Source organism: Diadema antillarum, unplaced genomic scaffold (genome assembly GCF_040938485.1).
Source record: "Diadema antillarum isolate AM-2024a unplaced genomic scaffold, OU_Dant_1.0 scf00000017, whole genome shotgun sequence".
In the NCBI taxonomy this organism is placed as follows: Eukaryota; Metazoa; Echinodermata; class Echinoidea; order Diadematoida; family Diadematidae; genus Diadema; species Diadema antillarum.
Genome location: NW_027270906.1, coordinates 2,324,209 through 2,445,435, shown reverse-complemented (window position 1 = coordinate 2,445,435; position 121,227 = coordinate 2,324,209). Strand labels below are relative to the sequence as shown.

At 38.7% G+C, this 121,227-nt stretch overlaps 6 protein-coding genes across 6 annotated transcripts in view; 5 read left to right on the top strand and 1 right to left on the bottom strand.

Moving 5' to 3' along the window:
• Positions 1–2,701: 2,701 nt before the first annotated feature.
• LOC139725616 (protein N-terminal asparagine amidohydrolase-like) lies at positions 2,702–14,290 on the top strand. The gene is made up of 9 exons (XM_071636709.1): positions 2,702–2,818; positions 4,006–4,108; positions 4,836–5,010; positions 5,843–5,916; positions 6,718–6,771; positions 8,032–8,085; positions 10,438–10,538; positions 11,403–11,516; positions 12,777–14,290. The coding sequence occupies exons 1-9, from the start codon at positions 2,738–2,740 to the stop codon at positions 12,963–12,965; spliced, it is 945 nt and encodes a 314-aa protein (XP_071492810.1). The 5' UTR covers positions 2,702–2,737; the 3' UTR covers positions 12,966–14,290.
• A 7,671-nt stretch (positions 14,291–21,961) lies between these two features.
• Positions 21,962–37,479, bottom strand: LOC139726472 (2-oxoglutarate and iron-dependent oxygenase domain-containing protein 3-like). Its single transcript, XM_071637429.1, has 9 exons — positions 37,329–37,479; positions 32,116–32,324; positions 31,603–31,678; positions 29,423–29,465; positions 28,773–28,837; positions 28,071–28,130; positions 26,603–26,756; positions 24,579–24,702; positions 21,962–23,756 (listed from the first exon to the last, which is right to left on the bottom strand). Exons 1-9 carry the CDS (start codon positions 37,439–37,441, stop codon positions 23,617–23,619), a joined length of 984 nt encoding a protein of 327 aa, XP_071493530.1. The 5' UTR covers positions 37,442–37,479; the 3' UTR covers positions 21,962–23,616.
• Positions 37,480–37,630: 151 nt separating this feature from the next.
• On the top strand, positions 37,631–41,513 carry LOC139726462 (thioredoxin C-1-like). The gene is made up of 4 exons (XM_071637420.1): positions 37,631–37,832; positions 39,086–39,250; positions 40,178–40,324; positions 41,276–41,513. Exons 2-4 carry the CDS (start codon positions 39,111–39,113, stop codon positions 41,511–41,513), a joined length of 525 nt encoding a protein of 174 aa, XP_071493521.1. The 5' UTR covers positions 37,631–37,832; positions 39,086–39,110.
• Positions 41,514–57,078: 15,565 nt separating this feature from the next.
• On the top strand, positions 57,079–58,118 carry LOC139725605 (guanine nucleotide-binding protein subunit alpha-13-like). The gene is made up of 2 exons (XM_071636698.1): positions 57,079–57,102; positions 57,525–58,118. The coding sequence occupies exons 1-2, from the start codon at positions 57,079–57,081 to the stop codon at positions 58,116–58,118; spliced, it is 618 nt and encodes a 205-aa protein (XP_071492799.1).
• A 12,453-nt stretch (positions 58,119–70,571) lies between these two features.
• On the top strand, positions 70,572–99,193 carry LOC139727210 (guanine nucleotide-binding protein subunit alpha-13-like). The gene is made up of 3 exons (XM_071638170.1): positions 70,572–71,165; positions 89,509–89,559; positions 92,611–99,193. Exons 1-3 carry the CDS (start codon positions 70,704–70,706, stop codon positions 93,178–93,180), a joined length of 1,083 nt encoding a protein of 360 aa, XP_071494271.1. The 5' UTR covers positions 70,572–70,703; the 3' UTR covers positions 93,181–99,193.
• A 20,203-nt stretch (positions 99,194–119,396) lies between these two features.
• Positions 119,397–121,227, top strand: part of LOC139726451 (guanine nucleotide-binding protein subunit alpha-13-like) — a 21,611-nt gene continuing 19,780 nt past the window's right edge. Inside the window, exon 1 of the mRNA XM_071637410.1 lies at positions 119,397–119,966. Within this exon, the coding sequence (XP_071493511.1) occupies positions 119,490–119,966 (477 nt within the window). The 5' untranslated portion in view covers positions 119,397–119,489. The remainder of the gene's footprint in view (positions 119,967–121,227) is intronic.

The following is a 121,227-nucleotide window of genomic DNA, read 5'->3' as shown; positions in this document are numbered from 1 at the left end:
TGCTAGCAACTTTAATTTTTGAGTTGTTTCCTTCTCTCATCTCCGACCCCCTCATCTTCTTGCTGAAAGCCAATACGTGTTTGAGCGCTTGTTGCCAGTACGTGTTCACGTGTCCACCACTACTGCGCTGGCCGGACGCGATGTTTGTTTTTGCCCGGACAAAGATGGCGCGCGGCCTCTTCATCTCGGCACACGAGCACTGCGTACGCGCCACACGCAGTCCGCGCTCTAGTATATTATTAGTATACATCTCTATGGTTCGCACCCAACGCACCCCCCCTGGTGACGCCCATGGGTTAGCACGCAAAATTTGATGAAACACAGGTTGGATGTCTCACTTCGGTGGAGAGCAAGGAGACGTCTCTCCACGTGCGATCTGGCAGATGCGGGCTATTGTAAGCAGTGATGGGAATCAGCCAGTAATACGAGTGTGTGTATAGATGTGTGTGTACGTCTGTGTGTGCATTTATGAGTGTCATTTCATAGCTCTTCTGCTATGTCAGGAAACGTTTCTGCACACACATGCCCTTTCAAATACACTGTACATGCTGCCACACTCGCCTTTGTTCTTGTGTTCGCACAGGCGTGACGTCCCTTTTGTTGAAAACGCTAGCAAATGCTTGTGCGGGACAAGCAAAAGGTATAAGTATTAGCAAAAGGTTATGCATATGGATTTAAGCAATTGCTTGAGCTAGACCTTTTGCTAGACAAGCTTGTGCTTTTGCTTGAAGCAATTGCTTACAAGCAATTGCTTGTTTTATGCATTCGGCCCATTCAGTCTGATGTAATATGATGATTGCGATGGTAGGTGACCACAGAACTATGTAGGTGACATAATTTCTGCCCTCAACGTTCGCTTGGCGCCAGTTTTGTAGCAGCTGATATTCCACTCCTGACAGACCGCGACCGGATCGAAATTTGGCTTGAACAACGGAACGTGACAGTCGGTTTCATACAAGCATTTGCTTAAAAAAGTAACTGTTTACGGTTTTGGTGAGTCTCTTATATTAGTGGAAGATAATTTCACTCGAATAAAATTTGTGATGTAGATTTATCATGAGAAACATTTGACAGCATCGCCTTCATTTTGATAACTCACACAACACTGTTTCCGGGTCCCCACATACTGAAATCGACGTTGGCTTTGACTGGAGATGCTGCTGCTGTTGCAGCGACGTACGTGCTTGACCGAAAGATCGGTCTGTATCTGTCCGTCGGGGAATGTTTCGCGGAGACTGCGTCTGGCTTCACGGATCCCCTCCCTCCGTATACGGAGGACAGGGTTAAGGTTAATGGCAAAATATAAAAGAGTCCTCCGGACAGACGGATCTTTCTGTCTACGTACGTGAATGAGTGCTCGAGTGTCTATCACTAACCATCTAATTCTAATTTCTATAAAACGTTAGAATCTAATAATATGTGTGTTGCATATTCCTCCTCTTCAGTCTCTTTCTTATCCGGCACATTTAAGATGTTTTGATAGGTTTTAAAAAGTAGTTGTGATGTGGTGTCTTTGTCTTTATTATCCAGTAGGCTCTAGAAGGTCTATACCTTTCGCGTTCTTGACTATCTGACTATTAAAAATGTACAGCGTAATGTCTAATGACATGTAAATTCAGTCCGGGAAACCCGCTCATGAGGACCGCCCCCGCGTACGAGGATGGCCCCTCCTCATGAGGACCTCCCCCCGCCTCATGAGGCCCCCCGGGGAACGCCTCATGAGTCCCCCCATTCACTTCTTATTCATCTCACATCTAGCGCATCTGACGTACAAATTGTCGCAACTTTGCACGATGATTTTTTGTTACACACACATGTCCACTATCCATGATGAAAAGAAGAAAAAATCCTGTCTGTTTTTTTTTTTTCAAAAATCGAGTTTTAATCAACTGATGCAGAGCGCCCATCAAAACACGGGCGCCAGCGCGTTCCCACAATGCAAGACTGCCGCACCTAGCGGCCTGATCCGACTAAATATTTTCAATGCTTTTTTCTGCGGCTCTCACCTCTCCGCGCACGAATCAGCCTCGTGAAGCTGAAGTCTGACATCTTTTTACACAAATTCGTAACGAGAAAAATTAAATCAGTACTAACCTGATCTTGTCCATATATTCCAAATTACTATTCCACACTGATAGAGTAGGTGGGTAGATGACATACTCAAATTTGTTAGCAAAATAATCACTTTGTAGGTATGACGTGTTCACTTTCTTCGTCAATTCCGCCCACGATTCCGCCGCCCGCTTACCGTTTGGGCGCTTTCTCTGGAATCATCCAGCGACGCGACGTACGTCGCATCACATCACGCATCCAGCACATACCAGTCTGGTATGTGCTGGATGCGTGATGTGATGCGATGTACGTCGCGTCGCGGGATGATTCCAGAAAAAGCGCCCAAACGGCGGAATCGTGGGCGGAATTGACGAAGAAAGTGGGGGTCAAGAGTCAAAGGGCCAATCCAATGGTCTTGGACGGGAAGAATCTTCGGACAGAACCCTTGGAAAGTTATGGTTTTGTTGTTCATGTTTTTTCCATATTTTTGCTGATTTTTTTCCCCCCTGATTTTTCTTTGGAGAATCAAAAATGTGTTTTGTGGCCCCTGCAAATATTGAGTAATTCTTCAACCACTGGGCAGATAAGATTTATTCTTTACTATCATGTTGATTTCCTCAGACTCATTCCAGCACTTACAGACCAAAAGTACCTTCACCGCTGCTGATCTCTACTTTGGATTGCTATGCCTCTCCTAATCGAAGGGGAGCCATTTGAATGGCAGCCATCAATGCTAGCCTTCATTGAGACTTACCCACAGTTTAAGGTTAGTGAAGAAACTCACAACAGAATTGTTAACTTCACATTGAGGTTCTCTTTATACATGTAAGTTAGCCATTCATAAATGTTCACAAAGCTACCAGTTGAAAATTTCTGTTCCTGTGATGTACTACTAAGAGAAAAATCTCAATTGTCAAGAGTTTACGCAATAGTATAGAATGAGGAAGTTTATGTCAACTTCTGGGTTTCAAAGCTATAAAAAATGTGAAATATTAATTGCAGTCAGATTATGCTCCATTAAACAATCAATTAGGGTGGTCCACAACTTGAAATTTGAGCATGTTGCAAGCTCAGAATCTGAGAATAATTGCAGAAGTTGCATGTGCACACATCATGAGCACGTAGTAAGCAATATTTCGCAGCTTGTCTCTCTTCATGCTGCTTACATTCAATGTTCTTTTTCATGTTTTGCACACAAATATCTAAGTACCATATAGTTTGATAGTTTTTCATGTTTTGCACATGTTTTTCACATATGTGTGAATACATTCTATTTTGAGCTTGTTGCAAATTCTTGAGGATGTTGCACAACATGTTGCCTGTCTTTTGAGGATGTTTCTCAAGATTTGAGGGTGTTGCACAAGAATTTGAGCATGTTGCAGTGACATGCTGAAACACCTCCTGGCCCACCCTGTATCGATCACACCTAGCAAATGTCATCATTATGATTGGACAGTCTGTTACCCACACACTTCTTGCCATTTACTTGTCGGCAACAATGGCAAGATATTCCATCTCCTTTAATCATGAGTGTATTTTTCACCTCTGTCAAAGTACATTGTAGACGCATCGAGAGTGCAGGATTTGACTTTATATCTAAAAGTATTGTGCCCGTTTTAGCTATTATAGGGGTAGTGACTCCTGTTATGAAAAAAAAAAAATGCTTGGGACTGGCAGTCTCCTTTCATAGAATATCCAAATGCAGTTATAGCAGAACAAATAAAGATGAATAAAAAGTTATTTGGGGACCTGGATTTCCACTTTGTTGTGAGGAAAATTTTTATAACCGTGTTTATCATAAGAGGGATCAAACTGTAATGAATCCCCAGCTCAGGATCAGCAGGCTTCCTACCCCCTTCAACCAACAGCTTTAAAGATTGCTTGATCCTGCCACCTGCACTAGTCAACAGTGAGATGATATTTTATATAGTGCGTGTGATTTCCTCCTGTCAGGACACTGCTGAAGAGTTCTTCAGGAGACAGGCGCACCACTGTGCCCCCATCGACCTCCTCTATGTCAATCAGAGAGAGTTTGCAGTCACATATCCTGATGACAGTGAGTATTTAATACGAAGACTTTATCAATCTATATTCTCCACAAGATGTTTATTTTCTTTTTCCCCACCTACAGTGTACCTATCCATTCCTTACAAGATTTTTCTACATGGTTGCATGGTTATTAATGTACTTCTATGTGGCAGTATGTATATAAATCTTTGTTTGTTTGTTTGTTTGTTGTTTGTTTGTTTGTTTGTTTGTTTGTTTGTTTGTTTGTTTGTTTGTTTGTTTGTTTGTTTGTTTTGCTGGTGCCATGATTGTGTCAACTCTTGTCACTAAAGAATGCAACATCTAAGTGTACATGGTGCAGCTGAGCATGGGTGAATATTTTATTTCTGTCACAGGCCCTGTAGACTGAGGCACACCAGCTGGAAAATGCTATGATTTTGTGACTCTTGTTAACAAAGAGTGATAAACCACTGGAGGAGAAACCATTCTGCATGAGATAGTTTTATCCCTAGACTAGATACTGTTTCTGATATAAAAATTAAACTAACTGGATGGACTGAAGGTAGTAGACATTGCTCTCTGACTCAAGGAATTTTACATACAACTGTATCTGCAGATATGTGGCCCAATATTTTTACCAGGAGGCCATCAAGCTATAATGCAGTAAAGCACCAGGTGAGGATCAGCATATTTTGTTCTGGGTGATCTGCCCAGCATAGTTTGGTTTTTTATTGTGACGTGAATAACGACCGAGTAGTTCATCTTCTCCCCTCTAGATGTCGTAAGATTCCTCGGGTCAGACGATGCCACTACGTGTCATATCATCGTCATCCGTCACACAGGTAGCGGGGCGACGGGACTCTCGCACCTGGATGGCCAAGGCACGGAGCAAGGAATCAGGGACATCATCACGGCTATCAATGAGCTGAGCTCGGAATCTAGCGAAGGCAGGTGTGTGGTCATTGTCTGAAATGTATCTCCTATCAAAAACCGGCTGTTATGAACATTGTGATAATATGGTCTCTACGTATGTCGCAGGTTGTGACCAAGCAGGCTTCTTCTTTCTTCTCTATGATAATCTTCCTCCTTCAGTTATTGCAAATATCAGGTTTGGTTTGGTTTGGTTTGGTTTGGTTCGATTTGGTTTGGTTTGGTTTGGTTTGGTTTGGTTTGGTTTGGTTTGGTTTGGTTTGGTTTGGTTTTTACATGGCAGCACAGTCTTGATGTGAAAGCTGGTGACAGGAGTTTGTAAGCATACAAATGATGCACAGGTCTGAGTGCATCAGGAATTGTGTGCTTAAGGTAAATATATGGTTGTTTAACCCACAAAAGTGCAGTAGAGTGAGTTTAGACTAAGTTGCATAGTTACTGCATGCACACTTTTCCTACTGATGTATGAAAAGACATGTGCATCATCTGTATTATAAAACTGTCAATAAATTTGCTGGAAATGCACTATCTTACTTTTAAATTGCAGACAATTACCTACACTTGAAAAATTTATGGGATGGCTTTTGGCTTGCCATACATTCCAGCCATTCACCAGTAATTGCTGGATGCATGAAATATTTACTGGATGTCACAGCTAGCCTTCTCTTGCTAAGCGTGGGGGATAACGTGTTTACAGTGTCTATTGCCAGTTATCGCAATGATTATTTGTTTTCGAATGTGCAGCCAGTGAAAACTGAAGCATGGCTCTCGACCAATGAGACTGCAATATTTCTTGGCACGTTCTATGATAATGACTGAAGTTCATCTTATGTTTCCTTTTATCCCTTTGAAGGTTAGAGGTGCACCTCTTTGGGGGATATTGTGATGAGAAGAGAGAGTCAGAGAGGATATCCAAACAGGTTCTCAGTAAGTTGTTGTCTCCTATCTGGTGAAATCTTTCTCGTTCATTAGATTCTACAGTTGTCGTAGTTTTCCTTCTTAAGTAAACCTTTCATTTCAATCACTAAATGACTAACTGAATGAGTACCCCGGTATATGCATTTACAAACACAGGAGATAATATGAGTCTTGGGATTGCATACTGTATGATCATATCAAAATATTGAATCACATTTTCATTTAAAGTCCGGCATTGTCAGGGAATGTCACATCTGTGAATGTACTTTATCTATGTGAAATATCCAGAAAAACCTTTATATGACTAATACTTCATGAAGCTGAGATATGTATGAAGTATTGTAGTGTGTTCATACTTTGAATTGCCTGTTGTAGTAAAGTCCATCTTGTTCCACAACCAGTGTCAGAAGTGGCAATGTGATAGATATGGCACAAATCAATGGTTGATGATATTACTAGTAGTAAAAGTGGTAGTAGTACTAGTATCTGTAGTAGTACTAATACTATGGGTAGTATAGTAGAATGAGAATTAGTATTAGTACACTGTATTAACAATAGTAGTAGTAGTAATAGTAGTAGTAGTGTAGCAGTAGTAATATAAAAATTGCTGTGCAGTAGTTTAAAGCTGGACAAAAACTGTAAACTATGCATCTTCAGTTCTACTGGCAGATGATGTGTAAAATCCTCATTTTTGTTTAACTCTCACCAGCCTTGCTGCTATGCAGTGTTAAATGACAAGCAAGCATGCATGTGTGTTTCAGGTGTCACCAAATAAGAGACGATGTGATTCTGGATTTCTTTTCCAAACAGAGATCCTCCAGGACTGCCCAGAAGATCTTCACTTTATCACGGCGTGCATGTCGGGTCAGTCGTAAATTGTAGATGCCAAGTGTGTTCATACTCTCCAGAGAGAATATTTGTTGTGCAAGTGAAAGTGGCCTTGAAGGGAAATGTATTCATTTTAGCATAGACTAGTGAGATATGTCTGTATATGTCAGGATGTTATGATACTGTTGCTATCATGGTAATGTTGTAAATAATGAAGCAACTTAAAGATGCCTGGGCATTCGGAGGGAAAGTGCGCAAAAGAGGGGATATTCACAACATTTTATTCAGTTTTCGTTGCCAAATGAGACGGAAGTTTGATGTCATGTTTGGTGCATGCTGTTCTGATGCAGATTTAGTGTGCTATTATCATATGAGCACAATTTCAAAGGCTGTCTATAGAAGCTAAATATCTGGGGGAAAACACAGAGATATTAATCTTCAACATTGTTTTTGAAATTTAGGGTGAAATGACTGGATATTGAACTTTTAAAGATTCTGTTTACCATTGGGAACAGTGATTTAAAAAATGTTTGTATCATCACATTTGATGCATATGTGTAGGTCAGTTGTATCACAAAACAGCCTGCCATATAAAAATTTTGCAATAAAGCCTAAAATATAAGGAGATATCACTATTTTTCTCACTAAACCATAAATGTAGATGGTTAAGTCTAAACCCAATCTTATTATATTTATTGTTCATATTTTTAACATTTAACAATATTCATTGATTATACTGATTAACCTTTTCACACTGGTTGTTTCTATCCCTCACTCACATTTTAGAACTATTTTGAAGCACAAAAGGTAGGTTTATGTTTTGTGTACAAATGGTAAATTGTGCCTTTAACATTCAGAGGTATTTACAAATTCAACATTGTTGTTTTCTGAGTGAAAGAATGAAATGACTGGATATTGAACTTTTAACATTCAGCGGTATTTACAATTGTACAAGTTCAACATAATCATTTACATGTAATTGTCACATGGTATTTGATCCAAAAAAAAAGTGTAGGAACACATATCTCATAGATATGTTGTCTATCCAAGAGTTAATTTGTGTGGGTTAAACTTGTTATGATTAACAACAGCATTCAGTTTCTTTTGAAAAAGAAAGTCACATCTCAGTTCGCAATCTCATATTATGTCGTGTGGACTGAATTGAATGCTGTTCAACTGTATCCTGTGTGTAGTGCCAAAATGGAATCTTAAATATGAATGATTTTCTGTTGGTCTGAATAGGTAGAGGATCAACAATTTGATATTTGTTGGAATGGCTTTTGTTTGGTTTCCCAGATTTAAATGATGCTGTCAAGAATGATACTCACTGGCCGACTGTGTACGGTATTGGTAAGTGTCAATCCAAAGAACATCAGTGAAAAGGCTCAATGATGGTCACTACATGCAAAGTTTCGTAGTTGGTCACTGGCAGACAAGTTCGATATCTCATTGAGGTTCAAAAGTGTTTCAGTTCTCTGGCTGGCAGTTGAACTTGGATCAAACACTTACATTAAAAGTGAACATTTTCATGGGATTTATTCTTTGCTCTTAGCCAGGCAAGATGAATTTCACATGTTGTTAATTCCACAGAATCAAAATATTAAATAATGTTGCATATAGCAAGTGAAAAAAGTCATGTGCTTTTATTTTCATGCTAGTTTCTTGTTGCATGAAATGCATGAAAATTTCCACACCGCGAACATCGACACTCTTACAGTGAGTGACCCGAAAAATAAGCTTATATGTTATAGACTTGTATCCTTGTACATGTGTTTGTGCCACCAAAATGGATACATTGACTGGAGATGAAAGGCTGAGGGCTTGTACAGGTTTGGCAGGCTGACAGGTTTGATTGTTGATAAAGATGGTTTGTTGAAACCACCATAGCATCTCAGTTCATAGGTCTGAAAGGCTGGCCTGGCTTGGGTCCAGTGTGGGACTCGCAGACATGTCTGTAATTCTTTCAGTTGGTGGAATGGATTCAAAAGGGGCCGGAGCTTTCAAACCCAGAAGAATGTTCGTCAGAGGCAAAATGGCGAACAGGCAGGGAAAGCAATCACATGATAAGGACTACACACAACTAGCAAAGTCAGGGGAGGGCTAGGGACACAGAACAAAGAGAACAAAAGGGATAGGTAGTAAGAAGTCATGGGCAGGGAGCCCAACAAGAAAGGGAGGAGGATTAAAGGAGGGTGGACAGACAAAAGGCAGAGGTGGGCCAGTGATGATCACAAGGATCATAGGGGGCAACCTGTGAATGATAAGGATGAATAGGGAGGCAACATCAAATAAGACAAAGGAACAATGAAGGGATAAAGAATAGGAAAAGAGTGAAATAGCAACAGCAGTTTCTTTCCGTTGGTTTATGATGAGAGGGAGTACCAGGCATTTGAATGGAATTTAGAAAATGTTCAGTCTTTGCATACTGATGTGTTTTGTAAAGCCAAAGTAGAACATGTGACAGCAAATAGAGTGTAGGATCCATACATTACAAAAATGTAATGACTTTAGTGTGCCAGCAATCCTAGAATGTTTGCTCACAAGGTAAAGTCAGATATTGGCAAGCATGTGTCCACTGTTTGTTGTTGTTGTGGTTTTTTTTTTTTTTTTTTTTTTTTTTTTTGGGGGGGGGGGGGTTGTGTGTTTTTTTGTTGTTGTTGTTGTTGTTGTGTTGTTTTGGTTTTTTTTATACATGCAGTCACGAGATTAATCATTGAGTTACCTCATGTACCATATGTTTTAGTTTTTCATTGCGACAATGATCTGGCTGTTGTCCAAGTCTAAGCAGACGTTACCCTTGATGCAATGAAGCAGTGTAAGCAAAACATTTTGTTATGCTTTTATTTTCATGAATTCTTGAAGTTAACTGATATTTTTGGAATGAATGAGGTGCTGTCATTGTAAAGACATGTTGTCTCCACAACACAAATGTGGTGAATATCATCTCCGAGGTTAAAGGGATGGTACAGTATTGGTGGAGATGAGAATTTGGCTATTAACTATTTGCAAGATCCCAAGAAAACACTTATGATATAGTACAGAGTATACCATTCTAAGAAGAATTCAAAGTTTATTTGATGAAAATCGGGTTTGGAATGACTGAAACATTCAAAAACAAAGTAAAACAAAGCGATCGTAATAAAGTGTGGGTCCCACACTTTATTAGAATCGCTCTATTTTGGATATCTCAGCCATTTCAAAACCAATTTTCATCAAATAAACGTTGAATTCCTCATAGAATTACATGCTCTTTCATATTTCATAAGAGGTTTCTCATTATCTCACCAAAAAATGTTAGAAATCTGAAATTAGGTCTCAGCCAAAACTGTACAATCCCTTTAAGTTTGTTAACTTCAATTCTTGATTTTTCTTTTTTAAAGTAGGAAAGTCAACAACTTGCAAAGTTGCCTTACTAATCCTGAGTTGCAACAAATTATGCTCACCAAAGGAATGGCTTGTGCGATATTGTCCAAGTTGCCAATGATAATGTCTCAGTCGATGTTATGAAACGGCAGTATCCCAGTTGATACTGTCCTTATCCTGGGCTGTGTATATCTGACAAGTACTGTTCTGTGTCAGTCTCTAGGCCGTAAGAGTAGATGAATTTCTCAAGACAAGTCTCCAATTGTTCTATCTGTTCCCCCAATGTAAACTGCCACTCTGAACTTTATGCTGTGTTGTGATTTTTTTCTGTTCTTTCAGCTGTTGATGTCCGCAGCGGGGAAATCTTCCCGGCGACCTTTTCTGACAAGGGTCCGGATCAGGCCTTGCGCTCTGTGTATACGCTCTTTGGAGAGCACGATGTGAGTAAGGCTGGAACAGAACTTGTCATGCAATCTCAACTTTAATGGTGATAGTGCAGGTGGGAAGCACTCCAAAAGTGCAGAATGCAACAAGATGTTTTCATGGATGTGGACATGCACCAAAAAAAAAAGAAACTCTAAGTGGCAAACTGCTTTGTAAACCAAGTGTGAACTCTGTCAATAAAGCAGTTGGAACAAATGCTTAAACCCTTCCCAAGTAGTACCTTTTTGGTTTAACCCTAATCCCACCGGGTTTTTTGAGGGACTTGAAATTTTGGTATGCATTCATTGGTAATGTATTATTTCCTTCCTAAGATCAGTTAAGATTGCATCTAAGGGATCTACTTCATTGTCATCAATATAGGATTTAGAACTCAAGGTGTTTCTTGATTGTGGATGCTTCTCAAGAATGTAGCCGTGCAAATGTCCATTATTATTTGAGTAAGATGTATTCATTGGGTATGTCCTTTAGTCCCACATGTGCTCATGTACTCAGTTGTAACTTGCCAGCTGTATCTGTGGCATTAACGGAGTGACCATAAAATGTTACCATGATGCAGAAAAGACAACTCGGTTTGGTGTTCCAAAGCCACAGTCCCATCCAAAGGCTTTAGTGATGTAATAGGAATGCACAAAATGTTTGGTAGTCCCTGATCAGTAGGAATTGGTTTCACAAAACCTCTGTCCATCAACAAAAGATGGCATCAAGCAGAGATGCCATTTGGTGAACAAAACATTGCGAGATGATAGAGATGTTCATGTTTTGTCCATGATTGATCAGCAGTATCTCCTCTTTCATGTGATCATGAAATATGATATTCTTGTCTGTGAAAGCTGAGTAGTATCTTGTGTTGTCTGTGATAGATCAGGAACATATATGACCACAAGACTGGCGAGCATATGATCACTCCATTCAGCTATACCTCTTGGCCCCAAGCTGCCATCATGCTGCAGCAGCCAGACTCCTTCATCAGACGGGTATTTCTGTGGTTCTTTCCTTTTATTTCAAGATTTTGCTGTCAAAGTTACTGTAAAAGTAGATATTTTTGCATGAATAATTTTTTCGCATTCAGCCTGGTGAGATGAATTTCACATGTTTTTAATTCATTAGTGGAAAAATGAGCAAAGAAAATGGGATTCCATCGGGATTCAAACCCGAGATCTCCAGATTGCTATCCCGGTGCTCTACCGACTGAGCGATAGAAAACCCTAGTTCAGTGTTCATCCCAGAATCCATGGACTCAGGACATGAATTGTTGTAACATACAGTATGCAAAGATATTTGTGTGCCTTTATATTTGTGCTACCTTTTGGTTGCGTGAAATGCACAAAAATTTCCACTTTTACAGTATTCCATATCTCAAATAGTCCATTTCTCGTAAATTAGCTGAATGAAACACACATATCCAGTTGCTAAATATATATTTTCAATGGACTAATTAATCAGTGAATGTTAATTCATGAGAAATTTTTTATTGGACTGTACAGCATGAAAGCTTTTGAGCAGTTGTAGGAAAGAATATCATCCTGTCAATGGAAATCTTGGGATAGTGTGTCAAAGTTTAGAAAGGGAATAATAACAGCTGCTTTAGACTGAAATGTGTCTGTATTAGCACCTCTACAGAATATCATCCCAGCACAATAGATTAATACGTACTGTGAGAGAAGGAAATGTGGATAAATGTCTGCTTTCCAATAAACTTCAAAGGGAATAAACATGGACATTGTGAAACAGTACAGAGGTTGTGAAACTAATTTACCTGCAGATGCACCAACACAAACATGTGGCGTTTAATATGTACCTGACAATACTTTTGCAGGAAAACAAGGAACATAGGAGAAAGTATGGTTGAATGAAGGATCATTGAAAGAATATACTTTTTTTTTCAAATGTACAAGACCCAATGTAAGTTTTAAGAAAAGGAAAAGTAAGTAGAAATAGAGCAATGAAATGATATCAAGCTTGATGTGAAACATCAAAGAGATTATTTGACCTCAGTGAAGGAGCTTTAATCCTAGAATACAAATCATCAACCAGTTTTCAGTGGGTTTGCTTTCACATGTTGTCAGTTGAGGGCATGTTGCTTAGATTGTTGCATGTTGTGTTCATATTAAAGGATGTTGGGGGAAAAAAATCAATATGTTCTTGTGCCATGCCGGAACCCCTCATGGACCACCATATTGATGTGATCCATTCCCCAATCCATCCTCCCTTTCCCTTACTCCTACTCCATCTAGCACATGTCAACGTCCCCCAATGTGGAGCCGCCCTATTTTGAGAATCACATCAGGGCGGCACTCCGCTGGGTCCTGGACCACCCTAACCCCGCCCAGACTGTCTTCCCCGGCAAGAAGCCAAGGATCTACCGCAAGGACAAGGAGGGTGAGTGGACGGAGGCCAAGGGCAATGAAAGCCCATCATCATGACGACAGGAGCAGATGAGAGTAGTAGAAGTGCATACCTCCACATGAGTAACTTTACGAAGAATTTTCATCATCTCATTCGAACTGTTACGACGTCTGTGAGAGAAGAAAGTATATGAGAGAAAGATACAATGAACTGTGTGTTTTTGGCTGTAGACAAAAGAAGGATTCTCTTTCAGACACCAACAGAAATTGTAGGAAATCTGCATTGTTTAATGGAATTCAGGTTTGAGCACAAATACAATGATACTTTCAGAAGGTGCTAACACCCTTTAGTTTAAATAGCAGGCTGGTAGCTAGTGACAAAGAAAATAAGAACAATCAGCGTGCTGCTGTTTAATTCTGCTGACAATATCTTTTTTACACTTACATTGTATGTCAAAGCCGAGTAGTTTTTATGATAATATTTGCAATATTACAAGACATTTCTCACTTTTGAAATTGTCATTTCCTCTCTATGAGTGCAAGAATTCGTGTAAGACTGGCTTGTTTAAGCTGAGGTAGTTTGTGTGTAGGCCTTGGTCATTGTGAGACCCATAATGCAAAGAAGCCCACTCATAATTGTATATTACACTACAACCGTGAACAAAGACCTTTCAAGAGAATGACTTAATATCAGCATGATAAAATTCATGGTTGCAGAAATCTCCAGGATATATGATCCTTGTCATCTTGGTTGTCAAATATTTTATATGTTTCACCATTGTTAAAGTAATATAATACTTCCCTGTAATTATTTTCTTTTTAATTTTTGTTCTATTTGGCTATATTCATGAAATGAATGTATGACTTTTAATTCTGTTTTCATCTAGGGGTTTTTTATCACTTCACATGGCCTTTGAGAAATGTTATGACAGTATGTGTTTTGTTTCATGTCATCAGTCAACTTGAGTATATTAAAGTGACAATTCTATAACTTGTACACCTCTGCAGGCAGAGTTGTAACAAATTGTAAAGTTCAGTGGGTATGATCATTTAACAACTGGAGTAATGGATTTGTATGGTAGGAGGAGAATGAGGAAGAGGTGTCAACTCCAGTTTTGAGGAGAAACTTTATTCTTGGCAATCTGCATTGATTGATGATCACAAATCTCTTCCAAATATTGTGACTAACATCATGCAGGTTGCGAGCCATTGCCACATTCCTAGCACTGACAGTAATAACAGTACCAGTATTCATTTTTGTTCAATGAATGCACAAAGCCGTATACACTCCCTATGCCTGTAGGTCATGAAAAAGAAACTATCAAAATTTGATTTGTGTATTTCAACAGGATGTGAGTGTTCATTCCAAATACATGTACTTACAAGTATGTGAACTTATTGAAGCTGACTGGAACCTAAGCAGATCACTGCCTGATTTGCCTGAATAAAATTCCAGATATTACAGTCAAGAAAAGCACAATGTAAGGTGCAGTACTGTGGCTGAAACAATTCTTTTAGTATAACATAGTTGTTACAAACATCAAGCTTGGTGTGTAGATTTTGAAATGTTAAAATGAAATGCCGCTCCAAGTGTAAATTATTGTAGATGTAAATGATAAATTTAATGTTGGAATGTGATATATTGTAAGAGAGGACATGTGAAGAGTAAATATCCCATTCCTTCATCATCTCAACCCAATGTGTTCATTAAAGGGATCGTATAGTTTTGGTTGAGACCTAATTTCAGGTTTCAAAAATTTTTTGGTGAAATAATGAAAAACCTCTTATGAAATATGAAAGAGCATGTACCGGTAATTCCACGAGGAATTCAACATTTATTTGTTTTGAAATGGCTGAGACATCCCAAACAGAGTGATTTCACTTAAGTGTGGGACCCACTCTGTGTTACGATCACTTTGTTTTACTTTGTTTTTGGACGTTTTAGTCACTCCAAACCCAGTTTTCATCAAATAAACTTTGAATTCCTCTTCTAAATATGGTATGCTCTGTACTATTTCATAAGTGCTTTCTTGGTATCTTGCAAAAACTTAAAAGCCCAATTCTTATCTCCACCAATACTGTACCATCCCTTTAACTTATGAAAACTTGCCAATTTTTTTCATTAGCATATAGCAATCCATCAAAAACTTTGCCTTTGTCGTGAAGGTAAAAAAGCCAACTCAGGTGTAGCAATGTGCTTCAGTCCGACAGGAAGGCCCTAGTGACAAAATAGGGATAGTTGAGACCAGTAATCTCTACTCTTTGACAATTAACTACATGTTTCAAACTTTTGTTCCAAGTGACGAAGAAAGCACTCCAGCCTGATAGGGTTAAATCCAAATTTAAGTAAATGCTACCCTTTTCTTTGTTTGCTAGTACAGTGCACTCCTGCCATAATGAACACAGTTATAACAAAGTTCTTATTACAACGAAGTATAAATTCAGGTCCCAAAATTATCATCTTTATCTCTTTACATTACAATTTCGCTATAACATATTTTTGACACAAGAGGAAACTGCTGGTCCAAAAAATTTTGTTATAACGTAAGTCACTTGTACCACATTTATGACACAGTTAGCTGGAATGTAGAGTGGCATTTTGATTTTAACCCATTTAAGTTCTGAGATTGTTTTGCTGCAAAAGTGATAATGTTGTCCTCTCTAATTAAAAAAAAAGAGAAAAAAAGGGAGTTTTTGAAAATGGCCAAGTAAAGAAAAATGATGGATTCCTTGCATAAGAAAGAGACTAGCTGCTCACAGATTCTTTGAATTAAAATGTTTGTTTATGATTTGCCTGTATGCTCATAATCTTTTCTAGAGATGATCAGAATATAAATGTCAAACTTGCCAGAAACAAAGACGCTGCCAGGAGTACTCCTTTGGGAAGAAACGAACAAAGAAAGGAGAAGACGTTTAGCAGATTCACTCTAGGAGCAGGGTGTGTGTAGACTATCTATCATAAGCATTAAAGGAGAAGTCCACCTCCATATACATGTGGATTGTGTGAATTCAACGATATGAAGTAGAACACATTAGTGAAAGTTTGGGGAAAATTGGACAATCCGTTCAAAAGTTATGAATTTTTAAAGTATCTGCGCAGTCACTGCTGGATGAGAACTAGACTACGACAGTGTATGATGTCATATGCGTACAACGATATAAAGAAAATAAAAAGAGAATCTACCAAAACTTCACTTTTTGAATAAAGTGCACATTTCTTCGACTTGTTCCTGACATATGTTAAGGGTAATATTATTCCCCTTGCCTTCTGAAAGAGAGAAGTTAAGTGTTCTTTATGTATGTGAGAAAAGTGAAAATATGTTGAATTCTCTTTATTCTTTCTTTATATCGTTGTACACATGTGACATCACAAGCTATAGTAGTCTTCTCATCCAGTCTTGAGTGAGCAGAAACTTCAAAAATTCATAACTTTTGAACGGATTGTCCGATTTTCCTCAAACTCTCACTGATGTGTCCTACTAATATTGCTGCATTCACTCAACCCACATGTCTATGAAGGTGAACTTGTCCTTTAATCCTCAGGTGGCTCATACCATAGTAATAAAATACAGTGTAATGTGGCTCATACCATAGTACATGTAACCTAACACATCATAGCTTATGAGGATGGCACAGCTGCAGTTTGGAGGATGCCTCAGATTCAGAATCATTATGTAAACTTTCATTGAAGTCCTTGACTCCAACACTAGACCATTGTTTTCAAATGCAATCTGGCAATATTGGCATGTAATTTGATAGAATATCAAAAATGTATAAAATTTGATAAACAGTCACCGTTGATTAGATGGAAACAAAATCATCTAATCATCAGAGACTTTTAAAAGATTATTTATCATCATGGAGTTAAAATCAAATTAAAAGCACACAAAGAATTTCATCGTGCCAATTTTCCTTGTTAAACATCATGAAACTTATATTCTAAGAAAGTCTATTGAATAGATTAATTTGAGGTTCGTAATTACTTATTCAGTCTCATGAAGTATCTGAATACATGAGCAGAGAACATTAGAATTCACTGCAAGAGGACCTTTTTAAATTTTTCTTTGATTGGGAATGCATTTTGTCTTTTCCTTGCCATATTTCAACAAATTAATGATTTATTGTGTCGAGTTGCTTTCATTGCAACTGATTGACAAATCATTGCCCTTCAATTACATGTAGTAGATAAACACTGATTATTCAGTGTCAGGAGTAATAGCCATGACCAAAATAATAGGCATTCATGCTCAAGATGGGATTTGAACCCACAAATAGACAACCTTCTGATTTGCTATACATGTACAGTGCACTCCCGTTACAACCAACACGGTTATAATGAAATTTCGCTATAACGAAGTAAATCTTCTGGTCCCAAAATTATCACCATTAAAGTGTATGGTACAAAATTCGCTTATAACAAACATGGTTATAGCGAAATTTCCGTTATAACGAAGTCTTTTCCGAGTGCCACAGACAAAGAAAAACAAAAGAAATGTGCTCCATTATAACGAAATGCGAATTACTTTCGAAAATACGTAGCGGAACAAGCATAGCGTCTCTGCGTGGGTGAACGCTTCTCACCACTGTGTGTTCGCTCCTTTTGTCACGCACAGTTTCTGAGGGGAACTTGCGTTTATTATTGTAATACAGTTATCCCATCACATTTCACATAGCTTTCCAGTGTATGATGAGTATTCAGCAAACAGAATATGATATATATATATACGTGGTTTCCTTGTTTTTGTTATATATTGTATTTGTTCGGTTATTACGAAATTTCGTTATCACGAAAGAAAACTGCCGGTCCCGAGCATTTCATTATAACGGGAGTGCACTGAACAGGCATCATATCCAGTAGACTACTGAGCTTCAGCTCGATAGCCAGTGATGGTTCTTCTCCCTAATGGCAGCAAGTAGTTGTTCTGCATGGTCTTGTGGATATGATGCTTGTCTAGCTATGAGGAGATCTTGGGTTGGAATCTCAATTGAGTATATGTACATGTAACATGTACATGATATTTATCATGGCAATTACTCTGAATTATTGAATTGTTTGTTATAGCTGGTATTATGTTGGAGAAAGTTTGTTACAGCAAAAACATGTGATCAATTATAAGAATATTTGTGTAGCATGTTTCTCAAGAGGTTGAACTCAATGTGAGAAAATGTTTTGATGTTCCTTACACAGAGACTCAAACTAGTGCACTTTGTATGTGTGTGTGTGTGTGTGTGTATGTTTGTATGTTTGCAACAAGTAGACGTTTGTGAGGCTGTTCATATTACAACTGGTGCTAACTCAGTTGTGTATGCGTTAAACTCATGTGACGAATTGCATATTGCCATTCAATCCAGCTCAAAGTAAATACTGTGGTTACCAAGACATTAACCCGTTCCATACTGAATTCTTAAATCCCCATTGACTTCACACAAAGGTAACCAGGTTTCCGTAGGGAATGGGTTAAGTATGAGTGCTATGTCAATACAAACATCCTTCATGTTATGGAACTACAGTGCACTCCCGTTATAATGAACATGGTTCTAACGAAATTCTGGTTACAACGAAATAGAACTTTGGGCCACAGCATCATAGGCTCCTTGACTTTTACTGTGTACTTGTTTGGTTATAATGAAATTTCAATGTAACCAAAGTAAACTGGTGGACTTTGTTATAATAGGAGTCCACTCTATTTGGTTTTAACATGCTTGAACTTATGCCACCCATAACAGGAAGCCTCAAAATTAAGAAGAAATTATAATTCAGTAGGTTATGCAATAAGTCATTTGCATTGCTATGTCAGATCGTAAATCAAGTGTTGTTAGGCATTCTGAAGCCTCCCAGTTATGGCTGAAATAGACATTATCATTTTAACCCTAAAAAGACTGGGGGGGGGGGGGGCCTAAAAGGCCTCCCCCTCGACATTTCGCGTGATTACTCTGCAACACGCCATGCTCTCGCCGCGATGCTCTATGGCTTTTTTCTTTCAAGTTTCCCGCACATATTGCCACCAAATTTGTGACGTCCGGGGGTACGGTTCTGAAGTTAAATAACATTTTGTACATGCATGTGAGGCTGAAAATGGCTCAAAAATATGATTTTGTGTACAAAGTCAATGCAAATTGAGTTTTTTCACATGGTTCATATAGATATGCTTATTTTTACTCTCAATGGCTAAAATTAATTTGTTTTAGGAGTATTATGCTTCAAAAAGTGTCTGCCACAAATTTTGTTAAAAAAACAACAAAAAAGGGTCGAAAAAACAAAGAAATACATAAGAAATTCATGAAACAATAAAATAAATAAGAAATTGATTTTGATACTGAATTTTTTTCAAGTGCAATTGCTAAGAATGCCACGAAGAATAATTAGACCAAAAATGAGCACTTTTGGAGCTTTATTTACTGATTTAGATCAAAGAGTCTGATTTCTCGCATAAATTAGCATAATTAATCAAAATAAAATCAAAGAAGACTATATTTAAACATATGATCTTGTAGATTACATCGCACACTACCATTGTGCAAATTTTAGCGGCGACCGCGCGATCCACGGCCTAGATCTTAAGGGGGGGCCCTTTAGGGCCCCCCCCCCCCCCAGTCTTTCGAGCTACCAAAATAGCCCAGTCTTTTTATGGTTAAAAAAGCAACGCTTCATAAATCAAGCAGGTCTATAGAGAAAATCATGTACATTGCTTGGTTTCAAACTCTACTATAAACCCAGAAATGTTTGTGTGCTTGCCATTTCAGTCAGTTTTAGTGAGAGGTCAAGATTCGTATAAGTGCTTGTTTACACAGTGCATGAGGCTGCGTTCACATAGAAGTATACGGTATTCGCTATTCGCTATTCGCTATTCGCTATTCGGGCACCGAGTACACCATCACCCGCACCATCAACTCCCCATCCCATGCAGTGAAGATTTCTTACTCCTACATCCCAGCAATCTTATTAACAATTTCTAAACTGCATCAGAATGTCAGTCTACATGCTTATTTGTGCTAAAGGGCAAATCCAGACCAAAATTGTCATTTTATAAACGAGAGATGGTATACGCTGCAAGAAAATCGAACAAGCTCGATTCCCACTATGCTATACTATTTGCAGCTATTCAAGTTCAAGTTCAAGTTTGTGAAACATTTATTTTCCATCTTTTTCATGTAGGAAATCACATGCATGAAATTATTGTACAGGAAGGCAGAACCTCAAAAAAGCAGAGCTTGTGGTGAGCTGCCTTACAAAATACATTACATCACAAACAAAAACACAAAAAACAACAAAATTCTTATGTGAACCGGTGTTAGGAAATCCTATCGTTCGATTCAAGCTATTCGCGTGCCCTCGAAAACGAGCACCGAATAGTATACTTCTATGTGAATGCAGCTTTAATGAATGCCTAGGGCGATTTGCAAATGTTTCATGCTGCACACAAAAGGCTGTCGGGTCCAATTTGCAAAAGATTCTGCACGACACGTTTCTGGTTTGAATGTACAATACACAGGCAACTCGCGTCCTAACAAAGTCCTAGAGACCAACAGTTTTCTTTCATTATACGTGTATTGAAATTTCATTAAAGCCAAATACAGTAGTCAAATACATGTGGATAAACAGATGAAAATTTGGTGACCTGAATGTTTACTTCATTGTAACAAGAATGGGAGAACACTGTATCTCCAGTCTGTCTTGTTTGAAGTTTGTTAAAGGCAGACCAGCATGGTTTTAGTTAATGTCTCAAATACATGTGTCTCTTGAGCAGTGGCCTTTTTTAAGATTTTTTTTTTTTTTTTTTAGACAGATGATAAAAAAAAGAGGTAAAATGTCCGCTTAACTCTGCCATGTGCAGTCTTTGTCATTCCTCTTTTATAAAGTGCAGAACAAGGAGTAATGAATTGTCATACCCGTGTGTCATTTCTGTCCCTTGGGTTCATTTTATTCAGGTAACAATTGGCACGGTATTGCACAGTGTGACAAGTACTCTCATTTGGGTAAATCTTGTCATGAATTACATGAATCACTATGCACATGACAACTACAAGAAAGACATCTCAGTAACAACACTAACAGACTATTATAGAACACCATGACAGAACTAGACTCACTGGGCACATCAAGGATTATATCACACTGACATTAAGGCACTAACAAAAGACTCATCAAGCCTAAGATTACCTAGAGGTTTCTTACACTGACCGTCTGCTATAGTCCCTGAAGAAAGCAGTAAGTCTGTGAACTTCACACTTTCTCTGGAGATGAAATTTCAGAATAGGGCGATTGAAAGAGGATATGACCCAGTCAAGGAAACATAAATTCTCACCCTACGTAGTGGAACTCCATTATAACGAGTTTGGATATAGAAACTGATGACAAGGTAATTTTACAGGTCCTATTCTTTCTTCATATTTTGGAGGTTTTATCCCGGAAATAAATAGATCTGCTCTTTTTCTTCCTTGCACATCAAAGTTCTCGATGCAAAGACCAAGAAGTTTGGTTGCCAGTGTGAACGGACGACAAAAGATCATGAAGACTTTGCAATCTTAAACTTCTTGATCCTTTGCCAGTCTGACCACGCCTATTGATCTTCTGGGTCGGTTACCAGGAGACAGTGATTTTACATGTATTTCCTGCAACAGGTGATGTTCACAAAATTCCAAAAGTGCATGATACTTGAGAACACACCAAGGACTTGACTTTATGCAGCATGGTGGTACATAATCTTCTGTGTGAGATAAGATTTCAATCGCAACTGTAATAGAGTAGAGAAGACTGCATATCATCACGCGCATGGCAGAATGCTGTTAAAGGGATGGTACAGTATCAGCGGAGATGAGAATTGGGCTTTTAACTTTTTGCGAGATACCAAGAAAACACTTATGAAATAGTACAGAGCATACTATTTTAAGAGGAATTCAAAGTTTATTTGCTAAAAATCTGGTTTGGATTGACTGAAACATCCAAAAACAAAGTAAAAGAAAGCGATCATAATAAAACGTGGGTCCCACACTTTATTAGAATCGCTCCGTTTTGGATATCTCAGCCATTTCAAAACCAATTTTCATCAAATAAACGTTGAATTCCTCATGGAATTACATGCTCTTTCATATTCCATAAGAGGTTTCTCATTATCTCACCCAAAAAAATGTCAGAAACCTGAAATTAGGTCTTAACCAAAACTATACAATCCCTTTAACCCTATGCGCACTACCACAGACTAGTGACAATCTGCCATGTGCAGGGGAAAATGAGCACTGAAACAACAATCCGCCATGCGCATGACGATATACACACGTAGATAAACGAAGCCAAAAACTGACACGAAATGGAGAGAAAAACTTGGTTGCAATTAATTGACAAATTGCCCTACATCGATGTAGGAAAACTTGGTTGGTAAACAAACCTCAAGTTGGATAACACTAAGGAAGAGGCTTACTGCTACAGACATTGAATTTTTGGTATTCAGTTTGCATACTCATCTCACCGTTACACACACACACACACACACACACACACACACACACAAGACAGAGATACAAACATAACCATCTAAATGAGAGCTTTCAAAAGAAAAAAGTTGATCCAGTCATTACATACTGTATCCTACCAGAACTGTGTACCGTTCCTACTGGAGTACCAACTACATGTGTATATGACATCTCTGATACAGAGTGCCCAGTAACTGTATCTACTACCTTCAAAAGTTGAAAGAGCAAAAAAGCAATTTAAATCTGGAATATTCACAACCATGAGTACAAAGCATTTCATATGAAGAATTACACATTATCTGAGTGACATAAAAAAGAGATGAAAATCCATGTTCAAAATAAAATCTTGTGTTACCAGAGCAAATTCAAAGACTCATACCAAGCTAGGCCAAGCAGTGTATGAAATAGTGGCTGAAAACAAAAGCTCCAGAAAGCATTCCCTTCCAATAATTTGCAGCAAAGCTGAGACCAGACATCTAAAGAGTCTAGCTACACAAAAGTAAGCTTGAATAAGATAAATTATTTATATATAAGATGCATATGCATAAATACCATGTTTCATAAGCTAAAAGCCAAGTTTCTTTCTGATGGCTGATTTCACTCATAATTCTAAATAAAAAACTAAAAATGTTCAGTTGTACTGAGACCATCTTAGGAATGTCAAGGGAAAGTCATATATAGTATCATATATGTGTGTACATATTGTGTATCAATGATGGGGAAATGCAAAATGAAACATTAAGAAAATATGTGAATAAAGTATTTTTCCATGGTTGGCTTGCAAGCATTTCTGGTGAACATTACAAATGAAAGCTTAAACCACGTGATGATCAGTGAACAGGATGCTTGTCCTTTCCAGTAAAATACAGAGAGACTGAAAATCACAAAAACATTCAGAATAAAAGATTTCAAACATTCTTGGCTTGTAGGCCTCACAAATATTCAGATCTGATTTGCAGAACCTATGTTTGATTGTAAAAGCTGGAATCTGTCTCCTACAAATCCAATAAAAAAATCCTCCATCACAGGACGCACTATGAGTTGACAGGTATCGGTAAAAGAATATAAATTTCAAGATCAAATAGTCCACAGACACCTGCCCCAGTATACTCAAAACTAGTCTTCAATAAGTTCAAGACATTGTGACCCCTCTGGTTCTAATTTGAAACAAGATAAAAACCAAGATACCTTGACTTCACAACTCAAAATCACCTTGATCAGCTGAATGAAAACATTCTTGCTAGGGTCAGCTTCATCTCTAGCTTCCCATGGAAGGGTACTTGATGGCGTGCTTCTTGTCGCAGGTGAAAGAGACGGTGATGGCGTACCGCGTCCCTCGCGACACTTTTTCCACGTAGTGCGTGTTCTCAGACCCTGACGTGAAGAAGGACAACCGCCCTGAAATGCACACATAGAAGCAGCGGGTGATAACAACAACAAGGTAAATACTGCACAATGCTGGTGCAGCTCGTAACAGAGATGCTGTGGTCTGCAAGATTGTTCACTATGCTTGTGATGAGAAGACAATGGGTTCTAGCCCCGCCATGGCACTTATGTCGTTGATCACTGCAAAGTGCTTTCAGCATCGCAACACGAATTGGATGTGGTAATATGTAAAGCTATCATCATCATTATTATTGTCAATATCAGTAATCCTTTATGTTCCCTTTCAACTTTGGAGTATAATTGGGCATCCAGTACAAAGTGAAACATGAATGTGGTATGATTCAGGATGCCTGTACCTGGAAGTGGCTGGAAACTTCCTCACTGTGTATTGAGTGCATTGTATGAGTGAGTTTATATCCAGCGACAAGATATATATTACGTAAGGCACAATTTTAACCACATTGGATTTCAAACAACAAATAATGCCATTTCAGTGAGTCATGTCAGGATCAGAGTTAATATTTTTGTGTGTTTTTCAATTCGGAAAGAGCACCCCACTCGCAAAATTTACCGAAAGAAAAACCTCGCGAGATATTCAGCATAGACAGTATAAGCATATTGATTTTATTCTCCTATATATGGGCATGAATGATGACACGTACTATCAAGGAGGAACAGAATGTTCACCTCGGGGTTTAATGCTCTTTCAGTGACTTAAAGTTCCTCAACAGCATTTCAAGCCCATGGGATAACTGAAACATTTTGCCTTTTTCCCTCTCCTTTAACAGTCATCGATCATCCATACCATGTGAAGCCCCAAATTGATAATCTCACCCATTTTCGGTTCGATGGTATAGTTTCCCTTCTTATCGATGAATACGAAGCGCCCTCCATGAAAGTCTGTGCCGTAGTCACTCAGGTACAGGAGCGATGTGTAGTCAAAAGTTTCGTAAGTTTCCTGGCGAGGCAGCAAGAGCGAGAAAGAAATATTGCATGAAGGGTCAGCATTCAACAGAGAATTCCCATCGAAATTACACATCTTTGCTGAAATGAAATTACACTTCTTTGCTGCATTCAAAGTCTTGCCTTTTTTTATTGAACAGTAACAATTTGTCCCTGGGGTAACAATATCGTAACAAAACTCGTATCTCAATTGGCACATATTCAAAAACCTCCTGACTAAATTTTGAATATTGAACAGTAACAATTTGTCCCTGGGGTAACAGTATCGTAACAAAACTCATATCTCAATTGGCACATATTCAAAAACCTCCTGACTAAATTTTGAATATCATAGATACTGATATGAGTTTTCAAAAATAATGATCATCAATGCAATCCAAACAATGTTTCTACATTGTTTGATGTCCATAGCAGCCAACTGCCTAAAATTGCCTCTTAAAATTTAACCCACTGCATACTGAAGCCAGGTATACCACACATTCAATTCAATGGAAGTCACCAAATCTCAGAATCGAATGCCCGAGTAATGGAGTGAGAATCAAATATGGAGTTAATGAGCTGCTGCGACTCAGTGGATTGGGCAACAGACTACTGGGTTTCAATCAAGAGGTCCCCAGTCCCAGTCCACATGCAGCAGTACAGTGGTTGTGCCTCTAGGCAAGGCACTTTATCCCCATTGACTAATTCTTTGGCGGAGACTATTAGTCGTCACTGCTGTGGTTGCTTGCTATTACCATTCACCACTTCCTTATAGTGGTCATGAAAAAACAAATCATAATTCAATTCAAGGAACATCAAACTATTTACTGTGATCCCTAAATTACATATCAATACAATTGTATAACCAAAATTACAAATGGTCTCAATGAGCCAACATGAAAACCATAGACCTTGCAAACTGCAGTCTCCACACTGAGCACTGCCTCATTATAGCACACAAAAAAAGAATCCTTTTGCAGTGGATTGGCATGGATGTCTCCACAATGTTTGTTATCTCTCTCTAGGATGATCAGTTTAAAGTGAAAACATAGTTTTGGTAAGGGTTTGAGAACCCGTCTGGCACCATTTCATATTTGCTTGCAATATATCGAAAGAGTCTACAAAGAAACGTACCTGGCTGACACGATTTGCCGGGATGATGAGTCGTTTTGGAGTATTTTGAGAAAAATAATAAAAGTCGAAAAACCAACTTTTATTCCAGAAGGATCCAGACTAACTCGGTCTCAGGGAAAACTCGACCCTATTTCAGACAACTTACACGCAGTTCGTGATCGCCATATTCTACTGTATAATACCAAACGAGGCATAACTGAACAGACAGGAAAGTGCGTGCTAATCCTGTACAAAACAAATGGACAGTGCGCGGTCCTCAAGCCTATACGCACATCACCTGAGTTGCTGAGACGCACTGTCTTTGAAGTTTTTGTTGTAGTTTATCAAGTGTCTTTGATTGTTTTTAGAGGTGCTTGATAGGTGCACACAAAGAGGTTTTTTGATGCGCACGTTGTAACAACTCGGACCATTACTGCGAGTAGCCAGAACGCGAAGCGCTAGTTTATACAGGCCGCTCCCATAGTACAACACTGTACAATCCAGAGGGACAACCAATACAACTCAGCCCGCCATCAAGCGAGGCCGAGTTATCCCCGAGTCCAAGTTTACCCTGACCCCATTCGGGTAAGTTCTGAGACTGAACCTTTTCGGTTAATATTTTGCATTTTCGTCGTTACCCATCGAATATCTTGTTATTACAGCGTTATTCCGCACATTTCCTAGGCATACGTTCACATTTGGGAGCGAAATTTGACAACTTTTGCAGGCGTACCAGAACTATGTTTTGGCTTTAAATCCGCTCAGACCAATCACTAAAGAAAGAGCATCTGTGATCTCTATACCTTGTCAACGTGTGGGTGCCAGTACTCGTCATGAACTGTTTTTGCCGCCCTCGTTGTCATGCGAGAGAAAAAGGTTGGGTGCGTCAGGTAGAGCTTCTGCTGCGGAATCTGAAACCTGGAGGCGATGGCCAGCTTGATCTTATCAGCCACCTTCCTGAAAGTAACAGCAAACACAGTCTGGGATTGAGACTACACACTGGGGAAGTAAGTGTGTTAGTTTCATATCAAGTCTCTGCTACTTCCTACAATCAGTCATGACGAACATTTCTGATAACAGGCAGGGGAAATTACAACAGCTCAGTGGTTTCATAGAGTTGTTATAGTGACCAAATGCTAGAAAGTTATTTGCACTCGGATGTCATGAATTTCATGTCATTTTATTACAGCCAAATGAAATTCTTATCTACAAATCTGTCAGGAAGTTCACTTCCTTCATTGTCATCATTTAAACCCTTTCTGTGCCAGGGACTTTGGACAGTGTGTACAAAGCTATGGAGTTTTCTGTGCCACTTGTCACTCAGAGCACACAAAGGGTTACACACTTGAGGCACCTCATAATTCTTCAGAATTTCAAAGTCTTGTCTGACAGGTACAGGATGTTTTCACAAGAATTAATTGCTGTGATATGCAGGATGAGATCGCATGGACATTGGCTAGAGGAGAGAAGTAAAATACTAGCTCCAGAAAACATTAAAGGGATGGTATAGTATTGGTTGAGATGAGGATTGAGCTTTTAACTTTTTGGAAGATACTAAGAAACCACTTATGAAATGTTACACAGCATACAATTCTATTAAAGAGGAAATCAAATATTATTCGATGAAATCAGTTTTGAAATGGCCGAGAAATATCCAAAAACAAAGTAAAAAAAAACAATCGCTATTGAAAGGTGGATCCCACCTTTTATTAGGGTAGCTTTGTTATGGATATTTCAGCTGTTTCAAAACTAATTTTCATCACATAAACTTTAAAGCCCTCTTAGAATTACATACTCTTTCGTATTTCATTAGAGGTTTCTCATTATCTCACACAAAAGTTGGAAACCTGAAGCCCCTTATCAACAAAAACTATACATCTCTTTAAAATTGCTCAGGAGAAGGCAAAAAAACAAAAACAAAAACAAAAACCTTGTGGGAGGACAAAAAAAAAAGGAAGGAAACTGTAGAAAAATACTTGAGAACATCTGGCCTTGACAACGTACATGTACATCTAACCGACAGGAAGAATTTGGAGAATGGACATAAACCATAAAACCCAAAAGAGTGGGAAACATTTACATGTGCCAATGATGTTGCATTGACTAAACTAGACATTGTCTCAAAATGAGCCACTTTCTGCATATTATTGTTTTTAAAAATGGTTTGCAAATGAGGACTGCTAGTCTACTTGAGGAAGAACATACCTTTACAATGGAAAACTGAGAAACTATGTCAGAAGTGATATGAAGGTTGAATTCTCAGTCTCTTACCTATACAAGCTGATGTCTTCTTGAGTAAATATATTTTCTGCATCACTTTGTTCAAGTAACCTGCAAAATGTGAAACGTAGATACACACACTTGTGATAGTTCTCACAGAGAGATATCATTTGTGTTTGCTATAATATAATGAAGTACAACTATATTAACCTTTCATTATCATTGACAATCAGTATGCAAAGGCAAGAATAAAATGGACAAGGTACATGTGCATGTTTTACTCTTAAGTAATTCACTTCAGATATATAAAGCCGCATATTTTTGATTAAGAACAGATTGAAATATATGGAAATATAAAACTTGAGTTATATATCCACAGTGATGTAAACTTATGACTCTGTCCTTTGCTCTGGAGAAAGGGTCAAAACAGGGATAATAACATATATACAGAGGTCACATATATTTGATATTATTTTGTCATATTCACAATTCTGGGCTCTGTTTTATGAAGAGTTATATTTGATTATATAGTTGATTTCTATCATAAGTCTATGGCAGCCTGTGTGGTAAGGAAATCTATAATCGATTATATATTTTGATAAAATGGGGCATTCACATGATAAAATACAGGAAAAAAAATAAAAGTAATGAAGGCCTACATAGAGTGATACAATGTCTCAGAAAATGGCCAAAAAAAATAAAAAATCTCTGTCTGTTTATGAATATCCTGTTTCCTGCCACTGTTATACTCACTTGTAGATATTTATGAAAGAATCTCCTTTGGACAATGCCCCTGAGTGCAGATCAAGTATAGATGCCTGCAGTGTACAGAAAGCAACCAATTTAGTTTGAAGATCGAGAGTAGGTTTAGTAACAAAACTTCATCTGCCAGGAAATTGGCCTAATTTTGTTTCGATTGTGAATGAAATGTAAGTTACTAAATGAGGTTACAATATAATTTTGATTAACAAAACAATTAGACATCATATTCAAGACTGTAGAGAATGCAAGTCAACCAGATAAATGATAGTCATAAAAGATATACTATATCAGTTTAACTAATGAGCTGCATTCAACAAAAACACAAACAAAAAAAATAAAAATAAAAAAACATTTAGCACTAAATGTTGAACTGAGTCATATTATCACTTGTCTAATTTGGCAAAAAAAAAAAAATGAACATCTCATTTCCTACTTTTATTCACTACTTTCATTAAAGAGAAAGAGAGAGAGAGAGAGAGAGAGGGAGAGGGAGCTATCAGTATACAAAGAAGCCTAAAGCCAGCTAGTGGAGATGAGGATTTCTCTCACTTTTGATGTCCTCTTTTCTGATGAAAATGTTCATTTACCACATTATTTGTATCTCCCATGGAAAATCACTTCAAACTAACATTTAAACTCACCCCTCCATTTGAACCTCCAAGTGCCAACCCACTTTTTGCAACCCTGCAATATGTAGAGAAGAAAAACAAGAGAAGTTTGGTGCGTCACATTCCAGCAGTCATAGGCTATTCTGCATGTTTTTATTTTATTCTATATATTTCAATATCTCAATGAATATCAATCATATCTTAGGATACATGATCCACTTTGCTTTTACATGTATCATACTGTCATTCTCTTTTCTGCTGACTACTGCAGTGACAGATTTACTGTGTTACCTTTGTGGATTCTTGTACTCTATGATATATATATATATATATATATATATATATATATATACATATATGATTACATATATATGTATATATATATATATATGATTATATATAAATATATGTGTATATATATATATATATATATATATGATTATATATAAATATACATGTATATATATATATATATATATATATATATATATATATATATACACACACACACAGTCAAACCTGTCTATAGCGGCCACCCAAGGGAGATGAAAAAAGTGGCCTCTATAGACTGGTGGCCACTATAGACAGGTTATCCAACTTTGTGTGCACTGCCTACATGTACATGTATCATCGCTGCATGCATCTATAAGTACTTACATACTTACGTGTGTACGTATGCACATGTGTGTTTCATGCATTGAACAATGCCGGTGTTTATGAAACTGTTGCACAGTAGCACGTGTACAGTTGTGAAGCTTAACAGTACAGTATTACATGTATGACTGAATGAGTGATGAATGCAGCAGTGGCGATCACTGCACGTTGCCCAGGAATGACTGGTACGACTACAAAGCAGACAGACACGCTGAATTACCGGCTCGGCTATGGCTCCATCGGGTCTGTGACTGCTATAGACAGGTTAAAATCTACCATGGGACACAAAATTTGCGGCCGCTGGCCGCACTGCAAACCACACTGCAAACTCCTGTACTCCCTTTTGTATCTGTAGAAGAGCTTACATTTTTTTTCTTTTTTTCGACAATGAGTTGTGTAGCCCTGAGTGTTTTTTCCTTTTCTTTTTTTTCTGTGAAAAAAAAAATTAGGAGTGTACCGCTACTGTTTGTAAAATGTGCATTCATTTTTTTTCCTTTTTTTTCCTTTTTGTATTTATATGACAATCTGTAGTGTTAAAACTGTATTAGTTGTGTATACAGAATGTTTGAATGTAATGTAATTTTTTATGTATTATGATTATGTTATTATTTCATCTGTTTTGCTGTATAATCTCTGTATATCTGTGTAATTCGACTTTTAGTCGCCCACTCAGAGTTTATTTGAATAAAGACCTTTTAATCAATCAATCAATCAATCAATCATTAGACAGGTAGCCGCTATACACAGGGTCTTTAACAGGGCTTTTCTCTCGGGGGGATTTTTCAGTGGCCACTATAGACAGGTGGCCGCTAAGGCAGGTTTGACTGTATATATATGTATATATATATATATATATATATATATATATATATATATATATATATATATATTTATATATGGCTAAAGCTTTCTGCAGGATAAGAAATCTAATTCAACATTTCATATCCTTTTGACAACAACGGGCTGATTTCAAGCAGAATGTTTAAAAATTGGCAGATAGTCCAAAGCATGTGTTATACTTTCTTTAAACCTTTACAGTCAACTTGCAAAGTGCTGCTATTTAGGTTTCTGGTTGTTACGTGGCAGTGGGAATTACACCCTACAGCATAACAACACTAATGGCTCTGAATTCTTGATCATCTATACTGCAACAGAGTTAATCTTGTACATTCAAACGTTCCAAATACACTAGTATTCACATAATGTCAAGCTAAAGTGTCAACAGTACTAAAACAACCAATAATTTGAAATGTGTTCAAAAGCACAATATATTAGAAATGTGGTTTCAAAGATCTTTTCATGACTGGATGATATAGTCTACATCAGTTTATATTTTTTCATTATGTTCACTTGTCATATTGTTCACTTGTTACCTATGACATTCTGAAATCTGCATACTTATACAGGACCTTCAGGTTCCTATGATACTGGCATAAGTTACAGCCAAGAAGACACTTAACATAGAATTTTATACGTGTGATAGAGAAATATACAAAGACGATACTCAACGAGAAGGACAATACAGAAGGAACCACATGCCCAACTCATGAACAACTCACTTCAGTAACCGTCTTGCTTCATCTTGCGACACTATATGGTCCATCACGCCTCTTCCGCATCTTATTGGTGCACACTCTGGAATGAAAATTTGAAAATTAAAAAAAACAACTAAATTTCTAACATCAAAAGCAGACACAAGCATAGAAAGAAAGAAATATACATATAGCTATAAACAGAAATAAAGACATTGAGATATACAGTTGATGTAGAGATACAGATGTATCACTATAGACAGAAACATAGACAAAGACGTACATGGGTTTACATAAATACTTTTTGGTTGCCCTAATTAGGGGGTCTGGGAAGATAACCTGTTGAAAGTATGATGTATTGACACTGTAGTGCATTGTGCATAATTCAAAAGCATGTTACATAATGGTAAAAATGATAATAATCAAATACACATGAATTAAACTAGCTAAAACCAAACAGTCAACATCTTTTGATTGAAATGTAAGAGAGTCGAGTGCTGCATGGGGTAGCCCAAGGGGAAGAAGAATGTACCCTGGTACCTTTAAATCTTTTCCTGTCCTCCTGGTAGTCATTTGAACATGTAACGTGAGCAAACTTGGACGACACGCTCTCTGACTGCTTGGCAAAGGGCCTGAAATTTTCCTTCTGACCAAAGTAGAGATGAGCTCCCACAAGGAGGAGGATGATGGTGGTCAGTCTGACCACAATTCGTTTGCCAGTTGACCGATACTTGGCTGATGGGTCATCTCTGGAAGAAAAAAAAGAAAGAAAATCAGACTGTCAATACAGAAACACGAACATGATGAATGAAAGATCTTCATGGCCAAAAAACATTTATCTTATTGGCTTGTAACATAGATGACACACTATTTTTAAATTGATGGTTAATGGTTAAAAAACAACAATCAAATACGGAAAATGATACTGTATCTGCTGAACTTTACTCAATCAGTATTGCTTGATCACTTTATGATAAGAAATAAATAATATATGTGACTGTGCATCACAAAGCAAAAAAAAAAAATTGCATGCCCTGATTTTATGTGACAACTAAAAATAGGTGAAATGAGTCAAACTAGTCAAGTTTGATTTTTTTTTTCATACTTTCTGAAAGAAAATTCTTCTTCGACATTATTCTAAAATTTGGGATCATAAACTAAATGGGAATTGTGCTTTTTAGCAGTTTTCCTGGAACACTCTTAAGAAGAATGGTTTGATTAAGTACGTCTTAAAAGCCCCATCCCATTTCTTCCCCCTCTTCTCCCATGATCCCCCTCCCCCACTTTTTTGCATGATACATGGGAATACGTATATAGGGTCTAACCACTTGCCCCCCCCCCCTTTTTTTTTTTACCCCAGAAGTGGCACCAGAAAAATGTGGTTAAGTTTTTTTGTTTGTTTGTTTTGTTTTGTTTTGTGGTTTGGGGGGTTTTTTGCTTGCTTGAGAGCTGATGAAACCTGGAAGGTGCACCAGAAAATTGCACTGAAGGCCTTTCTTTTTCCTTGTCTGCTGATTAAACCCAGAAATGACACCAACAATCTACTGGTAAATTGGACCCCCACCCAACCCCAACCCCCCTTTTTTTAAATGCAGCACCAGCCATGGATTGATTGATTGATTGATTGATTGATTGATTGATTGATTGATTGATTGATTGATTGATTGATTGATTGATTGATTGATTGATTGATTGATTGATTGATTGATTGATTGATTGATTGATTGATTGATTGATTGATTGATTGATTGATTGATTGATTGATTGATTGATTGATTGATTGATTGGTATATGCTTAACAACACTATCAACACGTTTAGCATTATTTAAGTGTCAAACAGTTTATCTTAATCTAAATGATTACATTCATACACAGTTTTAACATGCACAGTAAAAATAACGAGCATCTCAATCATAGCATATTAACTAAATTCCATGAACTATTTCACCGGGATAACTCCCTACTCTTTTCGAAAAGTGAATAGGTTCTTTAATGTGCAAATGGTGTGACTCTCCTTTACACGGGACCAACATTAAAGTCTCCTCCAAAAGACTAGGCAATTAGCATAAGATACCTTGCCCAAGGGTATACCTGTTGTGATTAGGATTCAAACAGTTGCCTACGTGTATTTAGAACTGAATAAACAAATTGATAGCTTTTAGAAAAGCTACTATTGATTCACTTGAAACGTCTCTAATTAGAGTTAACAAATCAGGAACATTGTGATAAGTTGTGCGAATATCAGTGAACTCTACACATTCAAGAAGAATGTGTTTAACCGTAAATAAACAATTACATGATATGCAGCCAGGAGGGTTTTCGGCTGCAAATAAGTAAGCATGTGACAGTGTTTATGAGAGTGACCAATGGCATGCCATGGAAAATATCTATTGCGATCGATAGACGATAGCCACCATTGTGAAACTGAATGACTATTTGTCATGTCTGCAACATTACAACTACATTTCAGTTTTTTGTGTCTGCATTTATTTTCTCCCATAAAAGCTAGCAGTAGCATAGACAGAAAGATCCGTCTGTCCGGAGGACTCTTTTATATTTTGCCATTAACGCTGTCCACCGTAGACAGACAGAAGGTACCAGTACCCATTGCTGTGTGGATGTTCTTAACCACTGTCTCTATGAAAAATTGGGTGAGGTACCTCACCCTTCTCGATTGCGTCTCATTCACGGCCCTAGGTCGGCAAATTTAATCTTGTATGGTGAAATTAGCTTTTTAAGAATACATTCCACTCACCAGATTAATGAATAATCCAACATTTTAGGAGAATTTTCAACGTAAAACACAGCCTGTCGCGTCGTCACATTCAAACTGCAGAAACATACACTATGAATCTACTAGCCAATCACATGCGAGGTAGTTTCTACGTGTTTGTTGTACTAAAACACGTACCTCGCATGTGATTAGCTTACAGATTCAAAATGGCGACTTACTGCTCGCGAACGGCGATGTTGCGATATCGATAAAATTTCTGCGATATAACCGAGGTTATGTGAGTATTTCGATTGCACAATGTGAGAAATTTATCCCATATTGCTGCATAATGTGTCATGTCATGTCAAACTTGTTTGAATGTAAAAAAGCTGTCTGAAATTTGGTTTAACATAACGTTTGATCTGTGCGCGACTGCTCCACACAGGAGCCGCAATCATTGACTTCGGTCTGTATACGGAGGGGATCCGTGAAGCCAGACGCAGTCTCCACGGAACATTCCCCAACGGACAGATACAGATCGATCTTTCGGTCAAGCATTAGCACTAATTGAGCTTGTTTGTCGAGTGGTCACTAATCGACACTATTCTTATTTTATTTTTATTTACGAAAAATTGTAAATATTGTAACAGGAAATAACATTTGCAGAGTCTAGGTATACAGGTTCATTGTCTTGCATCACAAAACAGAGGGCAGATCATTGATCTACTGTGCTGTACCGCCATGCCGTCATCATTTTTTACCTTGTTGTATAATCTGGGGCCTGGGTAACCACAGCAGCGACCCCATACGGACAAATACGTACCGTGTTACTATGTTACTTAAACTTTCCAGTGTGGGCATTAGAAACAATATTTCAACCTGGATTAGAAATTTTTTAACACAACGGCATCAGAAAGTAGTGCTGGATGTTAAGTCATCCGCAGAGGCCAAAGTGTTATCAGGAGTTCATCAAGGCACAGTTTTAGGGCCACTCCTTTTCCTTGTTTATATTAACGATCTACCCAGAGGAATTAAGTCAGACATACGACTTTTTGCTGACGACTGTATTATCTATAAGGAGATCAAGTCACCTGAAGACCAATGTAGACTCCAACAGGATCTAAATGATGTCATTGCCTGGGAAAAGAAATGGGAAATGAATTTCAACAAATCCAAATGTTACTCTATGAGTGTTACACACAAACGCAAACCTCCAAAGTTCACATACAAGATGAATGATATGCCCCTTGCTGAAGTGGAACACTACTCATATCTGGGAGTCGAGATATCTAAAGATCTTACCTGGTCGCGTCATATACACAAAATATGCAACAAGGCAAACAGCATGCTGGGGCTCTTGAGAAGAAACATTCACTGCTGTCCTCCTGAAGTTAAGTCAATTGCTTATAAATCACTGGTACGCCCAAGATTGGAATACTGCCATGCCATCTGGGATCCTTACCACAAGGTACACATATCATCAATTGAAAAAATCCAAAATAGAGCTGCACGATTTGTAACCAGCAATTACAACAGAGAAACCAGCTCGTCTTCCCTGGTCCAAAGACTTGGATGGGAGACCCTTGAAGACCGTCGTATTAGAGCCAGACTTACAACCATCTACAAAGAAACCCATGGACTGATCCCAAACAATGTAGAGAAATTTACCCACAAAGGAAACTATCATACTCGTCGACTTCATGGAGAATTTTCCTATGAGAGGCCTAAATTCAGTAAGGATTGTCTTAAGTATTCCCTCTACACTCGCACTATTCCAGAGTGGAATCTACTACCAGATAGTGTGAAAACGGCCCACAACCTTGACAAGTTTAAAGCAGATCTATTAAATATAGATGTGTTTAGCATAACCCAAAAAGCACACTTCAAGATTTAATTGTTGCTGCTGCAAATGACCTTGACCACTGTACCGTGATAGCCCACCAGGGCGTTGTGTGCAGTATACAACCAGAACCAGAACCAGAACTTACAGCGCCCCGCGGCCGCGACGGGGTTAGGGACTGGGGGAAGCTTAATGGGAGGGAGGGTTGGTAGTTCGCTACGGTCACCAGCGCAGCGCAGCGCCAGCCAGGTAATAGCCCGACCATACCCTGTACGTGCGAAGCTATTCATACAGCGACTGGGCGCGCTGTAGCCTGTGTATAGTTTAACAGCCAGGGGTGGTATTCTGAGGTCGTAATTAAGTCTGTAATTAACTTCGTGATTAAGTCATGAAGTAAATAGGCCCTTAATCATGGGCAAAATCGGTATTCTGAGGATGTAATTAAGGTATGATTAAGTCCCCTGTAATTATCTTAGGTCCCTCCCATCTAATTGTTATTCCATCCAATCAGACGCGTTGTTAGAAGCCAAAATGATGATTACACGCGCAAATATGCCCTCAATGCGCGCTCCTCCACACCCCCTGTAATTACAACCCAAGAGCTCCGTGCGCACACTCCGGTATTTGATTACAACCCCTCACCTACGCACGCGAAGATCTCAACCTCTTTGCTCACATAAAATGACAAAATTCCTCGAAGATCGGCTATATTTCTTTTTTCTCTGAATTCTATGGATACCACGATAACAACATTCAACCGCTCCTCGGTTACCGAAGACGGTAAGCATCGTTGTGGCAGAGAAAACACGATGTATTGCGTGATATCGGAGTAGTTAATGACACTCTTTAGTATCATTAAGTTTTCCACTAACTTTCATACTTAATTACACCCTCAGAATACCGATTCGTAATTAACTCTGTGATTAAGTCCTCTCAGAGGTGCACGCGCATTGATACGCGCAAACGCGTAGGATCCTTCCCGCCAAAACGCTTGTTGCTATGGTAGTTAATATACCCCCTACTTAATCATGCTCTCAGAATACCAATTCGGTAATCAAGTGCTAATCAGACACTTAATAAGCTCTCAGAATACGGCCCCATGTAACTGCTCAAAATAATACAGCCCTACACACTACAGGAAATGTAATACGTGGGTCCACACAAACAAGCGCTCATAAAACTCCAACGATTATGCTCACTTCGTGTCATTCTTCTGCTCATCTGAGCCACTACGCTGTGAGCCTTTTTCTTTCTTCTTCTCTTTATCACTTTCTGGTCTTTTCGAACTGGCTTTTCTTCTTTCTGCAGGCATGTTTCTTCGGTCTTCTTTCACTAAACTTACTCCGCTGAAAGTTCTAGACTCTCTCGCAGATGTTTGCTCGCCAATAAACCAAGTTAGAGCTAGATAGAGACACGTAGACGTACAGTACGAACAGCGATCGCGGTGGTGGAGTGCGCTGTCCAACAAGGCTGGACATACACCATCAGTACACACGTTATTGCGTAATCACATTACATGGAGAGTGTACCGTTATCGCCATCGGTAAAATACACAGACTGATGATGTGCAGTGGTGACTGAGGTTTCTGCCCCCTCATGCCCTATCCATAATCTAGCAAGCGAGCTACGTTCATTGAGGTCCACTAGTTCTGATTCCTCGATTCGGAGGCTACGGCTAGCTAGGAAATCTAAAACCAGTAGTTGTAAGTATGAACTCATGATGATCAAGTTCTTAATAATTCTTGCTAGTACTTGGATAGTCGAGTAATCCCATCAATCATCATGACATTGATCATGTAACTCAATGCCCAAATCATGAAATGTATTGTAGACGTTATCATGGTTATATAACGAATAGATCGAGAGTAGACTGTCTAATGTAAATGTAAGCAAACACTGCTGCAGTTTTTTTTTACATTTCATTAAATGATTGAACTACACCAACTACTGAGCTACTAAAAGTACTATGACTAGGTCTAGACTCTAGTTCTAGACTAACCCCGTCGCGGGGCCCTTTACGGTACGTATTTGTCCGTATGGGGTCGCTGCTGCGGTTAGTTCTAGACCTATGTGAACTAGATTTACCTTCATTGGCAATCAGCAATCGTCTACGCATGTTAAATCCATTATTCTAAAGTAAAGAGCATTCAAATTTCTGCACCCAATGCACAAAAATATGTTTTGTAAATGTGCTGAACTGGACTTTGCTGAGTATCGACATACTGTATACGCTATATATTTCGCGGGGGTTTTATTTTCGCGAATTTCGCAAGTCGGGCTATTCGCGAAATTAACAACACGCGAAAATATTACCTTCCAAAATGAATCCCTTGCCTTGATGATATGAACATTTCAGTACTAGTATACCATGTCACGGCTTACCGAACAGACCATACTGGCTAAGCTTGTTTACGTACATATAGCACGTCCACGTCTACTTACGAATACTGTAGAGAGCCAATCCATTATCGCAAGGGGACCACTCGTCAGACATCCAGCGCGATGGACTTAACCACTTCAAAAATGTTGAATTCTAACTTACTAGTTCGCAGAGTTTGGTAAGTTTTTTTCATGCAGTGTATAACTAGTATCATTCTTATTTCCTAGTAAGTTGAAAATTCACACTTTCTTTGCCACTTCATGTTTTCTCTGGTCCCCCAATCGTGAATTTAACCACTCGCGAAAATGTGTGACAGCGGCAATTCGCGAAAATTTATGTACGCGAAAATTATAGCGTATACAGTAGATGTAGAAGTAGACATAGACATAGAAGTAGACATAGACGTAGACAAGTGTATCTCTCATTAACATGTCGCAACTCACACAAATTATTTCACCCCATGGTATGAACAAAAGCCATCTGTTGAAAAATTTCACTGTAGCAAAGCTTACTTTAGGCATTGTTATCCTAAGTTGATTAAGCATCTAATTTCTATTTTTGTCATCCTTATTGGAGTATTCGATATAGAGACCGAGTAACCATGGCAACCAAGCATCTCATTCAGCGAGTGATCCTCCGGCAGTCATCTGTATTGGTTGCCACCAGACCAGCAGTGCTCCAGAGTGGAGTCGCCAAGGCAGCATGTCAGACATCTAGCATCACAAGCTCAGTAACAAAGAGGTAAGGGAAGGTACAGTGGTTATGCAGTATTCAGTGTCTGACACGTGGCCACCAAGTTGTGGGTTCAAGCCTCGATCCATTCAGCACAAAAATTACTGGCAAGAACATTGATTTATCCAGTGACTTCTAGACAAAATGAAATGCCTGCAGAGATAGAGAGTTCTTCAAGGAATAGAAGCCTGCCATCAAGTAATGAATGGCATTGCATTTGTGATACACAAATGATGAGGAGTGATAATGGTATCCAGCACATTTAGATTACTGATTTTTCACCAACACGTTTTTCCCATAGACACCTGCCTGAGTATACTCAGGACTTGTCCTCAACGGGTTAAGACAAAGAGGTGCCCTAGAAATAGGGTAATATTTAAAGCATGGAGTTGTCACCTCCCATTTCAAAGGAATTTCAAAGGAATTTATTTAAGGGACACTGTTAGACACAATTACTTTTGTTCCTATTTTATTATCGTGTAAATACCTGTCACATTGAGTCTGTGTTGTGTGTGTCTTCAGTAGTCACGGATTGTGGTACAGTATCTTGGTGTGTGTTGTCACATGGCTTACATGCATCTAATGTCAGGAAAAAATAACAAAATGTGAATGGTCACTATATGGTGGATAAAATGTTGCAAGACTTTTTTAAGTGATAGATTTCAGCCAAAGAAAATAATAAGTGTTCTGATCTCTTGGTCCAAATCTATTTTTGTGGCTAGTTTGTTAAGAGGCATTGTTATGCACATAACATGCACATAACATGCACATACACTTTGTAACATGCGCACACATACACATGCACAGTAGACACACACACATACAGTTTACATGACTACTAAATAGTCACAAAAAGTGGACCTGCATCCATGAATCTACATCATATTGTTGGGAGGTTGTTTTTTCCTTCTTCCTGTAACAAACATTAATTTTCAGACTCCTGCCAGTGACTTGCCACAGTGCATCATTCCACAGCAGCAGAAATCTTCTGGATGAGAACCACTTTAACATCCAAGATGAGGAGGACTTCAAAGAAAAGGTCATCAGTAGTGACTCACCGGTTATCGTGGACTTCCATGCAGAGTATGTACATTGTACTACTTTTCCACTTTCATAATTGCTGTTTTGGTAGTACATGCATTTACTTATTGAGAGATATGCTTTATATGGACAATTCCCGTACGTGTTACAGACATTACATTCAGAAAAGTCTATAGATTGATTTCCTTACCTTTATGCAATCCAAGTCATATGAGAAATATTGTAATTTTCTTCAAAAGAATTAAAATACAAAAAATACAGCTATACTACACAGACATTATATATCAGGGGATGATATATATCATCAACATCATGTACAATATACATCGTATATGAGGGGAAAAACTGGGGATGGGCAAGGGGGGCTGCAGCATCTCCCCCCCCCCCCCCCCCCCATATATATATATATATATATATATATATATATATATATATATTATAGACCATGGTATGTATATGAATGTGTCAAGCATAAAGCCAAAGCAAATTAGCCCTCTACAGACTATAGACTGTGTCATACGTTAACTGGGTTTATTATGCTTTTACCCTTTTGGGATTCATCATATCTTGCAAGCAGCTGTATTTATGTGCCATCATATGCACAACTTTGTCGAGACTTTTTAGATAGTTTTTGATCTATGATATGAAAATATGACAGGTACTCTGTCTCTAAAATTTGTTTCCTGTTGATACAACTACTTTCATCAGAGGCTTTCATTAGAAGCACAGGGTGTATATGTCTCCATATGCTGAGTATACAAAATAGAAATTCATATCTGCAACTTTTTTGCTTGGTGTGTGTGAATAAAATGACATCGCAATGACTAGATATCAGCAAGGTACAGGTTATTAAATTGACATGGTAATTGCAAATTATTGGGAATAAAATTATGAATTCATGAGATATATGTGTATTATTGTTTCATGCATTGTAGTTGTTACGTACACGAGGAGATCTGATTATCTGAATTTCACACCCCTGATCATCCACAGATGGTGTGCACCTTGCAAGGCCCTAGCCCCAGTCCTGGACGCAGTCCTGGCCAACACTGAGGGTCAGGTCAAGCTGGCCAAAGTGGACATTGACGAACTCCAGGACCTGGCCATCGGCTATGGGGTGAACTCCGTCCCGACAGTCATGGCCTTCAAGGGTGGCGAGAAGGTGGACTCCTTCATCGGTTTGCAGAGCAAAGACCGGATTGAGCGCTTTGTGGAGAAACTCTTGTCTTAGCTTGCAAAGGAATGGAAGGTTGTAGCCATAAGAAGTGAGGGAGAGATGGGATTTCTCAATATAGTTGTCCTAGTTGCTGCATATTTTTGTCAAGCCAAGAACACTGCATCACCTATTTAACACAAGAGGTTGATGTGCTTTTTTATGAGAAATGCATAGCAACCATGTATGATATTCAAGATTTCTCATGAGCAATCTTCACTTCACCTCTGCACAAATGAGAAGATATCATTAAGGTTGTTACCATAAGAAATATGAAAATTTAAAAAAAAATCAAAGAAGATTGGAGACAATCTGTTTTCTAGATGACAACATCAGTGACTTGGAACTTGTGGGGAATGCCTACTTCCAAGATGCCAACCAATAAGATATACCAATGAATGGTGTAAAATATGATGATACAATAAGGCCTCTTGAAAGTTTTGACTAAAGTTTCATCGTTTGAAAAAAAAAGAAAGAAGTCACGATAAATGGCAGAAAACTGCAAAAAACTGCTTCATCACGTAGAAAGATGTACAGTACTACTAAATTCCTGCAACCCCTACAAAAAAACAACAAACAAACAAAAAAACAACATTGAACGGCAAGCCTAAATGGGCAGGAAATATGTGGATGCTTTACCATTTTCTCATCTTCAATGTTGATGAAGTAGCAACAGTTCACTTGCCCGTTCTTACCAGGAAAACATTTTTTTTTTGTTAATGACATTTTACTGGCCCAGAGCCAACCGCCTAGTAGTGATGTCAAGATTTTGTGAAAATCTGATTTTCCTCTGAAAAATCTGATTTTTTAGTTTGTTTTTCTTTTTAATATCAAGAAGTTGGCATCTCTTCAACTTTCAACACTGACTAACCTTTTAGAGTCAACTAGAATGTACTGCCTAAATCACGACTATGATATCAAAGTAAAAGAAATTGTAAAACGACAAAAGAAAAAAAAATTGATTCTAATGCCGCATTTGTCTTTTTGACACTGATAGGATAGGAGGCATCATGAAGCATATGTTATTTAATCCTAAAGCAGGGCTCAACATTATTGGTGGCCCAGGGCCACTGAAAATTGGTGTCTAGCCACCAACTATATGTTTTGGTGGCCCAATTGGGCTACTAATATTCAAAATAGATTGCTACTTTCGTTTTTATATCAGGCCACTCGATGTCTCTTTCGGGCCACCAAAATTTCATATTTAAAGATTTTGGTGGCCCGAACAGGCCACCTGACAAAAACACGAGTGTTGAGTCCTGCCTAAAGGATGTATGTTTACTGGTACAGTGTACTCCCATTATAAGAAAGTCCTCGGGACCGGCAGTTTTCTTTTGTTATATTGAAATTTCGTTATAACCGAACAAAAAAACAATGAAAAAAGATAGAGCTGATAATGTTGTGGTCTGAATTATTACTTCACTGTAACCGGAATTTCATTATAACCATGTTCGTTATAACGGGAGTGTGCTGTACTTCTATGCTGAATGTGATATTCCAAGTATCACATAGACCAAGTTCACATTGGTCCCCGTGACGCGGGGACAGCCACAAGAGATCCTATCTTTTTTACGACTGACCGTTCACATTGGTATCTCATCTGTCCCCGAGCTGTAGGGGCATTTTGGGGCTTGGAGCGAGCTCTGCCACTTGAATCCAGGCATAACGCATGTGCACATTTGATGACCACAGCTGGACGCTATCAATTGCGCCCCAAGGTCACTCTCCCCTCCAAATCTTGTCCCCGTACCCGACTTGCTTCGCGGGGACGAGGGGACAAGTCCCAGTGAGCGTTCACATTATGGTTTTGGAGGAGAAAGTCCTACGGCGTGGGACTTTCCCCGCATCGCAGGGACCAATGTGAACGCGGGGAGTATAGCTCCGATTCTGACTCCGAAATGCCCGCTTTGTCTTCATCTTTCTTAATGTGTACAGTGTATGTTTGTATTGAGCTAGTTTTGACAATCCATTGTACAGTGCTTATTCCAGCTGATCAAGAATTTGTGGAGATTTGTAGAAGCAACCATTCTGGGAGGGAAGTTCTCTGAATCTATGTGAGGTGATGTTCAAAAATCTCATTTGATTAATTTCATTTTTGACCACACTGACAACCTGCAAGGCTGGATTTGAACCATATGATTGTGCATCATAAAAGTCTGAAAAAATTCACACTGTCAGATATATTTTTGTGATATACATACATCGTTTTTGAATAAAGGTTTAAAGCATGTCATATGTAAAGAAAGTGCTTTCTGGAGTTATTATTTCTTTCTGTCTGGGTAATTTTCATGAACTCTCATCAACAAGAGAAAAGAAAAGAAGAAAGTGAACACTATTTTAAGCTCATATTTCTTATAGAATATTTGGCTAAAGATGAATGTATAATTGTATTATACATGTGTATCATATTAAAGGGATGGTATAGTTCTGGTTGAGATGGGGATTCAGGTTTGACTTTTTGTGAGGTAATTAGAAACCACATGCATGTATATGAAATATCAAAGAGCACACAATTCTAAGATTGATTAATGTTTATTTGATGGATGTAGGTTTAAAAATGGCTGAGGTATCTAAAAACAAATAAAAACAAAGTGGTCCTAATAAAAGGTGGGACCCACTTTGTGTATAGATATTTCTTTTAATACCTCTTTGAATCATACGCTTTTTAAGTATTTCATATACAGCTGTAAAAGGTTTCTGACTTATCTTGCAAGAAGTTAAAACCTGAATCCCTGTCCCAACTACAACTGTACTATCTCTTAAAAGATAATCTAGTTGGCTATCAACCTGGTAGGTCAATAAAAAAAGGAACCTGACACATAAGTGAACACATTCATGTTTTCTTTTCCAATGCACAAAAGTAAACATTGCAAAAATGAACAAGTTGTCATTCATATACAAGTGCTCTTCCCCATAACAATGAGAACAAAGGGCAAATTTAAGACAATAGGAAACATTAGTGAATTTGCAAAACTAAACCTATAATCTCTATACAGTGTCTTTGTAGCCCCAAGTATAAAGAAAGGCTAAGATAATGCAGGAAAATGAGTCTTCTGTCAAATCGGAATTTAAATAACACTAGAGCAGAAGCAATATTAACAAAAATGGTAGAAATTTGAATTAGAAAATTCAAAAATAATATTTGGGTCTTGAATTTGTCTCATGTATTCCTGGATTCATAAATTAAAAGAATGAAGTAAAGAAATTCCGTCCATTTAATCACATTTATGCCTTTACCTCCTAGCTAATTCGAAGTTGGAGTTGACAGAAAATGTTTATTTCCCCCTTGTAGTTCCCACTTTATTTTTACTTTAGGCTGTATAGAGATACAGAGGAACAGTCACAGTGCTGATGAGAAAGTTACTGGGACGTATAGTAAAACGGGGTGAATGCAACAAAACACGACATCACCATAGGACCTAACAACCTGTAACAAAACTTGGAAGTAATCCATACAGTGGGGACGCGATGGGAAATACGGCATAGTCTAGCCTGACTAGATACTCTGAGAACAGCGTCTGATAGCTACACGGTGTACATGTTCACTGAGGGAAAGCTGGAAAGAACAAGACTTGTGTCTCATATCAGGGGCGGATCCAGGAATTCTGTATAAAGGGGAGGCACCTTTACAAAATTAAAATTTCTTTTGTTAAAAAAAAATAAATAAAGAGGGGGTGCGCGCCCGGTGGCCCCCCCCCCCCCCCCCCCCGCCCGTTGATCTGCCCCTGCATATTGTAAATGAATGTCTATGTAGTAAATAATGAAGAGAGATAAATGGATAGATTAACAGACAAAAAATAAATAAAAAAGATGGATTGATAAATATGTGAATGAGACACAAAGATGATAAAAATTAAAGACAAATACATTTCAATAAGACTTCAGTTGTCTTATCAAAATGATAAGGAAAATAATGTATCATTACAGAATTTTTTATGAAAGGAAGGAATTTTTAATGGATGGTCAAATGAGTATGAATAGAAATTAGAAATAATTCTTGTGAAATTTTCTCATAATAGTATATAATTCGTTAAGAATTGAAATAAAGCATTATTAGGCATACACAAATAAGAATAAAGCACAAGTAAATTTGAGTACGTAGTGTCAAATATAGTATTATGTAACCTACAGTATTGCATTTTCAATGTTTATTGCATTGTGTACTTCTGAACGAAAGACATGTGGTAGTTCTTATCACAACTGAAAGAGAACATCCATGATTTTTGCTGCATTGTTCCTTGTTCGGAAATCAAACAATGACATCCTTGCACTCAGTTTACCTGTAATATGTCATAAGCCGATGACAGAACATGCTTTAGACTGTTGCATATTCTTTAATCTATAGGCCTATTGTCGTCCCCCCCCCCCCCCCCCCACTCAACTCAGGTGGTCATCGATCTGTACGGCATGCGCGTTCCCGATTTTTCGGGAAAGCAGTATATTTTAGCAATTTGAATAGTCCGGGGAAAATTCCTTGATATAGGGGGTCTTTTACTTTAATCAGGAGTAGTTTTCAAATTTTCAACTTTTAAACCCTCGAAAATTCTGAAATAAGGTTGCATGTTTTGCTGCAAAGCATGCCAGGCTTCTTTTCGCAGGACATTTCGCCACATGCGTCGCACCAAGGAGGTACTAGTACCTCCTTGGTCGCACGTATGTCGTGCTGCTTACGTTCACGAGCAGACGACGAGAGCAGATGGGGCCTACACAATGCATGCACAGAGCAGGCCGAGGTGCAAGTTCTATTTCGTGGAAAGTGTCCAAATTGTCGGAGTTGTGCAAACTTTGACGGGGATCCAGAGTCGTGTGGGGGCTACCTATGTGCCATGGCACATTCAGGTCAGTAGTTTGTCCTGTAATTTGTAGCAAATTATGCAATATTATGTGTACAGTGTATCAGAATTTCTAACTCATTTGCCTATACGTCAGTGGAACAGAGTCCCATTTAAGTGCAACTACAAGTAAGTCAATGGTGATCAGTGGCGTATCTAGGGGGGGGCAAGGGGGGCACGTGCCCCGGGCGCCACTCCTTGGGGGCGCAAAAAACGGAAAAAAAAAACGAAGAAAAGAAGAAAAAAAAAGGAAAAAAAAACGAAGAAGAAGAAAAAAAGAAAAAAGAAGAAGAAGAAGAAGAAGAAAAAAAAATCGCCCGGAAGGGGGAGGGGAGGGAGAATGGCGGGGGGCAGAAAACCAAATCAAACAAGATAAAAACAAAACATGATGATGACGCGGACAAAATGACAATGTTTATTGTGTTCACACAAGAATTCCATGTTCCGTAAGCTGAAATACAAACATTTTCGGCGCGCTCGCTGCGCTCGCTCGCCAAATATATATAAAAAAGAAGGTAAGAACAAAACTTGATGATGACGCAGACAAAATGACAATGTATATTGTGTTCACACATGTCATTTAATATTTAGCAGGCAAAATGTTTCACTGAGCAGCGGCTGCAATTTCGTTCTGAAGCGATCGCCAATTGGATCAAAAGGCGCCAACGGTTTCGAACATGGGGGGGGGGGGCAAAAAACCCCAAATCAAACAAGATAAGAACAAAACGCAATGATGACGCGGAAATTATACAAATTTCGGCTCACTCGCTCGTACTAATTTACAGTACTTTTTCAAGTCCTCAGTTTGGTGGTATAAATCGTTATCTATATAAGGCCGTCACTATATCTTGATTAGAATTGTAAGATTTAATAAGCAAAAAATGACAAGAGTTCCATGTTTAGCAAGCTGAAATATAAAAAATTTTCGGCTCGCTCGCTGCGCTCACTCGCCAAAAGTTATCAAAAAAAGGAAGAAGAAGATAAGAACAAAACGTGACGATGACGCGGACAAAATGACAATGTCTATTGTGTTCACACATGTCATTTAATATTTAGCAGGCAAAATGTTTCACTGAGCAGCGGCTGCAATTTCTTTCGTTCTGAAGGCGATCGCCGATTGGATCAAAAGAGGACACCAACGGTTTCGAGCATACGGGGGGGGGCGCAAAAAAATCAAAAAAGATAAGAACAAAACGTAATGATGACGCGGAAATATACAAATTTCTGCTTAGGTTTGTTGGTATAAATCGTTATCTATAAGGTCGTCACTATATCTTGATTAGAATTGTAAGATTTAATAAGCAAAAAATGACAAAAATTCCATGTTTTGTAAGCTGAAATACAAAAATTTTCGGCTCGCTGCGCTCGCTCGCCAAAATCTATATATTTTATTATATATTAAAAAAGAGAGATAAGAACAAAACGTGATGATGACGCAGAAATATACAAATTTCGGCTCACTCGCGCGCACTAATTTAGAGTATTTTTTTTTAGTCCTCAGTTTGTTGATATAAATCGTTATCTATAAGGCCGTCACTATATCTTGATTAGAATTGTAAGATTTAATAAGCAAAAATTGACAAGAATTCCATGTTTTGTAAGCTGAAATACAAAAATTTTCGGCTCGCTCGCTGCGCTCGCTCGCCAAATTTTTTTATATATATATAAAAAAGAGAGATAAGAACAAAACGTGATGATGCCGCAGAAATATACAAATTTCGGCTCACTCGCGCGCACTAATTTAGAGTATTTTTTAAAGTCCTCAGTTTGTTGATATAAATCCTTATCTATAAGGCCGTCACTATATCTTGATTAGAATTGTAAGATTTGATAAGTAAAAAATGGCAAGAATTCCATGTTTTGTAAGCTGAAATACAAAAATTTTCAGCTCGCTCGCTGCGCTCGCTCGCCAAGATTTATCAAAATTCGTAAATTACCCTCAAAAGACCGCTTTTAAGTGCTTGAAAAAAGCATATCATGTAGATTTTTGTTAAAGTCCCTACCGGGATGGGGTTGGGGTTGAGAAATTAGGGGCGCAATTTTTGCGCTTGCCCCGGGCGCCGTTTCCCCTAGATACGCCACTGATGGTGATATATAAACAACCCCTTCCTGGATGAACTGAACTCGCACCAACACATTTGGTCCCCATCTCAAGTACTTTTAAGAAACAAAGTCCTGACTCGACTGGACTTCAAAATTTTGCTCAAAAATTTCACCTTTTCTGTAGGCTATGTGACACCACTAAAATGCCCAAGTACTGTATTGAATTTCTTTCTGAGGATCACTTCTTCATGGCATGCCCCCACTACTTGCCATTCCAGTCTGTACACTACCATGCCCTTGTTAGTTTATATACAACATGTAGGCATATCCGGGGCATATCCGCGGCATATCCGCATGGATACTACTCTAGCATAAGAATTAGCCTAATACCACTTGCCAATATATGTGCACGCATGCCTTCATCCCTGAGCTGCGTCAGCTATAAACATTAACAAGGGTAGGGTAGGCCTATAGTAGAGTTCCATTTTTTATGAATGATTTAGATGGTATTAAAATTACGTTTTTTGTTAGTCTGAACAAAGTGAATTGCAATGCCACAGAAAAGTGAAATTTTGAAAATAAGCCTTGTTCTGATCAAGAATTCACACTGTGTTGGACAAATTTGTCCTACATCACTGTCTGTTCCTCCCTACCCATACACGTAACATAAAAATGATTACCACGCTTTTGTGCATTTCACTGTCTATGTGGTCCGGCACTTACTTATTTCAATACACGATTCTCTTTATTTCTTCATCAGACATGTCCATCTGTATAATCCCAACCTGGACCTTGAGTGAAGGAAAGTGCTGTGGGAAGTACATATTTTCTGGTATATTCAACATAATAAATATCTTCCTCTCCATTCAGGTGCTGATTTTTTTTTTTTTTTTTTTTTTTGGGGGGGGGGGGGGGTTCCATCCATATACGCACAGTCGTAGTCAAGCGCAGTGGCGGATCCAGGCAGGGGTGCAAGTAACCTTTTGACAAGGCCTCGTGGCTGAAGAGTGAGACAACTTGCCACACCGAGGCATTGCGAAACGGACCAAGTGGCTATATACCTGCCACTCGGTCTCACGTTCACTCGTTCCCTATAGTCTTCTCCAAGCCTCAGCGTCGAAGCCTTGTCAAAAGACTAGATAGGGCGCAAGGGGCGAACCCCCCCCCCCTTATTTTTTTTCTTCAAATATATGTCTTTTATTATTCTAATTCTATTAGGCCCTGCTCGCCTTTGATCGCCTTTGATATAGCGCGGTTTTCAAACATTTTCTTCAGGTTGACTATGTATGCGTCCCTCGCGACGATTTGAATTTTTTTCTTCTTCTTCTTTTCTATCTGAACCCAAAGCGATAGAACGCTGTGAGAACGCTGTATTTATGACGAACACATGCTCGATTATTTTTATGAACGCCTTTTGAACTGCGATAATCGTAATGGACATTAGTACGATGTCGTTATTCGCTGAAAGCTACACGCTCTTAAAATATGCTTTGGGTGCGATCTGATCTAGCCAATATTATCCGATCTATAAACGCTATAGGCCCATTATGTAAAAGACCATAATAAGCTGTAAGCGACCTCTGAGATGATTATTATCTTCACGCTGTTTGCCCGTCCAGAGAGCTGAAAAGTGCCCGATGTGCCTACAAATACCCCGATTTCACTTCCATTCCCAACCAAAAGTGGCCTAATCTGGTACAAATGGAATCATATAAAGCTCTTTATTTCATCAATGGATTTCCCAAATTTCTTTGACTGATGTTCTCATAGCTTGTTTGTTTGTTTTTTGTTTTTTTATATATCCTTGCTTTTATACCTTGTCATCTTTCTGTTGTAGACTAGATGGTAGACTGGATGGTCTGTTAATCTGCTTTGGTTTTCTCTTCCCTCCTTCTTCTTCTTCTTCTTGATATTCTCTTTCTATAGATGTTTCATCTGCTACTTCTTCAGCCTCGACAGGTGTAGCAAGAACTTCTTCGTCCCCCTAGCTGACATTTTCCTCTCTTGAACCACCTCCATCTTGGCAAAGCATGTTTGGTCGGCAGCAAAACAAGGGTAATATATTATGATATCGTTTGATTCGGCGAAGATGACCGCTTTTATATCGGCGAGAGCGGGATTCGGGCGCAAATAAAGCGCAGGATGCAGGAGCAGCGTATAGTTGTAATGAAAACAGCGTTACTGAGAGCGAGGTTGCAATTAAGTTGCGTACAGAGTTATAAGTGTCATCTATATAGGGTGGATGTAGAGCGCCTATTACAGCGGGATAGTGATAGTTGTCCTTTGATCTTATTATTCAGGGGCGTCACCAGCTTTTTTTCAAGGGGGGTGCGTTTTGACACTAAATGTTTACGAGATTTTTTGGACAGACATTTGGAATATAGGAAGCTCTCAATCCCTAGACTTTTACTGTTTTTTTTTTTTTAGGGAAACCAAGCGGGGAAAGGGCACCGGCGTAGCTAGGATTTCATCTTGGGGGGGGGGGGGGGGTGGTAGTATGCGAGGGAGCGAGCAAGGGTGGGGGGAGGGTGTGGAAGTGCCGGAGGGGGTTGTACCCCCTTTAAATGGATTATGGAATGCGGTGTGAAACGACAAATTACTGGCAGCGATATCAGGAGAATGGCATAACGACTACATGCGAGCGAGAGGAGCGAGCGAGCTTGAAAATTTTGACATTTTACAGTCCCAAAACTGCCATTTGGAGCCATATTTTTTCGCTTTGGAAATAAAGGAGGGGTGGGTTGTGCAACGGGCGCAACTGCGGTAATTACTGGTAGCAAGATCAGGAGAATTGTATAACAATTCAATGCGAGCGAGCGAGCTTGAAAAATTTGACATTTTACAGTCCAAAAACAGCCGTTTGTAGCCATATTTATTTACTTTGGAAATTGAGGGGGGCGCAACTGCTGGCAATTACTGGCAGCAACATCAGGTGAATGGCATAGCAATTAAATGCGAGCGAGCGAAGAAAGCGAGCTTGAAAATTTTGACATTTTGCAGTCCAAAAACTGCCATTTGGAGCCATACTTTTTCGCTTTGGAAATAAAGGAGGGCGGGGGGGGGGGGCGCACCGGGCGCAACAGCCGGCAATTGCTGGCAGCAACATCAGGAGAATTGCGTAACAATTAAATGCGAGCGAGCGAGCGAGCGAGCTTGAAAATTTTGACATTTTACAGTAAAAAAACAAAGAAACTGCCGTTTGTAGCTATATTTCTTCGCTTTAGAATTTAAGGGGCGCATCGGGCGCAACTGCTGGTAAATACTGGCAGCAATATCAGGAGAGCATAATGATTACGTTCGAGCCAGCGGAACGAGCGAGCTTGAAAATTTTGACATTTTACAGTGCAAAAACTGCCATTTGGAGCCATATTTTTTCGCTTTGGAAATAAAGAAGGGGTGGGGCGCAACGGGCGCAACTGCCAGTAATTACTGGCAGCAACATCAGGAGAATTGCATAACAATTAAATGCGAGCGAGCGAGCGAGCGAGCTTGAAAATTTTAACATTTTACAGTCCAAAACTGCCGTTTGTAGCTGTATCTTTTTCGCTTTGAAAAATAAGGGGGGCGCACTGGGCGCAATTGCTGGTAATTACCCGGCAGCAACATCAGGAGAATGGCATGACGATTAAATGCGAGCGAGCGAAGCGAGCGAGCTTGAAAATTTTGACATTTTACAGTTCAAAAACTGCCGTTTGTAGCTGTACTTTTTTAGCCTAGGAAATTAAGGGGGGTGGGGCGCACCGGGCGCAACTGCCGGCAATTACTGGCAGCAACATCAGGAAAATTGCGTAACAATTAAATGCGAGCGAGCGAGCGAGCGAGCTTGAAAATTTTGACATTTTACAGTAAAAAACAAACAAACTGCCGTTTGTAGCTGTATTTCTTCGCTTTAGAATTTAACGGGGCGCATCGGGCGCAACTGCTGGTAAATACTGGCAGCAATATCAGGAGAGCATAATGATTACATTCGAGCGAGCGGAACGAGCGAGTTTGAAATTTTTACATTTTACAGTCAAAAAACTGCCGTTCTTAGCCATATTTTTTCGCTTTGGAAATTAAGGGGGGAGGGTCACCGGGCGGAACTGCTGGCAATTACTGGCACCAACATCAGGTGAATTACATAACAATTAAATGCGAGCGAGCGAAGAGAGCGAGCTTGAAAATCTTACATTTTACAGTCCAAAAACTGCCGTTCTTAGCCATATTTTTTTCGCTTTGGAAATTAAGGGGGCGCGCACCGGGCGCAACTGCAGGCAATTACTGGCAGCAACATCAGAAGAATGACATAAAGATTAAATGCGAGCGAACTGCCGTTTGTAGCTATATTTTTTCGCTTTGGAAATTAAGGGGGCGCACCATGCGCAACTGCCGGCAATTACTGGCAGCAACTTCAGGAGAATGGTATTACGACTACATGCGAGCGAGAGGAGCGAGCGAGCTTGAAAATTTTGACATTTTACTGTCCAAAAACTGCCGTTTGCAGCTATTTAATTTTTTTTTTCACTTTGGAAATTAAAGGGGGGGGGGGACGCCCGTTGCGCCCCCTCCCCCTGGATCCGCCACTGTAGTCAAGGGTGTGGGTTTATATTGGACTGGGGGAGGTATGACCAGCGAGGTGGCGTCGAAGTGACCAAGCGGGGAAAGGATGTCCAAAATCTGCACTTTCGAGCATCCCCTAAACTAATTGTGCGTGTTTGTTTGTGGAAAAGTTAGGAATTAGCCCAGGTCAAGTCTTTTTTCTCGGCAATGCAAGACATTTTTATATAGACTAATATGTAAAGCAACACCGCAAAATCAATGATCTAGCTTTGATATAACGAAGCGGATAGTACAAAGGTATACATTCTACATCACATTGCGCAACATTGTAGCGACTCTTCGTTCGGATGTACTGAGTAGATTGCGCACATCCTGCTTATATGCAGAATGCCAACCAGGAATCACAATCTTTTGTCGGGTCCGGGCTTTTTGAGCAATGTTTCACACTATATACCTATTTAATTATGGTTAAAAGAAATCATAGAAAAATATCTTATTTCTGGATCACCCTTTAATTCAAAAGCAGTCTACTAACACTTGAACTACTAGCCGGGTTCACACGTACAAAAAACTCGGGATGACGATCGCGATGCAAATCTCGAGATTTGTATCCAGCTAATTGGTGTACGTGTGAACCCGGCTACTATTTCGGAAAATCTTTTTTTTTTTTTTACCAGCGGATTGGGAGGGGGCGCACCCCCCCCCCCCCTCCGGAGTTACGCCACTGCTTTTGGGTGAAATAATTGGACAGATATCTTGAATTCTAACAAAAAAGCAAGAAAATCTTTTCGTCACGGGAATTATGATTAGGCCTATGTGGGGTGGGGCAAATGGTGCGATTGCCTTCCAATATTTTTATGGGGGCATTATTTTTCTTTTCTTTCAAAAGCAAGAAAATCTTCTCATTTCGGGAATTACTAATTATGGGGGGGGGGCAAAACTAAAATATGCTTGCCCCTCCATTTTTTTTTCTTTTCTTTTAATGAGGCTGTAAGGCTCGCTCTTGGGCTGGCAATATGGATTGGTCAGAAGTAACGTACATAGACCCTACGAAGTAGCACACGTACATGCAAACGTGTATAAGTGCTCCGTATCGCACGGATGTACAGTACGGTCGATAAATAGTAAACACTGTAGAATACTAGTAGATACAGCAATCAGTGCTGCCAGAACCAGGGGTGCGAATTGTTTTTGCCGACGATTTGTGTGTGTGTGTGTGTGTGTGTGTGTGTGTGTGTGTGTGTGTGTGTGTGTGTGTGTCCCTTGTGCAAAATAAAAAAAAATGGAAAAGAATAATTACTTAGCGTCCGGCGTTATAGTCGCTCGCAGACTGATTTATTTTATTTTTTTATTTTTTTAAGGATCTGAAGGGGGGTGCGTTCGCACCCAACGCACCCCCCCCCCCCCCTGGTGACGCCCATGTTATTGTTACGTTACGTCCCGTAGAAAGGCCTCGCTATAAATGATACGTTCATCCCGATGTCTTTACGTTGCAATTACGTTCTTCCCGCTTGCCTTATAGGATCCCAAGTGGGAAAATTTTGATCGGGACGATCGGCGGGAAAACTTTGAACATGTTCAAAATTTCTTGCCGATCTAAAACAAAAATGCCTGTTTCTGTCCCGTCATCACAACGGTGCTGCTATATAGAATGCTTCTGTGTAAACGGATCCCTGAACGCATTTGCCGCTCTTCCACGATCTGATGGATTGAGATAATAGATAAGGTTCCAGATAGTGATAGTGCTATGGAACGGGAGCTTAAGTGCATTATTCAAAGTCAATATATTGCCACTCAAAAACAAGAGGTATCATCTTCCTTCTTTTCTATTTAACAAGCAATTCATTGAATGACAATGTTTAAGTTATAGCATCTTTACCCTATAAAAAGCTCTCAAAATGTGATTATTTTTTTACATAATTATTTTTTTGGTCTCAAAAGTCCTTGTGACCGTGTGGGGGGGGGGGGATCCCCACACTCCCCCCCCCCCCCCCCCCCCCCCGCTCGATTGTTAAAATTCTGGATCTGTCACTGCAGTGTATTTTTGTTTTTATATTCGCGTACATATAAATTGTCTTCGAAATAATCTTAGGGAAACTCATGATGAATTCAGTGCCACAGGTTAAACATCTGCAACGCAAATGCATTGTGTATTCGTAATCTGATGTCAATTAATGCATGCACCATGTGCAGACGTCTGTAAAGCACAAATTTCCATGAAAAGTCACATTAATTTAGACATCTTTTCCTTTTTTTTTTTTTTGCAATGTTTCCCCTTCCAGTCCAATTTGAAGTCAACTGCACAGAGTCCAGAGCAAGCCTGAAAGTCGGAATTAGGATAGCTGATACGTATACAGAGCACGCACATAATGTGTAGTCCGCCCTCTTTCTCAGTATAAGTTGAACCTCTGGCGGATCATGAATGATCGAGCATACTTCCCTGCCTCACTGCAAGTTCTTCTATAGGGAAATTGATTCATTTCGAAACCTTGGCAGACCACAATACTTAGCATAAAATCATTTAAAAAAAAGAAGTACAAACGACTGCGGAAGAGCTATTCATAAAAGTATCTCGAGTTTGAAGTTTGAACTCCGGCATGCAGATATTGCGCAATCTTTGCTGAGAGGCGCCATCGATTCTCTGTTCGGGGCAAAGATCAGTGCAGGGCCGCACCCTCTGCTCAACTTCAAGGCAGGGCGTCCCCTGCAGACCACCACCGAAATGGTGATAATGAACGTCAATATTGCCTGTTTGCTCGGAGAAGGTCACGGCGCGCCGTGATCGGGCAGCTGTATGGATGTGGAATACAGTGTAGTTTGTTAACAACCGTGGCTCGACTGGAACAGGTACTGCAGCTGTATAATAGGCGCGATCCCGTTAATTGCACAACCGAAGGAAAGACCAAATCTTGATGTTACAAGATGGCAAGCTGTTACTGTTGCATACTGTGTCCGAATGAGAGGAAACTTAGCAAAGCATGGAGCAAAGCAATAGACAGACGGCTAAAGAAAGACGGACGGAGGCTTCTTGAGGAAGATAAAGTCGTAATGATGGGAATGGCAGAGAGTGACAGGGATATGTTTCTAAGGCATTTGCGAATCCGCTTCGAACACGATGATACCGTTGACGAGTCCCTGATCGAAGAGTTTCGACCTATCATCTACGGTAACATCATCCAAGGCGTTCAAATGCTGGTGATGGCTCTTAATCTTCACAATGTACCCTGGAGTGATCCAAGAAACGAGCAATACGCAGCGCTTATCATGGACTGTGATCGCGATGCGAAATTGGCGCCAGAAAAGTTCAGGAAATATGTAGGACCCTGTCGAGCCCTGTGGTCGGACTCTTCTATCCAAAGTATTTTTGAAGATGTTGCAGCTTTTGGTCTGGTGAGTTGACTCAGTGTGATTGCTTACACTGAATCATTACCACAATGATAGCAGTGTTACCATTACCTTTTGAACGTAACCTTGTCCTTGTTTTAGACCTTTTCTACCATCACTTTTAGGATCCTGCATATAGGGCCCGTCATGAGTACAAGTATTGATATTTACCCCCGAGATATACCCACTGAAAGGGGAACGGAATATAGAGCAATAGTAGTGGGGCACATCAGCGAAGTTTGAGGAAAATCGGACAATCCAAAGTTATGAATCTTTAAACTTTTGGTGCTGCCATTGCCCGATGAGGAGACTGCAGTTGTACAATACTTTGTGACGTCATGTTTGGAAAACGATATACAAAGAAAATATGTACATGTATTAAGAAAATTCCACAAAATTTCCTCTTTTTTTAATGAGAAGTACGCACTCCGCCCTCGATTTAGTACGTACAGACATAATATAACGGTAATATTCTCCCTGTTTTCTAAAAGATGGAAGTCAAGTGCTCTTTCTCTGTGCCAGCAAAGTGAAAATATTTGAATTTTACATTTCAAAATGAAATAAAAAGTAGAAATGAAACATCCTCATTGACATTGTGTGAATTTCTTCCACAGCCGCAGTATCATTGTGATATGACAAGGTATTTTCTGGACAGAATCAATCAAATTGGCTCCATGGTAAGTTCAAATAGCATTGGGTTTTTTTTTTAATGAATGTCAATCTTTGCTATCTTCTGCATTTTGTGGGCTCTTGCTCGTTTAATCAATTCAAACAATTCCTGCATAATGCTAATACACAGTGCCCCAAAGGTAACAAACCATGACAAGGATAAAGAACAGACGGGAACGTTTTGCAAGCCAAACAAAGATGATATTTTGACAACATTGAGCAATATTATTGTCCTACAATATATCAGCCTCTGAGAGTTTAGTTCAAATTTACATTTAGTTTCACTGCAGCTTACAGCACTATATGATTATATATATACATATATGATGATATACACGTATATCAAAATGAATATTCATTTTCAAGTATCACTTCATTCGAAAATAGGAATGATGATAATTATATTCCAACAAAGTCATGTAAACAGCATAGAGTTGATAACAGAGTCAGGGGACATGATAAGATTATCTGGCAGATTTATAACACAATGTGTCAACATCGCCCATTTTATGAATTGGGAAACCTCAACCTCTCTCTCAAACATATACACATTTGACATTAGGACTATGTTCCAAGCAAGGGGGACATTCTACACTGTAACAGGCCAGAAGATGGGGCCAGAGAGCTGGTCGTCAGCAGCACCTACACGGATTCTCGTCTTCACATCACAGACGTCGGTGGGATGAGCATTGCACAGTCCAGAGTACGACAGATCTTTTATGATGTGGAGTGCATCATCTTTTTCGCGTCGGCCCAGGACTTCGGCCCAGTCCCCTCGGTGAATGGCATCTCAATCCCGCTCCTCGAGGCATGCGACCTCTTTGACGCTGTCATCAACGACGTTCACCTGCGATCCGTTCCCATCCTCCTCGTCTTTACCAAACTGGACGCGCTGGAAGAAAAGATCAAGTGTAGGAGCATCAAGGAGTCCTTCCCAAACTTTAAGGGTAAAACTCATGATATAAAGGACGTCAAGAAGTTCATTGCAGACCTATTTCTAGAGAGGAGTCACAAGAGAAAAGAGCAGCCGTTTCACAGCTTTGTTACGCTGACAAGTGCTGATGATGCAAATGATCTCTTCTCCCGTGTTGAGACTAATGTCGTAATGAAGAGGCATCAAAAACATTCTCAGTTCATAGGATACCGTCGTTTTTAGGATAAAGCTATACCAAGTGAAAATCGCCAACAAGGTGATCCCTATAATTAAAACTAAATGAAGTACGATACTCTTCGGATGTGGTTCACACATCACACACTGAATTAAGCCTGCCGCACACTTAACGATCAGATCTGTCGATTACGACCTTTAAGACCGGAAATGTGACGTCACTAGCCTTGCTAGTTTCCAGTCGTGCGACTGGATTCAGTCAAATTTTTACCATTGAACTCGTAAGATTTTGTTCTTTTGATCGGATTTACTGATATTCGAACTGGATTTTCCCTTTATTGTCAATCGTAGAGATTTGACATGCCGAATTTTCACTACCGGTTGTGGGCTTTCAGCCAATGACGTTACACAGTATAATGTAATGAAGCCACAATAACGGTCGTACAAATCCTAGTTGTGTATCGTATAGTAGTAGCAGTGTGTGGTGTCAAGTTGTCTCACCTCTCTGGTCATGCGACCGGTCTTATCGTGTATAGTGTGCGATGGGTTTTAAAGAACCCATATTCGAAGGAATAGCAGAAGGAAATGGTTAAAGTCCAAACTAGACAAAAGCGAAAATAATTATGAATATATTTCAACCTCAAAAATAAAACTGAAACCAAGTTCATGCTGTAATCACCAACAGTTTATTTCGGCTCACAAATTTTCGAGCGATTCGCTCTTCCTAAAGTGTTCTTGATTATCAGTATATCATAAGGTGATAGCATCACTATTTGCTCCATGCAGATCTCCGTTGACTGTAGGCTGAATTGTATTTTTTTTCAGAAACACGCCATGTTTCATGATATGCTATTGTTTAAGCACTGTACATGTAATTTGGCTGATTGACAGCTGCAGCTGTTCATAAGGTGCTTTACTCACTGTCTGCCTTAAGATGTCATAACCAAAGCATCATGCTGAATTTTTGATAGTAATTTTCTCTTGTCCACCTGCTCATCATGCATGTTGTATACATTCAATTGTGATGTAAGATGAAATAATAATTATTCAATGAATGTATACATCGTCATCCACTTTGGCTGATCACAACATGGTCCTATTATGCAAATGTATACGTGTATACAGTAAACTCTATGTAAGCGTGCATACGCGAGAAAATCTGTCGATTTATCCATAAAGTCAACGAGATGTCGACTTTACATAGTTATAGCATGCATGAGAAATATTTTCAATCAAATTTGCAGTTGTTGAACATTCTGATTTGTAGGATGATGTGACATCGGTCTGATGCAATAAAATCTTGTTATATCGGTGTAACATCTCGATGTTTGAACACATAGACTGTCGACTTACACTGGAAAGTCCATGAGAAGCAGCATTAGCCAAAAATCGGACCTTTTAATTGCGTCGACAATAAATGCCCACTTTTGCGAGGTTTACTGTATTGTGCCTGTATACATGTACTAGGTACATGTATTTCAAAAAACATTTTCCACTTTTGATGCTTAATCATTCAAAAACTATATATCAGATAACACTGTCATTGATATGAGTGATAGTTGAATAGTGTACAATTTGGTTGAATGTGGTTTGAATATGAAAGCATAAATCAGTTTCATGAAATCCATGATTAATTTCACTGTTAGGTTCCAGATTTTGCTCTATTTTCAACCCTCTGTACAAAATTTCACTCTGCACAGGGGTCAATGGGTGTGTATGGGAGTGTGTGGTTAACACCCTGACAATGGTCCTGAACAATGGCCAGGCTTTGAATGCTTCATTATTTATTCATGAGAAATTCCACTATCACAACTAGTCTTTATTCAGCCTCTGGCAGTATCTGTGTAAAGTCAAACGCCTGCCGATACTGTCGTTGAGTCGCGACAGTGCTCTCCCTACTTCTGAAAAACGAAATTATACAATGAATACCTTCTGTTCTATCGTAAACATGGTGACAGGAAGCAAAGAAAATCAATTAGAGTATACACTTGTGTATATGGAGCCTTGAATACATCTACTGTAAAACAAATCGCCCCAATGATAAATGCTGCTAAACTCTTTACCAAAAAGGATCTCTTTTCATCGAAAAAGCGAAAAAATTATCAGACTATTTAATTAGTGGACAGCTGTATTAAATTGAGGAACTTTAGATCATTTATGCTTATCTATATCCCAAATTTAGTGATATGTGAAGCAAAATTTGAAAATGATTGCCAGCTGGAATGAAATGTGGTGTTTGCAAGCACATGGAAACGTATGCTTACTTTTTTCCATGTGCATACATTTTACCCTAAGTTATTATACCGTGCATGAATTCAGATTCCAGCAGTGCCCAGGGCAATCCACATGAATTATTGATTAAGCATTCATGTGCAGGGAGCGCGAGACTGACGCTTAGTCAACAGGTGGTTCAGGCATGTCCATTGTTCAGAGCCATTGTCAGCACACACTCACACACACGTCATTGGTTTCTGTGCAAAGTTCAATTTTTGTACAGAGGGTTAAAATCTGACCAAAATCTGAAACCTTACTTCAAAATCAATCTTAGATTTAATGAAACTGATTTATGCTTTCACATTCAAATTACCTCCAACAAAATTGTACACTATTCAGCTATTACTCATATCAATATCGGAAGAATAGTTTTTTAACTATTAATGATCAAAAGTGGGAAATGTTTTTTGAAACACCTAGTATATCAGTGTATATAATATGTGCATGATGTATACGTGTGTTCGTGTGTATGTACGTATGATGCATGTGAATGAACTTGATTGAAAACATGAAGCAGTGTAATGTGAGATTTTTTTCCATCTTCCTGTAAAAAATTTGAGAAAAAAGAGTAACATATATTTAGATGTATTTTGATCATGTAAATATTGTGTAAATCATTATACTCAGTCGAATTACGTGATGTTGGTGGTATAATGGCCAACACGCAAGACCAATGATATACTAGTACTTTGCCTATTAGCTGTTACATGCAGTAGATGTATTTTGTCTTCGAAAGCCAAGATAACACAAAAAGTATAATAGTTACGCCATCTATATAATAGAAACAAGTAGAAAAAGTGTATGCCCATACATGTTATGAAGAGTCGGGAATAATGATGTATTTTACATCAATCATTTCACCCTCTTTCTCTTTCAGTACTGTATTTTGTGGCTTCATTTAGAACTTTATGCAGACATTTTCTTTGCCTAATTGTCGTGTTTGTGTATAGCACACATTTTTTAAGTATATCGTACTAATTAAGTAGTGTATTTAGGGGCTTTTCTTTATATTGTCATTATTGTGGATGAGAACATGAAAATTTTATCTCCTAAAGGAGCATAGCGTGTGTGAAGATGTAGTAACCATTACAATTAAATTTTATACATAAACACCATCTGCTTAAAACAATCAATTTGACATGATTTTTCATTGTGCGTGATGTGTGTGTGTCATATCTAGAGAAACACAAGAACTCATCTACACTTTCTTAATTTTCTCTCTCATTGTCATATTCTAAAGAACAATTAACAGTAGAACAAAAGGAAAACATATAGTTTGAAAGAAACTTCGGAATTTCAAACGTGGGCATCATCTGTATGGGCAGTCTGGTCAAACACTTCTAGTCCAGTCAAAATACGACAAAAAGTGGGTTAACCCCCAACTGATTGCAGCAGAAACGATTCCACTTGCATTATTTTGACCTGGAAGACCTGTCAAAACAACATATCAAAACTTCCCTAAAATTCGAGTGGTGGATTAGTGTCTAATTTGCATAAAGTCAAAATGGCCGCCATATACAACCTATCTATGCCCATATCTCGGGAAATAATCTGCAGAAAGTAAATTCTAGCGTCTAAACCTTTTTTTTTTAAGGTCAAGGAATACAATTATGATATCTGTAGTAACTTTCAAGCATCCCTATATAGTTTTTGCATACATTCGCATATACATGCAAAATGGCCGCCATATTGCCTGTGCAAGCCCATAGACCTATCTCCGTATTTTATCTGTAAATGACCCCTTGTCGTCTGTGGTCTTAATTCTATATACTGCTAAGAATCATTAATGTAGCACACTCTAGAATAAGTCGCTAAAGATCTGCATAAATTTACATTTTATAGTATCTATTCAAATTACAACGTGTATACCTATGTTTATATAGATACAGGTATACCCGTATATAACCTACCGCGTAATACAGATACATAACTTGCAGAACGTTACATGATCAGGACATGTGCCTATAACCGTGAGTTCAAGTGCAAAAATGTTGGCACAATACCATTCACAACCAAAATGATTATCCTTTCACCTACAACAGTTGCATAAATATGCATTGATTAATATAGTCACATTACATTTTTTTTTTCTTTTTCAGATTAAGTCTCTGAACATGTTCATGTGGCAGGAATTGTTTATGATATCTCGTAACTGAATGTAATCTGATAATTTTCCGTCCGAATGCTTACCCGTGTCTTTATTTCAATACTTTTTTCATTTATCATTTATTTCCATTTTTCTCTCATATAGCTTTCAAAGTGTGTACGGTACACAAAAATTGGTCTGCAATCATTCAGCAGAATTTTTTCGAACATTTTTGTTCTATCTGTGATGATTTACCTCCATGTTTAGTTGATACCCGTGCATGTCTTTTGTTGCAAAACTTTTGGTAAAGGCATGTTTATCAATGAGCAACGTAACGTAAGTCATATGACCGTGATAAAAGTGATTTTGTCATATTTTTGCGCGGTTTCACCCAGTGACTTTCTGAAAAATGTAATGCTTTTTTATTCACAGCCAGATACATAAAAAAAAGAAATGCCTTAACATTTCTATTACTAATACACTGGATTCATCAGTCGATCAATATATACAAACAGCGTCCTTCTCGTCGGCTTCAAGCTCATACGACATAAATTCTGTCTTACTTTTACCATTTTTCATGTTATTGTTTCTGCATCATTATTAAAAGAAATGTTTTTTATTGCCTTGAGGCTTCGCACTGTTAAAATTTTTCAGCACCACACATTTTTTTTCCTCGGAAATGCAAGCAGCATGAAGGCTGAATTTAATCGTGCTGGTGAAAAAGCAGTCTGACGTAAGATAAGAAACAAAATACATAACATTATTCTCTGTACCCGTGCAACGTTTCCAAAAGGTCCCTTCCCTCCACTTCAGCAGCAGCTTTTCTTCAAGTTAAACAGTGGAAGGGAAATGACATGTATACAATCATTGGAATTGGGACGATTTGAGGGAGATATGTTCCGATTACTACAGAAAAAGCTGCAGCTATTAAGGAACTCCTGAATGAAGTCTGATGCAATTGCAAGACAGGCTGTTAGCAACCAACAGTGTATATAGTTGCAGGGCAAACATACTTGACTGCACACATACCAGTGACAGATGTGGGCCATTATAGATCAGGCACTTGTAATCTTACATGTCTAAAATATGTGAGGAGTCAGATGAATGCTTTCCTAATTGGTGACATAGGAATAAGGAGCATTTCTTGAAAGACATCAACACAGTTTACAACAAACGTGAGACTTACCACGCTTCTTTATTATTCATATTATACTTCTGTATGAAATGGAGCCGAGATCTTGTTTGCTTTTATATAATCAACTGAAATATCACATTAAGGCCTACCCTATAGTCTAGAATCTATGGTAAAAACATGGAATACTTTGTGTGTAAGTGGGTTTACTTGTTTTACACTTTTATCAGAGATCTATGTACTCAGAGATCACATTACACGCCTTACTCATCAGTATTTTTTGCGAGCCAGAAAATGAAAATGATGTACTGGAAATGGAAGAAAGTTTTCTTGAAAACAAGTAACTTTGAATCGTTAGATTTTAAACTCATCTTAGCCAAAGGCTCAAAGACAGCGAGCTGATATTTCAAATAACCATCATTCATCGTCTGACGTCCGTCGTCAGTCATGCATACATTAAAAAAAAATAAAAAATCATTTTTCAGATTCTCTTTAAAGACCCCATGTAATGACAGATTTTCAGCAACAGAGTAGCATCCGTGGATGACAGACTATCAAGTTGTTCAAATTTAGGCACCATGTCCAAAAGATCCAAGAACCCCGAAATCAAGGAATCTATCATAAAAACTAACCATAAAAAAATAGAACCAGGTGTGTATATAGTGCAAAGTTAAATATCTTGGAGACTGCATAGTTTTAAGTTTGCTTTCACATTTTCATCTTCTTTTTAAAATATTAGGCCTACGCATTTTAGTACATGTGAGCACCGTGTCCCCCTCTGTATTTAGAGTCGCTGCTTTTATAAAACCAGAAGAGCATTGAATAAATACATCAGTGAGTGTATTAGCCTATACTTTCAAGATTGTTTATGGCAGATCCATGGGTGACCCCCTTGGGGCTAGTGCCATATAGGGACCAATTTTCTAACTTTCATCATCTTCATAAAAAGTAGGTTCAATTTGTTACCAAACTTGGCTGGTATCCATATCGGTAAAATGGTTACCATCCATGCACCCCATCCCCCCCCCCCCCCCCGCCCCCTCCTCGCAGACATGTTAGGATGCCCAAAGCCAAGCACCTAAAATCTGATCTAGGCGTAGCCGCCTTGGGGCTGGGACCAAATTGTAGGAGGCCACATTTGATTTCTGATCTTCTTTTTGAAAGCACATGGTCAAATTATCAACAAACTTATACTGTAGGTGTTATCTCTCGCGTCATGAATATATAGACATCATGCCTCCCTGGGCCCTGGAGGTCTCCAAAGGCTTCCAAATATGGCCCTAGAGGTTCCCAAAGTCTTCCAATTTCCTTTCTCCCATCCAGCAGTGACTGGATACTTTAAAGATTTATAACTTTTTAACAGATTGCCCGATTTTCCTCCAGTTCTTACCATTGCTTACTGATGTTTTCTATTTATATTGCTGCATTCACTCAATTCACATGTATAAGAATTCAAGGTGGACTTGTATTATAAGTTTTGACCCATCTCCTCGTGCCCCCCCCCCCACATGGCCCCCGTGCCCTGCATCAGTTAAACTCTCATTAATGTTTTCTATTAATATTACTGCATTCACTCAATTCACAGTATTATGAAGGTGGACTTGTCCTTTAAAGGGAGAGTACAGTTTTGGTGGATATGAGAATTAGGTTTTTAACTTTTTGCAAGATACCAAGAAAACACTTATGATATAGTACAGAACATACCGTTTTAAGAGGAATTCAAAGTTTATTTGACGAAAATCGGGTTTGGAATGACTGAAACATCAAGAAACAAAGTAAAACAAAGCGATCGTAATAAAGTGTCGGTCCCACACTTTATTAGAATTGCTCTTTTTGATATCTCAGCCATTTCAAAACCAATTTTCATCAAATAAACGTTGAATTCCTCATAGAATTACATGCTCTTTCACATTTTATAAGAGGTTTCTCATTATCTCACCAAAGAATGTTAGAAACCTAAAATTAGGTCTCAACCATAACTGTGCAATCCCTTTAAGTTTTGACCAATATCTCCGTGCCTCCACCCCCCCCCCTTCATGGCCCACGTGCCCTGCATCCCTGATGGATCTACCATCAAATTTGAAACTATACTGTCATCAATGTCTTTATAGCCTGATAAACAGCTATCAGAGGGTTTTCACGTAAAAAAAAAAATACACAGAATTCGGCCCCGATATGCCAATCTCACCCCCTTCCGTCCCCCTTACCGGACCACAAAGAGGGCACCGGGCCCGGATCCGTCATGAGCAATGTGCATATACATACTTAAAGCAATTTCAAGCTCCAGCTGCGGTCTTGTTGCTCTACAGAAGATTTTTTTTTTCTCTCTACTATTCAGTTTGGCGCATTTGATCCCCTGTCCCCCCCCCCCCCCCCCCCCCCCCGGTTTGGCATAACCCCCACTGAACAAAATGAGATCATTATTATCAGAAAGATGTTATTTGTCAAGTTTGCTAAAAGTCTGTTATGAAGGGTTTTCAAGAAGGAGCTGAAAATGTTAACATTACCCCCTCTCCCCTTTCCCCGGCATAATGGGCTCAGACAAGCCATATTCCCTTGCAATACAAATTAACAACTATACACTATCGATATCCACTGTGGGAACGATTAGGCTAACAAAACAGAACCGCAAAAATACGTTATATACTAACCATGAGGTGATATGTACTACAATCCTGTCAAAGTAACATGAATAACTTGCTATGTGTATCAAAAATAATTTAAGCCGTATTAATGATACAAGTGTACCATGACGTAATTGACAAGAATACTGTAAATTTAATAAACATGCTGCTGCACATAGATGGAACAAGGTAGTCTAATCAAAGGAACAGACATAGGGCTTCAGTCTTTGCTGCCATATACGGTTCAGGAAGTTCACAAGCACAATATCTGTGCGCAAGTCAATTGGCACCTGATCCCATATAATGGGAAAAATTTACATATAGCTGTCTTGGAAAGTCTTTGTGTGCGGGCTTTCAGATGTTGGAAACGTAGAAAAACGTGAATTGAGATAGTTTTACCCTTGAAAATGAGACCTCTTATAAGCTATGCATATTATGAAAATCTGTATAGGTTTTCAAATACATGTAGAGTCAAACCTGTCTATAGCGGCCATCCCAAGGAGACGAAAAAAGTGGTCGTAATAAACAGGTGATAGCTAGACACGTTTCTTTCATGCTTTTTCTTCGGAGGAATTTGTGTTTAGTGGTTGTATACGGCAGGTGGCCGCTACTTTAGGGGTTATAGTCTAACCTGTATATAACGGCCACTCCGAGTATAAGACCAAAAAGTGGCCGTTGTAGACAGGTGGCCGCTATAGACAGGTTCATTAACGTGTTTTTTTTTTTCTTTCGAAGGGAATTGTTTTGGTGGTCGTATATGGCAGGTGGCCGCTACAGACAGGTGGTCGCGAAGACGGGTTTTACTGTATAGTCAAACCAATCTATAGCGGCCACCCAGGGAAACGAAAAAACGTCGCAGTTTATAGACAGGTGGTCGCTAAGACAAGTTTAACTGTAAATAAAAAATCAATGGTTCATGCGTATAGTTCTGGTTGAAAGTTTTTCTTCCATCCGTACACAACTAATAGGTGGAGCGAATGGTTTGCACAGTTCTCGGCGGCTTTTGAACATTTCCCGGCGTCACGTTTGCTCATTTCCCGTTGATGAAATTTAGAGATTTGCACATTTCCCGGCAAGACGTTTGCACTTTTCCCGGCTCCACGACAGGCCCCATCCACGATGATGGTCTCTTCTGCGGTTATTGGTATCTCTCCCATATACTGAGACAAACGGTATTTGCTTCATACTTCTTAATCTGTATATTTGTATATTTTGGATATGTTTCTTGCTGTGTAATACCATTGCATGTGTTTTTAATTCTTGTGTAATAGGATTACAACGTATAGAGGGTGTACTTTGTGACAATTTTAATCATTGCATTTGTCATTGTTTATATTATTGGAATTTCAGTTTGAATTTGTATTTTTTCTAATGCAGAAAGTCTATTGTTGTTTGTGTCTATTTGTATTCTTTTCTACGAGTATTTACAAGCTGGTCGCTTGTGATTTCTGGGGGGGGGGAGGTTGGCAACTACTTGATATTTTTTCTTTCATTGATTTATTTATCTATTGATTTATTAATTCATTTCCACTTTGTGTTCACGAGAACAAAGAACAAACATGATTGAGTTACAATGATCATACAATAACATTTTGTGATTTGTTTGGGGTTTTTTTGACGTCCAAACACACACACACACACACACACACACACACACACACACACACACACACCATGAAACACACATCCTAGTATTAACACTAGGCCTATTTTGCAACAAAGAACCATATACTAGTAGTGGGGGAACCTAAATCAAAAGCACAGCTGTGTAATTTCTAACTTTATTTTCTTGTTTGGATTTGCACATTTTGTAGTTTCCGGAGTACTAGTACGTTATATATAATCAAACAAAGTAGGCATACATATACCAGTAAATTTAGTAAGCACTCAAAACTGTCAAACTTTCTGTGGAATAGAGAACGGAATCGGTATGGTTTTACTTCCGGTTCGTGACGTCATGGGTGTGGTATGATATCGGCCACTGCACAGTACATAACTGAGTGTACTCGCACGACGCCGTATTCGTAGGGGGTACGAGTGTCGAAATTTATTCACCAATGATTATTCGCCCAGCAAAATAATCGGCCTCTCTTTTTTTATACTCGCCAAACGTTGGTACGTGATTTTTACGTCTGTACATCATGACTCACTTTACTGAAATGAACATAATTTTATACAGAGCCACTTTGATTTGCTCAACTAATGTGAATAAAAGCAATTAAGATGTTATTTTACAGTTTGTGTGGAATGTTTGATAAACTGTTCGACTTTGTAGCAAGGATCGAGGGAGCTGCAGGGAGTGCATGAGAGCACCGTCTCCCATATGGAAAGGTTTTTGGCCAAAAGTCTACTAAAATCATTCTACAGCTGAGAGTGCACGCTGCCCGCACACACAGAACGCCAAGGTGCACGCTTTGAATTATTCATGAGCCTACACGGTCTGCCACACACGTCGTGCACACAGCAGTGATACGGACTGGTCCATTGTCGAATATGGGTAAAATGCTGCAGAAACAACATAGGGGCAGTCATAAACATAGCATTATATGGGTTAAATCTACATTGACAACATGAATTACATGCTTTTCATGAAATTGTTTACATTATCTGCTTTTTAACTGACCACACACTCACACACACACACACACACACATATACGCGCACACTCACTGAGGTATCAATCTTATATTGCTGACAAACGTCGCTTTCTGGTCATGTGCAGCAACTTCAGTAAATTAATAGCAAAACCCAAGTACACTCTAAAAGATGCACAAATAGAAACTGAAAGCTGATGTAGTGTAGATTCACAATCATGTTGGAATGTTGACCACTGTAAGTTCCACCGGCACTGCACTGCACTGTGCTTCATGCTCCACTCGCGGTTACCTGGGCACGTTCACCCCCATTACACAATGGTGCACTCTGCGTATATGTGCTTGCCGAGAAAGATATGATCATCGAACATCATCGAAGAAGAAAATTCCCGTTTTCTATATCTTCTCAGCAACATATAAAGTCATAACTGGTATAGTAGGTGGTCAGTTAATACAAGGGTTCACCGCTGACTTCAGGAAACTTAGAAATGAGAAATACATATCCAATTTACGTTATAACTCACGGTATATGAAATCATAACTCGTCCAAATGCAGCCACAAATAAACAGTGACGTCATGTTTCATATATTATGATAATGAGCTTCTTTGAGTCGCTGATTGTGATTGGATTGAGGACGGGACCTTCTCAGTTTTTTGCCAATTCCGACAAGACCTACAATCCAATCACAATGAGTTTGACATATATGATAGAGAATTGTTTGGCGCGTAATATGGTAGAAGCCACAGCTTCATGTGCCATTCGGTTGCGGAGATACAGCCTTTCAAATAGGGAGGTATCACTGCATCACACGGCGAACACTTCAGGAAGTGTGTACAATCCTATGGGGCAGTTATTCTGAAGTGAACTCACAAAGCTGTTTTTGAGCAGCCAGTCCGACGTTATTAGAAGTCCATTTATCTTCTAATTTTAGTATTCTACAGAAAAATGTCCTAAGACTAGAAAACCGCTAGCCACAAGTCCACGGACATTACTTACTTTATGATATTTTTCCATTAATGACAGTAAGTCGGGTTTTGCTTGTGCGTCTCCATAGGTTATAACACAGGGTGCGCGCGCGCGTGTTCTGTGTGTATTAAAAGAGACAACCTTTCCATATGAGGATAGGCCTATGCTCACCACATTCATGTGGTATGTGTTGTGATATTAATTGGAAATAATTTGTGCTTGCGATATTGGCTCTTTCACAGAGTTCACTTGTCATAATTATAGGCATAGTGCACTCGGTATCCCAGTTTCTTTTGATGAATGAGGGTAAATAGTTTAATTATATTTAGACGCATTTATGTATTTATATTTTCCTGTATATTGCGTCCCTCATGTCTTTTTTTTTTTAAATCAGACTCGCCTAAAAAAAAAGAAAAAAAAGATGGAAGGTGCAAAATCAAAATAATTACATTGACCTATAGTTGCTACACAGCCCTGTCGCTTCACATGGGGTCTGTCGGGCTAATATTAACCCAACCTGCTGAATTTCTACTTTTCCTCTTTTGTTGCTTTTGTCATCCATGAAATCAAATAAGTCTTTCCAACTGCTGCTGAAAAATAAAGAGAATCTTAATGATTTCTGAGGGTTTTTTTTCCGGTGCTCTATAATGATGTGTAATCGAAATACTCCCTGAATGCTGCGCGCTGTGGGCGTCGAGAAAAAGGGGCGAGTTGTTCGACTGGACTGCAGAGTACTGTGAGTTTATGCGACTGACGTGACGTGCAATTAGAATCGCGATTGTATATCACACGCACACAGCGTACAGTCGAACCATAGTACAGTCGACATACATTATGCATTGCAATCAAGAATTACTCGCTGTATGTAGGTGTGTGTTGGGGCAAGTTATCGTAGTCTGGAGTTCATTACTGTTGCTGGATCATACGAAGTGAATGAACAGATTGGCAGACCAAGATGGCAGGGATTCTTCTAACCTGCTGCTTATCGCAGGAGGAGAAGGAGAGCTTGAGTAAAAGTAGGGCTATCGACAAACAACTGCAAAGAGACAAGGCCAACAGCCGAAAGGAAGTGAAGGTCCTGCTGCTTGGGGCTGGCGAGAGTGGGAAGAGTACCTTTCTAAAGCAGATGAAAATCATCCACGGGCAGCATTTCTCAGACGAGGACATACGAGAGTTCCGTATGATTATCTATGGCAACATTATCAAAGGCATGAAAGTGCTAGCGGACGCTCGTGACAAATTAGAGATACCATGGGGCGACCCTTCTAACGAGAAGTATGCAAGTGCTGTCATGAGTCACGATAGTACAATGACATTAGAACCATCAGGTTTTGCCCAGTATGTACAACCCTGCAAAGAGCTGTGGAAGGACAGTGGGATCCAAACGGCCTTCCAGCGGAGACGAGAATTTCAGGTGGTGAGTAACTGGTCATGACTAGTGTCTACTACAGCAGCTGTATATCTACTAATCTGGCAAATCTAACGTTTAATATAAATTTAACAGTAAGTGCCTAACAAGTTTAATTTACATCATCACTTAAGACACTAGACATGACTGTCATGAGTGACATTTGACACCAGCAAAAGAAACAGCAACACACAGCTTGGTCCAAGACAAGTAGGGTGCCTAACGTTAGGCCTAGAAAATTTAGACTCGCGAAATATATGGCGTATACAGTAGTCCAGGTGGGTACTTGAATTTGTCAGCAGACTAATCACTTTGTAGGGGTTGTTCACTTTTTTTGTGAATTCCACTGTCCACTAGCCTTTGGGCGCCTTTCATGCTAGCGTCCCACTGCATCGAGGGCAGACAGTGCGCAAACCATGCAATAAAACGCTATGTACAAAATGAAATCTCCTCATGTGCGTGTGTAAGCTCGCTCTGAAAATCCCACAGCTTTGCATGGCTTGCACGCTGTCTGCACTTTATGCTGTCGCTACACATCGGTTGATTAAAACTCTATTTTCTGTTAAAAAGTGCCGACAGATTTTTTTCTTCTTTTCATCATGGAGAGTGGACATGTGTGTGCAACAAAAAATCACTGTGCGAAGTTGCGCCAATTCATATGTCAGATGTGAGATGAATGAGAAGTGAGGTGGAACCGGGGGCCTCATGAGCAGCTTGCCCTGGGGGCCTTACAACCGTGTATGAGCATGGCCGGGTGCTCATGAGGCGGAGGGGTCCTTGATCCTTATGAGCAGGAACTACCCTCGTGAGTGGGTTTCCCGGACTGACATGAACGATTGATGTTACATATATATCTAATTTGTACAACTACAAGGCAAAAGTAGCATACAATCACAAATGTACTCCCTCATTCCTTAGCCCCTTAGGCTTACAAGTATGTTAAGTAGACTCTAGGCCAGGTTAACATCACATCACCACACACTGGCAGGTACATTTTAACATTACATTGTGTGTAATGGACTGGAGCCAAATGCAAGGCCACACTACAGCTATCATACAGTACCACTACCAGTAAGTTTTAACCAATGGCTCGGTCTGAGATGAGGAGAGTACTGTGGTCCTCAACGTGGTTTCGTGCCGTATTTAAATGTAACAATGGCGATACCATGGCATTACCGGCACATTGCATCACCAGGATTGCTACCGTACTCAGTATGACTAAAATTTCACATATCTTTCGGCACCCGCACCTGGGTTTGACCTCCCGTACCAAGGTTCAACCATGCACAAAAGCAGAGGTTTCTTTAATGTAGCAGGCAGTCAAATTTTGGACATCATTTTGGTTGAATTATGGGCAGCTTGCTTGACAATACTACATGTACAGTATTGTAAAAAAAGAAACCTGTACACTTGTAGCAAGGTTTGACCTCCCATGTCAAAATTCATCCACACACATAAGCAGACTACATGTACAATAGGTTTCACACATACAAGTTGTAACTGGCGGTCAAATTTTGGATTGGGCTATGGTCAAATTATGGGCGGCTTGCTCTGTTACACCGCAGAAAACCAAGCACCTGCCCCCAAAGGCAGTCTAACATTACATACAATAATAGACACTACCGACACTGTAACTTTTGCTGGCATCTAGAATTTCTTTGCATCTGTCTTAAGTGTTACATGTGTTAGCATTACTGGTAGTGCACTGCTGGGTTGTTATACAACTACAGTACACTGTAAATACAATGTAAAGACAGATTACTGTACACGTACAAACTATACGTTTATAAAAGCAGATTGTTGAAGATATATGAGGTATGAGTTTTTATTAGGTGATACGCTATCAGCGGCTTACTTCGTTTCATCGGGTGATCGCGTTCGGGTCGGGTGGTCGCGATACACGACCTTTCGTAGATTATATGCCCTAATCTACGAAGGGTCGGGTGGAGCATTTGAGAATTAGACCCCTATTATTTACGAAGTATCGGGTACAGCTTACCCGAATCTTCGAGAAAAAGCCAGTGCGAATTTACGAACGATCGCGTGTTTTATCTCCGAATACGCGATTGTATTCCTACGTTTTTACTCTGAAAAAATTATCACGAGCGTTTGTATACAAGGCTAGCAGCACATAATGCTCGCCGTGCATAACTATGGCAAAGCGGTACGCTCGCGTGCGATAGAGTGATAATGCAGGTTTCAAATGACGGTCATTCATATTGTACAGTATTATGTGCGGCGAAAGTTTTAATCGTCTCGACTCGTGGATTACAACGATCTGGTCCTTCCTGTTCTATCTGAAAGTCTTGACAACATTGTTATCGGCATTATCGTGGTTTCTGTCTCCACTCATTTCTTCACTGCTGGTGACAGCTAGCTCATACCGCCTCCATGGACTTTATCGGGCTGAATCGTGATATCGGTCCCCTCTGGCACAGGTGCGAGTGTCTACCATGTGCAAAGTCTATGGAGGTTGATAGCAGTCACCGGCTGCACTATGACGAAATACAAATTATATACGTGTAACTGAATGGCGGTGAATGGAGTGGGGACCTATTTCAGGATAAACGTCCTTTATTGTACAAAACCACATAGTATCATTTATGGAGACATTCTTTCAGATCACTGCGAATACTTGTGTTGTTTGGCTGAAAAGATGGAATTCTTTTCTGATATGATCAGAATCTAGTTACCGGTGTCCCGATCGAGCCACCAAAAAAAAAAAAAAAAAAAAAAAATCGGATGTTTGCCTTTTACTTTTGGAAATGGACAGCAGTAACAATCGGCTCCGTAAGATGCCAAAATAAATATCAGATGCTTGCTTTTATTTTGGAAATGAATAACGGTAATATTCCACTCCGTATGATACTAAAATAAAATTAATGTCGGATGTTTGCTTGTACTTTTAGAAATGAATAACGGTAAGATTCAGCTTCGTAGGGTGCTAAAATTAGTGTCAGATATTTGATTTTTCGCTTGAAAATGAATAAGGACAACATTCGGCTCCGGAAGACGCTGAAATGAATGTCGAATGTTTGCTTTGACGTTTTATTCGGAATAGCAGTAACATTCTTCTCCTTACAATGCTAAAATAAATGTCGGATATTGCTATTACATTTCGAAATAACAGTAACATTCAGCGGCGTTTGATGGTAAAATAAAAGTCTGATGTCTGCCTTGAAGTTCAAAAATTAAAAACAGTAACATTCGGTTTCGTGCGATGCTAAAATAATCGTCAGATGATTCAATTCACTTTCGGAAGTAGACAGCAATAATTTAACATTCGGCTCCGTACGATAATAAAACAAATGTTGGATGTTTGCTCTTAAATCTGGAAATTACGGTAATGTTCTGCTCCGGACGATGCTAAAATGAATAACAAAATGTTGCTTTTACATCTGGAAATAATCAATGATATCAATCGACTCAGACGCTAAAATAAAAAGTGGATAGGCCCTATTTGTTTTCAAGTGCGGGAATGAATGAGGATAACATTCAGCTCCGTATGATGCTAAAATGAAATTTCAGTTATTTGCTTTTACATTTGAAATGATTAACTGTACAGCATTCGGCTGCCGTAAGGTGTTAAAATACTAGTAAGTGTTGGATGATTGCTTTTACAAGCAGAAGTGAATAACGGTAACTTTCGGATCTTTACAATGGCAAAACAAAATGTCGAATGTTTACCAATATCTGCAATGCTCCCACTTTATCATTTCAAATGTAAGTTTTGACCACTTAATATAGGCATCAACTTTTATAATAATCTATAAGCCCATTTGCTAATATGATTGAATTTTTTATTCATTTATTTCAGACATGCCATGGGTATCTGTATCACTTCAGTAATACTTAATATTTCTTTTTCTATAATATTATGTTTAGTAGGACCGATTAAGTTTTTCTTGATTTTTTTTTCGGTCCACCAGATTTTACTTTCGAGCCACCAAAAAATAAAAATTCAATTGATCGGGCCGCCAAAGATAAAAATTAGTGTGGAGTCCTGCATATGCTATAATTGCATGTTAGTATGAGTTAGTTTCATTCGTATTCTGTGATATATCTGTGGTGTATACCTGTGATGTATTTAATGTTTATTTTGCTGTGATATCCGATGTACAAAGAATTTCCAGAGTGGACAATAATCAGTCAATCAGTCAATCAATCAATCAATCAATCAAATTAACAAGAATGGAGTTAGCGCGCGTTTTGCAATAAAACTCTTAATTATTTCAACGCTTTAGATTTGCTGTTTTGATCGCAAGTTTAAATATTCATATTCTCCATCCTGTAATGCTATTGTTTTATTTAGAAATAGAATTATGTTTCTGAGGATATTTTATACTCTTTTATTTGTTATTGCCATTTTTGTGCTATTTTGTGGCCTGTTTAATGTCTTTTACTTTGATTTATTCACTGGTTTCGCCGCCCCTGATTCACCCGATACTTCGTCACTTGAATGACTCTTTTTTACGTATAGTCGCGTTAAACGATCAGCCTTATGTCAAGGATCATTCTGTATTAAATTGTGATTATTTTACCCCTCCTTACCCGACCCTTCGTATATTAGGGCACCTAATCTACGAAATGTTGGGTAACGCGACCACCCGACGCGAACGCGAACACCCGAAGGAACGAAGTAAGCCGCTATCAGCGTATCACCTATTGTGATTGTCAAAATTTCTCTTTTTTTTTATTCTTCTTTCTTTCTGCCACATTTTGTGTCGTCAATATCTCAACAATGACATTACGGAATAACATGACATTTTCAGTCAACATGTCTCATGACAAAATCTAGCCACAATAAGGTTTTCATGACAGTAACATATCTATGACGTCATCTAGGCGCCATTTTGTGATTTTCGGACCTTGTCACATGATCGATCATAACTTCATAACTAGATATCATTTCTGTATCATTTTCGGTGGACATAAAGTTCAGGTCAGGCTCTATCTTACGTTTTAACGCTAGTTACCAAGGTCATCATTACGCGCGCGTTTGCGCGCGTCAAAATTTTAAAAGGCTCAAAACGACTTCCCAATGGGAAATCTCGAAGTTTCAGACAATTCTAAGCGTTTCAAACATTTTCTCGCGTGCGCGTCCGTCCGCGCAATTTCGCGCGCAGAGGGCGTAACCAACATGAAAATGCAATTTTTTTGACTGATTTGGATTTCTGATACTTTGAGTAACAATATCCATTGATTTCCGATCGATTTTGACCTATAACAAAGGAATGCACTGGCGTCAAAGTTGAAATTCCGTGCGCGCGTCTTTCTGCAAATATAGTGAAAAAACATGTTTTTGTTTATGTCGCCATAGCTCTTTAAATCGTCCATTGACCCTATATTTCTATTGCATATTACAAAAGCATATGAATTGGAAATAACGTTTCAAGTACCAATATTGCCAGGAAAACTCATGACGTCATCATATCATCATCTGAAATCAAAAAAGTGGAATTAATTTTTTTGAGGTACTCTTTCTGACATTCATTTACTCGTATCTCTATTGTTTAAGCTTAATATCACCCCAAATTCAGATATGTTTTACTTTGAACATTTGCCTTTCAAGTCCATGTCATGGTTTTGAAATTTGATGACGTCATCATACTTTAAATTGTGATTAAAGGTAAAGACGCAAAATCGGACAAGTTTACGTGTTATGTCTATGGGAGGTGATTTTTTTAAAAACCATACATTGACTTGACAACGTTTAAGCACCTTTATCTCAGATGATTTTGCTTCATTTCCTCTGAAAATTAAGTATGTTGTAGCTGTGACAATAAGCTGCAGTAATCATGCATTTTATTCTTTGAAATCTCCTCATCAGGTTGACAATTTTGCAATTTAAAACTGAAAATGAGAATGGAATGCGGACGAAACGATTCCTGATTCATCTTTCACGTACATAAGTTTACGTTCCTCTAATTTTCTCGTCGAGACGTATGGCCGAGTGGTTAGAGGTGTCGTCGCAGAAACGTGAGGTTGCACACGTACGGGTTCGAACCTCACAAGAGCACGAAAGAAAATAATAATTTTTTTAAAACTTTTTTTCTTCAATGGAGTACTACACCTTCGTCCATGTAGAAGTCACGTTCGCATGTAAACACACCTATACGCACACACTCACACAGTATCCCTTTGTTTATCGTTGGAGACTGCATTGCTTCAACTGCTGCAAAATATTGCAGGCTGGGCTTTTCAAGCTGATCATGGTATATTGTAACAAAATGAAATTTGTTCATATCAATTCAGTAACACAATGTAGTCGTGGTTACTTTGTGCTGATTTTATACATGTAAGAAGCTATACATTGTAAAAAAAGGTATTTGAATTGTTCCTTTAAGTCAGTCTTCTGTATTGATGATTATTTGTCAATTAGTGGTTTTTGTGGAGTTTCAGATAATGATAAAAAGTATGTATGATAAGTGCAGCGATACTTTCTACAGTTAGTTCAAAGTTGTGTTACAGAGGTTTGATACATACATTTAGCATTGTGTTTGTGTGTCCACGTGTGTATACAGGTTGGCCATATGGCACATTCTAGACAATAAATCTTAATTAATTAGCAAACGCGATCAGCTATGGAACTGAATATGGTACTAATGTATGATGTTCATGATTCTCATTAAACTGTGACGAGTTTAAAGAGATAGCTTAACTGTGTGTAAAAATAAAGCAATAATAAGGAAATTTTAAGGGAATTTGATAACCATGCCTATAATAATTTCATACAGGTACTAATAGCTGCCTCATATTCGTTTGATTGATCGTCATGTCAATAGCAAACTGACAACGTACGATTAATATATTATACGTTAAACAACTGTCTTTCAAATCCATATCGATGTTTTCTAGTTTGATGACGTCATCATACTTTAAATTGTGATAAAAGTAAAGACACAAAATCGGACAAGTTTACGTGTTATGTCTATGGGAGGTGATTTTTTTTAAAACCATGCATTGACTTGACAACGTTTAAGCACCTCTATCTCAGCTGATTTTGCTTCATTTCCTCTGAAACTTTAGTATGTTGTAGCTGAGACAATAAGCTGCAGTAATCATGCATTTTATTCTTTGAAATCTCCTCATCAGATTGACAATTTTGCAGTTTAAAACTGAAAATGAAAATGGAATGTGGACAAAACGATTCCTCATGTATCTTTCACATACATAAGTTTACGTTCCCCATATTTTCTCGTCGAGACGTATGGCCGAGTGGCTAAAGGCGACGTCTCAGAGACGTAAGGTTGCGGGTTGGAACCCCACAAGATCACGAAACAAAATACTTAGCTATTTTACTTTTTTTTCTTCAATTTTGTATTACATATTCGTCCATGTAGAAATCACGTACGTATATAAACGCACCTATACACACACACAGACACACACACACACGCCATATCCCTCTTTTTTGTGTGTTGGAGACCACATTGCTTCGACTGCAGCACAATTTTGCAGGTTGACTTTGTCAAACCGATCATAGTATGTAATGACGACGACTGAGGTGTTGTACTTTGAACAATTGTCTTTCAAGACGATGTCATTGTTTTGTAATTTGATGACGTCATTACACTGAAAATTGTGATTAAAGGCAAGGTATGAAAACCAGCCGATTATAGGTTTTATGTCTGCGGGACGTATTTTTCCCAAGTTGCCAGAAATGGCATAGCGACCTCAGTCGTTACAAGGCCGCTTTTCCGTCTAGCAATGGAATAGATGTTCACACGGCCACGTTGGTTGAGTGGGCATTGACTTTCCCCCTGTTATATCTATACATTGTTTTTTTTTTTTTGTCTTACCATTTCCGTGGATGACCCGTGGCCGAGTGGTTACAGAAACGGTTTCGCATGTACGCTCAATATAACTTCAAGGTACCTATATCACATTCTTTTCTTTGTCGATCACAGATGACTGTCATCTGATGACCACAAGCGTATCGCCTAACTCGTCCTCAATGTGACGAGTTTTCATGTCTCGTTCAATTTGTCTCCCTACAGTGTATGTACAACCTTGTGCAAATGAGATACAGTTGTATGGGCATTACACTACAGTAAAGGGACATTGTACATTTCTGGGATATTGGGTTATTTTCTGTTTCCAATGCACATGACACTGTTCATAACAAGAAACATGGTTCAAGATACAAACTACAGTGTAAGAAATTCTTGTCAGGTTTAAAAAGACCTCCTGGCTGCACCACTTGGCCTTTCATTCACTTTCCTGGCAGTTAGTCTCTTATTCAGCCACAAGGCCTTGTCAAAAGGCTAAATAATCTCTTGCTTTCATCTAATCTTGTCCAAATTTGCCAAATTCCTCCACCCCGAGATGATAGATGTAATTCTTGCGAAATGTTAATGTGAGAATATCAGTTAGATTTATTCGGTCTCTTCTTTGCAACCAAGAACACGCTGAGGGAAATTGTATGCTGTACCATGTACAGTTAATGGCCCGCTAACGATCGCCCCGTCACTGTACAGGCATGCTAACCTGGAAACGTTAAACACTAAACATTACTTGAATATGAGACCATTCTGAAGCAAATAATTTTCACACAACAATAGATATATAATGCCCACTCTTAAATGAATCCCACAAGGATTGGAACAATCATCCCCCAGCATTCCCACTGATTCCCACTGATCAGTTACTAGCCATCTAGTGGGGCGGAAAGTATGAAGTTTTGCATATAGGGGTATTTTGAGGCGCTGATTTCAAAAATTGCCGGATCCAAGAGATCTGGCCACGGGGTCGGCCGCCATTTTGAATTCCAATATGGCCGTCGTCAAAGATCCCTATCTTCAGTTCTGAATGACATTAGCCATTGGAATTTGTTATAAAAGCATGGTGATATGATGACTTCAATAACAGACTTATTTGGTATGTCTGACAAGCTGCACGGCAGCCAATTTGATTTTTTATACATACAAAAAGTGTTGGAGTGTTGAAAATCTCTATCTCGGGTTTGTAATTTAGGCTACCTGATTGAGCGCGCGTTTGTAACTGATAGAGTGCGCGCTGCTGTATTTACATTGTGACGTCAGTGAAATGAGCATTATGCTTCCTTTTTGCTGCACTTTTTGACATGCCCGTGAATGTTAGTCGTGATGTTTGTCTTCGTAGCCACATTGGAATTCAAAATAGCAGACATTGCGTTTGTCAGACACATCTCATCAGTTAATATTTTAACTGAGTATGTTGAAATACTTGTTTACACCTAATTTCAGGGTCACTCACCACTTAGAAACCGAGATAGGGATTTTCAATATTTCCTCGAGGCGGCCATATTGGAATTCAAAATGGCGGCCATTCGATGTTTGACAGACACTCCAAATCAATCTGTCATCAAATTCAATGTGTCAAAACGCTCATGTGTACCAAATTTTGGTGCCACAGGTAATTCAGAACTGAAGATAGGGATCTTTGAATTTGTTTTGTCATGTCGGCCATATTGGAATTCAAAATGGCGGCCGACCCCGTGGTCAGATCTCTTGGATCCGGCAATATTTGAAATCAGCGCCCCCAAATACCCCTTATATGCAAAATTTCATACTTTCCGCCGGATGTGAGCATTTCGACCAATTTTTGTTACATATCTGCCCTACTAATCCCCTTTAAGGGTAATATAATTCTCCTTGCCTTCTGAAAGAGGGAAGTCAAATGACCTTTTATTCAGGGAGAAAAGTGAAAATATCTTGAATTTTCTTTATATTTTCTTTATATCGTTGTACACATCCGTATGTGACATCACAAGCTGTAGTAGTCTTCTCATCCAGCAGTGACTGCACAGAAACTTCAAAAATTCATAACTTTTGAACAGATTGTCCGATTTTCATCAAACTCTCACTGATGTTTTCTACTAATATTGCTGCATTCACTCAATCCACATGTCTATGAAGGTGGACGTTTCCTTTAAAAGGGCTCACAATACCACCCCAGGGTGTAACTGGCAAATGGTTTCCAACAAGATGATTGTGTCATATGACTACATTGTATGAATTGTGATGATGTGGAGCATCTCAGAATGTACCCTCTGCAAGCTGTTAAACATGGTACTGTTGATGGTTATCATTGAGCAAGTTACATTTTGTACATTATACAATTTTACCTATTGTTTTTACTGATAAATAATGTGCAGTCTGTTCCTGGCTAGTCTAGTCAGACAGGAAGTGTCCCCACTTCGTCTTGAGAGGGGTATTCCCCTCCAGTGCCATTTGTATTGCACACATGTTTGCAGGCTGGATGTACTGTACATGTCTATTGTCTGACCCCCTGACACCTGCAATGTACTTAAATCCTCTACTGAGTTCATGGACACTGTTCTAGTTACGAGCATTTTACACACAGTTACAATATAATGGGATTTACAAGTAAATGCACCCAGTGGTCATAAAACATGAAAAGTTATACATACAACATTCTTGAGTGACCCGCACCTCGTCATTGTAGTTAAATGTTTTTATAAAATGGGTTCAAGAACGTAGCCAATAAGAAGCGCTGAAATGAGTCACGTGGGCTTTGATTACTTTAGTACCATTGCACTGCAGTACCAGTGCGCACTCAATCAGTTGTTACAAGTGCGTCGCGCGCTACTTTATGCGCTGTCAATCCTGTAAACAACTTCTAGTTCGGGCTGCCGGCCGGCCTTTCTTGTGTGTGTGCATGACATATTATGTGGCGTACGTATACAGTACTCTTATACGTACAGTACATGGCGGGATATCCGAGTGCGACGTAGATACGTGCTTGACTCGACTCTATCGAGCGAGTGCTACATGTAGCTGAGTGGTAGTGACCCACAAAGGTACGTGAAAAATGCTGTTAGTTTTCGACCCATTTTATAAAACAAATGATGCACAGGATTATTTCGTGGCGTTAGTGGAGATGCAGCTCACTCTCGGGTATTTACAATGTAGTGCAACATGCACTCAGCTTCGCCTCGTGCATGTTTCACAATTGTAAATACCCTCGAGTGCGCTATACGCCTCCACTAACGCACTCTATCCTGTGCATCATTTGTATAACAACGTATGCATGTTTAAATCATATTACATCACTGAAATTCTATGAAATCCCTCTTACATTTAGGAAATATGCTGAAGATTCCAATGGAAACTCCTCAAGTTTAATGATTGATATCGGAAATTTGCAGCTATCGTCGCCAAACGCGAAAGATGCGGAATAGTTGTGCGCTAAGGAAGGGGCCCACACCTCGCCACCCCGCGCTCCCATGTACAAAGCACGTAAAAGATGTACTTGTGCGGGTGGCCGTGATGATCTGATAACATGTATTCTTTATATAAATTTTAGATTTTCAAGAAAAACTGTTCAGTTTTCAATTTGCTTGGTTGTGGTAACCCTGGAAAGTTTCACGCATACTACACATATACATGTACATGTAGTAACAGGCGTACATGTACATTTTTGTTCAGTGTGCTTGTAGCAATTTTACGCAGGGTGACGATTTTAGGACCCCTGACGAGGTGCGGGTACCTCACTATACGTACCTGGCACATGTACATTGTACATTTATCCAGCATTGTGGAGAGTGTATGATACTGTAAAGGTGGACATTTTCGCACAACCAGAAACTAGCGCGAAAATGAAAGCATGCGAATATTTTTGCTTGCCTTATGTTCCAGTAGTTGATGCCATGATTCCGCTGAAGGGCAAGTCCAAGATAAGGTCCCCTCAGAAGGCAAAATTTCATCTTTGCTCAATATTGACATATTTGGTATCATTTTGAAGCTTATGAGTTGAAGTTTTGATTTCCATGGAGGAAAAAATGATATTATGTAAATTTATGCAAATTTCAAGGGCTTTATTTGTATAAATGTAAAACACAGCGTTACGTATGGGACATTTACAAGGTTGTATAAAAATTCATATTTATTCAAAGGAAAGCAAATGATATTTGATTAATATGTGGACATAATAAGTTCATCAAATAGTTTAACTTGGTATGAAAATTTAGGGATTATGCAAATGATTATAATGCAAATTAGCTTGTGTCCTATCATGAGATGTCCCATACGTAACAAAATGAGGTCATTTTTTTAGGTTTTTTCTGAAATTGCTAAGGTTATTTGAATGCCCTTTTGGAAAGTTCTAATTTATTGTTTAGAGAAATTAAATATTATAGAAAAAAGAAAAAACAGTAAAAGAAATATTTTTTATTAGGCATTGAAATAATGTTACGTATGGGACAAATGCGTTACGTATGGGACATCCTCATAGCATGTAAATGCATGTAGCTACATGTTGTAGCTGGGAAGGTCTCTCAGTACACAAATGGTCAATCATCCTGAAGAAAGTATCCCGACTTTGTAGATCACTTTTTGAGTTATAGACACTTGAAACAATACATGTACTTGACTGAACAATTTTCAGAAAGGGGGAGGGGAAGAGGGCAAAATACACTTATGAAAATCAGCATTAAAGGGATGGTATAATTTATGAAGAAATAGGGATTCAGTTTTCAACATTTTATGAGATGACTGGAAACCAATAATATGAATTACTAAAGAGCATACAATTCTAAGACTAGAGGAATTCAAAGTTAATTTGATGGAGATCCAATTTGAAACGGTTGTGATATCAAAAAAAAAAGTGAAATGATTTTTTTTTATTGCAAGTGATACACAAAATGTCCTTATTCAGTTTTCAATAGTAGCCACAACAAAATTCATGGGTATACATACTGAGGTGTGACTCAAATCAATGACCTGACTGCTAGACAGACATCATACATCTACTCGATTACTGGAATTCTCTGCGCATCAGGTATTGCTCATCTATTAGGATTAATATTTCTTGTGTCAAGTTGTCTTTTATTGAAACTAAATTGCAAACTGCCCTTCATCAATGGAAGTAAACACTTTAAACTATTCAATTTTTTAGTAGTAACCATCCTGATAAAAATAGGGCATACATACTCAGGTTGGTCATAAAAATTATAGAATATGATTGAATATGATTATGATGGTAAATATTTGGGGGATATTGTTCCCTTGACTATCTGGATCAGTATTTGAGTAATTTCAACTCATTCCACCTCAATAGTTATGCAAAAATTTGTTTACCTATGGGTATTTTGCAAAATACCCATAAACATGGTTCTCCACACACTAAACGAATGGGGGACAAAGGGCATGCATACTCAGGTTGGCCATAAAAATATAAGAATATGATTGAATATGACTATGATGGTGAATACACTTTGTATATGGGGAATATTGTTTCCTTGACAATCTTGATCAATATTTGAGTAGTTTCAACTGATTTTACTTCAATAATTATGCGAAATACCCATAAACATGGTTCTCCACACACTAAATGAATGGGGGACAAAGTGTCCCATACGTAACTGTCCCATACGTAACACGTCATGTCCATCTTTAATTAGAACCTGTAATTAGAGCTTTTTGCCTAATGACCTAAAACTTACCTGTGATAATCTTGAGTGTTGTGACTTTCATCACAGTGAGTTACAAGTTGTAGAATGAAATACTTTCAGAGAGTTTTGAGGTTGAAAAAAATGTTCAAAAAAACAAAATTTGTCTGGTCCCATACGTAACGGCACATATTTTCTCTTCTAGAATATAATTGTCAAGATCATTTTTCTCAATTTTTTACATGATTATACTTCTCCTAGATATCAATCACCATGATAAAGTTCAATATGATCAAAGGCCATTAACACTATTTTTCAGGTCATAAAAGTCTCTGAATGTCCCATACGTAACTCGCGTGTTATCTTGGACTTGCCCTGAATTAAAAACACGCGAAACTCTTCTTACCCTGTCGAGCGTGAAAAATTCGTCGCGCGAAAATATCCACTCTTACAGTAGTGGCCTGCTTCCTGAAACAGTGTCTGAATGTGCAACCAAGCTGTACAATGATTACACCTTGTACTACAATGTATTGCTTGTACAACAAGTACAGCACAGTACAGGTTACACAATAAATTTTGAGAAGTACAATAACTATAAATGGAAATCTGTAGCCTCTGACTAGAATACTATGTTACCAGTACAGTGGGTGATTTCAAGTTCGGTGCTAGTGCTAGTGCTAGTGCTAGTGCTATCTCCCTTCCAACTGCCATCGAGCTCCAACACAAACATTCAGATTAACGAAGTGATTCCAACCAAAATTATTGATCACACGGCACTAGCATCACACCACTGCGAAGTCCGTGGGAATTGCGAGACGAACTCATAGTTAAAGTCAAATATCAAAAGATGTAGCTATGACTGCTTAGTTTTAGACACATGATTAGGAAGACAGATCAAAATTCCACAAATTTCATCCCTTTTTTGAAAAACTACTATCTTTATTTTACTCCCAGGCTCAGATTTATGAAGCCATGTCTAGAGTGTTCGTGTCTGTTACTGTACGTGGGCAACCATTGCATTAGCATAGACCTTGCACGTAAAATGTGCATCTACTTATGGACATATTAAAATGTGGGTCTCGCTCAGCAATGCTATTTAACACTAGCACCGAACTTGAAATGACAAAAATGATAATCCCTAGGGGCTAGTGTTAGTCAGTGGGGGAAAAGCATGTAAGTCAGTGGGGGGAAAAGCATGTAAATCGGCAGCAAAAACGGCGGAGCTCCTTTCAGCGCTGGTCCCGACATGTCTGGATAGTCTATAGGAGAGGTCGGACTGTAATCACAAATTGCAGTATACAATTGTACATGTGTATGCAGTCAAGACATCACTTGAAATTTCCTGTGTTTTTTTATGATACCTTACATTTTGTACTTTATACTAATGTACAGAAGTACAGTACATTGTACACCATTGGCAGGCAACAGAATTAAATCACAGACAGTAGGCCTACACTTTGTATTAATGTGCATTGGAGGACCTGTACAACTGTATGTGCTGATCTGTTGTATCTCTGCTACTGTTCCCTTTTGAACATAATGGCAAAACAATAGAACAGATAGTGTATCTTACGTTGTAATGATGGAACAAGTGCAAGTGTGAATGTAAAACCGTGTTAAGATACACACAGGACAGGTGTACAAGTACAATTGTGTTAAAACCAAATACTGCACAAATTGTTTTTTAAAGGGGTGCTCCTGGGGCAGGGAAGGCAACTTGAAGCCAGCCCATGTGTAAACATACAATTTTTACAGTCAACCTTGCCTAAGTCGAATCTATTTGGACTGAAGAAATAGCTCCATCTAAGAGAAAATTTGACTTTATGAGGAATTAAAATCAATAGAATATAAAGAGAAGAGGACTTGAAGAGACCTTTGACTTAGGCGATTATTCGACCTGTGCAAGGTCGACCTAAGCAAGGCTGACTATACATGTACATGTAGTTCAGAATAGAGCTGTCGCTTAAACCAGCCTTAAGTTCATGTATAAATGGTTCACCAACCCGCCTCAGGCTGACCACTAGGAGCTACCCCGTAGCCTGAGGCCGACTTTCACGTGTAACAGGGGCCTTTGATATTTTGTGATACCTCTTTGCTTTTTTTTTAACAGCACTTGGTAAGGAGCTTTGGGTCTTTTGGGCAATAAAGCTTCAGTGGGCACTAAAGCCGCAATGTTTTCCTGACGGATGCACGAATGCCAGCTGTATTGGGGTTGGTGATTCCAGTGTGTAATGGAGTGAGCTGGTGTGCAGTGGAAAGAGAGAGAGTGTGCAGTCATATGTATGATGGGGCTGCTGACCAATGAAGTTCAGCAAGGAAAGTTTGTGCTGGGAAGCTCTGAAGCACTATTGCATTGCTGCGTACACATGGCATTCTGGTACATGTACACCACAAGTACTTCTGTAGCTAGTAAAAATTCACCGGCATACAAATTTTGCAGTTACATTGTACATTGTACACGTGTGTACATGGTACCAGGCTTTATACCATTACCAAAGAGTCTGTTGCAGTATGCATGTTGAAGCATTCTGCTTTTTAGTATCTGGTAGTCAGTATCTTCCTCACTTTCAGCATACAGCGACTGTAACATGTGTGTGCATTGTATAATTGCCACTTGCCCGATATCTCTTTGGGAAGGGGTTGTACAACAACCAAAGTACATACAATGTACACATAAATGGTTGTACACTACTGACATAGCATCATAATGCAGTACATATACATGTAATTTCTTGGAGTCATACCCGGATGCATACCCTGTTCTGCATACGCTACAAATTATCTCTCATGCCTGTGAGAAAATGTGAAAGGAAACCCAAGATTGAAGATTTTTTAAAAGCAGTGTGCATGAATTCACTTTCATATATAATATAGGCCTACTGTATAAAAATTGGAAGTTTATTTTGAGTGAACGTGTATGGGATGAACTACAATGTAATACATGTAGTTTTCCCCTCTGTATTTCCTTTTTGTAATCTAAAACTTTGCAGCTTGTTAAATGCTGTCAAATGATCAGAATTTTTATTGTAGGCTGCATAAGATGGCTCCAGAGAGCATCTAGACTCTTTATTGAGCTTCCAGAGTCCTAAAGCCCATTATAATTGAAGTCTTGTCAATATGAACAGCATAGACACTACAACCTGTACAGCTGTACATTCATACAATGTAGAGTACACTCTTTACGCTCATTTTGCAGCAATATTATTACAGCTGTACGTTCATGGACAGTATCGAAAAGTTTTAATTCATGCAACATGCTAAAATTTCAAGTTTTGGATCACCCTCAATACAGTTGAGACTACAATTTTGTACATGTCGATGTGTACATTGATAAACAAACTTGTACATTGTATGCACATGTACAACGTGTACAGCTGTATTGTACAGCTGTAGCTTGTGTTGGCAAGAAAGCTTGCTACATTTTGTCACATTAATACGCGACACTGTGGCTTGACACAAAATATCCTCAACACAAGTTTGGCAGCCAACTTCAACTGTCAAGATGATGAATCAGGAGAAAATTATAGGGGCACTACCTGCAGAATTGTGCCTTAATAATGAAAGTCTCTAGACTTTTTCTTGTGTGTGTGTGTGTGTGTGTGTGTGTGTGTGTGTGTGTGTGTGTGTGTGTGTGTGTGTGTGGTGTGTGCGCACTCAGCCAGGCTCATGTACAAGTGTACCATACAGGATGTCATCAATCACTATGAGAGTTTGGTCTGGTAGAACAAGGTGCTCTGTCACTGAAGTGTCAGGATGTATTGTTTAGATACCACCTGTTGCACAGGGGACACCTTCAGTGTCCCTGATGCAGGGCAAGTCTGGAAGAAGGCTAGTGGGATCGTGAAGGCCAGCAGCAGCTGTATGAAATGCCAGTTGCTACCAATATCAAAAAACACAGGAAGGAGGAGGGCTTGCTACATTATAATGACTCAGAAAAGGCATTATTTTGAGTATTGTTGCCTTTATTTGCAACTCGTGTGTGTTTACAAGTGTCTGTGTGTGTACAACATTTGTGGGTCTTGTATGAGGGGCTGAAGATTATTGCATACTGTATTTGCCATATAAGCAGATAAAAGTCAAGTCAAACTGTGAGACTCGCATGTGCGCAGTTTGGCCTTGCTCAAACTGGTGCGATTTGGAGTCACTTTTTTTTTTCACTCATTGTTTAGATAGGGTTCAGATCACATTTTTTTTTTTTTTTTTTTTTTTGCCTGCACATGTATGTGTGATTTCGATCAGGATTCAAGTCAAGCCTTTTCAGTGTTTGTGAATGAGCTAAATTTAATGCTACTAAATTACAAGTACAAGTTGTAGCTCTGTTAAACATTTACATGTAGCTTGACAGTGTTCAATGAAACATATCACATTTAATGAATCCCCCTCATTGAGCTGGCCGTAACTTTCATCTGTGCCTGCTTAACTCTTCATTTATCTGTCACTCATATGGCATCATTTCAGTGTTCCTCTGTGAATGTTGTTGTTGGGTATTTTCCCTATTCCAAAGGTTCTGTAATTTGAAAATGAAATCAAGTTTGCTATTACAAAGGTTCTTTATTCCGAAACACACAAACTCTGTATACCTACATGTACAATTGTAAGGTTCATTAATCAGAAAAATTAGAATGGGTTTGTCTTTCCAAAGGTTCGTTAATCCCGAGATTAAAAAAAAAAAGAGAAGGGTACATGTACATACTGTAACAAACCTCCAGAATTACATGAATCTTATTCTGTTTTTGGAAATGAACCTTCGCAATAACAAACCATTTTTCATTTTCAGATTAACGAACCTTTGAAATAATGAATCTTATTCTATTTTCAGATTAATCAACCTCATTTCGTTTTTCAGAATTATGAACCTTTGGAATAACGAACTTTAACTATGTTGTTATCTCCATTGTCAGATGGTACTTACATTGTATAAAGAGTCTATTTCTCTTCTTTCCGTTTTCTTCTTTACAGGCTGACTCTGTTAAGTACTTCTTGGATGATATCGACCGCATAGGAAGAAAGGTATGGAATAATTTTGCGTGATTAATTGAGTTGTCTTGTGTTGTGATGTCCTGTTTTGATAATTGCTAATAGTCTGAAAAATCAAAGAAAAGAATATTTTTGGTGAAGAATTTTCCTGAGGGCATCACGGCATTGTGGAAAAGGAATTTAAAAAAACAACAGCCTATGCACTTGCTGGTACATTATACATGACTAGACAATGTACATTTGTAAAGCCTGAATAGCCATTGTTGTTGGAAGTAGTGATTCTCATGTATACACAGTTAATTATTTAGATGACAAAGGTTATGTGGTTGGAAAGTGAAAGGTCATTGGGATCGTATTATTCATGTCAGTTTCTAGTCCCAAATGAAACTCAGAATGACCAGTGGTGATATGATTTGGTAGCAAGAAAGGAAACAGGGAGTTTGCTTTATAAATTGTCAGCTTTTCATTTTTAGGCCATAACTCAGCATGAATTGGTTCGAAGGATACAAAATATTTATGGAGAGTGATTTCCATCATACTTTGTTAGGGATCAAAGGTCAGTCCATTGGGTCATTGGTCATGATCAGTGAGTTGTGTGATGATGGGACACACTTGGTAGAACATCTCTTTCATTCCAAAGCCATCCATTAACAGCTTAAGTGACATTTTCATTGTTCTAATTTTCGTGTGCATTGAAAAACAAATTTGATTATTAATTATGACAGTGAAAACAGTTTTGTCCATCAAGTTGTGTACAAATGTATAATTATATGCACAGTATTTCTGTGGGATTTGATTTGTGCTAAGAGATCATGTACTTTGTGAAACAAAATTGAAATTTTGCAATGAGTTGTGTGCACTGTAGCTTCACCATTATTGCACACTGGATCAGAAGTGTTATAAGCAACACAATGACACCACAAGTGCTCCTCGTGCTAGCTTTTCTCACGTGGTGGCAGGTGTGAGGTTGTTGATAAAGTCCTCCTTCCCAGTGAAAATACTGCAGTACAGTCGCATGCACATACACGGGAGAAATGCTCTTGGGGTGCCAAAGTTCAAGTTGGCACTCTTTCCCCCCAATACCTATGTTGACAGAAGTATTGATATGAACCAGTGCATTCACTTGTGGGTTTCAGGACACTCTTCAGTGATATCCTTTATAGTATATTGTTTAATTGTTGTGGACATTAGCGTGGTTTATTGGTGGTCCCTTCTGTTACGATTGCCATGAAACAGCAATGCCACACGACATGGTGAATACATGTACATGTACATGTGTAGTACGTAGATTGGAATTTTGTTGGTCTTCCATGTTTCCTTGCGGTATATTCTAAACTAAAACAAATCAAGTTGTCATTGCATTACTTAGGGGTATGTTCCATTGTTTCATCTGTGATATTTCATGTCATAGCTTTTACCCTGGCATCGTAGATGTATTGTATGATATTTTTTTTTTTTTTTTTTTTGGGGGGGGGGGGGAATATCTAAAAGATATCTAAAAGAGCAGTAATGATTCTTGTTCAAGGCTAAAACCTGTTGTGAGGTAGCAGACAATGCAAGTGTGTCATCAGGTTCATTGCAAAAGCCCTTGAAAGAAAAGTATAATATTTACTTAGACTGCTTTCAAAAGATTCTCTCAGATATATAACAGCTAAGGTCAAGGTCCACTTGCTGTGATTGCTTATAAAGTTTATGTTTGATGTTACACAATGTACTCTTTCATTTAAAAAAGAAAGAAAGAAAGAAAGAAAGCTCACAGTGACTATCTCTTATGAACTAGACTGCAAATTGAGAATGGCAGCAATTTGTGGTATAGACAGACAGGCCAGACTATTACTCTTTGTAATATTATGTGTCTATGCAAAAGCTGTTCCATATGATCACAAGCAATTTCCTTTTGTCCCGGTATGAATTCTGATCCATGGATGCGGGCTGAGATGAAAGATCATATTTTAAAGGAGAATCCCTACAAAGTGTACCTAATGTGGAAAGATACATACTCTTTCTCCACATAACTCCACACGGAAACATGATATCTTATGCTGAAATTGATCAAACATTTCTGGAGACCAAGGGATGAAAGGAAAGGTATAATTTTGGTTGAGATGGGGGTTCAGGTTTTAACTTTTTAAGAGATAATTAGAAGCTACTTAAAAGAAATAGCATACAATTCCAAAAGGAATTCAAAGTTTATTTGATGAAAACTGGTTTTGAAGTGGCCGAGATATCTTGAAACAAAGAGATCCAAATAAAAGGTAAGTCCCACTTTTTATCAGGACCACTTTGTTTACTTTGTGTTTTAAAATCTCAGACATTTTAAAACCGATTTTCATCAAATAAACTTTGAATTCTTCTGAGAATTGTATGCTCTTTAATATTTCATATAAGTAGTTTCTAATCATCTCGTTAAAAGTTTTAAACCCAAATCCTCATCTCAACGAAAACTATACCATCCCTCTAAGATTGGGTTGTCCTCCTTATCAGACAAGATCATTGCGATCTGCATATTTTTGCAGTGCTCATAATTGGTGACCAGTGGGCAATAGTTTTGACAATATTCAAGTTGTACTTGAGGGATTCATGCAGGGGGAACATTGAGTCAAACTGAACATATATCCTCTGTACTTTGTATCTGTGAGAACAAGTGCAGAGACCTCTGTTTCATGTGGGAGTGGTCATCACATTATCTTCATTGAAATAAAATGTTGAAATTCCATGTGCTGTAGGATTCAAAATTACCTATAATGCAGCATACTACTGTACATGTACATGTACATGTACTGTGCATACAAGTTGTATCATGTATAAGGTATACTTCTGAATGAAAGTCATTTAATTCTTGTTGCAATAGGTAATTTCTGCAAGCTCCTTCGTGCTTGTTGCGCCGATTTTAAATAGAATGTGGTCATGGATATACTTTTATGATTTGTAAGTCTAGGTGTTCATTCATGTGAGGAGGATTTGCACAATGGATTTCTCATTGGAAAGAATATAGAAAGGAAAAGTGATATCCCATAATTTCAAGCATTGTGATTAAATAACATATTGATTTACACTGTAAATTTATTTTCTTTTCATATACAGGACTACATACCCCCTCAGAAGGATATTCTTCACTCCAGAAAGGCAACAAAAGGCATCAAGGAGCATGTCATCCAGATCAAGAACGTTCCCTTCCGCTTTGTGGATGTCGGCGGGCAGCGGTCCCAGCGGCAGAAGTGGTTCCAGTGCTTCGAGAGCGTGACGTCCATCCTGTTCCTGGCCTCATCCAGCGAGTTCGACCAGGTGCTCATGGAGGACCGCATCACCAACCGTCTCAAGGAGTCCTGCGACATCTTCGACACCATCGTCAACCACAAATGCTTTGCCAATATCTCCGTCATCCTCTTCCTGAACAAAACAGACTTACTGGAGGAGAAAATCAAGCACATCAGCATTAAGGACTACTTTCCCAACTTCCAAGGAGACCCGCGCAATCTCAATGACGTTCAAAATTTCATCCTCAAAATGTTTGATGTGCGTCGCAGGGAGCGAAGCAAGGCACTATTCCACTACTTTACGACGGCAGTGGACACGGACAACATCAAATATGTATTTCACGCAGTACGGGACACCATTCTACACGAGAACCTCAACAGGTTGATGCTGCAGTGATGTCGCCTGTCCATCTCTCTTAGTGCCTAGTCCCACATCTATCAAACTTTGTCGGTGCATCGTGTCAAGTTGATGGAGGATTCGTGATCATCTTTTGTCGAGTCCACGTCAGCTTTCAAGTAATCTTTTTTTCTCAAAACTGACTGTTGTTCCTGAATTTTATATATATTCTGTCTTAGTCGAAAAAGAGAAGAGTTTGGTGATTTGTCGTTTTTTTAAATCATGCTCAAACAATTTCTTTGGAACATTTGTGATCGACCAAAGCCACCACCATTAGCCTTTGAATCAAACACACTCTTTCCAGTGTTTCATTTCTTCCTTGATAAAGACTGTTAGCAGTTCAATATGCCACATTTACTACAAGGATCGTGAATGATGTGCATGGTGGGTGGGGAGGATGCGTGTTCGCAAAGCTGGTAAAGAATGCAATCAACTGTCTTGTCTTGCATAGACCTAGGCTTTGCATTCTTTGAATTTGTGGAAGATGTTGATCTTCAAAAAAAAAAATGCCTTTCACACATCAGACACCAGCGTCATGCCACGGATATCCTCGGCATACTCGCCACTTTGGTTTCTGTTTGACTGCTGACCAACAGATATTTCTGCCGCCTTCTGGATTTCTGGCTTCGCTCGCCTAACACCACTTGTAGATTCATATTGCATTATGGAGAAGCAATGATTGTAGCAATTCGCACTTTGAGACCAGCGTTGACCATCCTTGACCATACTAGCGCAGCTACCAGTTCCTGGAGACCAGACTGGTATACATGTGTATGGTCAACTGAGTGAATCCGCTGCAGATTCCTAGCGTCACATTTGGGTCGTCATTGTTGCATCAACCAAACATCTACAAAACTCCTCTCTGTGCATGCTGGTATGCCCAGGATGAAATCCTCCAGGATTCTTCCCTTTCCCTCTTCAAGACAGCTCGGAAACTTTTGCTCTTTCATTTTCCTCCCAAGTGTGATCAAGTGTGACTCTTCCATTTATGAATTGGGGATGGGGGGAATGGGGTGGGAGTTGGCTGTTTTAAGAATCATCTGTAATGTAACTGTGTGAATAGAAGAGAGTATTTTACTGTACCATGTGGAGTACTTTGCAGTCAAAAATACCTAATGGTTTAGTCGTACAATTTTGTATCCTAGATTTTATTAGTTTAGTGTAAAGCATAGTGAGCAGATCACAGGAACAAGTAAATCTTTATATTGTAGTCCTTGCACGGCAATTTTTTTTTTTCCGTTTTGCTCAAGTACAAATTGTAGGATAATTTTTTTAGCAGTGTAAAAGAAAGTATGGAAACCGGAGATGCAGTGTGAAGCAGGCTTTCCCAAACAACAAAGAATTTACCCCAAAGAGAGCATTTTGAATGAAAGCAAGCAGCAAAATGACAGTATAGCACTTTGATGAAATGGTCCCGAACTTGAGTGATACAGGTCTCACAACCTTTGGTAGCAGTGGAAGTCAATATTAAGTGAATATACCGTGGGCATCATGAAAATGCTGGAGTAGTCTTTTTACTACGCTGTTGCTTGTGCATTGCCTACAATTTTATTATCATTTAGATTCAAAGATGTTTTTCTATGACACTGCTCAGTGCCTGAACATCAAAAACATGTTGTTGTTGTTGTTGTTGTTGTTCTTTTGTTTTTCAAAAGGTGGAGGCAGTCAATTCCTTCAAGCATATTTAGGGGGGATAAACAGCAGCAGAGTATTCGTTCTATCTTTTCACTACCAGAAGAAGCAAAGTTACACAAATTGCATCACAGTTAAGATACCTACGACACTAGATTGCAACTTTATGGCTCATGTACACATGTGTCATGATATCCTCTTCAAGTGTACTTGCCCACATTCAAATTTAACCCTAGATTTGTCCACTCTTCTCTCAGTTCATTACATATACATTTGTAATGTTTCTGTTGCTCATATCACTGCTGTCATTCCAGAGTATGTCCTGTACTGTATGGGGTACTGACTTGATATCTTCAAAGTGCACAACGAAAAGAACATTTCATTGGTGCAGGAGAGATATGGGATACCCTGAACAAAGTCACTTTCTTTGTCCTTTTCCTATTTCCGTGTGAAGTGTAACAAAGTGGACATCTTTTTGAAGAGAGGAACAACCTTTGACCTGTTCATACCTGTGCAGTATGCAAAGAATTGTTTGAAAACGACACATTCATCAATGCTTTCTGTACTCATGTAAATATCAAGCTGTTACAGAATCAAATCCACAGCACTCGGTTTAATTTTTCTTTCCCTGCTTTTTTTTTTTAATACATATCACATCAGTTTGTGATGAATTTGTCCAGACTTGTGAATCACACTGTCAATAACATGAGAAATGTAGTATGATAATACATGTACTGTATTTGTGTACCTGTATAATATGGATATTGCTATGCATGCAAGTACTTCGAGTAAACTGCGAGTTCATTATGCAAGGATCATGAATTATCAGACTGTACACTCTCTGGGTAAAAACAAATAATAAAAAATCCACAACTGCATCATGATGAACTCAAGGTCAGTGGAATCATATGATTCTTGAAGTTACAGGTACCTTTGGTGACATTTTTAGGGCATTTAATAATTCAAGACCAGCTCTGGAAGCATTAAATTTTTTAGTACATTGTACATGTACATTGTATATGGACAACATGGTAAAAGGGCATCTGATCATCTCTCACAGTTTAATATACATGTAGGAATCAATAGCATCATTTGACCTTCTCTTGCACAGTACCGTTGAAACCAAAAAGTTCTATGGAGATTTCGTATCAAAGTGCTTTGAGCATCATGATGAGGGAGGAGATGCTATGTTGCACAGTTTATGTCATTTCTATCTTCTTATCACTATCACTGTTATCATTATCATTATCCACATTACTACTATGACATTCATGATGGCAGCTTTATCCAAAACTCTTGATTCTTCGTCTCAGTTTGTGTGTGCACGTCCAGACATGCAGTTGTTGGAGTTGCCAAGCACATTGGTCCACCCTCTCTCAATAATCCTACTCTCTTGGTTGAAACCACTGCACTGGTCTTTTTACTCTTTGGAAAAATGTGACATCTCATGTTTGTCCAGTGTCCCAGACGTCCATGTCTTGTTTATGTTTTTATTGATGCCCTCTATTCCACCGAAGGATTGTACCTATTAAAACCCAATTCATTTTTTGATTTTACTTTTTTATAATATTTTCATCCATTTTTTTAGTACAATGCTGTACAGTAGCTTTGGTACATGTACAGCTGTATGTTCACTGAAGCAGAAAGGTAGTTATCCAGAATATAATAAGAGCTGAAACTGACGTGAAATGGTTTGTTTTCATATAGCCTGGATGTTAAGTCAGATATGATTTGAATGATGATAAAGAAGCCTGTAATATTGAGAGTGACCCTAAAGTTATGAATTGTTGCTTTTCCACTGTAAGCGAGTTAAAAACAAACAAACAATATGAATCATTTGACAGGATAACAAAGTGTACTGAAATTGCATGTGATGTGTTTTGGAATGCATACAGCTATCCTGATGTTGCATTTTAGGGCCTAGAAGTGCAGTCACCCCTGGAGGTCAATGCTGCTTCCAGAGTGAGGTAACAATTGAATGGCATAAAAGTGCCATCTCTTCGTGTTAGTGCATCTTGCTTGGGCCACAAGAAGTCTCTAATACAGTATCTGCACAATAAAAACCAGGTAGCGTGGGGATTCATGGGGGCCCGGATTCATTCATTGCCCACTTTAAAAACCACGAATAGCACTGGTCAGCGAATATGTGTATGGAAGGATACACTCATCGGTAATGGGTGAGTCCAGTCGAGATTCTTCGGCTGTTTGTGTATTGCACCGAGACAAGTGATAAAGCTGTACACGATTTGTTACAAGAATGATCAAATATATTGTAAAAGTGGTTTCTTTCGCGTACAGATACTCTCGCGGTTTCCATCGGTGCCGACTTTTTTGTGTGTGTTTAAATTCACGGTCGGCAAAATCTGTGAATTCACAGTCAGCAAAAACTGTTTAATTTTGCACATGAAAACCCAAACTATAATCCAATTATTCTTTCATTTATTAAACAGATATTAAAATCAAATGCAGGCTTACCTGAAATCCCGTCTCTCGAGTACTTTATAAAATGCTTTTAAAGTTGTAATACTAAGTACATTGCACGGTATCGCTGTGTGTGTGTTGACCATCAATACACTCAATGCGCAGAATCTTCGTATGTGCATGTGCGCAATAGCGTTGTAACAAGCGGCGAGTTCAAAACATTTCCTTGCGTGGTGAATTTCGCGCGACTTTTCAGAACATTTTCGCGTGATGTTAAATTCACGGTTCAACCTCAAAGCGCGAAAAGCGCGAAAATAAAACCACCGTGAAAGAAACCACTTTTACAGTATCCGAGCCGGGCCAGCCTCTCCTCTCCTTGGTATCCCCATGCTACCAATTCTTTAACTCACAACGATTTTGTCCTCTGTGACCCGACAAGCAAATTTTGGAAAACTTCTGTTATCGTCGCTCAGATTATGGCTTGCAGAAGAAATGTGTGCACAGTTACCTCTGCAGTAAAATTTGAAGTGAATTTCCCATGATCAAAATTGCTAATCATGTGAAAAAAAAACTTATTGTATTCTCCTATCACAGCCTATGCAACTTCCAGAACACTCATGATACAGACGAAAACACTTTTTGATCAATTATGTTGTGCATTGTAGGCCCTACATACTTAGGAATGGGTCCACCAATTGAAATATGTATAACTGATAGTAGGCAAGGATATGGCAGCAATTCTTTTCAATTGCCGTTCCACATCACAAGAATTATGTTTGCTTGTTTTTTTATCAGATATCTGTAATTTTCAGGAGGCGTGATGAATATAATGCTCACTCTGCATCAGGTAAACTGGGGGAATTCAGGCCTGTTGGGAAGTAATTGCTAAATTGCTGGATTTTTTTTTTTTTTTAGCTTAACGTAGTCAGTGGTAAATAGATGTGATTTGTGATCAAAGTGTTTAATTTATTGTCATGTGTTGTGAGCGATCAATCATCATGTTGTGTAGCACATGCTGTAGCTGGGAACCAGACTGAGATGGATTATAATGTACAGTACACCATTTATTCTAACTTCCATATTGTTTCTATTTTCAGTTTGCTGCTTCTCAGTATAGGCCAATAGCTGATATTAATTTGTCTATATTAACATGTATCATCAAATTTAATACTTAACAGTTGCACATAAAAGCTGCCATATTAATTGTTGACTGTGCTACTCTGAATCATATTATCCCATACAACTGTGTAGTAAATGTCTCCCAGGAATTTTAATACTTTTTTTTTTGTCCGTAGACTACTTTCGATTAAACTTGAATGAATTTTAATGGTTCCACATTAATTTGTGTGGTAAGCCTGGTGAGTACATGGAGAGCTGAAGCAGTGTGTAAAAGTGGGGACCAAATGTAAGCTATATTCTTCCACATTTATGCATCTTATGAAGTAGTCAATTATAAAAATGTCAGTGGTGTTAACTGTCATCCACATTATACTGATAAAGAGACAATGTTCTCTTAAAGATCAGTGTTGATGGTGTGTGGTAATGCACAGTGTTTCCTATGTACACAGCACTTGAACTGTGAATGGCTGAGATGTGATTGTTCACCATCCAATGGGCCAGGTGATCCATACCCACTTTGCTCATATAACACATGGATATGACTTAAGTTAGTAGGTACAGCTCCAAATTACTATTCAAGCTGAAGCTCACCGCACACCACCATAGTACTCAGAGTATCAGTGTCCTCTAAACACATATTTGTACATGTATGTACATGTACATGTATATGTATGTATGAGGTGCAGTCAATTTCATTACTCTTCCGTAATGATGGAGGGAGATTATACATCGTTACTGTGCATTTGCGCAGTTTTCTGGCTGCACAAGATGGCATTTTGCTTCAATAAAAGACTTTGAAAATGCAAGAAAATATACTGACAATGTACACTCTGGAGAGAGAACCCCCCCCCCCTCAAAAAAAATAAATAAATAAATAATAATAATAATAATAATAATAATAAAAAATGAATAAATAGATAGTAATGATAATAAATGAATAAATAAATGGAAAAAAAATAAGAGTAAGTCCTCATATCCATATGTTCTATGATTAAAGCATGCTCAGCACCTAGGCTGATAATGAAAGGCCAAAATGTGATTGTTTACCATTCATGTCAATTCATGTCAATGTGCCAGGTGGCCAGGGCACATCACTTGGTAGTGAATGGCTGAGATTTGATTATTCACCATTCAATTGACCACATATTTTCCTGCACATCACTTCAGTAGTGAAGTGAATTGCTAAAGCTGTGATTGTTCACCATTCAATGGACCATGCATTCACACTGTGCAGCAGACCTCTCTGCCCTCAAATCTATTCAGTGACAATTAAAGCCCCGGGAGCATGGGAAAACGTGGATGATTCAATTAAATTCGCTGCTTACCAGGGGCATTCAAACTAACCACAAATAGTACCCATCAGCTAGGTGTCAGCGAATATGGACATCAAAGCGTTCATCGGTAATGGTCGACTCAAGTCGAGATTCTTCACCTATGTGTACTTGCATAGAGATCAGTAGTAGAGCTGTACACACTTTGCTAAGTGGATTTTTTAATAGGCCCATATCCAAACCAGGCCAGCCTTCCCATTCCACTGTGTCACCATGCTGCTGGGTCTTAATTGCAAAGTACAATGTGTTATTACATGTATCTCTCAGTCTGAGGTTCATATCTGAATATGTTTTCCCACACACACACACCACCCTAGGCTTACATCTAAATGTTCCCTCCCCCCCCCCCACACACACACACACGAAGGCTTATACAATTGTACCTGAATGTGCCCCCCCCCCCCCCATCATATGTACATTTGTATGGTTCAAGCCATTGAACGCACTGCTTACTCCCAGGTTCTACCCAACAACACTGGCAAGAATGACCATCCTGTATTTGACCGTGTATGATTGCCTGAACTCTGCCCCAATCACAAGCCTAGCTTCCATTGAGGTTGAGGAAAAAGTGACAAGTGCTCAGTGGAGGGGGAGGCAATACAAAATCACAAAAGGTTGTGCTGTTTGAATGTAACCCTTCTATCCGCCAGACTCCAGCGTGGCATACAGGCAGTTATCCACCATCAACATCACTTTCAAAAGAATGATGGCAAAGTCTAAAATCATCTGTATTAAAAGAAAGTATGAATTTCATTTCAAAGGAATGGCTGCAGAGTTCCCCCCCCCCCATGTTAATCTACCAGTGATTGTAATCTGAACAACACCCAAGATGTAATGCATCCCGAGTTACTGTATACGCCATATATTTCACGAGTCTAAAGTTTCGCGAATCGGGAATTCCCAACGATTTCGCGAGTGGTTAAATTCGCGATTGTGGAGTCCTGCACTGAACGGAGAAATGTACACGCGTATGTCACATCCACATCGGGATCAGTCAATATTTTCGCGTGTTTTTAATTGCGCGAATAGCACCCGACTCACGAAATTCGCGAAAATAAAAACCTAGCAAAATATTCGGCGTATACAGTAGTAGTTTTGTTTATCTCTTAATGATATATTAACATTACATCGTAAAGGGTTATTTATATCCATACACACAAAAAAGGAAATTACTTTTTGTTATGTACACTATTGAATAATATGCGGAATTGTAGGTACTTCTATGTATTTCTACAAGATATGAGACAAGTTACTACCTCCCCTACGAGTGCACACTCTTTATTCAGATGAATTTGATTTTCATTTTTACTGTGCAACATGTGCACAGACAGTATATGAAATCTCCTGCAAGCAAATGTCTGGCTAAGGTCACATCTGCTGTCATTCTGTCAGTGTTGTTTGAGCATATTGGTGAGGGTCTTCAGACTTAACCGCTGTGTCTTTCCCTTGCTCGCTCTTTGATTGTGTCTTGTACCAATGAGCCTATACTGTGTTATTAATTTTAACCTCTTTATTTGAAATAATACTAATATTCTGGGCATCTTATGGCTGCTACATTATGTGTTAATGTTTTTTATGCATACTTAATTCTGTACCTTTCTATATCATGTCTTTGTAATGTGTAAAAAAAAAAGAGAAAATGATGATGATAATTTTCTTTATGCTTTACTGAAATTAGGCAAATCAAACCATTAAAAAAAAACCAACACAAATAATGACAAGAATTTCATGCCGGGTGTATGGAATATCCATGAAATATTTGTAAACGGTAACTGTGCACACTGCATATTCTAAATATGACTTTAATATGTTGACATACAATGTATATATTGAACTGTATATCATTCATTGTATGATGATACATAAGTAGAATCATTCATTTTGATCCGATGAAATTAAAGTGTACTGTAGTCTGGTAACACATTAACAGAATTTTGTTTCTTTGTTTTCTGTGACTTCTTTTTAGGTGCTAGTGACAGTGATGTGACTGCAACTCTTGTTTGTTTTGTCTTATTATGATAGGGGTGGGGAAGGTACATGTATGTCAAAGCCAACCCAACAGGCAGTTTCCTTATATAATATCAGATAAATGCATGAAGATTGCCATGAATATATACCGGTACTCAGGAGGCTGAATTTATCGCCTGTTGCATGCTATTAATGATTTGTGGTTTTATGTGATTCACAGCCTGTTTTCAGCCAAAGTTTTCTTCATCACCATATCAATTTGTGATTCTTTCACTTTAGCCTTTTGATGCATCCCCTCAAAAATAAAAAACAAAACAAATGGCAACTGGGTACCAGAATAGTTTGTGTCATAGGTCAGGTCAAAGTGCACTGAGTTTTGCACTTATCTAGCGTATCATATTTTTCATGAACATTAATGAATAACAGAAGTCACTGTTGTGACCTATTGCCACATATCTTGATAATGTCACAAATCTTCAAGCTCAGAAAATGAAAAAAATGGTGAAAATGTAAAAATGATGGTTTGCTTTGCATGCAAGGGTTGAATATTTCCAATACATGTATATTGTACCTCCTGTCCAAAATTAAGAGACAACTCAGGTAATGCCTCCTATAGCATATAGCCGATATCAAGGGGTATCACCTCGTGATACCGATATCTGATCAATCGCTTTTGGGACGTATACTTCCAGTTTTGCGGTTCTGGAAAATCGTAGTACTAAAGATCCTTTTTTATGTAGTGTAGGATCTTTAATCGTAGGCCTACATTCCTTTCTGGAAATGTCTCAAACAAATGCACGAGTTTGACTTCAGGTCGAAGTGGTCTTTCCTGTGAAGCAGATTTTTTCACGCTCTCCACTGAACTTTGTCTGTTGGGAACTTCACCCACGTCACGTCCTTCATCTATGGATATTTTCCATAGTTTCGTCGTTTGGCCTCATCGGCCCAGCATTGGGCCGCTTTGCAGAAGAATCCCTTTAATCAAATGTAAAGTTACAGAGTAGAAAATAACTCTATTATATGCAAAGTTATAAGATACAATTTATTTGATACAATCTTTGAATACTAGCTAGTACTTTGGCATTCAATGTGCATAAAAGCGTATATTTACACATTGTGCGTTCATAACCAGAAGTTTCTATCCCAAGAATTAAAAGTAAATAAATTAGAGCGCCACAAGCATTCAGATTCAGAGAGCTATATGCGATAGGGAGAATTGCTATGGATCAAATGTGGTTTGTGTGTGCACTGATTTTTATTTGCTTCAGAGAGTAACCAAAAGAGAACTGTGCCATTAAGTTTGCATACAGCAGTGAAGCAAGACCTCAGTGAACTGTCAAGCATAATCGGAGAAACATTTTGTTGAGTGAGACATTTCTTTTTCACTTACTTTTTCTCACTGATTCAGTAGGAAAGAAATGATAAACATACATTCTCATTTCCTTGATTGGTGCTTTAAGTGCATTTAAGGTATCTTCTTATTCATATTTGCAAGAAAGAGCTATACAGGGAGAGGTAAGGCTTCAATCTTTCCAGTCTGTAGCCTTGCCTTTTGCACTGCACACCATAATATCTTTAGAATTTTAGTTTTAGGGCATGTGTTGCATTTTTTTTTAAAGTCCACTAGCATGTTAAAGTGAATATCTAATGCAATACATAAGCACTCCCAGAAGTATTGCATTGTCAATGCAGGAACGGACCGCACAAAGCCCCTACATGTATAATAATAGTGCAGATCTTGCAAGCCCCGCTGGAGTTAAGGTCTAACATGATCTGCATTATCATTAGTTATTGTGAAGCATTGCGCGTTATGACATAATTATGTATGCCATCATTAAGGTGGTGATGCTTGCTTGTTGCTGAAAGTTCATTAATGAAATGGATTGTATCATCACATAAATTGTGACCGTGCACCTCAAAACGAACATAAAGTCGCACACACTGATTTTGCATGAGGACTGAAAATAAGTGAAATGGGTCAACCTAGCCGAACTTGACTTTTTCATATTTTCTGAAAAAGCGGGTCTTCTTTTACATTATGCTAAAATTTGGTATCATAAAACGGGCAGGAAAGTGTGTTTTTTTAGCAGTTTATCTCGAAAATTTTTGGTAGAATAGTGTGATAAAGTGTATCTTTAGAGTCCCTTTTTCACTTCTGAAAAACCTTGTCCACACTCTTCACTTTCAACTCTAATAACTTTTGAAAGGATAGTGCTACTGCTTTGAAAGTTGGCATTAATTATGGACAGAATGTGTTAATGAGGCATGCTTAATTGCAGTTTAATCTGATAATCCCTTCATTGATGTTACTCTGGTGGTTTACTTCCTGTTTTTTGTCCCATTCATCGCACAGCCAGCATGGTTTGGTAAAGATTAAGCGCTTGAATAGACACTGTACTTCAGAGCCTCTTTTCTCAGTTCACACTTTTCCTGAGTTTGTGCTTTCTTTCCAATATTTAGATAGGTTAGGAGAGTCCATTTGATTTGAGTTATACATCATTTTAAAGCTTAAAGTCTGCTCTTTCAGAATATGGCCTTAACTAAAAATTCATGTCTGGCGACTTTTTGTTTGTTTTGAGGTGCAGGGTCACAATTCATCGAACAACACATCAAAAACACTGTCAATGATTTCTGCTTTTCTTTTTTTCTTTTTTTCTTTTTCTCTCAGCATACATGACACAAAAAGAAATGGGCAGCACACAGTAGGGTGGAAGAGGCTTTCATGATTATAGCTATAGCCCTGTGAATATCCCATTGTCAGCCTCATGAAGTCAGTACATCTACATGCAATATCTTCCACTGACCAGGTGGTGGTGGTGGCGAACCATCTTCCAGCACACTAATTGGTATTGCGTCACCTTCAGACAATATCCTTGGCATTTTGGCTTATACTCTCTGAAAGAAATTATCCATTTGCATTCAGAACACAACTCTTCCACACAAAGCACTGAACTCAAAACATTGTACTTTGTCCAAGTACAAATCAAATATGAACTCTGGCACTATTGTAGATTGAAGTGACGACTGGTCATTATGACCAATGTGAGGGCTTAACGATTTACATGTAGTTGCCATTAGCTCTACATTTGTAATGTTAACTCTATCAATAATAATAATAATAATAATGAGGTCTTTTGCATTTACCCAGGGTAGCCTCTTCAGTGTTGCCACTGCTCTACCAGAGGTCACTGCTATTATTATTACCCTAGCGTTGCCAGGTACCCATTTATACACCTGGGTCGAGAGGGACATTGTAGGCAAAAACCTTTTGTCCAAGGACGTAAAGCACTCGGCGGGAATCGAACTCAGGTCCTCTGATGGGGAGTCAGGAGTCTTATCCACTATGCCACAGTGCCAAGGGGGGGGGGGGGGGAGAGAAGATTGCATTCTGTGAATTGACAGCAAATGCAAAATAAATTCTGATCATTCAAGTGGTGTTAAGTACACTGTACCTTGATTTGAAAACGTGGACAAGCTATTCCATCAGCAATTGTCATCTGCTTGAGGTATGTTGCTCGAAATCTTCATCATGGCTTCAACTTGTAAACATAGGAGCCTACTAAAGTCTATAAAGTTTCTATGTGTATATTGCCCTGTGGAGACCACCTGGGATGCTCTTGAAATGATGGAAGCTACAATAACATTGCAGAGTCCTGTAAGGCTTCCTTGTGATTTAAGGGAGTGGGAGAAACCTTTCTCCCTCTGCTTGATACAGTCGATGCTGCAAGTGGGGAAACCCCGTATTATATGTGATATTACAGCATCACCAGCTCGCTTTACTTTGGCTACTGACTCACAAGGCAGGAATGTGACTCGAGATCAAAATTCATAGCACCAGCTCAAGATTTATGGGCATTCATGCTCATCTACACTGTTTTTCACAGCACTTCATTCCAAATCTCTGCTCAGAAGGATCTCCCCGACAGATATTTACCTATTATGGCGGGAATGATTGAATTGCAACATCCTATGGCCTTTTGCAATAGTGGAACTGAAACTTTCAAGTTTCACTTTTGTGATGACTTGGGTTTTGAGACAGCTTGAAGTTACTTCAGCTTTCTTCACAAAGAATGTGAAACGGAAATTCAGGGATCACTTTGGATTTTCACTAGTAAACAAAGAGTTCATGGTTCGAGCTGGAGTTCGTCACATAGTCTTTTGACCCCAAGGGCCATTCTCAGGTCAATTTTGTTGCAAAATACAGTGTAGATGCTTTCATGAGAGGGTTTCTCACATTATTTAAATGCCCAAAGATATATAAAGGGTTAAAATGGTTATAGGAGGGGCTTACCCATTCCCAATGCATGCGATAGCTTGTGATCTAGATAGAAATTCAAATGTGCTACGCTGATGTTGTCCCAGTGCCAAATAAATACCACATAGATAAATCTACAAACAAAATATTGAAAGTACCTTAGCTTGCAAATAAGAACCATCAATGTACTAATTGAAAGTAGACACACTTCATGGATTTCTTGGTGCATTCCAGGTGGTGTCTGTGATTTTGAATTGATCATGGCCTGTGAGAAGCAATATTCTATTAGAATAATGATGGATGTTAGAGTCTATATTGAAGAGGGGAAAAAAGAAATGCCCCCAAGCTCAAATACTCCATGAATTTTTCTCCTTTGCCTGCATATAGATTACTTACATGCTTTTATTTGCAGGCCAAAGAGAAGCATGTTACATTCTGTCTTCTACTATATTTACCTTCACATCATGAAAATTGAGAGTAGTTTATTGTCGACCATAAAAAGTCAAAATGTAAGGGCAACTGTGCTTATCATGAGTGAAGGCTACACTGAGCAGCGTTATGTGCTGTAGCTGGTGTATAATATAGCCCTGAACACTTGGCCATTTTAAAATGTCATAGAACGTCGAAGAGATACATCATTAGCAATACATTTGATGTCCTAGACGCTTACTGCAGGTTCTAATTTCTGGCTGTGTCCCTATAATATGCTCTGAAGTGGGAATATACTTTCATGTCCTTTCTTTGTTTACATATGGGGGAAAAAAAGGAAAATGTGTGGATGGCAGTTTACTTCACCCACAGTATTTAGTTTGTTTGTCTTCCTGTTTTTTATGGGGTGGGAGGACAGGGGAGGCAGCTAGTTTTTTAAAGGTGTTTATGTTCTTATACATGCATCGCCCGGAAGGGTTCTAGGATTCTTTGGTTCTCCCATTTTGGTGCTGACCTCCCAAAAAATTGTTCCCTTTTTTCTTTTCTTTTTTTCTTTTTTTCACTTGGGCCTGTATAGAGTGCATGCACAGCACACTTCTGCAATTCGCCGGCACCAATACTTTATTTACATCTTATTATTGACTATTCTTGACATCTTTGGCATATTTTCTTTTCTTTTAAACATTATCATGGGCGCATTTTATTTCATTTCATTTATTTTGTTTTCATATATCCAAATAATACAAAATAGTTAGAAAGTACAGTAGCATAATCAATTTGTACAAGAACGTGAAATGTCGTGAAGCACTGATACAAATTCAAACAATGATATTACAAAAGTATAGTATATGTACAGCTGCACCTACAAACACATGCAAATACACATAAGATAGCAAAGTCCGTCAACTTTATAACTAGTATATAACATGTACAATGACCTGAGTGTGTATATAGGCCTACACTCAAGATTCAACGTTCATAACGCTGACCAACATGGCAGGATAGGTGTTTCCCCTAAGCTATACGTGCTCCTCTCAGCTTCAGTAGGAGTTTTGAGTTTATCTCAAGGTGCCCTAGCCTAACAATAAATATTATTCATTGCCAAAGTCCACATTTATGTCCAAGTTTGCTGTGAGAAATATAACATGAGCACCCCCTCTCTTTGTGTGATTTAGACATCTTCATATCTCACATACATGAGGCCTTCTTATACCCACCCTTCCAAAGTGATGGGAAATATGAATCATACGTGCCGATTAGTGTTAGAATGTGAAGGATGAATTTCAGAATCACTTGTCAAGTCACGCAATGAGATGTGAAATATTTTCTCAGTGATTTGACATTTCCTTTAGTACCAAGTTTGTGTATGTTTGTTATAGTCAAATAGAAATAGTCATTGAATGCATACAATATAGAATTAAAAGTTAAAAGGTAAAAATATGAAAGAATTTTTTTTTTAAAATCCTACGGTTGTGGCCATTTCAGGTCAGAGATATATTTGACTTTGCATCTTTTGTTATTGGAAATGATCTATGAAAAACATGAAACTGGGGTCCCTTTTTGTAGTTTTTGTCGTGCATATACAATAAGTGGTAATATGTGTATTATATTTGTTGCTACTTTTTCCAGACTGCCTGGCAAACCTTTTTTTATTTGAAAAGATTCTTCATGGCCCTCCATATTCTTGAAGAGAGGTGATGTTGAATCAGTGAGAAACAGTGTGTTGTAAGAATGTCAAAGTTTGTTTGTTTGTTTGGTTTTTGTTCACAAAAAAAAACAACAACTGAATAACACCATAAATAAGTGGGTATTATATATGAGAGAAGGTCTTGTTACCATTGTAGCCATAGGTTAGACACACATGCATCTGACACCTCATAACCTCTTGCCTCTATAATATAATACTTTCACATGATGATGATGATAATGAAACAGCATTTATATAGCGCCATTTACCAGTAGAAACATTCAAAGGCGCCCAGCTCCCACAAAGTGTCACACATCATTCACACAGTTGCTGGAAAATATAGGTCTTCAGCACATGCACTTTAAAGGACAAGTTCACCTTCATAAACATAAGGATTGAGAGAATGTAGCAATATTAGTAGAACACATCATTGAAAGTTTGAGGAAAATCGGACAATCCGTTCAAAAGTTATGAATTTTTGAAGTTTTTGTGCAGTAACCGCTGGATGAGAAGACTACTGCAGAGTGTGTTAAAAACTTAGATGTCACATGCGTACAACAATATAAGGAAAATATAAAGAGAATTTCACAAAATTTCATCTTATGAAAAAAGTACACATTCCCCCGACTCGTTACTGACAAATGTTATGGGTAATATTATTCCCCCTGCCTTTAGAAAGAGGCAAGTCAAGTGCTCTTTTATTATGCGAAAAAAGTGAAAATATGTTGAATTTTCTTTATATTTTCTTTATACTGTTGTACGCATATGACTCACAAGCTGTAGTAGTCTCCTCATCCAGCGGTTCCAAAACAAAAATTTTAAAAATTCATAACTTTTGCATCGATTGTCCAATTTTCCTCAAACTTTCACTGATGTGTTCTACTAATATTGTTGCATTCTCTCAATCGTTATGTTTATGAAGGTGAACTTGTCCTTTAAGATACATGATTTGTGTGCTTAGTGTGTGCAATTGGTTAAGGTGATTAGGACATTCAACCTGTCTTCAACCTGTCATTCGACCTACAGTAGTCTCACTTTTCCTATAGTATACATCTTCAACTGATTTCTTTGACTTTCCCAGATTTCCAAGGGTATGTTGCTAGTATCTGTGACCTGTAATAGGATACAATACCAAATAGGGGCACCATGCATAGGAAAATGTCATTTTAGATTTATGACATCTTTCTTTTCAGAGTGAGCTCAATGAATTTGTGCACCATGCCGGTGATGGAAGCATTTTATTTCAGTGACACAGTATGTCCATAAATCAAGATGTGATGTGTCCCTTCTAGAACAACATTGTCCATGTTTTAACTACCACCCACAAGTTTGTGAAAATGAAACATTGCTTCAGTATAAAAAGTCTCAGTAAATTTCCAAGTGATGGTATAGGACAGAGAGAGAGAAAAAAAAATATGATAGCCTGTGCTGAAACATACATGGGCATGAGGGACTATTTTTTTTTCTTGAATTTATAATAAGTTGTAAGATGTAGGCCTGAAGCAGTTGCTCAAATGAATTTAAAAAATTGAAAAAACAACTCACGCATAAACACGTTATCATAGAGGGTCTGGAAGAAAGTTTATCTATTGTTTTATATATATATATATATATATATATATATATATATATATATATATATATATATTGATTTGTTTGTTGTTTTTTTTTTTTCATGGGGGAGGGGGCAGGGAAGGATGGCAAAGTTCGACTTCCAAAAAAAAAAAGACACTCAAGCTTCAAGGCTTCACAGAGTGCACATGGCAGCCAAAAAGCTTTGGGCTTAGCAGCGGAATTAATGCTGGCCGTGGGCTACATGTACAGGAGAATTTTGTCACAAGGATTATAGTGTAAGCTGTGACAAGACGCATATAAGATATGCAAGGGACTTCACTGTGGCTGGCAGTGATCATGACATTCACTTTTTAGTGCATGCAGTCTCTCTCTCTCTCTCTCTCCCTCTCTGCAGTCTATCTTTGGAGTCTGAGGTCACTTTGGGTTATTTCTGATGTTAAACATCAACTTGTCAAGTGCATGCCCCGAAGCAAAGGCTTGTTAACTCTCCATAGCTCATATACTTCAGTATGAACGGATCTGTTACCCTTTCTTCACACAGGCATTAATTCCTGATGCCATGACTTAGTGACCTTTGTCTGATGTTCGCAAGGCTCAGAAATGGGTTGATGATGTTTTGTTGATGATGGCTTGTTCTCATCATCATTGATTTACAATATGTCATCTCAAGTCCGGGGATTGCTAAGGGGGAGGAGAGAGTAGTGTAAAGTGATGCTCAACTCAATCTGTTAGAAGAGTGAAAAACTTATTTCAAATCATGACACAATGTTTGCTTGTATCAAAATGTGCTTTTCGTCATCTTGTCTATCATAAGGACTTGGAAAGTACTGATGGTTGATTATGTCATGCTCCTGTTTACAAGAGATAACTTGTGGTATGTTGTGAGTGTAAGGAGGGTCTGGTTTTCTGCAGTTTTCATCAATTTAATTAACCCTCTCTTCACTTGGTGACAATTATCACTTAACACAGAAAATAGAAATAAATGCAGCACAAATTCCACAATAGGACAAAAATAACTGTGTAATACTCATGCCAGTATGTATCAAACATTTTCCTATTTTTCATTATGAATGCCCTCAACATATAAGCATATTATTTTCATTATGCTGGCTATAAGAGAGGAATCTTTCTCCAAAACAATGTTGATTAAGGTTTTTATGTATTTCTACATATAATGGCCAGAGTGTCAATATCATGTATCAATGTGCATTTTACATGTATTTTTAAATGTATTCTTTGGTTCGTGCTTTATGAACTTTTGGTACCCTTAACTTTTCTAAGTGACAGTCTATATTGAGAAAAATGAGGAAAATTAAGAATGAGCACTTTTTATTTATTCATTTTTGCAAGCTTCGAAATTTAGAATTTATAGCAGTTTATTATGGCCTCTGTTTGTTTGTTTTTATGCCTCCACCACGAAGTGGTGCCGGAGGCATTATGTTTTCGGGTTGTCCGTCCGTGCGTCCGTACGTACGTACGTACGTCCGTACGTCCGTCCGCTTTCGTTTACGCGATAACTTGAGTAATATTGACTGGAATTTTACCAAACTTGGTCCAAGTATAAAGTATGATGGGGCATTTACTTGATTAGATATTGAGTGAAATCGGCCAAAGGCCAAAGGTCAAAGGTCAAGATCAAATCATGAAATTGTATCCGTTTACGCAATAACTCAAGACTGGATCTAGCAAATTTCACCAAACTTTGTCAGAGGATGATGTATGATGGGACAATTACTTGATTAGTTTTTTAGTGAAATCGGACAGAGGTCAAAGGTCAAAGATCAAGGTCAAATCCTAAAATTTATCTGTTTACGTGATAACTCAAAACTGGATGAAGCAGCTTTCACCAAACTTGGTCCAAGGATGATGTATGATGGGGCAATTAGTTGAGTAGATTTTAGTGACATTGGCTAGAGGTCAAAGGTCAAAAGGTCAAGGTCAAATGCTAAAAATATTGCTATTTCCTCCATATCTATACAATGCCCGAAGGTATTTTCTTGAAACTTAGTGTAGACATGTACTACTGCATAAAGATTCTCCAGAGAGAGTTTCATGTCATAAGGTCAAAGGTCAAAGGTTAGGTGAAAATGTTGCAATATCACTTTTCTGGCAAATAGTTCAATGTATCTTCATGGAACTTGGTAGGCCTACATACGCATGTACTGACTGGCAGGGATTATCTAGGGAATTTAGGGGTCATGGGTCAATAGTCAGGGGGTCAAAGGTCAAGGTCAACTCCTCAAAATTTCACTATTTCCCTCATATACTAGTATATGCAATGCTTGCATTATTAGTTTTAAAACTAAAAGGTCAAAGCTCAAAGGCCAGGTTTCAATCCCCCCCCCCAAAAAAAAAAAAAGAATCTATTTTGTACTGTAATTACACCCTTTCTTCACACCTTGGAAATTACTCAATGCATAAACTTATAAAAGGGTCGGTCTGAAGTCAAGTAAAAATTCTCAATTCCCTAAATATGTGTACCTGCATTCTTGGACAATTATAGCAAACCCAGTTCAAGAAAAGTGAAAATTCAAGATATGTCTGACAAACCTGACATTTCAATATTTTGCCAGTTATGTGAAATTGTCATCACACATTGTGAAGACATTGTATTGGGAGAATCATGCATTATGGCGGAGGCATCAGTCGCCATAGCGACATTTCTAATAGTTTCTTCAAGTAGCCAATAGTTTATTTGTCACATTTTGTGCTTATTATTACTGTCGGGTTCCATTCAAGTCATTGCACTGATGTAGTAGTGGCAATTAAAGAAATTAGAAATGATCACTGAACATTAGCAATCAAGAAATTAATCATTATACTGATGGTGATGGTGATCATGATGATGATGATGATGATGATGAATGTCTGGATGTAGGATGTTCATCTTGTAAAAGATATGCATGGAATACATCAGCAGTAGCACCCCTGTATTAAAACAAGTGATTTTCTTATCAGCAGGGTATATAGTAGGTCCCTATATGCTGCTGTTGTACTGCCAAATTCCTCTTTCTTTCTTTCTTTTTTATCTAAAATATATAGCTTAGTGTACTATTTTTTTTTTCAGTTTGGGGTAGCATAATTATTATGTGTTTGTAACAACTAGGAGCAGTTTGAGTTTGCAATAACTCTGTTACTATGTGAAGTTATTACTCCAAGCTTGCCAAGGACTGGAGGAGTATGAATTTCATATCCTGTAGGCCTACTCGCATCTCAACTTGCCCTCTTGTATAAATGCAGATAATTATTATTATTATCAACAAGCACTGATAATGTACGCTGCAGGGTAGCTATATAGGTAAGTGCCAAAAATGTCACATTTTCAAAGGTTGTTTCAAAATTAAGTACTAAAATGGTTTTTAAAAAAAAAAAAGGTCAAATGATGGGTCCCAGGATGGTAAGTCTTGTTTGGAAAGTCTTAGATGGTGGGTCCTGGACAGTGACATCCCCCCCCCCCCCCTCCATTTACCTTTTGCTGTGTACCTACTGTGCCAACATTGGGCGTGAGCTGTTCGTGACTCTTGATGTCGATAGTACCACTTGTGAGTTTTTATCATCAAATATATATATATATATACAAAATGTATATTTGTATCTAAGCAAGATTTTAACCTAATGGTGTGAATGTATTCAATCTATCATATTGGTATTTCTCACCCAACTTAATAGTCAAATACGTTCCCAACATAAATCGTTGTTATGACTGTATGATCTGATTCATACTGTGTTCCTTGCATTATACAGTATATTGCATTTCCTACAGCCAAGCTGTCTGCTGTTTCTGATGACAGACCATCCATCTTTTTCTGAGCTGACTCTAAGCAATCTTTCCATATTCTGTCTCCCCACTTTACGATTTTTTTTCTTATAAGTGAGTAACTCCATAAATGGCAGATTGTATGTTATGCTGAGATTGCTTTGAAACATTACTCACAAATAGTGTGCTATTCGGGAAAATTTCGTCATGAAAAGTGACGGCGTTTTCCAAATTATATATCATCAAGTGTCAAACATACCAACATTCTGAAATAGTTAAGAATATACATAATTATCATCACTTGAGGCTCTTTAAACCAATCACTAAAGGATACATATTTTATCCAAAAAGATAATATTGTTTATTCCATTATTTGTGTTAACCTACCGCGTCATTCCCCTTCAAACGATCAGCGGTTTTGACGTAGACAAGTTTCCAGGGGCATTTTCTTTCATGCAACCATCTTTGATGCAACGATCAACAAAACGATGAAATGAAGCTAGCCGGTAGATCTGCTGGGTGCACGTCACGAGACCAACACCCACGAGTCATACAGCCCACGAGTCATACAGCTCACAAGTCATACATCCCATGAGTTATACTGCTCACGGGTCATACAGCCCATTAGTTCGACACTATTAAAGCTAACAAGGCCCACGAGACCGACACAATAAGCGGGGAGCCCCGTGTTGTATCTGTCGAACTCGTGGGCTATTTTTACCTATAGTGTCGAACTCATGGGCTTTATTTGCCTAGTGTCGAACTCATGGGTTGTATGACTCGTGAGCTGTATGACTTATGGACCTGTTTTCAATGTCGAACTCGTGGGCTGTATGACTCGTGGGTGTCGGTCTAGTGGGATGACCCCGATCTGCTGCGCGCGCCACTAAGCGGTCGTTGTGCACAGTTCTTACTTCTCCAGCAGAAACCTAATCAGTTACTATAGGAGGGACTGGCGGTCGCTACACACAGCAGCAGTAGCCGCCGCGGTCATCCATTTGCAGATGAAACAAAAACCCAGCCCTTTAGTGCTTCAAAATAGTTCTAAAATGTGCGTTAGGGATAGACACAATCAATGTAAAATTTTAATCAGTATGGTCAATATAAGTATCGTTGAATACATACAAAATGTGAACAATAGTTATAGATAAAATTGTTTCTAAACTAAACCGTCTACAGTTATGGTTTGATAAGAAACACAGTAATATCTCCTTATATTTCAGGTTTTATTGAAAAAAAAAAATTATTTGATAGGATGTTTTATGATACAACTGACCTATACACATATGCATCAATTGTGAGAACTCGGAAATTTTTAAAATCACTGCTCCCAAAGATAAACTGTACCATAAGTTTAAACTTCGAGAAGTCTTCGCATAGCTTGCTCGTTCGTTTACTGGCAGCCAAACTTCTCGAAATTAGGGTCACGGATGGTGCGAATGAGCAAAATGAAAAAAAAAAAAGTGTGTGCCGTCCGTCAACTAGTGATTGTGACGTAACAATGTAAGCCTACACACGTAGAGGCACATGAGCGCGTGGCACGCGCTTCGGAGGCACCGCCCGTAAACAGGTGGTGGACTGGTCACGTGACAAACCTCGCCGAGTTTTGATAAAGCGGTCGGCCAGACTGCATCATAAAGATTGGCGGGGGGTGGGGGGATTTCCCTAGTTTGAGTGAAAAGTTTCGCGAGCAGTTTTGCGAACGAGAAGTATTGCGAGAAAGATGGTGAGCCGGGCTATGTAGATTATAGAGCCGGAAGGGGGTGGGGTGGGGTGGGTGACTCCGAGCCCCCCCCCCCCCCCCCCTTCCAGATTTCTGCCGTCAACCGCGCACGACGAAGATTGCGACGTATGCCTAATCCACTAAACTGTAAAGCTGATTTTTATATATATCATGCTAATTGAATGATATATTGATTTATGCAAATGTAATCTGTGTGAAATCAGACCATGCTATCAATCACTTAAAGCTTTAAAAACCGACACTTTTCTTTAAAAAAAAAATGCCTGAAAGGACAATTTGCATTGATCTAAATTGTGAATTAATTCACGATTCTGAGCAATTGATCAATCAGGCATGTACAGATTTATGTGTAACTTCGAAAAAGCGTGCCCTGGCCGTGGCGTCGCGAGTATGGTCTCAAATGATGCGGGAGAAAACGTCATGAAACATTGTAGAGATAGCCGTTTGCGATGGCGACATATCGCTCGGAATATCGGTGAAGGTGAGGGGGAGCTAGGGGTGGGGGAGGGGGCTGCTTCAAAGGCGTCGTCGTGGTAAATATTTTAGTAATCTGTAAACAATTAAAACTATGATGAAGATGATGGTGATGCTTATGGCGCTGACGACGACGTTGACAACGATGTGTGATGATGTTGATGTTGATGATGATGTGATGATGCTGTTATATGGAAGAATGAGCCAAAGGGCAGGGATCGATGCTAATCTATGTCACAAACAATATTAACAATACGCTGTAAAAACATCGGTGTTAGATTTAACACCACGGGTGTTAAATCTAACACCGATCAAACTTCAATAAAGGACCACACCCACAGGTGTTACAAATGCACTGTGATGGTGTTGAAAAGTGTTCCCCTGACACTTCGTGGTGTTAATTTGACACTGTACCTGGTGTTATTTTGACACTGTACTGGTGTTAATTCAAAAATGACACCACATGGTGTTGATTTGATATTTGTTGGTTTTAATATCAATGGTTTAACACCCGTCCAGCTTCAATAAGAGACCACACCAGCTGGTGTTACTTTGGTGTAAATTTATTTTCACATTTTTTCAAAAATCTAGTATTTTAATGTAAAATTCTTGATCGTCTTGTTTAAATCAAAAATCAACAAGAAGTGCAGTTACTAAGAAACTCTTCAAAAACAGTTTAAAATTTGGAAATGACACCCGGAGGTGTTAATTTAACACCATAAATGAGCACCGAAAATTTAACACCAGCTCGGTGTTCACTATTTAACACCGGACTTTTTGCAGTGTAGCTATTATAAAACACGGCTTGTTATATCCATATCATTATTTTGAAGCTAATGGTGGAACGGAAAGAAATCCTCATAATAATCCAGGCACCCATTAATACGACAAAGATAAATCGAAATCTTGCATGCAGCGTTGATCGCATGCGAAAGAGACAATGTTTCTTCCGACTGTAGTAAGCCTACGCCCTCTCTGGCGAAGTTCTGTGAAGCCATTCATCTCCGACAGTAGGTGATAAAGCACTGCTGTTGTGTGTGAATATCGGGGCTTCCACACCTTGTCTGTCAGTCAACATGAGAGGTTTTTCACAAAATACGACAAAACACCTCGATGCAATGAAGAGTTTTTCAGGTTGAACGTCAAATTGTGTATTATTAAAACATCTTACATTAAGTACACCATCAGACAGAGCAAGATAAAACCTTTCAAAATATGACACCTCACTGGGTCTTGTTGCAAAAACTAGGAATATTTTAGAAGTTACTATTGAAAATTTCCCATATTTTCTAACTTAATTTTTTTTTATCAGGTTTAATCGTGAATATCTCAAAGTGACAGAATGGTTTGTGATCAAACTCTTCAATTATAGATTTTATGCTTGAAATAGTGTCCCCGTATTGTGAAAACTTATTTTTCTGAAGGCTGGGTGATGACTGACACATTTCCAAGAATGCTTTGATTGGGATTTTTATTTTTGAAAAATTTCCTGGATGTCGCGACATCAGAGATTCCTTTTCCTCTATAAGGCGCTTCCTGTTGTTTATTATTTTCATACGTTATTACATGATTAAAGCATGTGTGGACTATCACAGACCAATCCTGATGGAATGTAAGGGCGATTTTAGCTTGTTATACTCTCAACAAACGGGTAAAAAGCTTACATCTCCTTGATTAAAAAGAAGAAAAAAACACTAACATTCACACGATGGGATCAAAGGGCTCTTAGCATGCTTCATTCTTTTTCTTTTTATTTTTATGATGCACTGTTATTACGACAATGAAAACTCACAAGCACAAAAATCATACCATTCAAGCGGTTTTACTGACCTATGCTGGCATGGCTGGTGTTTAACAACGGGTTTTTGTTGTTACTGTTGTTGTTGTTGTTGTTGTTGTTGTTGTTGTTGTTTTGTTAATACTGTGTATATATATAGACATGTTATGAATTCCCCTCAACTATAACCAACTTTTCACTACTGAGGGGAAAAAATAACAACATCAACTCGCCGCATTTCTTTCATGTCCGTTCATAATTGATGTGTAGATTTAAACGCGGAAACGCGGGAAGATTACTTACAGAAGAAACCGCCAAACAGTCCTCCAAACACGGTTTGTAATTTTGTCGATGAACATAATTATGAGGGGAAAAACGGGGAAAAGTGAACAACGGAAATAGATTCGTATACGCCTGGCATGTAACACCATCTTTCCTGTTCTACAACATATCCATTTCCGTATCAGCACGCTAGGGCGGATGCGGTAAAATTTTGTGTTCACGAAGTATAAAACTTCATATACAGGTGGATTGAGTGAATGCAGCAATAATAGTAGAACACATCAATGAAAGTTTGGGGGAAATCGTGCATTCATGTCAAAAGATAAATTTTTGAAATTTTTGAAATTTTTGCGCAGTCACTCCTGGATGAGAAGTCTACGACAGTATATGATGTCATACACATGCGGAGAAGGGTATAGGGAAAATATAAAGAGAATTTCATTTTTATGGGGGGAAAAAAGTGCACATTTCCTTGACTTGTCACTGACATAATCATGTTCAGGGTATATGTTATTCCCCTGCCTTCTGAAAGAGGCAACTCAAGTGTTCTTTTATTATGCCATAGCAGAAAAGTGAAAATATGTTTAATTTTCTTTATAATCATTATCTCGTTTACATATCATTCTACACATGTCACGTCACAAGCTGTAGTAGTCTTCTCATCCAGCAGTGACTGCGCAGAAACTTCAAAAATTCAAGACTTTTGAACCGATTATCCGATTTTCCTCAGATTCTGGCTGATGTGTTCTACTAGTATTGCTGCATTCACTCAATCCACATTTCTATGAAGGTGGACTTTAAGAAGGTGAAAGAGAGAGAGAGCGGGAGAGATGGAGAGAGGGAGGGAGAGAGGGAGGGAGAGAGAGAGAAATGTGGACAAAGAGAGAGATGATTAATCTTAATCAGATTTGTAATAACAGTAACACTGCTTTGATAGTATCTTCTTCTTGCTCTGTCAATCTAAAAGTTCTCGCACCCTCATGATGAATTGAGTTTGACATTTTATGACTACCCTCAATCAAACACAACCAAAACAGCAATGGGAGAGTAGGCCTGCTGATTTGAAATCTGTATAGGCAAAACTACACATTTTTCCTGAATTTTAGGATGTGTTAATTTTATCATCGCGGAAGAAGGGCGCCCATATTATTGTAAACTTGCGTGCTAATTTAATCTTTGTTTGTTCTTTTTGTTGTTGTTTCCCGCCTGTACTCATGTAGTTTGCAATACCAACTTTCCGTAGATAAATTTGATGCACTACAGAAAGTGGCATTCATGTCCACTTTTTAGGTATCAGCATGCAGCACTGTCTCTGGCCGTGTGCGTTATTAGCTTCAAAGTGGCATGCAGTACTTCAAAAAACTGGGTGTAGCGGTCCGTGATCCCAAAGGTGGGCGTGGCATGCACTTTCGGGGGTAATACGACCTTGCAGGGAGATCCCTCCAAGCAGTACAGGCGTGCGCCATACTACCAGATCATTACCACGCCACTCCATTCTGTGTTCATCCCACCAATGGGGGATTCACAGAAAAAAAGTTTTTGGTGTCTAATAAGCGGGCGCGTAACCTGACTCGTCGCTGTGTACTTGTACCTGTATCTGGGTTCAATCAGGGAGGTGAGCTGGTTGAATCAATGCTTCTGTGTATAAGTGCACAGCATACACACAGCAGCTGCGCTGCTCACAGGTGTATAGCAAAGGCAATCGTACGCCCTGAGCGTAATATCTACACTGAGGCATTCTCGTGTCTGGCATTGCATGCAGCGTACAACTACTAGTATGCAGTGGCGCAAGCATTAACTCAGCAAGGAGTTAGTTAACTAAGTTGTTTCTTCTTTCGTATTCGTTCTACTCGTCAAAATGGCAGTCACGGTACTAACATGCTGCCTACCACAGGCAGAAAAAGAAAACTTGGAGAGAAGCAAAGCCATCGACAAGCAGATCCAGAAAGATAAGGCCTACATCAAGAAGGAAATCAAAGTTTTGCTGCTTGGCGCTGGCGAGAGTGGGAAGAGTACTTTTCTGAAGCAGATGAAAATTATCCACGGGCAGAAGTTCACGGAAGACGAGGTGAACGAATACCGCAGGATTATCTACGCGAATGTCATCAAAGGGATGAAGGTTTTAGTGGACGCCAGGGACAAACTTACAAATCCAGAGGTAGAGTGGAGTAACCCGGCTAATCAAACCCATGCAGACACTATCATGAGTTTTGAAAACTCTGCCACTGCGAGCATCGACGCTGCGGTCTTCGCACGCTTCGTTCACCCGTGCAAAGAACTGTGGAAAGATGGTGGTATCAGGACGGCATATGCGAGGCGGAGAGAGTTCATTTTGGTACGTTCTCAAACGCTAAAAAAGGGGGAAAGAGTAAATAAAAACTCAACCATTTACAACGACAAGTAATTCTATACACAGAGAAGTGTATAATAAGCATTGCTTATGAAGGTCCACAAAAGTACCCGGTACTAGAAGCTGTTAAAAAGTTTGGTTTTAATATCCCCATGCAGTGCAGTGCACACCATCGCTTGCAGCCTTATAAGTTGTATATTACTCTAATACCTGGTCAGAATATCAATCTTTTTCTCTTAAAGAGAACTGTTATTACCACATTAGATTTTCTTATGGTGTATCTGCAAAATCCTAATTAGTAATGCACACGCTTGCCTTTCGAAAAAGTCCAATTCATATGTAGTTGAATGAGTGACTATTTTTTTCTCCTTGATGTGTACATGAAGATAAAGTCTGTTAGAGAAATGAAGAATAATCAATAAGAGGAGCATGAAAAAGATAAAATGTGACTGAAATGGGTGAATCCGATTGAAAGATGTACTGTATAATGTTCTTCCTGTATAAAAACAGGAATCCAAATATACTCCATCCTCAATTATAAACCAGCTTCTCAATCTCTCTTTTCTCAGTCTCATACTCATTCTTACAAACAATATGGTCAATGTTCTTACTACCAAGAAGTTATTTTGACCCTTCCCGTCAGGTCGGGGGGGGGGGGGGGGAGCAAAGTGTGCCCCCTCTGTAATTTCTTCATCATTTGATGTATCGCTTTCATATTTGTCACATGGGTAGAGTAGTGATATCCCCTTACCATATCTATGACTTTATTGCAAAATGTTTGTATGGTAGCCTAATGTTTTGTGATACAACTGGTGTAAACATATCCATCAATTGTTTTCACAGATAGCCCTTTGAGTGAAAAAAAAAATGATTAAAGGGATCATAGAGTTTTGGTTGAGACCTAATTTCAGGTTTCTAACATTTTTTGGTGAGATAATGAGAAACCTCTTATGAAATATGAAAGAGCATGTAATTCTATGAGGAATTCAACATTTATGTGATGAAAATTGGTTTTGAAATGGCTGATATATTCAAAAAAGAGTACCCGCGGTAATTCTAATAAAGTGTGGGACCCACACTTTATTACGATCGCTTTGTTTTACTGTACTTTGTTTTTGGATGTTTCAGTCATTCCAAACCCGATTTTCATCAAATAAACTTTGAATTCCTCTTAAAATGGTATGCTCTGTACTATATCGTACATGTAAGTGTTTTCTTGGTATCTTGCAAAAATTTAAAAGCCCAA

Bases quoted from the DNA above. Each gene is read 5' to 3' on its own strand.
- LOC139725605 (XM_071636698.1), top strand. From the start codon at position 57,079: ATGCTAATACACAGTGCCCCAAAG. The intron at 57,103-57,524 runs GTAACAAACCAT...ATTTGACATTAG, and splicing joins TAATACACAGTGCCCCAAAG to GACTATGTTCCAAGCAAGGG.
- LOC139726472 (XM_071637429.1), bottom strand. From the start codon at position 37,441: ATGCCTGCAGAAAGAAGAAAAGCCAGTTCGAAAAGACCAGAAAGTGAT. The intron at 29,466-31,602 runs GTGAGTTGTTCA...TACATATTGCAG, and splicing joins GAAGCAAGACGGTTACTGAA to GGTTGCAAAAAGTGGGTTGG. The intron at 26,757-28,070 runs GTAAGAGACTGA...TGTTACTTTCAG, and splicing joins GAAGACATCAGCTTGTATAG to GAAGGTGGCTGATAAGATCA.
- LOC139725616 (XM_071636709.1), top strand. From the start codon at position 2,738: ATGCCTCTCCTAATCGAAGGGGAGCCATTTGAATGGCAGCCATCAATG. The intron at 2,819-4,005 runs GTTAGTGAAGAA...TCCTCCTGTCAG, and splicing joins AGACTTACCCACAGTTTAAG to GACACTGCTGAAGAGTTCTT. The intron at 8,086-10,437 runs GTAAGTGTCAAT...CTGTTCTTTCAG, and splicing joins GCCGACTGTGTACGGTATTG to CTGTTGATGTCCGCAGCGGG.
- LOC139726462 (XM_071637420.1), top strand. From the start codon at position 39,111: ATGGCAACCAAGCATCTCATTCAGCGAGTGATCCTCCGGCAGTCATCT. The intron at 39,251-40,177 runs GTAAGGGAAGGT...ATTAATTTTCAG, and splicing joins ACAAGCTCAGTAACAAAGAG to ACTCCTGCCAGTGACTTGCC. The intron at 40,325-41,275 runs GTATGTACATTG...GATCATCCACAG, and splicing joins ATCGTGGACTTCCATGCAGA to ATGGTGTGCACCTTGCAAGG.
- LOC139727210 (XM_071638170.1), top strand. From the start codon at position 70,704: ATGGCAGGGATTCTTCTAACCTGCTGCTTATCGCAGGAGGAGAAGGAG. The intron at 71,166-89,508 runs GTGAGTAACTGG...TCTTCTTTACAG, and splicing joins GGAGACGAGAATTTCAGGTG to GCTGACTCTGTTAAGTACTT. The intron at 89,560-92,610 runs GTATGGAATAAT...TTTCATATACAG, and splicing joins TCGACCGCATAGGAAGAAAG to GACTACATACCCCCTCAGAA.